This window comes from Alosa alosa, chromosome 4 (genome assembly GCF_017589495.1).
Source record: "Alosa alosa isolate M-15738 ecotype Scorff River chromosome 4, AALO_Geno_1.1, whole genome shotgun sequence".
Taxonomy (NCBI): domain Eukaryota; kingdom Metazoa; phylum Chordata; class Actinopteri; order Clupeiformes; family Clupeidae; genus Alosa; species Alosa alosa.
Window position 1 is genome coordinate 35,658,580 of NC_063192.1, and position 144,179 is coordinate 35,802,758.

Below are 144,179 nucleotides of genomic sequence, written 5' to 3' on the forward strand. Positions count from 1 at the left end.
TTTGCATATGTTGGGCAATTTGTGTAATTAAGCTAGTTGGAATATCAAAGATGCAAAGTGCAAAGGGGGCAGCCGTGGCCTACTGGTTAGCGCTTCAGACTTGTAACTGGAGGGTTGCCGGTTCGAATCCCGACAAGTGCCCTTGAGCAAGGCACCTAACCCCTCACTGCTCCCTGAGCGCCGCTGTTGTTGCAGGCAGCTCACTGCGCCGGGATTAGTGTGTGCTTCACCTCACTGTGTGTTCACTCTGTGCTGAGTGTGTGTGTTTCACTAATTCACGGATTGGGATAAATGCAGAGACCAAATTTCCCTCACGGGATCAAAAGAGTAGTTATACTTATATAGGGATCAAAAGAGTATACTTATACTTCTACTAAGTCACCATTTTCTGGCTCTTCTTCACTCTCATCAGGCTTTAGGCTACTGCTAGTCCTAATATCAAACAATGTCATTACAGTCAATATAATCACAAAGGCCAATGTCTACTGTGGATGTCGCAATATATCAATAAATATCACTGACCTGAGAGGGTTCAGCGCAACCGTTACAGCAAAGAAAATATCCACTGGTAGGCCTCTCGTCTCAGCTCTTGGTGTAAAGTTCAACTGTTACAATAAAGGGGCGTCCCCCCTTGACACGCCTGCCACACACCTGACCTTCCTCCTCCAGTGATGCTGACATTCATTTGCATCTGTACACAGCACACACACTTGCATCTACACACACACACACACACAAAAATCCAGACACAAGAAATCACATCGATCAAAGGTCAAACCGTTCAATGTCTTATAAATATCTGGGGACAATAATAGACTCAAAACTCACTTTTGAAACAAACTGTGAAGCTGTGTGTAAAAAAGGGCATCAGCGCCTGTTCTGTTTGAGGAAACTAAGTCGCTTCCACATTGAGAAATCCATGATGACCCTCTTTTACCACGCTTTTATTGAATCAGTTTTATCATTTGCTCTAGCAGCCTGGTTTGGGAACCTCTCATTGAAAAATAAAAACTCACTCAACCAAATAGTAAAGTGGTCTAGCAGACTGATTGGTGAGACGCAGCTCCACGTGGAGACCTTGTACACAACAAAGCATTACTGGTTCAATTTTAAACGACAGTTCCCATCCATTGCACACAGTTTCAGCTTCTCCCTTCTGGGCGTACGTTTACAATGCCTAGGTCTAGAACATACATAAAAACATTTTTGTCCCTGCAGTCATTACTTTGAGGAATAAGTCATAGCTATACTTTGCACAGGTGATTATTGGGGGCCAAGCAGCGAAGCTGCGAGGCACCCATAGTAATTATACTTTTTCCTATTATACAAAATGCTCATTTGCCATTGAACCATACAGCAAAAAGTTGTGAATTTTTTAGGTATGGTTACCACTACCCCCCTCTACCCATAACCCAAAATCTGGGGTACTGCACCCAAAGGTGGCGCTATTGCCAAAATAATTATTTTTCCTTACCTGATTGACCAAGACTCAACATTCTTTCATCATCTTAATCTCTCAACTCAAATGCATCTTCTTTATAGTGGTCTAAAAATGTGCAAAAATTTTACTTTTGCCATTTGGGGGTACTGCACCCAAAGATGGCGCTATTGTCAATTATGCTTATTTCTCCTTAACAGATTGACCTAGACTCAAAATTCTTTCATCATATTAATCTCTAAATTCAAATGTATATTTTAATATAAAAATGTTTACTTTTGCCACAATTTCATAGAAATCTTCACCAAAATTCTCACAGACAATGTTTAGACCAAGCCATACAAAAGTTATCAAAAGAATTTTGATATGTTGTTCCATTTCAGAGATATAGGCCAATAAAGATATAGGCCAATAAGGGGGGCGCTATAATCACAGGAAGTAGGCTCATATCTCAGCAACGCTTACACATATCAAAACCAAACTTGGTATATGAACTTGGGACCCCATCCTGAGGACACACAATCAATTTGGTGCCCTACGACCACTAAGGGGGTGCTAGAGTTAAAGGAAGTTAGCTCCTATCTCAGCAATGCTTTTAAATATCAAAACCAAACTTGGTACATGGACTTGGGACCCCATCCCAAGGACACACAATACATTTGGTGTACTTATAATTAGCAAGAATTTCTCGTATCAACCTCAATGGTACGTGGACTTGTGGCCACAACCTGAGTACGCTCAAAAAAATTGGTGATGTTTGACCACTAGGAGTGCTATAATTAGCAAGACTTTCTCGTATCAACACTAAACTTGGTACGTGGACTCATGAACACATCCTGAATAACTATAATACATTTGGTGTCTTTTGATCACTAGGGGAAACTATAATGACATGAATTAGGCTCATATCTTACTAACTCAACTCCTTGGTTTTGCTGACATTGAGCAGCAGGTTGTTATCTTGGAACCAGGATGTCAGGGTTGCCACCTCTGCTCTGTAACCAGACTCATGAACCAGACTCGTGATACAGCCTATTATGGCGGTGTCATTAGCAAACTTAATGATGGTGTTTGAGGTGTGAGTTGCCATACAGTCATGAGTATACAACGAGTACAGCAGGGGGCTTAACACACATCCCTGCGGTGCACCAGTGCTGAGTGTTAGAGTGGAGGAGATGATGTTACCCAGCCGTATACCGCCTGTGTCCTGTCAGTCAAGGAAGTCAAGGATCCAACTGCACAGAGAGGAGCTGATGTTCAGGTCTCTCAATTTCATGATCAGCTTGGATGGAACTATGGTGTTAAAAGCGGAGCTGTAGTCGATGAAGAGCATCCATACATAGGTGTTTTTCTTATCCAGGTGAGAAAGAGCAGTGTTCAAAGCAAATGCTATCGCATCGTCTGTGGACCTGTTTGGCCTATAGGCAAACTGGAGTGGATCTAATGTAGAAGACAGGGAGGATGTAATATGATCTTTAACTAACCGCTCAAAGCACTTCATAACAACAGAGGTGAGAGCAACAGGTCGGTAATCCTTAAGGCAGCTCACTGTTGATTTCTTAGGGACCGGATGATGGTGGACCTCTTGAAACATGCGGGGATAACAGACTGATGCAGGGAGAGATTCAGAGCCGGACAGTAACGGAGTACATTTACTTGAGTACAGTACTTGAGTACAATTTTGAGGGATCTGTAGCTCGAGTATCATTTTTGGGGAGTACTCATGACTTTACTCATGTACATTTGAGACATGACTTTACTCAAGTACATTTGAGAGGCAAATATTGTACTCTTTACTCCACTACATTTCTATCCATAACCGTGAGTACCCATTACTTCTTCTAAAAAAAAAAGGAAAAAAGAAAAATCTCGGAAACCCTCAATTTTTTGTGTCCCTCTCAAACGTGATTGGATTGTGCAGACACCACTGATTGGAACAGCCTATCAGCAATCATGTTCAGCTTTCCGCCAAAGTCGACTCGATGGTCAGATTTAGATAAGAGACGAAACCATGGATGAAACAATGGATGAAGAGCAAGCAGGTCCATCCCGGGAATGTGCCATCCTGTGGCCCCACCTCGCCAGACTATTTCAATTTTCTGAACAAGTTAATGATAGTTTTCGCTTCAAGTGTTTCAATTACAAAATAGTATTTTGTATTTGAAATACGTATTTTAAATACATGTATTAGAAATACTGCCCATCCCTGGCAACATGGTAAAAAGATGAAAATGACTTGATTTTACTTCCAATTCATTTTACTTTCTCCAAGGTATTAACATTAATATTTTTCATAACTCCATGTAAGACATGTCTGTACACAAATGTAAGCACTGTGGCAGTAGTAATGCAATATTTAGAAAATGTAGGCTACTCTTTTACCCTTGATACTCAAGTACTTTTAAAAAACAAGTACTTCAGTACTTTTACTTAAGTAGACATCTGACTGTTGTACTTTTACTTGTATTTGAGTAAAATTTAGCAAAGGGTATCTGTACTTTTACTCAAGTAATGAAGCTGTGTACTCTGTCCGCCTCTGGAGAGATTAAAGATGTCCATAAAGACCTCAGCCAGCCTTGAGAACACGACCTGGGATGTTGTCAGGTCCTGGAGCTTTATGTGTATTTACCCTTCTAAATGATTTACACACACAATGATTTACTTATGGAAACCAAATTTTGTACATGGACTGAAGACCCATTCCCAATCTAATCCAATCCAGTCCAGCCAGTCTAGTCAAGTCCGGTCCAGTCCAATCCAATACCAATCCCAACTCCTGTTCATCTGCTTGGCCCCCTCATTGCTGCTTGCAGCTATATTGTATTGTTGCTTTTGTGTATGTATCTATTCTTTTTATTTATTTTTTATTTATTTTTTATTTTATTTTTTAACCTTTATCTATGTTTTTACAACCTAAACAATTTTTACTTTTATTTTACTTTTTTTTTGGTTTTATATTCTTTTTACATATTTTAGTTCACATCAATATCAAAGAATAGTGTGGACCTGTAAGAGCTTTTTAATATGACTTTTTCTTTCTTTCTTAATTTCCACTGTCTTAAGTCGATGATGTGATATGTGCCTCTTATGTGTGTATGAGGACTCTACTGCAAACAAAATCTACCTCTGGGCACAAATAAAGTAACTTGAACACAAACACACACACACACACACACACACACACACACACACACACACACACACATACACACACAAAGCCACTTATGCCTCCCCCTCCCCCACACACATCAGCAAACATCTGACATGCAGAAGAACAAATCAATCAAGAGTAATGAGAAGTTGATGGTGTGTGTTGTGTCATTTTTCTTGTTTTTAATCTCCCATTCTCAGCGGAGATAATGATGAGCATGCTAACTCACTGGGCCTGAAAAGAGGCTCCTCGCGGCGCCAGCCCTGGGCTAGATAAACAAATGTTCTTCAGCTATCACTGGAGCCAGCCCTGGGCTAGATAAACAAATGTTCTTCAGCTATCACTGGAGCCAGCCCTGGGCTAGATAAACAAATGTTCTTCAGCTATCACTGGAGCCAGCCCTGGGGATAAACAAAGCCAGGCTGTTCTGTCCACTTTACTCTAGTAAAAAAAAAAAAAGCTAGTGCTCATCTCGATATGTCGCTCACACCTGAGTGATGTTTCCTGGACGTGTCGCTCACACCTGAGTGCTGTTTCCTCTCATGCCTTTTCCTCTGAGAGGGGATCCATTTCCTGCCACGCTGGAGACACCTTTTGTATTATTTGTTAACATCCTGTTTGTTACCTTCCCAGAGATGTGCACACACACACGCTAGAGACTCCTTTTGTATTATTTGTTAACATCCTGTTTGTTACCTTCCCAGAGATGTGCACACACACACACACACACACACACACACACACGCTAGAGACTCCTTTTGTATTATTTGTTAACAATCCTGTTTGTTACCTTCCCAGAGGTGTGCACACACACGCACGCACACACACACACACACACACACACACACACACACACACACACACACACGCTAGAGACTCCTTTTGTATTATTTGTTAACAATCCTGTTTGTTACCTTCCCAGAGGTGTGCAGTACCACTTTTAAAGGCAATCAGCCCGCATACGTCAGAGGGCTTTTTCAGCGTCCACTGCCCCATGGCGGCAGGCGGCTGGCTGGAGGGGACGATAATTGCTTCTCTTTGAACAATGAGCCCTGAGGAGTCATTTCCACAGAGGCCAAAGTGAATAAGAGGAGGAAGAGTTTAAAAAAGAAAAAGACAAAATGTCGGATTTGAGAGCTGATCAAATGGTAATGCTCTCAGGCCAGAGAGGAAGTCAAATAACTGAGAAAGAAAGAGAGAGAGAGACAGAGAGAGGGAGAGGAAGAGAGAAGAAAATGGAGATAAATGGAGACGGAGAGAGAGAGAAAGACCAAGATGAAATGACAGACTAAAAAAGTGATTGAGAAGGATACTCTGGGTCAAGTGCAAATTGTCTGCATTTTGAGATCTGACCAAAGAATGTTCATCAAACTGACGAACGGACTGAAGTGGCCTAAATGCAAATCTGTGTGGAAAACTGCTCATCCAACAACGAGAAAGCGCATAGCATTGTGATGAAATTATAATATAGATAAAATATGAGTTGCTCTAAATTTCCAGTCACGTAACACACTCACACACACACACACACTCTCTCTCACACACACACAACTCTGCTTCAAAATGCCACAATGGTAAATGTCAATTTGCCCTTTAAGGTCACTGGAGATGCAGATATGGGGCACATGTTGTAAATGAGGGAATGTAAGTGGGATCACCCCTCTGTGTGGTCAGTCCTTTAGATGGGACTGTGTGGTCAGTCCTTTAGATGGGCTGTCGATGTGATGGAGCAGCACGATGTGAAATTGAATTAAGCAGAAGGACGTCCATTAGCACATGACATGCTGTCAGTGGTGCACCCAGTTGCTTTCCCAGAATCCACCTCTAAATCCCTACCACTCTTTGCATGGGTGTCTGGATCAGCTCGGATCACAGATCAGGATGTCGTGAACGTGACAAAGCCTAACACACACACACACACACACACTCATGCAGGGAAAAGAGCACACATGGCGAGGAACAGTGAACGACAGACTGATTTGAGTGAGATGCCCTGGCCTCATGACCCCCCAGATGATCTGCACAAAGCACAAAGCTGCATTGATGAAGCTCCTTGGGGAGAATCAGACGGAGCCTCGTCTGAACAGCGGCACGCTTAGTGATTTATTATGCATCGAGCCCTGCAACACCATCACGCCGACCAATCACCTTAAGCATCGAGCCCCATAACACCATCACGCCGACCAATCACCTTAAGCATCGCGCCCTGTAACACCATCACGCCATCACCCGACTTCTGCACACATTCACATGGAACCAGCCGTGCTGTTCCCTGAATTAGCTCTTCATTTTCATCAGACGTGTAAGACTGTTTACAGGGTTTATATTATTATTGTTATATATTGTTATTCAGGTTCCACTGTAACTAGACTATGCAAAACTCTGGATAAAGCTATAGATGACTTTCTTGATAACATTCTGAATAATGCTATGGTCATCACACGTCCTCTACATCTAACTATGCATAGCACATTCCAGAACATTTGCCCATTCTTACATGCCTAGAACAGGAGGTTACACTAGCACATTCCAGAACATTTGTCCATTCTTACATGCCTAGAACAGGAGGTTACAATAGGCAATAGAAAAGCAGTATACAAAACGTAACCTGAGTTTCAATGTTTTCACTTTACTTCAATTAAAGTGTCATATAAATAAAGCAATGTCCATAAATAATTATCCGTCATGTAAAATTATAAAAATATGCTTTCTCATAATTCGGCTCTTTCAAATACCATATTTATATAAAACACCCAAAACCAAATGACTGATTTCCTGCAGGCAAACAGACTGATGGTCTGATGGACTGATGAAATGATGAGGTTTACCTCTGGGAGTTGAGGGTCAAGTCATGAAGGTCCTGACATACAGACATGAATAGAAGTTCCAATGACCACCACTTTAATGTACTAAACGAATCAGCATCACTGTCAGTGACTAGCTAATCAACTGAAGATGTGAATGTGTCTTTGGACATTTCCCAGATCATTTTAGATTGCTATCAGAATAGCACCATGTTACAAATGGGTATGGCATGGTAACAGAGGTCACATCATTTGACTTTTCACAAAGGTCACATCCTGTGACCTCTCACAAAGGTCACATCCTGTGACCCCTCACAAAAAGGTCACATCCTGTGACCCTTCACAAAAAGGTCACATCCTGTGACCCTTCATAAAGGTTCGTCCCTGCTCTAGTCCAGGGCCGCGGCCCCGGTCAGGCCTCAATCGTAGAAATATAAAAATCATCAATATAAAAAGTCTGAGGCTTTACCCCAGACACCGGGGTTTTAACCCATAGTGGAAAAGGGTCATTAGTCAGGTTCTATGGCATTCTACAGCATCACACATCTACATAGTTTGTGGCGTTCTACAGCATCACACATCTATAGAGTTATACACCATCACACATCTATCTACACCATCACACATCTGTAGAGTTCTACACCATCAGACATCTATCTACACCATCACACATCTATAGAGTTCTACACCATCACTCATCTATAGAATCCATCACACATCTATAGAGTTCTACACCATCAAACATCTATAGAGTTCTACACCATCACATCTATAGAGTTCTACATCTATAGAGTTCTACACCATCAGACATCTATCTACACCATCACACATCTATAGAGTTCTACACCATCAGACATCTATCTACACCATCACACATCTATAGAGTTCTACACCATCAGACATCTAATGCTATGGTCATCACACGTCCTCTACATCTAACTATGCATCTAACTATGCATCGCACACCATCACACATCTATAGAGTTCTACACCATCACATCTATAGAATCCATCACACATCTATAGAGTTCTACACCATCACACATCTATAGAGTTCTACACCATCACACATCTATAGAATCCATCACACATCTATAGAGTTCTACACCATCACATCTATAGAGTTTTACACCATCACACATCTATAGACCCTTTCAACAATAAAAACAAAAACAATGCTTGAACGTTCTATTTGGGCCCCAATAGAGTGGTGAAGTCCCGCCCCTTCCGTTTGCCTCCACAATTCAAACTGGACCAAAAAATAATTGTTATCTCTCCATTAACTCCCGTTCATAATTTTTTGAAAGATAGGTCCCATGGACCGGAAGTAGAAGGGGCGGGACTTCACCACTCTATAGAGTGTGACGTAGCGTTTCCATGACGGCAGAATCACTGGATCTAAACAAACTTTTGAAGTGGCTTAAATAGCATTGAATGTAGACATCATTTCTAGCTAATAAATTGTTTTAAATATAGGTGTACTGTCCTCGGTGAGGTGTGCTAACTCCAACTAGACAGTGAGCTAAACTCTCTTCTATTCATGAACATGAAGAATGCCTTAAATTCTTGTTTGCAGATTTATTTTTACTCTTCACATTGTACTGAATCCACATTGATAAGATCAAAAGATCAAATAACGAAAGAGAGTGAAACTAGAAAACAAACAGCAAAGTATTGCAATTAGTCAAGTCACCTAGTTTCCATGAACAATACCTTAAGTATAGAAATCACATGTAAAGTTAACTATTAACATTTCCTAGAGCTAACATTATCCTGAAGGCATCCACATGTTGAAACTAGCATCCATAGTTTTTAGCCTTATAACTCCGTTTTTTTTTTACCTCATGAAATTAACATACTAACGATCTAACTTAGCTACAACAAAGATGTGATACATACAAGCGATGCCTCTGCTGGGAAATCAACATGTAAGAAGCAGTTTCTCTGGGGTAATGACCGTCTGCACTTTTAATCAACCTGCCGTTTCTAGCGTTTTTCACACACAAATTCTAACGTGATTTAAACTATTTTCCTGCCTACTTCCTGTACAGCCCAAAAATACAAACATCAAAATAAAAGTCTGGATGAAACTGAATTTGTACAAAATTAAAAGCATTAACTTCAAATGAAATGCCTGAAGGGCAGAACAATAGGCTATAGCCATTTAAACGTGCTTTACCTGCTAGGCAGCAGCTTAGCCACATAACATGAATTCCCTGGCAGGTGTAATAGTAAAAAACAAAATTCCAGTGGATATTTCACGTCTTCTCAAAGACTGGCGGCTGTTAAGAGTGACGTTTTTTGCCAAAAAAATAAAGCCAAAACACGTCCGTGAATTTAAGGATTTTAACCGCATGCTGTGAAGTTACATGCTGGTCTCTTTTACGGAGGAAACCCATGCTAAAATAAAACTCTGTAGTCACGAATTTGATTGTGTTGGTATGAATATATGTTGTAATATGTGATTCCTACAGTGTAAAAAATATATACTAACGTCTTAGAAACGTTGTAAAATGATTGAAATATATTAAGAAAGGTTTATTATTATGGTGATTTCTAATGGTAGATTGATTTGTTTAGATCCAGTGAAATCGCTGCCTTGACAACGCTACGTCATGGCTTCGGTACTCTATCTACTTCCTCTGCATTAAGATAACATATGGAATGTTAAAAAGGAAGTCTTGTGGGGCCAACTATGATGCTGATAATGGAACTCTCTTGAAAGGGTCTATAGAGTTCTACACCATCACATCTATAGAGTTCTACACCATCACATCTATAGAATTCTACACCATCACACATCTATAGAGTTCTACACCATCACACATCTATAGAATCCATCACACATAGTTAGTGCAATTTGAGGTATTTCACCACAGGGCAAATAATTGGCTGTTTCTGTGCATGCCATCACCCTTTCAGACCCTGATTGACGGTGACATTTCCCATGTAATGGTCTGCCGCATCATGGTCTGCCACATCATCAAACACAACGCCGTTTGAATCCTGCTGCTGGTGCTTCTGGTGCCGTCTGTACAGTATGTTCAGGATCACACAGGGCTGTTGTTTAGTATGTTCAGGATCACAGAGCTGTTGTTTAGTATGTTCAGGATCACACAACAGGATCACACAGGGCTGTTGTTTAGTATGTTCAGGATCACACAGGGCTGTTGTGCAGTATGTTCAGGATCACACAGGGCTGTTCTGGGCGGTTGTGGACGGTTGTGGGCGGTTCTGGACGGTTGTGGACTGTGTGCGTTATCTGCTGCGGCGCCACAGAGGGGCTGAGATTACCGTACGCAGTGGCGAGTGGATCCGGGCTCTGGAGTCTCTGTGTCCAGCAGCTTCTCCTCACACACACACACACACACACTCGCACACACATGCACACGCACACGCCGCACACACACACACACACACACACACACACACACACACACACACAGACACACACATGCACACACACAGACACACACATGCACACACACAGACATACTGTACACTCACACCGACACACACACACACACACACACACACACACACACACACACATATATGGGCTAAGCTCCACTACAACACAGAGGACTGGTGCTTGAGGGAGAATTAAAGGATTAAACTATGTGAAATCATGTTGTGTTAAAGACTGAAGTTTGTTTCTTGAACTTGGGCAGAGATTGAGTGGAGAAGGTCTGATGGTTAGGAATACCAATGTGCTAATTCATTTAGTCCTGTCTTAGTCTGATTGTTCATTCATATTCAACTGGGTTATGTGAGTTGAATCATCTCCAATTCTACATCAAAATGGAGACCCACTCGGTTCTAAAGTCACAAAATGACATGCTGGCTAATAGAACTCAGAACACCAAGTCACAAAATGACATGCTGACGAATAGAACTCAGAACACCTCTATCCAGGAAGTGAAAGCACAGAGAAAAGCCCAGAGAGGAGGTGAGAGATGAAAGAGAAGCAAAAGTGGAGAAGAAGAATTCATCATCTTTGAGCTTTTTCTGCCAGTGCTGTTCCCATTACGTAAGACTTCACATCACAGAGTGGGACAAGAGACACGTGATTTTCTGTTGGACTCTGCAACTGGACTGAGACAAATACATTTCTCTTTAGTGACCCTGTGTACCCACAAGCAAATGCTCTTTGAGTGTTTTGTAGTCAGCCTGTTCGCGCTTCATGTGGTTAGGTCTGTCATGTCCTGTTCATGCTTCATGTGGTTAGGTCTGTCATGTCCTGTTCATGCTTCATGTGGTTAGGTCTGTCATGTCCTGTTCATGCTTCATGTGGTTAGGTCTGTCATGTCCTTACGTCTGCTTCATGTGGTTAGGTCTATCATGTCCTGTTGTAGTGAACACTTGTCATTCTTCATGTGGTTAGGGTCTGTCATGTCCTGTTCATGCTTCATGTGGTTAGGTCTGTCATGTCCTGTTCATGCTTCATGTGGTTAGGTCTGTCATGTCCTGTACGCTAGCGCTTCATGTGGTTAGGTCTATCATGTCCAGTTGTAGTGAACACTTGTTCGCGCTTCATGTGGTTAGGTCTATCATGTCCTGTTTGTGCTTCATGTGGTTAGGTCTGTCATGTCCTGTTTGCGCTTCATGTGGTTAGGTCTGTCATGTCCTGTACGCTAGCGCTTCATGTGGTTAGGTCTGTCATGTCCTGTACACTAGCGCTTCATGTGGTTAGGTCTATCATGTCCTGTTTGTGCTTCATGTGGTTAGGTCTATCATGTCCAGTTATTGTGAACACCACCGAGGAGAGAGAGTACTGTATAATGAATGTGTGAAAACTGGTGTCAGGTTCCTGTTCTGTTCGAGGGTGAAGAGTACACTTATATAAGCGTAACAAACAGGCACCTCCAAGTGAATGTTCAATTGTTTCTTCCCAGTAGAGTTTGGAGAGTCAGGAAGTCACGGAATGGTGAAATGAGATGTCCTGCTCACTCACACATCACTTTTTAAAGTGTAACCTTGAACCCAGGGTGCGGCGCATCACCTCTTAAGCTAGAATAGACACACAAATTGCAGTGAATATGAACTTCTCTCAACAATTCTAGGACAATTTAAAAAAGGTAGATTACAATAAGAATACAAGCATCAGTGAGTGCTGTTTTTTAAACAGTCAAAAGTCAGTTCTAGTCAGGTGGTATTGCTAGGATCAGCAAGACTCGTTGTGAGTGGTGCTACGAGAGGAGATGTTCTCTGAGGAGCTGGGTTTTCAGGAGAACTTATACCACCGCCTAAAAATATCACTCTTCAGGAGAACTTATACCACAGCCTAAAAATATCACTCTTTAGGACAACTTATACCACAGCCTAAAAATATCACTCTTCAGGAGAACTTATACCACAGCCTAAAAATATCACTCTTTAGGACAACTTATACCACAGCCTAAAAATGTCACTCTTCAGAACTTATACCACAGCCTAATAATGTCACTCTTCAGGAGAACTTATACCACAGGAGCTGGATCTTCAGCCTAAAAATATCCCATGAACATGCACTCTTCCCTTTTATCCACCCTGATAATGAGGCAATGTTTGACATTTCTCGAGACATGAATGAATACTTATTATAGAATAAAATTATACTTATTATAAAAGTGTGCATGGTAGCTCATGAGGATTGCAGCATATAAAGATCTTTTCTTGGACTATCTACTAATTTATTGTGGCTAATAAATCCCTGCAAACTTGTTGGAAACTGAAAGTTGATAGACGTGGGAGGAAACTTTTCACCATGGCAGCCTGGACCAATCACTGCACAACTTCGACTGAAAACACTTCAGCATACAGTAGGATGCTGTCATGTTTCCTTGCATATTGGCCCTTTTGCCTCTCTCCTCTCTCCTTGTTCTCTTCTCTCACCTCTCCTCTCTCCTCTCCTCTCTCCTTGTTCTCTCCTCTCACCTCTCCTCTCCTCTCCCTCTCCTTGTTCTCTCCTCTCTCCTTGTTCTCTCCTCTCACCTCTCCTCTCTCCTTGTTCTCCTCTCTCCCTCTCCTTGTTTCCTCTCTCCTCTCTCCTTGTTCTCTTCTCTCACCTCTCCTCTCTCCTCTCTCCTTGTTCTCTCCTCTCTCCTCTCCTTGTTCTCTCCCTCTCCTTGTTCTCTCCTCTCTCCTTGTTCTCTCCTCTCTCCTCTCCTCTCTCCTTGTTCTCTCCTCTCTCCTTGTTCTCTCCTCTCTCCTCTCTCCTCGTTCTCTCCTCTCTCCTTGTTCTCTCCTCTCTCCTCTCCTCCTTGTTCTCTCCTCTCTCCTTGTTCTCTCCTCTCCTCTCTCCTTGTTCTCTCCTTGTTCTCTCCTCTGGTTGCAATTAGATAAATGAGAAAACATTTTCTGGGGGACTGAGGAGAGTGGCCGTACGCAAATAGACCTTTGGGCTGCAGCCCATTAGTTTCCATGAGAGGAGAAGAGGGTAAGGGCATCAGCGCCATCTAGTGGAGAGACATACATGGAACACAAGGCCACAACATCAGCAGACCTGAGGGGACAGGGGCCTATTGCACAAAAGCAGAATTAAGACATCCGGGATAAGTTACTGAGCTGCGCTCAATGAATCCAAAACAAGAGCGTACAGGCTTAATTGGTTGCACAAAGACCAAGCCAGGATGAGCAGACACGGATTCATCAAGCCAGGTGAAACCTATCCTGGATAAGTGCGCGCTCATGGCTCCCTCAAATAGACCCCGTCACCGATCACAGATTCACTGATTCACTATGGCAACTAGCGGCTTCATTGCTTCTTCTACGGTGTGAAGTGGGTAGCCTTTTCACAACAGCAATAAACAGCAACACCTCTGTTTAGGAGAATATTGCAGCTAGTGCCGCGACCACCACGCGCAAAATGGTTAGGCACTCCCTGGACGCCATATTGTCGAATGACAGGTCAGGAATGGTGAGTATGTAAGAGTTAATTAATGATCACAAACGTTTAAATAATGACAGTGGGTCTAGGTATATGTGATAACAATGTAGTGGGCAGTGGAATAACTATTGGTTTCGTTTGTGGTGACTGCTGACTGAGATAAGGGATGAGATTAAATAGATCCTGGAATTTAGCCTGGTCTGGAGCAGGCTAGCTCCACAGAATAAATCGCCATTTATACCATAACATATCCTGCTGCCCCCTATCCCGCTTTTGTGCAACTGGATCACGGATAAATTGAGGATAACCAAGATATCCCAGCTTAATCCCTTATCCTAGTTTTGTGCAATAGGCATAGGCCCTTGGACAGGGTTTCACTGTCAACAGCTGAGTACAAAACAACTTTAAAAAATAAATAAAAAAAACTGTTCATCAAGGACAAAAAGAAGGACAAACCGTTTATGTTTGATGCTTAAAGCGTTAAACGTTATTCATTAAGGTCTCAGAAATACTTAGTAGTAGCTAAGGACCTGCAGACAAACAATCTATGACCATGACACCAATACCACTGAAAGCCATCTGTGATCTGGCTATTAGCTTCACTACGGGTGTAGACCCCAATACCACTGAAAGCCATCTGTGATCTGGCTATTAGCTTCACTACGGGTGTAGACACCATTCCCTCTGAGGTTCATTCACTGTAGACTTGCTGTTCGGATTAATGGGCCATTAAGAGAATGAATGATTCAGCCTATGAATGATGAGCGCAGCATCATGGTTGGATGTGGGTGGATGAGCTCACGTGCGTAGTGATGGTGCTGTGTGTGTGTCTCCATCTGCAGGCCGAGCACGTTGTCCAAGAAGAGGGCTCTTTGTGTGAGTGGGTGGAGGAGAGGGAGAGAGGGATCCTCTCCAGTGTGCTTGTTTACCTACAACTCTACATTGTCTCAGTGTTAGAGAGAGGGAGAGGGAGAGAGTGGGGGGCAGACCAATGACACCTTACGATGGCCAGCACACTGAGGGAGTTGTTCCTGAGCTGGTCTATGTGGATCTGAATCTGTTCCGACTTCACTACTGCGAGTACTAGACGTCTCTAAAAAGGGTTTCAGGTCATTTGATGGGAATTAGTGTTCGGGTGTCGTACTGTGTGTGCGCTGAATCCTGAGAAGCCTCCTGGGGACACATTGGTCCTCAAACCAAGTGCCTACTTTCCTTTACTCCTCAGAAGCAACGCGCCTGGCGCCACCTGCTGGTGGCTTCCACCTCACTGTGAAAACATTCCTGACCAACACAGGGAAGTGTTCATTTGCAAAGCGCATTGCAGACTAGTCGACTATTTATTTTCATAAATGGAACTTTTTCACACTGATTGAAAGTTGTAATTTCACCATCACAAAATTACACAGAAAATCAGCAAGACAAGCTTCTGGATTCCATTTTATTAGTTGATTTATCAATGTATAAATTTATATTCATTCATTGAAGTTTGCCCTTCAGTTGCTGGTGGTGGTCAGCCAGTGTTGTGCGGTAGACTCTCCACAGGGACAGACACAGCATGGGATCAGATGTCAGATACTCACATGACGGTGGTCCTTTGAATAATGCACAGTCTTTAGCAGCAGGGCCTGGTCTCCCTACTGGCAGGACGACACTAATCCTACAGGGCACTAGGACCTGCTCTCTCCACAGGCACTTAGCCTCCTCAGGGGGTCTACAGGTGCGCTCCAGGAACAACAGCTACAGGTCACACAGAATAACATACAGCCCATTTAGCACAACATCTGGTCAAGGATACCACACACAGACCCCAACCCTAGACACACACACTCTCACTCACACACACATAAACTCACATACTCACACACACACACTCACTATCACACACACATAAACTCACATACTCACTCACTCACATACACACTTACACACACACTCACTATCACCACACACTTGCACACACACTCACTATCACCACACACTTGCACACATACTCACTATCACACACACTCACTCTCACACACACTTGCACACCTCCTCCAGCAGCTAACTCATGTCACATTGCCATCTCTCCTATAAAGCAGTGAAGTGCATGAGCAGCTCTAGTCACACATCCACATCCAGTGGGAGCACTTTTGGGGGTGGTGTGTGTGTGTGTTTGGGGTCACTACAGGTCCCATGTCCATCAAGAGGCTGACCACTTCAGGTCCGACTGCGCGTTCCTGAGGCCTGGTCAGTGAGAGTGAGCAGCAGAGGGGTCAGGGCACTTCAGGTCAAGATGAACGAGAGGTCAGTGAGAGTGAACGAGAGGTCAGGGAGAGTGAGCAGCAGATGAACAAGAGGTCAGTGAGAGTGAGCAGCAGAAGAACGAGATGTCTGAAAGGTACAGACAGAATTTTAATTTGGTGAGACTTTGGATGAAATATCGGCCATAAAGAATTCAGGCCATTTTGAGGCCAACCATGCACTGTGTAATCAATGCTCAGGGGTGTGTGTGTGTGTGTGTGTGAGCATGTGTATTTGCGGTGGGTGAATGTGTGAGCGTGTCTATTTACTGGAGGTGAATGTGTGTTTGTGTGAGGGTGTGTATTTGCGGTGGGTGAATGTGTGTGTGTGTGTTAAGGTGTGAGCTGTATATTTAATGGGGTGAATGTGTTTGTGTGGAGGTGCATTTGGCGTGGGTGAATGTGTGTGTGTGTGCGGTGTACTCTTCTATGTGGGTGAATGTGTGTGTGTGGAGCTGTGAGCCGGTAGGTGAACGTCTGTGGGTGCATTTTGCAGTGGGTGAATGTGTGTGTGTGTATTTGCGGTGTGTGTGTGAGCGTGTGTATTTGCGGTGGGTGAATGTGTGTGTGTGTGAGCGTGTGTATTTGGTGTGTGTGTGTGGCGTATTACAGTGTGTGTGTGTGTGTGTGTGTGTGGCGTGTGTATTTACATTGTGTGTGTGTGTGTGTGAGCGTGTGTATTTGCGGTGTGTGTGTGTGTGTGTATTTGCGGTGTGTGGAGCGTGTGTATTTGCGGTGTGTGTGTGTGAGCGTGTGTATTTGCGGTGTGTGTGTGTGTGTGGAGCGTGTGTATTTGCGGTGTGTGTGTGTGGCGTGTGTATTTGCGGTGGGTGTGTGTGTGTGAGCGTGTGTATTGTGGTGTGTGTGTGTGTGTATTTGCAGTGTGTGGCGTGTATTTGCAGTGTGTGTGTGTGTGTGGCGTGTGTATTCAGTGTGTGTGTGTGTGTATTTCTGGTGTGTGTGTGTGTGTAAGCGTGTGTATTTCACGGTGTGTGTGTGTGGCGTGTGTATTCTGGTGTGTGTGTGTGTGTGTGGCGTGTGTATTTCACGGTGTGTGTGGCGTGTGTATTTACAGTGTGTGTGTGTGTGGCGTGTGTATTTACAGTGTGTGTGTGTGTAAGCGTATTGCAGTGTGTGTGTGTGTGTGTATTTGCGGTGTGTGTGTGTGTGAGCGTGTGTATTTACGGTGTGTGTGTGTGTGTGTGTGGCGTGTGTATTTGCGGTGTGTGTGTGAGCGTGTGTATTTACGGTGTGTGTGTGTGTGAGCGTGTGTATTTGTGGTGTGTGTGTGTGCGCGTGTATTTATGGTAGGTGTGTGTGTGTGTGGCGTGTGTACGGTGTGTGTGTGTGTAGCGTGTGTGACTACGTGTGTGTGGCGTGTATTTGCGGTGTGTGTGTGTGTGTGTGTGTGTGTGTATTTACGGTGTGTGTGTGTGTGTGTGTGTGAGCGTGTGTATTTGCGGTGTGTGTGTGTGTGTGTGTGGCGTGTGTATTTGCGGTGGGTGTGTGTGTGTGTGTGTGAGTGTGTGTATTTACGGTACGGTGTGTGTGGTCCCAGTGTCATTTGATGCCAGCCCCATCATCCTCGGGTCCAAATACCCTAGCGGCCCACAGTCCAACGCGCCTGCTCTGCGGTATCCATGGTAACTGCCACAACGGCCCACAGTCCAACGCGCCTGCTCTGCGGTATCCATGGTAACACGCTTTACCAACGCCCGCCAGTCCAACGCTTGCTCTTTGGCGGTATCCATGGTAACTGCCACAACGGCCCACAGTCCAACGCGCCTGCTCTGCGGTATCCATGGTAACTGCCCACATTCCAACGCGCCTGCTCTGCGGTATCCATGGTAACTGCCCACAGTCCAACGCGCCTGCTCTGCGGTATCCATGGTAACTGCCAACGGCCCACAGTCCAACAGCTGCCTGCTCATCCATGGTCTCCATCACATTCCAACCCACATTCCAGTCTGGCGCCTGCATTCAACGCTACTTATCCATGGTAACTGCTGCATCTAATCTTGTTCCACAAAGTTGGTCTTTTCATTTCTGTCTCTCTCTCTGCGCATCCCCCCCATGTGTTGCCCCTTTATACCCCCTCTACATACCCCTCTCTCTACATACCCCCTCTCTGCATCCCCCATGTGTTGCCTTTATACCCCCTCTGCATCCCCCCATGTATTTGCCCCTTTATACCCCCCTCTGCACATCCCCCCCATGTGTTGCCCCTTTATACCCCCCTCTGCACATCCCCCCCATGTGTTGCCCCTTTATACCCCCTCTCTACATACCCCTCTCTGCGCATCCCCCCCATGTGTTGCCCTTTATACCCCTCTCTCTCTACATACCCCTCTCTCTATACCTCCCTCTGCACATCCCCCCCATGTGTTGCCCCTTTATACCCCTCTCTCTATACCCCTCTCTGCGCATCCCCCCCATGTGTTGCCCCTTTATACCCCTCTCTCTACATACCCCTCTCTCTTTATACCCCTCTCTGCGCATCCCCCCCATGTGTTGCCCCTTTATACCCCTCTCTCTACATACCCCTCTCTCTCTTTATCCCTCTCTGCGCATCCCCCATGTGTTGCCCCTTTATACCCCCTCTACATACCCCTCTCTGTGCATCCCCCCCATGTGTTGCCCCTTTATACCCCCTCTACATACCCCTCTCTCTCTACATACCCCTCTCTGCGCATCCCCCCCATGTGTTGCCCCTCTACATACCCCTCTCTCTCTTATACCCCTCTCTTTATACCCCTCTCTGCGCATCCCCCCCATGTGTTGCCCCTTTATACCCCCTCTACATACCCCTCTCTCTCTCTACCCCTCTCTATACCCCTCTCTCTCACGCCATCCCCCATGTGTTGCCCCTTTATACCCCCCTCTCTACATACCCCTCTCTCTTTATACCCCTCTCTGCGCATCCCCCCCATGTGTTGCCCCTTTATACCCCTCTCTCTATACCCCTCTCTCTCTTTATACCCCTCTCTTTATACCCCCTCTCTACATACCCCTCTCTGCACATCCCCCCCATGTGTTGCCCCTTTATACCCCTCTCTATATACCCCTCTCTCTCTCTCTATCCCTCTCTCTCTACATACCCCTCTCTATACCTCCCTCTCTGCACATCCCCCCCATGTGTTGCCCCTTTATACCCCCCTCTCTCTCTACATACCCCTCTCTCTCTACATACCCCTCTCTCTCACTTACCCCTCTCTCTCTATACCTCTCTCTCTACATACCCCTCTCTCTCTCTACATACCCCTCTCTCTCTCTATACCTCCTCTCTCTACACCTCCCTCTCTCTACATACCCCTCTCTCTCTCTACCCCTCTCTCTCTACATACCCCTCTCTCTATACCTCCCTCTCTCTCTCTCTATCCCCTCTCTCTCTCTATCCCTCTCTCTCTACATACCCCTCTCTCTCTATACCTCCCTCTCTCTCTCTACATACCCCTCTCTCTCTCTCTATCCCCTCTCTCTCTACATACCCCTCTCTCTCTCTCTCTCTCTCTCTCTCTATACCCCTCTCTCTCTACACCTCCCTCTCTCTCTACATACCCCTCTCTCTCTACACCTCCCTCTCTCTCTACATACCCCTCTCTCTCTATACCTCCCCTCTCTGTGCATCCCCCCCATGTGTTGCCTCTCTCTTTATACCCCCTCTCTATACCCCTCTCTCTCTCTCTATCCCTCTCTCTCTACATCCCTCTCTCTCTATACCCCTCCTTCTCTACCTCTCTCTCTTTATACCCCTCCTTCTCTACCTCTCTCTCTTTATACCCCTCTCTTTCTCTACCTCTCTCTCTATACCCCTCCTTCTCTACCTCTCTTTATACCCCTCTCTTTCTCTACCTCTCTCTTTATACCCCTCCTTCTCTACCTCTCTCTCTCTATACCTCTCTCTCTACACCTCCCTCTCTCTCTACACCCCTCTCTCTCTCTACCCCTCTCTCTCTTTATACCCCTCTCTTTCTCTACCTCTCTCTTTATACCCCTCTCTCTCTCTACCCCTCTCTCTCTATACCCCTCCTTCTCTACCTCTCTCTCTTTATACCCCTCTCTCCCTCTTTGTGCTCCTCTCTACCCCTCTCCCTCCAAAGAACAGCTGCCTCCCTCTCTCTCTCTCCTCCCTCTCCTCCCTTCCTCTCTCCTCTCTCTCTCTCCTGAAGATGGAATGCTGGCTGCTGTGTCTGTGGCCGTGATAGTTTTAGTATTTCATCACGACCCTTATGTGGCCATACTGATGATGCAACACTATGTCTATTCTGCATCAAGACATGCAAGTTCTCACAAAGTGACATCACTGTAAAGGGCAGTGAGTGGGACCAGTATGAAATAGATTGTCCTGGATGTGCGAGTACCAGCATCTCTAAGTGTGTGTGTGTCATGTAGAGGTCATGCGCCACTTTATGCACACACACACACACACACACACACACACACACACACACAGCATGCGCCACTTTGTGGACACACACAAGTGACGGTGGCTGTGGGAGCTGAAACACTCAGTAGTGCAGAAGTGAAATAAACACACACACACACACACACACACAAATACATATGCCGCACACCATGTACACACACTGTGTACGCACGCCTGCACTCACACATACACACACACACACACGCACACACACACTGTGAGAAAGTCACATTCGTAAAAAAGCTGCATCAAATTCCAAATCAGGTTTACTTAAAAAAGTACCGAAACAAAACCCCCAAAAGACCCCAGTGAAATTGGTTGGAAATGCAGTTACGCAATAGTGCAACTCCAAAACAAATGACATGAAACACAAATCTCCACAACACTCACAACTCAGTCACACTAGCTGGACAGGGGGGACAGTAGGCGCTCAAATCAAATGGCTTCATTCATATGGGATGATTCAAAATAAACGAATCAGACAAACACAGTCTTCACAACAATTTGGACAGACATGTCTTCTCAGTTGAACACCGTCATTACTGTATGTCTTGTGCCAATTACATTGCATAAATTGATTGGGATGGAGAGTTTGTAGACATCTTTTAATCCTGTTTAAGGATCTTGACTCTCTAGAGGACAGACATAAATAATTTTTACAGAGATTGAACTGTTTTTAGTTCTCTTACAGAACTGTGAGAGAACTAAAAACAACCACTGATATTCATCAATAAATAAAGTAAAAATAAATAAATTATTATCTGGACAATGGCAGACATACATTTTTTGATTGTGGATTTAGTTACGTTCAATAGTTCAAGTAACACATGTTAAAACAGGAAATAATCTGATCCGGCATTAGCTTCAACTGTGTATTTCACTCTTTCAATGACTAGGGTTTAAAATAGGTACTGTACATCCACACACGGATGGGCGTTATTAATTAGGTAGCTCTGAAGGAGCTTCATCACAACATTAAGAACAACTTCCATTCGTGCCAGTTCATTACACACAGGGTGACAGGGTTGCATCACACTTCTACAAAACAGAAAACAAATCACACATACAAAACACAACTTTGTTTGACAAGAGGAAATACAACCCAATCCTCTTGTTAATGACTTACAGTGCTTTGGCACAATTGGTCCATAAAAAGTAAAAAAAAATAAGATAAAAAAAGGACACATAAAAACAGCTCCCTGGTGCTCTTGCGTGTTGTTGCACGTCCTGATAGCCATGATCTTGGTGATGTCTATGGCGATGTCAGGTCCAGTATGGGGGGCAGGCGTCCTTCTCATGGGCCCCTCTGGCCACAGCATTGCTGCTGAGGGATTGCAAGGTCCTTGGTGGCTGTTTTAAAGTGCACTGCTTCAATGGGCAGGGGCAGGGCAGGACAGTACGATGGGCACTGCTTTGTGGGCAGGGGGGAGGCAGGGGCAGGAGCAGGACAGTCAGATGGGCACTGCTTCAATGGGGCAGGGAGGGCAGGGAAGCAGGGGGCGATGCGATGGGCACTGCTTCAATGGGCAGGGGCAGGTGGGGCAGTACGATGGGCACTGCTTCAATGGGCAGGGGCAGGGCAGGACAGTACGATGGGCACTGCTTCAATGGGCAGGGGCAGGGCAGGACAGTACGATGGGCACTGCTTCAATGGGCAGGGGCAGGGCAGGACAGTCTGATGGGCACTGCTTCAATGGGCAGGGGCAGGGCAGGACAGTGCGATGGGCACTGCTTTAATGGGCAGGGGCAGGGCAGGACAGTCTGATGGGCACTGCTTCAATGGGCAGGGGCAGGGCAGGACAGTCTGATGGGCACTGCTTTAATGGGCAGGGGCAGGGCAGGACAGTGCGATGGGCACTGCTTTAATGGGCAGGGGCAGGGCAGGACAGTCTGATGGGCACTGCTTCAATGGGCAGGGGCAGGGCAGGACAGTCTGATGGGCACTGCTTCAATGGGCAGGGGCAGGGCAGGACAGTCTGATGGGCACTGCTTCAATGGGCAGGGGCAGGGCAGGACAGTCTGATGGGCACTGCTTTAATGGGCAGGGGCAGGGCAGGACAGTCTGATGGGCACTGCTTCAATGGGCAGGGGCAGGGCAGGACAGTCTGATGGGCACTGCTTTAATGGGCAGGGGCAGGGCAGGACAGTGCGATGGGCACTGCTTTAATGGGCAGGGGCAGGGCAGGACAGTGCGATGGGCACTGCTTCAATGGGCAGGGGCAGGGCAGGACAGTCTGATGGGCACTGCTTCAATGGGCAGGGGCAGGGCAGGACAGTCTGATGGGCGCTGCTTCAATGGGCAGGGGAGCAGGAGGGCAGGACAGTCTGATGGGCACTGCTTCAATGGAGCCAGGGAGCAGGGCAGGACAGTCCTGATGGGCACTGCTTCAATGGGCAGGGGCAGGGCAGGACAATCTGATAAGGCACTGCTTTAATGGGCAGGGGGCAGGGGGCAGAACAGGACAGTGCGATGGAGGCACTGCTTCCGTGGGCAGGGGCAGGGCGGGGGCAGTCTGATGGGCACTGCTTCAATGGGCAGGGGAGCAGGGCGGAGCCAGTGCAGTGGGCACTGCTTCAATGGGCAGGGGCAGTACGATGGGCAGGACGGACGTGGGCAGAAGCAGGAATGCGGAGCGCGTGGACAAGACACCTCCTCTCCTTCTGCCCTGCTGGAGGAGCCGCATCACCTGAGCGCAGGTCTCCATTTACTGCCTCTCTTTTTCTCTCTCTCTCCCTCTCTCTCTCCCTCTTGCTCCCTCTCTCACTCTCTTTCTCTCCCTCTCTCTCTCTCTCCCTCTCTGTCTCTCTCTCCCTCTCTCTCTCTCGGGACAACACTTCTCTCTGATATATAGTTATGTGCTTCAGATAAAATATACAAAACATTTTCTTGTAAATGCATTTAAGTGTTTCTCGAATATGGCAATAAATATGATCTCATGTCGTTATTATGGTGGTTCATATATGAAAGACTATACTGAGAGTAGATGATAAAGCAGTATGTTTAGTATCATAACTGATAAATAGACGTCTATGTTTGGGTTGGAATAGAATATGAAGTAAAATATGCAGTCTTTTGTTATAGAGCATCTGCTATATCTGATGTAGGCTAATCCCGTCTTAGGAAAGAGCTGAATAACTATGTGAACAGGGAAACTAATACACACTGCATCATGATGGATACTTCTGAAATCTTTTTCAGCAAACGATTCTGAATGGTATCATGTAGGCGGTGTCTGGGAATCCAAAACGATCTCAAATATGCAACAAGTGACCTTCACTTACCAGTCTTCCTTTCTCATCTTCAACATGTCTCTTGTCCTTGTGTGAACCTTACACACACACACACACACACACACACACACACACACACACACACACACACTTGATTGGGACGATACTGCAGGCTGGAGGAAAGTGTAGGGTTGATATTTAACAGCTAGCTTGGGTGGAGGACAGCAGCAGCGGAATGAGGGAGTGTGCGTACAGACGTGTCACAAGAGGACCTCATATGCAGTGGACTGGACTGACCACCCAATGTGTGCTTCACACGGAAAGGGTGCAGTGTTTTGGTTTGGTGAGGGCTGTTGACATAAAACACACACACACACACACACACACACACACACACAGTGAGGTCTCGGTTGTGAGTATGACATCATCATAGCCTGGCGTGGACGTTGGTGATGACCTCCTGCGGCAGGTCCTTAGTGGGCAGGTCCCCCAGGTCGTGGTCAGTGCTCTCACAGCTGCTCTGTGGAGACTCCGGCGGGGGCTGGTACAGGACGCTCGCCAGCAGGAAGAACAGCATCCCCAACACCTGGACACACACACACACACACACACACACACGCGGGCACCACACACACGCCACACGGAGCAGGTCAGAGCAGGTGGTAAGGGGTCAAGGGTCAGTTGCAATACTGTCTTGGAGTAGAAACAGGCAGGCTGCACTAGGCTCATCACTGCCCCCTACAGGCTGCACTAGGCTCATAACGCCCCCTACAGGCTGCCCAGGCTCATCACTGCAGCAGGCTGCACTAGGCTCATCACTGCCCCCTACAGGCTGCACTAGGCTCATAACGCCCCCTACAGGCTGCACTAGGCTCATCACTGCAGCGCTCCGTTCGTGGAGTGTCTGCTGCAGCTATTAACTTGCCCTGTAATCATGGACCTGAACACACCAAACGTAATGGCAGCATATACATTTGCCCTATAATCATGGACCTGAACACACCAAATGTGATGGCAGCATACATTTGAAAAATTAGACCAGTCTAATTTTACGCTCTGTGAAAGGAACACTTCAGTTACTGTAAGGAACAGAAATAATACACTGAACTAAAGAAGCCATTAGGACCCTGAAATAGATGCCATTATCTGGAAAGAGAATCTATCTTAAATAGATGCCAGTCTCTGGAAAGAGAATCTATCTTAAATAGATGCCATTATCTGAGACACACAGGAATGCTCCTGTCATGTTGATTATATGAAACCTTGTATTATGATCCAGCGATAGCCTGCTGGTTCTGACCTTGTGACCTTGGTTCTGACCTTGTATATGATCCCAGCGATGAGCGTGTAGCGGCTCATGGCCGAGTTCTGGTACAGGTAGCAGGAACCCTGTTCCCCGCACTGGTCCTGCCACAGCAGGCACGAGATGTCGATCACAGAGCCAAATGCAATCGGACCCGGGATGCCACCTGTGGACATGAGGATAAAGAACAACGTCATCATTCACCAGCCACTGGGATTCACTGGCGTAAGACCACCATAAGGTTGAATCTAGGGCTGGGCGATATGGCTGGAAACTGTATCACGATATCAGTATTATATCAGTCGATATCGATAACTATTGATTATTATAACTTTTTTTAAAAAACTTTTTTTTAATTATTATTAAAAAAAAAAAATTCAGATAAGGAAAACAGTTCAATTTAAACACTGTTATTAAAAAAAGAAATATCAACACAACCATGAAAAACACTCAAATAAATAAATGTGCACATTGTAAACAAGCTTAATTGGCTAGTTTATCATAGTTTAGGCCTACTGGTTGGACTGTTCAGTTCATGAATACTTTTTCTCCTTGGGACAGGCTTATTTGAGTCTTGGAAAATAGCCTACTTTTCCATTTACATCGGGATGGAGATGATAAGAAAGAACAGTCAACTTGAATGCAACAGTTTTAAACAAATTTGTGCAGCGTGCTCATTAGGGCTGGGCGATATGGCTGAAAAATGTATCACGATATCAGTCAGTCGATATCGATAATTATTGATTTTTTCGTTTTAAATATATTTCAGATAAGGACGAGAAGGGAAACACTTTTATTTTAAAGTTAACCTTCCTCTGATTTTAATCACCTCAGTTATCAATCAAAGCAAACAGGGAAAAGAAATAGCAACACAATCATGAAAAACACTCAAATAAATAAATGTGCACATAAGTCTGAATGAAAAGCAGCACTAGTTGAAGCCTGGAATTATTGTAAGAGTATCTTAATTTGCTAGTTTATCATAATCTACTGGTTAGACTGTTCAGTTTCCCCACATGTGTTTATGTTTCAAATGAATACTTTTTCTCCTTGGGACAGGTCCGTTTCAGTCTTGAAAATACTTTTCCATTTGCATCGGGATTGAGATGATTAGAACTTAGCAGTCAATTTGAATGCAACAGTTTTGAACAAATTTGTGCAGCGTGCTAATGATGCTAACGGATTTAATAGCAATTTGTAATCGTCTTGCCGCGATTGTGAATGTTTGGATTACATGAGGAGGGATGTGCCTGTTGAGAGGGAGAGAGAGAGAGAGCACGGGGCAAGGACTCATTGAGAGTCTGTGTTGAGGTAGGCCTACTTCTATGCCTACTCTGGTAGAGTTGCATATACTAGCTACAATGCAAGATATATTTAGCCTATTTATTTATGGACAACGTAAGGTGGGAGGTGTGTGTTGCTATTAAATATTGAATGTTCTATTTTATTGATGTCATTACATGTCTATTGCGATACATATCGCTATCGTTTTATCGCCCAGCCCTAGTGCTAATGATGCTAACAGGATTTAATAGCAATTTAGCCAGTCGTCTTGCACGATTGTGAATGTTTGGATTAAATGTGCATGCTGAGGAGGGTTGCGTCTGTTGAGAGGGAGAGAGAGTGCACGAGGCAAGGACAGAGTCTGTGTTAAGGTAGGACTACTTCTATAGCCTACTCTGGTAGAGTTGCATATACAATGCAAGAGATATTTAGCCTATTTATTTATGGACAACGTAACGTGTTGCTTTTAATTATCGAATATTCTATCGAACATATTTTTTATTGATATCAATTACATGTCTATTGCGATATATATCGCTATCGTTTTATCGCCCAGCCCTAGTTGAATCTCTTTGAGACATCTAAACACAACATATTAAACATGTTAATGGTGTAACAAGTCCAATCTCATGAGTAGGGATGCATCGATATATCAGCCCAACATCGGTATCGGCCGTTATCGGCTTTGTTGACTGATATCGGCCAGGAATTTCACAATCGATGCATCCCTTCTCAGAAATAGTCTATGCCTCGAAGAACACCTTCACCTTTGCAAGGTCCAAGTAGAGATAAGATACCACAGTAGCAGAAACTTGCTAACCTAGCATGAACAGCAACCTACCCAGAGTCCGTACCACGATCCACTGGATCCCGAGGCCAAACGACCGCTGGCTGTCTGGGACGCACCTAAAAGAGAGGACATTCGGTGCTTGTCAAATAGCTCCATTGGGACGCCTTGTTCAAAGTGATTCTTAGATGTTACTTTTACATTTTCACAATTTATTTTCTTTGCTCCTAAACCCTTCTGTGGCAAACAGTAAAACAATATTACTGAGAATCTAACAAGTGGTGCTATATAGCAGGGCAAATAACTATCAAACGCATCAAAATTGTTTTCAGTAAGTAAACTTCCAGTGAGGCTATTTGCATGAAATTTTCACCAGACATCCACCCATTTTAAAAAATCCAAACATTAAAGTCCATAAGTATAGTTATGTGTAATAATTACTTATTTCCCCCACAGTATATTGTACAAAGTCAACAAATGAGGTGTGAGCTAGTGCTCCGTAAATAAGTAATGAGTAGCAATAAAGTACACATGAGATGGGACTAATAAAGTACACATGAGATGTGACTAATAAAGTACATATGAGATGGGACTAATAAAGTACACATGAGATGTGACTAATAAAGTACATATGAGATGGGACTAATAAAGTACACATGAGATGTGACTAATAAAGTACATATGAGATGGGACTAATAAAGTACATGAGATGTGACTAATAAAGTACATATGAGATGGGACTAGTAAGTAGAGTAGCAATAAAGTACACATGAGATGTGATTACTATTTTATTGGAAATGGTGGCTACATTACGTGCCAGCCTGGACACACATGTCAGGTGAGCCTGAGCCTCCCTCAGCTGTGCTTAGCTGAAGTACTATGACCAGGAGAGTAGAAGGTATGATGATGGTGTTAAGTGACCAAAAGAAAAGCAGCAGGTATGATGATGGTGTTAAGTGACCAGGAGAGCAGCAAGTATGATGATGGTGTTAAGTGACCAGGAGAGCAGCAGGTATGATGATGGTGTTAAAGCTGCAGTTGGCAAGATTTTTTTGATCATATTCACTGAAACCGACACTATGCTCTGACAGTTTAAAAAAACCCTGCACTTCTACCTCCACCTAGAGCCTGTTATTTGTTTTGCAAAATTCCACAGCTCCCAGTTCTTCTGGTCCAGTCAGAGCAGGGCTGTGTGAGATCTGACTGTCAATCGCAGTCTGGTGCGCACTGACGAGCACAAACTCGGTGAGGGTGCTCGGTGGTAGTAGTGTTAATTTCGTCAGGCGAGACAAGAGGAAATATGTTAGGTCAGCGACCTTTTTTTCATGACTAAAGGCGAGGCGATGAGGCGGCAGTAATGTCCTGAAACACTGACTGAGACTATCTTAAGATGCATTATTGTTGACTGAAAAAAAGGCAGAGACTAAAATGTTTTGCATGAAATAAAAACTAAGATAAAATCTCCCTTCATGTTAGTCTACAAAATGAGAAGACAGAATATCTAGCTGTTATGTTTTCAAAATATTCGAATGAGTTCATGCTGCTAACAGCTTTCCTGTAGGCTTTCTTCTAGTCTACGTGCTGCTGCTGCAACCCTGTGGCTGCAACACGAAACTACATGGAACAAGAACACTGGAGATTTCTGCCAGAGTTAGCAAGCTAACTACCTAAGCTTTATGCCACAATGCTACATACCCAGAAGTTGAAGCTTCTCTCATACAAATTAACATCCCCAGAATGTCCATACGAAAATGTTCAGCATGTAATGTCAACTATTCATCTAGTTAGACTGATGATGCAAAGTTTGCTAGCAAGTAAGCTAATATGGAAAGTTAAGCTAGCAGGTTAGCTATGGCTAAGATGGAGAGTCTGTTTGGGGAATGTGTTGTGTTTGGGGCATATAGCCATCTAAGCGGCGGGAGTAAAACATTAATAGTTTGGCCTACAACAGTGTTTCTTAAACTTTTTCAGTTTCAGGACCACTTAACTAACCCTAGCTAAAAAAAAAAAAAAAAAAGATTAGACCTACTTCAACAGTAGTCTATAATTAGTCTACACAATAGGCATACTCACTGAACCACCTTGCTTATTGACTTTTGCACTTTGCTTATTGTGTCAGAGGATTCATACTGTATGATTTAAATTGGCATATCTTACATAGACAGTGTTGCAGAACTGTTTGGATTTACATACAAGTTATATTGCAAACAACTCATCTATATTATATTTTACCCACGTCTGCTCGCGGACCACTTGGGATAGCTTGCAGACCACCAGTGATCCCGGACCACACTTTGAGAAACACTGGTCTCTGAATATGACAGTGGTCCAGTCAAATCTTTACTGTCTATGGTCAAATCCCAGCGAGCTATAACTGTAGCTTGACTTACCTGTGCATGTAAACATACTGACTGACAAAAATCAGAATGAGTAATTATAACAGACGAGTAGCCCTGTGGACACACAATGTTGTTGGAAAATTGAGATGTGTGAAACACTATTTGACTCAAATGGTAGACTAAAAAAAAAGACTAAAATGTGTTGACTAAAACTGACTAAGACTAAGATACCTTTAGTTTTCTTTTGACTAAAAAACTAGACTAAAATGGCCGAGACTTTTAATTAGAGCTAAAACTTGACTAACAAAAATGATATTTGAATGACTAATGAATATGACAAAGACTAAAAAGGACATTTCGTCACAAGACTAAGACTAAGACTAAATTAAAAATAGGTGATAAAATTAACACTAGGTGGTAGTGGGGAAGGGGCATGAGAGTTGTAAACATTAAACATTAAACAAGTCCCCTCAATCTGTTCCAATCTGCACCAGATGTGGACATACCTGAGGGTGGTGTTAAGTGGGCAGGTGAGGACATACCTGAGGGTGGCGGTCAGGGCGGGGATGCTGCAGAGGAAGGTGAAGAGGATGACGATGAAGAGGAAGGTGAGGAAGGTTGGCATGTGGTGGCAGGAGGAGGAGCATTTCCCGGCTACCGCCAACCCCTCCTGACCCCACGTCACGTTCCCCACCACACAGCCACACCCCGAGAACACCTGCGCAGAGAGACAGAGACAGAACACTCTTAGAACACCTTAGAACACCTGCACAGAGAGACAGAGACAGAACACTCTTAGAACACCTGCACACACACACACAGAGACAGAACACTCTTAGAACACCTGCACACACACACAGAGACAGAACACTCTTAGAACACCTGCACACATACAGACACACAGAGACACTCTTAGGTCTTGCTTGCAATGCGCTCTTAGAACACCTTAGAACACCTGCACAGAGAGACAGAGACAGAACACTCTTAGAACACCTTAGAACACCTGCACAGAGAGACAGAGACAGAACACTCTTAGAACACCTGCACACACACACACAGAGACAGAACACTCTTAGAACACCTGCACACACACACAGAGACAGAACACTCTTAGAACACCTGCACACATACAGACACACAGAGACACTCTTAGGTCTTGCTTGCAATGCGCTCTTAGAACACCTTAGGAACACCTGCACAGAGGACAGAGACAGAACACTCTTAGAACACCTTAGAACACCTGCACAGAGAGACAGAGACAGAACACTCTTAGAACACCTGCACACACACACACAGAGACAGAACACTCTTAGAACACCTGCACACACACACAGAGACAGAACACTCTTAGAACACCTGCACACATACAGACACACAGAGACACTCTTAGGTCTTGCTTGCAATGCGCACAGTAGCACACAAATATTTGTATGCACCATGGCTGCAATGTGTATCCTGCATCCGTTAGATGCCCTCTAGTGGCATGAGTATGCAAGAGCAGCTTTAATTCCAACTCAGGGTCTGAATATTATGGTCTGCCCTTGTGGCATGCTCCAGTAACATGTGTACTGCCCATGTACTGTGTAATGTGTACATGTGTCCTTCACAACGCAGTCACTCGTGGACTCAAAGGTCAAAAAGCACTAAGTAAAAGACTTGAGAGATATTTACACCCTTAGTCATGACGTGAAGATCTACAATATCAGTGCTGGTGGCTGTCTAGCTCCACTGCAATAACCTACCTGTCTGCCGTTGTGTGTGTGTGTTTGTGTGTGTGTGTGTAGTAGCAGCCTACCTGACTGCCGTTGTGTGTGTGTGTGTGTGTGTGTGTGTGTGTGTGTGTGTGTGTGTAGTAGCCTACCTGTCTGCTGTTGTGTGTGTGTGTGTGTGTGTGTGTGTGTGTGAGTGTGTGTGAGTGCGTGTAGCAGCCTACCTGTCTGCTGTTGTGTGTGTGTGTGTATGTGTGTGTGAGTGCGTGTAGCAGCCTACCTGTCTGCCGTTGTGTGTGTGCGTGTGTGTGTGAGTGTGTGTAGCAGCCTACCTGTCTGCCGTTGTGTGTGTGTGTGTGTGTGTGTAGTAGCCTACCTGTCTGCTGTTGTATGTGTGTGTGTGTGTGTGCGTGTGTGTGTGAGTGTGTGTGAGTGCGTGTAGTAGCCTACCTGTCTGCCGTTGTGTGTGTGTGTGTGGTTGATGGAGTGGCAGCCGGCGTGGCAGGGAGAGTAATACATGACTCCGTCTGCTCCACACACAGGGTTGTAGAGCTCCGTCACACAGTGGCACCCGGCGTTACAGCTCACCGTCAGATTTCCCTCCAGAGTACTGTGACACAGAGGAGCAACGTTAGAGTATGTTAGAGTACACAAGGGGAGTATGTTAGAGTATGTTAGAGTGCACAAGGGGAGTATGTTAGAGTATGTTAGGGTATGTTAGAGTGCACAAGGGGAGTATGTTAGAGTATGTTAGAGTACACAAGGGGAGTATGTTAGAGTATGTTAGAGTGCACAAGGGGAGTATGTTAGAGTACGTTAGGGTATGTTAGAGTGCACAAGGGGAGTATGTTAGAGTATGTTAGAGTACACAAGGGGAGTATGTTAGAGTGCACAAGGGGAGTATGTTAGAGTACACAAGGGGAGTATGTTAGAGTACACAAGGGGAGTATGTTAGAGTATGTTAGAGTGCACAAGGGAAGTATGTTAGAGTACACGAGGGGAGTATGTCAGACTACACAAGGGGAGTATGTTAGAGTATGTTAGTGCACAAGGGGAGTATGTTAGAGTATGTTAGAGTGCACAAGGGGAGTATGTTAGAGTATGTTAGAGTGCACAAGGGAAGTATGTTAGAGTACACAAGGGGAGTATGTTAGAGTATGTTAGAGTGCACAAGGGGAGTATGTTAGAGTATGTTAGAGTGCACATGGGGAGTATGTTAGAGTACACAAGGGGAGTGTGTTAGAGTACACAAGGGGAGTATGTTAGAGTATGTTAGAGTGCACAAGGGGAGTATGTTAGAGTATGTTAGAGTGCACATGGGGAGTGTGTTAGAGTACACAAGGGGAGTATGTTAGAGTATGTTAGAGTGCACAAGGGAAGTATGTTAGAGTACACAAGGGGAGTATGTTAGAGTACACAAGGGAAGTATGTTAGAGTACACAAGGGGAGTGAGTATGTTAGAGTGCACAAGGGAAGTATGTTAGAGTACACAAGGGGAGTATGTTAGAGTGCACAAGAGAAGTATGTTAGAGTATGTTAGAGTACACCAGGGGAGTATGTTAGAGTGCACAAGGGAAGTATGTGTACACCAGGGGAGTATGTTACACCAAAGGGAAGTATGAGTACACAATGTATGTTAGAGTACACAAAGGGGTGTGTTAGAGGAAGTATGGTAGAGTACACAAGGGAAATATGGTAGAGTACACAAGGGAAGTATGTTAGAGTACACAAGGGGAGTGAGTATGTTAGAGTGCACAAGGGAAGTATGTTAGAGTACACAAGGGGAGTATGTTAGAGTACACAAGGGAAGTATGTTAGAGTACACAAGGGGAGTGAGTATATTGGAGTGCACAAGAGAAGTATGTTAGAGTATGTTAGAGTACACCAGGGGAGTATGTTAGAGTGCACAAGGGAAGTATGTTAGAGTACACAAGGGGAGTATGTTAGAGTGCACAAGGGAGTATGTTAGAGTACACAAGGGGAGTATGTTAGAGTGCACAAGGGCAATATGTTAGAGTACACAAGGGAAGTATGTTAGAGTACACAAGGGGAGTGAGTATGTTAGAGTGCACAAGGGAAGTATGTTAGAGTACACAAGGGAGTATGTTAGAGTGCACAAGGGGAGTATGTTAGAGTACACAAGGGGAGTATGTTAGAGTGCACAAGGGGAGTATGTTAGAGTACACAAGGGGAGTATGTTAAGAGTACACAAGGAGAGTAGAGGAGGCAGGATGGAGAGAAATGGACAGATGGAGAAAAGTAGTGACAGGGAGAATAGAAAAAAAGCCAAAAAAAGGAATAACCGTGATGAATCTGCACCAGGAATCACAAACAATCTTGCAATCATGGAATCATGCAATCTTGGAATCATGGAATCAATACTTCTGTTTCTGTGTTTCAAGCTGTCACTGCAACAGGTCTACTGCATCTGATCTACTCGTCACTTCCTGTGGGGCGGCAGTAGCCTCCTGGAGGGACGGCGGGCTGGACATTGATTGGACACAGGGCAGGGCCTAGCCAGCCCGTCTGAGCGTAATGGTGTGAGGGATTGTATCCTGCTGGGCACCTAAGGTGATCTAATTTGCACACACAACCTTGATTTTTTACTTTTAACTGAGACATGGTTAGATCAAGCAAACAGTGCTGCTACTCTCATCGAATCAGCTCCCCCAAACTTCAGTTTTTTGAGTGCTACCAGAGCAAATAAAAGAGGTGGGGGGATAGCCACAATTTTCAAGACGTCTTTTCAGTGCAATCAGTCGTCATTCGGTGACTTTACTTCATTTGAATATCTGTGTGCATGCATTAAGTCTTCTCCTCAGATTTTATTACTGACAATTTACAGGCCTCCAAAACATTCAGCTAAAGTTTTTCTTGAAGAGCTAGGTGAACTGCTATCAGTTGTTTGCATAGAGTATTACTGTCTTATTATATCAGGGGATCTAAACTTGCATGTGGATAATCCTGAAAACAATTATGCCAAGGAATTCATTGCACTAATCGATACTTTCTCCCCTAACACAGCATGTACAGGGGCCAACACACTCTCGGCCATACCCTCGACCTTGTTATCACAAAGGGTCTCGATGTCTCTACAGCTGTTAAAGACCTGGCCTTATCTGATCATTTTTGCGTGTTCTTTGATGTGTCTATGTCCCCACACACTCAAAACACAGCTATGATGGTAAAAAGGAGAATCATAAATGATCAGACAAGTGCTCTCTTTGAGCAAGCACTTTCACTAAAGTCAAGTCAACTGTCAGACTCTGAAGACTTATTTGATCACTTTAATGCAAAAATGGCAAACATTATGGATGACATTGCTCCATTACAATTCAAGAAAGTTAAGGACAAACAGAAAGCACCATGGAGGCAAAATCCAGCAGTTAAACTTCTAAAAAAAGAGAGTGTAGGAAGACTGAAAGAAAATGGCGTAAATACAAACTTCAGATCCACTATGAAATCCATAAAGAGATGCTCCGCACATATAACTCTGAAATATGCAAAAGCAAGACAGTCTTTCTTTTCTAACATTATCAATAGAAGTTCAAATAACACTCGTATTCTATTTTCAACTGTTGATAAGTTAACAAATCCCCCTCACAATTAGCGCCTGAACTTCTCTCAACTAATAAATGCAATGAGTTTTCATCTTTTTTAAAGGTAAAATTGACAAAATCAGACTCAACAAATCTGCTCAATTACAAATTCAACAACCTGAACTTCCAGCAACAAACAGAGGGAAACTAAACTTGATGTCAGAGTTCAGCTTGATAGACTACTGAAACACTTGAAAAACGGTACAGAATCTCAGCCCTTCCACATGTGTCTTAGACACTCTGCCTACCAATTTCTTCAAAACTGTTTTTCACCTCATAGCGGCGGATGTCCTTCAAATTGTAAATGTATCATTGCTGTCTGGCACTTTTCCTAAGTCACTGAAAACAGCTGTTGTAAAGCCACTTCTCAAGAAGAATAACCTGGATGCCTCCATGCTAAACAATTACAGGCCCATATCAATCTACCTTTTATTGGCAAAATTATTGAAAAAGTAGTCTTTAATCAATTAACCACCTTCCTAACATCAAATGGGTATTTTGATTACTTTCAGTCTGGTTTTCGGGCAAATCACAGCACTGAAACAGCTCTCATTAAAGTGTCCAATGACATACGCCTCAACACAGATTCAGGTAAAACATCAGTCCTAGTGCTACTGGACATTAGTGCAGCATTTGACACTGTTGATCACAATATTTTACTACACAGACTAGAACACTGGGTTGGATTTACAGGCATAGTTATCAGCTGGCTAAAATCATATCTACAAGAAAGGAGCTTCTTTGTTGCCATCGGAAACTGTACCTCAACACCAACGTCCTTGACCTGTGGTGTTCCCCAGGGGTCGATCTTGGGGCCACTATTATTCAACCTCTATATGCTCCCACTTGGACAAATCATTCAAAATAATTTGATTTCATATCATAGCTATGCAGATGACACACAAATTTACTTAGCTCTATCACCAAACAACTATGGTCCTCTTGAATCTATGTGTCAGTGTATAGAACAAATCAGCACCTGGATGTCTCAAAATTTTCTTCAGCTGAACAAAGAAAAACTGAAGTAATTATATTTGGTAAAATGAGGAAAGACTTAGGGTTGCCACTCTCCTTGACACAAAAGGGTTGAAGGCAAAAGATACTGTTAAAAACCTTGGTGTATTAATTGACAGTGATCTAAATTTCAACAGCCACATGAAAGCGATAACTAAATCAGCTTTTACCACCTCAAAAATATTGTCAAACTCAGAGGGCTGATGTCAAAACATGACTTAGAAAAACTCATTCATGCATTTATCTCCAGCAGGGTTGATTACTGCAATGGACTGTTCACAGGCCTTCCTAAAAGACTATTAAACAGCTTCAGGTGATACAAAATGCAGCAGCTAGGACTCTAACAAAAAAACTAAAAGAACTGACCACATTACTCCAATTCTTAAGTCCTTGCACTGGCTTCCAGTAAGTCACAGAATTGACTTTTAAAGCACTATTGCTTGTTTATAAATCAGTAAATGGAGCAGGACCTAAATACTTGTCAGACATGCTTCAGCAGTACACACCTTCTCGTCCTCTCAGGTCCCAGGTGAAAAACCTGCTAGTAAAACCTACAGTTAGAACTAAACATGGTGAAGCAGCTTTTTTAGCTGCTATGCTGCTCAGCTGTGGAACCAACTTTCGGATGACATTAAAAGGCCCCAACTGTAGCCAGTTTTAAATCTAGACTTAAGACCAAACTGTTCTCAGGCGCTTTCTGCTAACTGTGCGAAGTTACAAATTCTGAATCTGCCTCGATAATTATTCTACTTTGTATTACTTTTTTTTACTACTTTTGCCTTTGTTTTGCTTACTAATTATTCTTTATTTTTAAATGATTTTACCTTGTGTTTTATGTTTTCTTTTTATTATGATCTTTACCTTTTAACTATTCTTTGACTATATTGCCCTTCTATGCTTTTATTTGTTATTATCGTTTGGTTTTGTTTATGTAAAGTACATTGAATGACCTCTGTGTATGAAATGTGCTATATAAATAAACTTGACTTGACTTGACTTGACTTGACTCCTCTAACACGGCCTGGCCAGGCTGATGGCCTTCAGCTGGTGACACTAACACGGCCTGGCCAGGCTGATGGCCTTCCGCTCGTGATACTGTTGTGCAGCCAAACAGACAGGTGAGTCTGACAGCCAAACAGACAGGTGAGCCTGACAGCCAAACAGACAGGTGAGCCTGACAGCCACACTTGTCCTCTTGTCACACTTGACTGGACAGGTGCTGGAGGTGCACTAGCCCTCAGAGAAGCTGCCTGAAAACTGCTGCCCTGATTTAAAAAACAATGCAACTGATCTCAGCTGGTATTCTGTCTATACTGGAGTGGAATGGACATTTCTAAGTGACCCCAAACTTTTGAACAGCAGTGTATTTCTATGTAATCTATCTAGGTTTTCTGAGCATAGGATAGGCTGGGTGATTGAGCATTATCTCTTAATTGAGTTGGAAGTCACAGTGGTGCATGGCACACCTGTAGTTCATATTCTATAGTACAGTGGTGCATGGCATACCTGTAGTTCATATTCTATAGTACAGTGGTGCATGGCATACCTGTAGTTCATATTAGCACAGTGGTGCATGGCATACCTGTTGTAATTGCTCTCGCTCTCATACTGGTCCAGGTACACGTCCTGGTGTTGGTGTAGTAGCGGGCTGGGGCGGTAGGGGGCAGTCACGCCTGCCATGGGCATGTTGGGGCAGTGGACGAGGAAGATGAAGATGGCCATGAGGCTGATGACCGCACACAACATGCAGAAGCGCACAATGCCCCGGCAGCGCAGGTTCAGCTTCTTCACGATGTAGCCGCCCAGAAACGTGCCGCCGCCCCCTGCTGGTACCACCATGTACCCTGCAGGACAGGAAACACATGGGCCAGGCTTACAACAGGACAGGAAACGCATGGGTCAGTCTTACAACAGGACAGGAAACACATTGGCCAGTCTTACAACAGGACAGGAAACACACAGACCAGGACAGGAAACGCATGGGCCAGGACAGGAAACGCATGGGCCAGTCTTACAACAGGACAGGAAACACATGGGCCAGTCTTACAACAGGACAGGAAACACATTGGCCAGTCTTACAACAGGACAGGAAACACACAGACCAGGACAGGAAACGCATGGGCCAGGACAGGAAACGCATGGGCCAGTCTTACAACAGGACAGGAAACACATGGGCCAGTCTTACAACAGGACAGGAAATGCATGGGCCAGGACAGGAAACGCATGGGCCAGTCTTACAACAGGACAGGAAACGAATGGGCCAGGACAGGAAACGCATGGACCAGTCTTACAACAGGACAGGAAACACACAGACCAGTCTTACAACAGGACAGGAAACACATGGGCCAGGCTTACAACAGGACAGGAAATGCATGGACCAGGACAGGAAACGCATGGACCAGTCTTACAACAGGACAGGAAACACATGGGCCAGTCTTACAAAAGGACAGGAAACACACGGACTAGTCATACAACAGGACAAGAAACACATGGGCCAGGCTTACAACAGGACAGGAAACACATGGGCCAGTTACAAAAGGACAGGAAACACACAGACTAGTCATACAACAGGACAGGAAACACATGGGCCAGGACAGGAAATGCATGGGCCAGGCTTGCAACAGGACAGGAAATGCATGGGCCAGGACAGGGAACACATGGGCCAGTCTTACAACAGGACAGGAAACGCATGGGCCAGGCTTACAACAGGACAGGAAACACATGAACCAGTCTTACAACAGGACAGGAAATGCATGGGCCAGTCTTGCATGGGCCAGTCTTGCATGGGCCAGTTACAAAAGGACAGGAAACACACAGACTAGTCATACAACAGGACAGGAAACACATGGGCCAGGACAGGAAATGCATGGGCCAGTCTTACAACAGGACAGGAAATGCATGGTCCAGTCTTACAAAAGGACAGAAAATGCATGGGCCAGGCTTACAACAGGAGAGGAAATGCATGGACCAGGACAGGAAACGCATGGACCAGTCTTACAACAGCATAGCTTCACATTTGTATTGTAAATGTATTGCAAAACACATTTATGATCAGTGCTGTTGCTCCAAGTATGCGCACATGATGTACAATAAAAATCATTGGTGTCGTCATGTAAGGTTGTAAAAATCATTGGTGTCGTCATGTAAGGTTGTAAAAATGATTGGTGTCGTCATGCAAGGTTGTAAAACTGATTGGTATCGTCATGTAAGGTTGTAAAACTGGTTGGTGTCGTCATGTAAGGTTGTAAAACTTGTATTACCTGAACAGTCAGCGTCTGCATTGTCTGTCACAGTATGTTTGTAATTATGTGTAATGAGTACACATCAAGTCTTTTTTCTTCATTAATGTTTGTAAGTGTAACAAAAAAAACTAACAAAAATACACCTGAAGAATATTATTCTCACCTTCCTAAAATAATAGCATATGTCATGTTTTGCTAAAGAAAAACAATGTTGTTGCCTAAATCATCATCATTCAATTGTTGGTTACCTTTTTTGTGTTTCCCAAAAAACCTGAAAACAAATGACTTATGCGATTCTTTTAGAAAGGCGATGTTATGTGAACCTGAGTTCACCAGGCTGAGGGGTGTATTACAGTTCCTCTCACCAGGTGGCTGAGGGCTGTACTGTATTAGAGTTCCTCTCACTAAACCAGGTGGCTGAGGGCTGTACAGTATTAGAGGGCTGTACTGTATTAGAGTTTCTCTCACTAAACCAGGTGGCTGAGGGCTGTACAGTATTAGAGTTCCTCTCACTAAACCAGGTGGCTGAGGGCTGTACAGTATTAGAGTTCCTCTCACTAAACCAGGTGGCTGAGGGCTGTACAGTATTAGAGTTCCTCTCACCAAACCAGGTGGCTGAGGGCTGTACAGTATTAGAGGGCTGTACTGTATTAGAGTTCCTCTCACCAAACCAGGTGGCTGCCTCCGACGCACTCAAGTTGAACTGGGACTCCAGGAACTTGGGTCCAAAGGTGGACATGCCGGCTATGAGAGTGGCCTCGGTAGCCCCCGCTAGACACAAGAAAATGAAGGTGGAGTTCTTCAGAAGGAGAAGAACAGACCTGTGGGGAAAACAGAACCCAGCGAAGCTCAGTAATCAGAAGGAGAAGAACAGGCCTGTGGGGGAAAACGAGAATTAAGAGAATAGAAAGTGAATAGAAAAGTAACAGAACATATAAAAGGAGAAGAATAGAGGGTTTGGACATGCACTAATGGGTATGAACTGCTACAGACACACACACACACACACACACACACACACACACACACACACACACACACACACACACACACACATACTGTACACACACTCACACACACCACACACACACACACACACACACACACAAACATACACACACACACACACACACACACACACACACACACACACACACACCACACACACACACACTTTGCTACTATTTTCAGAACCTTGATGTCATTTTTCAAAACTCTAGACACAAAACTCAAAACGGTTATCACTTGTAACATAGGTTGTCTAATGTTCAAAACATTGCATTGTGCATTCACATCTTTAAAGAAATCTTGCACTTGCACAATCATTGGTTCAAAAAACAAATTTACTGAAATACCATTGAAACATAAGTATAGATCACCCTCATACAAGCAACTGATAGTTTCACTGTCATTGTTCGTACAATCATTAAATATTGTAGAACAAAATAGGTGATAAAGTTTTCATTATGATACTACATGTACAGTAAATACATCTCTGTAAAAGTACTGCAGTAGTAGAGAGAATACTGCAGACACAGTGGAATCAATGAACAAAGTTTGTAATATATTGATGCAAAACACTACAGTATAATCACAACATAGGTTTATTTGAATCAAAGCAAAAATAATTAGTTATGAAATAGAAAATAAAAGACAGTACTGTAAAACATCAAATGCAGTGTACAGTACAAGGGCCTGCGTCTGTACAGTGTGTACTGTCAATACTGTAAATAGTCTGAAAATGTGGTACAGTATTTGGGACCATAGACACAGTGTCTGACGAAGCATTGTAAAATATTAGGCTACATCCATGGATATTGTAGTCTAATTGGTTCATGCTCCACGCTAATTGGTGACAATGAATCTCGTTACAGTATCTTGAAACTTTCATGATTTGCAGTAAACATGGAAGATTGTTTGTCTGTTTCCATACAACTATGCATTAAGAGTAATGCAACAGTTACTTATCATTTTGAGCAGTTGTATCAATTGATAGTTAGATCATTGTAAGGAAATTAATAGACAATCATTTGAAATGTAATGTGTGAATTGCCTTTTGAAATAGTAGTACTTTGATGTTAAGTTGTGTCATATTGAACAGGTGATTTTAGTTGAATGAACAAATTATCTAAGTTTTATGTGTATTGTATCCAAGAAATTGAGAAAAGGGTTAGAGTTTTGAAAAATGTGCATTTTGATCATTGGTTGTGAGTTTTGTGTCTAGAGTTCTGAAAAATGACATCAAGGTTCTGTTAACAAAGTGATTGTAAAAAACTGTTGATGGGAATTACCTTTTCATTGGGGACAAAAACAGCATAAATATGTTAAGCATTACGTAAACTAGCTATTTGTCTGTTAATACTGCCAAGGCATTCATAAGGAAGCAGCTGGTTATCATCAAAGGGAACTGTTTTTCTAACCCCTTCAATCGGCAGCCTACTTACTGTACCTTTCAGGTCATGTTTACATTTGACATTATGGGTTGTCTTTCAGGTCATGTTTACATTTGACATTATGGGTTGTCTTTCAGGTCATGTTTACATTTGACTTTATGGGTCGTCTTTCAGGTCATGTTTACATTTGACATTATGGGTCGTCTTTCAGGTCATGTTTACATTTGACATTATGGGTCATCTTTCAGGTCATGTTTACATTTGACATTATGGGTCGTCTGAGCTATTGCCACTTGTTACTTTGTAACTATGTGTTGATTATTCATATTAGTTTATTTGCCCATCTAGAGGCCAAACCAAAGTCAACCTAAAAACTACTGTGATGGTTAAACTTGAGAAACTTGAGAATGGAAAACTATACAGTCACCATGTCTCTTTTCAACAACGGCTGAGAGTACAGACATACATACTGTACATTTACAGTTGAGGTTTTTATCCAAAGAAATAGATGCACTTATCAGTAGCCTGTGACTGCTTCCTAAGAGCTGACCACATGCCCGACCAGTGTCCACCAGATGAGCCAAAACAAGTGTGTGTGTGTGTGTGTGTGTGTGTGTGTGTGTGTGTGTCCACCAGACCAGATGAGCCAAAACAACAAGAGCCAGCACCTGAGGGCTACCTTTGAATTATTCCAACAGCCCATCAATGTCTACTCCTCTTAAACACGAAACACTTAAACTCCTCTTCAATGTCTACTACCTCTTAAACACGAATGCAGACAAATTTGCAAATGAACCACAGGCATCTGTTCATGTGTGTGTGTGTGTGTAAGTAAGAGGTGTGATGCTGGCAGAGGGCTGGGGTACCTGGGCATGTCCTTCACTGTCTTCCCAAACTGAGGGTCAGCAGCTCTGGCTTGGCTGCCATCTTTCAGCTGGTGTGCTTCGGACACACGCATGGCCACATAACGCTGGGAGCCTGCACGCGCACACACACACACACACACACACACACACACACACACACACACACACACACACACACACACACACACACACACACACACACACACAGGGGGTTTAGAAATCAAAACATCGCATGGCCACATAACGCTGGGAGCCTGCCCACGAGAGGGTTTAGAAATCAGAACATGCCAGGAGGGAGAAATGAGAATGAGAATGAGAGTGTGTATCCTGGGTCATGCACAGAGTGTGTATCCTGGGTCATGCACAGAGTGTGTATCCTGGGTCATGCACAGAGTGTGTATCCTGGGTTATTGTTGTATTCTTGGGAAATGCAACTCTAGGAATGAGAACATTGGGGCAGCTGTGGCCTACTGGTTAGCGCTTCGGACTTGGAACCGGAGGGTTGCCGGTTCAAACCCCGGCCAGTAGGCACGGCTGAAGTGCCCTTGAGCAAGGCACCTAACCCCTCACTGCTCCCCGAGCGCCGCTGTTGTTGCAGGGAGTTCACTGCGCCGGGATTAGTGTGTGCTTCACCTCACTGTGTGTTCACTGTGTGCTGTGTGTGTTTCACTAATTCACGGATTGGGATAAATGCAGAGACCGAATTTCCCTCACGGGATCAAAAGAGTTTATACACTTATACTTATACTTATACATGCCTGCACAGAGTGTGTTTATATTGGGTCATTGTCATTACAGAAATGCAACACTGAGCGCACAAATGGATTAGACAGAAATAGAATAGAATGCAAAAGAGGCACCTGGGAGTTGTCGAGGGTAGCCGAGGATCGGTAGGGCAATGACCAGTGCCGCTGCCCCCCCAGCCAGGAACCCGACCCACCACGCCCCCACCCACAGAGGGTTCTCAGGGGTCAGCTCGGTTCTAGGGACAGAGGAGAACGGGAGGATCAGATGAGGAGAGGAGGCATCCTGTGTGTGAAAGTGACATGATGGCCTGAACACCCCTTTAGCATCAGAGCAAAGACCTCTCATGGATGACCACTAGAGGGGGCTCCTTCCCTCCGTCCTCCCACTTACAGCACCACAGGAAGAAAGCTTCTTAAGTTCCTCAGTTCATCTACAGGTCATGACATACAAGACCAAGTCATGGTCACGCACACCACCCACAGTTTACAGACATGGTCACTCACAACACCCACAGTTTAGTCTAGTTTTGTTTGTCTTCTGTAGACGCTTTTGCCCAAAGCAAACAAATGTTTGTGAGGAGAAAAGCATATTAACAACAGTGAGAAACATTTCAACCATTAGTGACCACACTGTAAACACAACATCTGGCACGGACCCACAGTAAGCAGGAAGTGGACCCAGAGTGGGCAGGAAGTGGAGCCAACATCACTCACGTTTGATCCGTCTCTGTGTAGATGTTGAGGAAGAATCCTCCCAGCAGGTAACCAGCTGCCGGTCCAACAATGGCTGCCGTGTAAAAGATCCCTGGGAACCAGAGAGAGAGAGAAAGACAGAGAGAGAGAGGGAAAGAGAGAGAGAGAGAGATAGAGAGAGAGAGAGGAAGAGAGGGAAAGAGAGAGAGAAAGAGATGAAGAGAGGATGAGGAGTGGAGACAGTCCGCTAGTGTGCCACAAGGGGTATCTTTACTCCTGTCGCCAAAAACTGCACACGGGAGTAAATTAAGCCCCTTTGGGCTCTTATGCGTGGTGTTGTTGTTCCGATCATCCGATCAATAACACTCCAGCTCATTGGACAAGGTGTTGTTGTTCCGATCATCCGATCAATAACACTCCAGCTCATTGGACGAGGCCCACGCAACCCATGGGCTGACTGGCTTCTGATTGTCCCCGACTGCCTTTGATATGCAGGCCATGGAGGGCCACCATTCATGAGCCTCTATTGATGTGTAGGGTGGAGCCGGTGGGCCTCACTGATAAACACAAACACATGGAGGCGAAGGGATACGGAAGCCTGAGAGGGACAAAAATGAGCTCACAACTTCAGGAGAAATCAGGAGAAAATGTTCGAAAAAGACAAACAAGATCCAGGAGGGTGAGGAAGAACACTGGTCAAACTGTGGAGATGAAATGGTGGGAATAAATATACATAGAAAGGAAAAAAATGCTTTCATGAGACAAACAGGAGAGCGTTAAAGGAGGAACTTCCTGCTACTGAGCCAGGCTATGTACAGCGTTGAGACAAGACCAAGGGCCAGGTGCTCCTCATTAAGCGTGTCACATGCAGCGCACCTGAGCAGAGGTAGGGAGAACGGGAGAACACACACACACACACACACACACACACACACACACACACTCACACACACACACACACACACACTCACACACTCACACACCCAATGACTCCTCTCTGTCCCCTGTGTGCGTATGTGTGACCCTGGGAGCACACGCACACCACTCTGCAGCCACACAGGCCTGTTTAAGGCCCAAAGCAGCACACACACACACACACACACACACACACACACACACACACACACACACACACACACACACACACACACAGCACTGGGAACACATACAGCCACACACACACACACACACACACACACACACAGCACTGGGAACACATACAGCCGTAACAATACACACACAAACACACACACTCAAACACACACACAGACACACACACGAACACACACACACACACACACACAAACACACACACCGACACACACACACACACACACACACAGCACTGAGATCACATACAGCCGTAACAAAAGTATGTGTTCATTAATCATTCTTTCCACTACATCAGTTCTGTTTTAGGGTTGCTTGAGGGTCAGGCATGGGTGAACAGAGTTGACGAGAAGGCTCTTTCCTCTGTTTGCTTCTACAAGGCCTTTCATGATGTCACCTACATTCCATGTGAGGACTGTATACAAGTGTTTGACCTGATGAAAAGTTGGCTAAAAGCCCTTTGTTTGTGAGATGATATCTCAAAGGAGCCATCTCTAAGTGATGCTAGCAGGATATATCTAAGGAGCCATCAAGCCTTTCTCCACTAAGCAGTGTCAATATTAGGACTGATATCGGTGCTGTTTTTTTATCTCAGTGTAAGGGCTGTTTTTTATCTCAGCGTAAGGGCTGTTTTTTAACTCAGCGTAGGGTGGTTCATTCTAGGCATGCACATGCTGTTGTTAGGTTTCTTCTGTTGTGTATGGCCTTCGATGCAGGCCTGCTTCAGCTGATGGAGATGCTACATGCTACACATGGGGGGCTGAGCTGCAGGTGGTGTATGATGGAGATGCTACATGCTGCAGGTGATGTATGATGGAGATGCTACACACGGGGGGCTGAGCTGCAGGTGGTGTCTGCATGTGCATGTATCGATATGACTGTGCTCACCTATGTAGACTGGTGCGTAGCTGGACTTGACGTTCTCGTCCAGGTAGGTGACTCCCAGAGTGTAGAGCGGGGTGGCGCCCACGCCGTGCAGGAACTGGCCGAGCATGAAGACGTAGCGGTACGCCGAGAGGCCGCTGCCCGCGCTGTCTTGGCAAGTGTCCGTCACGTTGCTGGAGCAGAGGCCCGTCCGCTCGGGCACGCTGACCTGGTACGGCGGCGTGGTGAAGTGGGGCAGCGCGAACACCAGCGAGCCCAGCGCCATGACTAGCACGCCCCAACCCAGCCAGCGCGGCTTGTGCCCCGTGCCCCCAAAGTAGCTGACGAAGGCAAGGCACACGCAGGCAGCAATGTCATAGGAGCTGGCGATGAGACCCGCCTGAGGAGGGAGCAGGAGACACATTAGCATTATCACACAGACAAAGCTAGAGCTAGCATTACCACACAAACAAAGCTAGAGCTAGCATTACCACACAAACAAAGCTAGAGCTACCATTACCACACAGACAAAGCTAGAGCTAGCATTACCACACAGACGCTAGAGCTAGCATTACCACACAGACAAAGCTAGAGCTAGCATTACCACACAGAAGAAACTAGAGCTAGCATTACCACACAGATGACGCTAGAGTTAGCATTACCACACAGACAAAGCTAGAGTTAGCATTACCACACAGACAAAGCTACAAGGTTTACTGCAGCCTAAGAAGCTAGCTTAGAGGCACATAGACTGACTTCATCCAGGATACTGTAATAGACACATTTACTTCACACACATGTTGTGAGTATATGCAGTGTCATAGTGGCTGGCGATGAGACCAGCCTGAGAAGGGAGGAGACACATTTGCATTGGCAGCCTCATTTACGTCCACGTTTGCATTGTCATGAGGTACATAACGGCAATACAGTAGAGGGAGGAAACTGTGCATGCATACGTCTATATGACAGGAAACTGTGTCATGCATATGTCTACAACAGGAAAAGCAGTGCAGTCACCTATAACCTCTTTTAAAACCACTGTTGCGTGCAAGGCTCATACTCATTCTTATGTAGACTGTGAAGCCCCGCGTTCCATTACAGGAAGTCGATGCCTACTTCCCCTGTGGTTCAGTCAGACGCCTACTTCCCCTGTGGTTCAGTCAGACGCCTACTTCCCCTGTGGTTCAGTCAGACGCCTACTTCCCCTGTGGTTCAGTCAGACGCCTACTTCCCCTGTGGTTCAGTCAGATGCCTACTTCCCCTGTGGTTCAGTCAGACGCCTACTTCCCCTGTGTTTTAGTCAGACTCCTACTCCCCCTGTGTTTTAGTCAGACTCCTACCTGATAGCTGCGCAGGTCAAAGCGGCGCTCGATGGAGGTGATGACGGTGTTGATGAAGCCGTTGATGATCATGCCCTGCAGGAAGGAGGCCACGCACAGGAAGAAGAGCACCCAGCGTGGCGTGTTGAACGTCTGGATGGACCGCGGGGTCAGTCCTCCCCAGCCGCACAGGTTCTCTGCGTCCGAGGGGACGAACTTCAACCCCTGTGCCGCGTCCGCCAACCCGTCCCCGGCGCACATCTGGAGGTCGTCTCCCACCGGGCTGCCGAGGCTGGAGGCCGAGGGGCTGTCCGCCTGTGACTCCACCGGGCTCGGCGTGTCCAGCACCGGGCCAATGGGGCCATCGTGGAGGTCCAGAAGCTCCTGTTTGGAGCTGAAGGATGCATCAGCATTGAGCAGGTTGGGCATGGCCCTCTATAGGGCCGCGGAGTAGGGCTTGGTCTGGTGCCGCCTCTACAGGGGCTTGGTCTGCTCGCGTTGGTCTGGCGCGGTCTCTATGTTCCTCTGTGCCACCAGGGGAAACTTCCAAAGTCAGAGAGCACAAAACTGATGTCTACAAATCAATCACTATCGTTTACACCATGGGGTCCTTTTGTACTAGTTTGTCATCCGGTTTACATAATCCACTTTACACTGAGGCATTAAGAGGAAGGGGCTTTCTTAATGGGTGGGAAATCTTCATTCTGTACAGGAGGAGAGGAAAAAAGCAAAATCAGTTTCTGGTTAGATTGGACAGATGCACAAGTGTCCCTCAGAGCTCAATTAGTGTGAGCGCAAGCAAGGCCCTTAAGTCCAAACCGGCTCTACTGCTGAGCACCCACATCAGAATGCCACATCAGATAGATACAGATAGATAGATAGATAGATAGATAGATAGATAGATAGATAGATAGATAGACAGATACTTTATTGATCCCCAAGGGGAAATTCAAGGTCTCAGTAGCATACAGACATCACACACAACATTCACTAACAGCAGAAAAAGTAATTAAAAGTGTATAATATAAAAAAAGCACAAGTAAGCAATAAGGATAGTAGAAGATAAAGAATATACTAAAATACAATTATACTAAATAACACTAAATCTAAATCAAGTCTAAAACAGTAACCACATAGTGGGTGATTGAGACGCTTGCAATGAATGCCACATCAGAAGCCTCTAGTGACAGACCAACAGGGGGATTTCAAGATCGGGCTAGACAAAACACACTCTTGTCTTCGCACTTGGACTGAGAGTAGCACACCACACCAGTCTCTATCCAGATTGGTCAGGTGGTCTACCAGTCTCTATCCAGATTACTGGTCAGGTGGTGTACCAGTCTCTATCCAGATTGGTCAGGTGGTCTACCAGTCTCTATCCAGATTGGTCAGGTGGTGTACCAGTCTCAAACCTTATTGAATGTTGCATTATGGAATTGTATTTTTGCCCCTTAGTTCTGTCCAGGTGCTGGTACCTCTGTTCATTACACACACACTTATCCAACATCACATCACACACATGTTGAGGCACAGATATTGGTGTTGAATACATATGCTGAGGCACAGATATTGGTGTTGAATCTCTTGATCTTACACACACATGTTGAGGCACAGATATTGGTGTTGAATCTCTTGTGAAATGACCCAAATAAATGTGACATCCCAGTTTTCTGTGTGGAGCATCAACTATCAGTTCATTGTGTGTGTCTGCGTGTCTCTGTGAGTGTGTCTGTGTGTGTGTGTGTGTGTGTGCGTGCATGTCTGTGTGTGTGTGTGTCTGTGTGTGTGTGTGTGTGTGTGTGTGTGTGTGTGCATGTCTGTGTGTGTGTGTGTGTGTGTGTGCGTGCGTGCGTGCGTGTCTGTGTGTGTGTGTGTGTCTGTCTGTGTGTGTGTGTGTGTTAGTGTTTGTGTCTTTGTCCCTCTAACACACACACACACACACACTCTCGTCTCATCACACAGCAGTGGAGCGCTCAAAACCCTGCTAAGTACATGGTCTAATTTGGATTGGCGGAATTGCAGCCATTTACAGACAGAATGTTGCAGATCATTTGAAGGATCCAAGTCCTTGTATGGGCTCACACTAAAGCACTGTGTTTGTTTTTTCATCCTATGAACAAAATAGTTTAGACCACCATTATGACCGGCATTAATATACAGTAGCATAGGCCAATCCAACTGCGTAATTTACACAGAAGGCTATTACTATTCCTAATATGAATATTATTTATTATTGACTGTCAGCTACAACCACAAATGTTCAGTTTCTGCTTTGCTGCTAGACGTGCTCACCACACTTCTTTTTCTAACACTTCCTATTTGGACGTGTTAGAACAGTTAAACTAGCCTAGTGAGCCTATTGCCTCCTATTGGCTGAATATACATGTTTTCCCCTCAAGAAAGACGAAATCTAGTTTTAAAAAGTTTTTAACATTTAAAAATGATTATTTTGTCTTTATAATACTCTCATCTCAATCTCATACTCCTGGCATACCACCAGAGTGAGTTAATTGAAAACAGAGCTATTGGTTTAGAGTCTAAACTAGACTATAGACTAGATTCAAAAGAAAGTCTGGGGTAAACTGCGTCTTACTTCTGAATGTCTTATGTGGCATTCCATTTTACCTGTTTAATACATATAGTTCAGTCATGCGATTGAAACCCAAATAGTATTTGGATTTAAAGGCTGAATAAAAACATGACCACTGGGTCTAATTCCAAAGGTGTTCCCTCTGATTTCCCTGTACTGAGCTGATCACAAGCCACACCCCTCTTTAGCACCCAAGCAGTCCAGAGTTGATCAATATGGAGCCAGCAACAGCCACACTGCCCACCAGGCCTGCTTTTATTACGTAAAGGGCCCCTGTGGAACGTTTTCAGTTGTTTGTTAACAACATCAATATTTCCCATTCATAAATGTGGCCACATTCATATTTAATTACCACCACCACCAAATCGAAGCATACCTATTGGCTTAGAAATCCTCATTTACATTTACATAGTGCAGTGTCGACTTGCCGTGTACGTGTACCATTTTAAAATAACGGTGGCCAGCAAGGGACGTATGCGAAATACAGCTCAGTCTTTGGTGTCTGCATGCATAGAAAAAACATTAGCTTGGATTCATCTGCAGAATTTCCCTACATTCAGCAATGTAAGTTACGAGCCCATTTTCTACAAGTCATATGTCTTTCTAACAATCTGACATTGAAATCCAACGAAATAAATAAAGAGAAAAATAACTTTGTGATCTGTCACCGGCTCACTTGATCTCTAGTTTCTAGACCCAGAGACAATTGACAACCTAACCTAACATAGTTTTGCTAGGACTAGTAGACTACCACAAAGTTGCTGAACGTGTGTTATTTCAGGTTAGTTTGCAACAATATACAAATTTAACCAAAGTCCTTAGCTGCTACCTAGCTAGCGAACATAACTAGCCGTTCCCATTCACTTTCCATTTACTGTGCTAACGTTAGCTAGCTAGCTTCAGTAGCTCGGTTAACAGGCAAAATTAAACTATTTATTCCGTGGCCTAAAGAGTGTTTCATTGGCATCACACATAAGCAATGGCAATAAAATAGTACACAAAATTGTATTAATATGTTGTTATTGCTTATTCAGAGAGAGGTTTATGCTTCAACGTGCCTTGGAGTCCAGAACTAGTGCCAGTTTTGATGTGTGACGGCTCCCGTAGTTCTAAACGTGTATGTACTGCAACACATTTACATACAGAAACATGACAAAGCACATTTACATACAGAAACATGACAAAGCACATTTACAGAAACATGACAAAGCAGCCCCAGTCACACTCTCACTCCCTGATACAGCACCACATCCAATCCCGCCACCACACCTCTCTAATCCTGCTGACCAGCCACAGGCTAATCTATCTGGCTAACGCTAGCTGGAGTCCATCACACCTCTTTAATCATGCTGACCAGCCACAGGCTAATCTACCTGGCTAACGCTAGCTGGAGTCCCACCACACCTCTCTAATCCTGCTGACCAGCCACAGGCTAATCTACCTACTCCTGGGTTACACACTCACTCGGCCCACTGCTCACCAGACCAGCCATCATGCTCGAAGGCAAACTCAGCTGCCGCTGCAGTTGTCATGCTTAAAAGGAAAGTGCACTATGCAGACAGCATGGGTCGAGACATTAACAGAACACTTCCTTGTGAGTCAGTATGTGTGAGTGTATGTCTATGAACGTGCGTGTGACAGTATTTGAGTGTGTGTCTTTCATTTTCTCTCAAAGTAGCCGGGAGCGAGGGAAACAGTGCATCAGTGTCTCCAGATACCCCACAGAAAAAACCCTCAGAAAAAAAGCCTTTTGGCAAGAAACTTCCCGGCCACTTAAGCCAGCGTTACTACAAAGAGAACCCTCTGGATAGCAAGACACTGTTCTTAAAGAGAGAACACTCAGGATAACAAGACACTGTTCTGAAAAAAAGAACCCTCTGGATAGCAAGAGTCACTGTTCTAAAACAGAGAACCCTCTGGATAGCAAGACACTGTTCTAAAAGAGAGAACCCTCTGAAGAACCCTCTGGATAGCAAGCCAGCGTTATTACAGAGAGAACCCTCTGGATAGCAAGACATTTGTGAAATACTGCACTGTCTTTCTCAAACACTCTGTAGGTACTTGCCCAGTTACCCACAGTCCTTACCCTCCTTTCATACCAGTGCCACGTGTTGGCAGTTATGGAAAAGCACATCAACATTCCACTGCAAGAAAAATCCAATACATGGACTGTACTCGCAAATTTTTTAAAATTGCAACCATAGATAGAAGCATACATAGAAATCACATACACTAGAGCCTTGCACACAAAAACACACACACACTAGGGTCTTACACATACACACACACAAACTAGGGTCTTACACACAGACACACACACACACACACACTAGGGTCTCACACAGTATCAGGTCAGATTAGATTAGGAGTAAAAGATGTAAGTATATCAGGTCAGATTAGATTAGGAGCATAAATATCAATAAAATAACTTGTACATTAAGGTGGAGAGAGTCAGCTCATCAGCGAGCGTCCAAGTTGCAGTTGTTAAAAAGGCTTTGGCCAGTGGTCTCCAAGAGCAGTGACCATACTAAGTGAATTATAGTGACCATAGTGGATTATAGTGGCCATAGTGGATTATAGTGACCATAGTGGATTATAGTGGATTATAGTGACCATAGTGGATTATAGTGACCATAGTGGCCATAGTGGATTATAGTGGCCATAGTGGATTATAGTGGATTATAGTGGCCATAGTGGATTATAGTGACCATAGTGGATTATAGTGGCCATAGTGGATTATAGTGACCATAGTGGATTATAGTGGCCATAGTGGATTATAGTGACCATAGTGGATTATAGTGGATTATAGTGACCATAGTGGATTATAGTGGCCATAGTGGATTATAGTGACCATAGTGGATTATAGTGGATTATAGTGACCATAGTGGATTGTAGTGGATTATAGTGACCATAGTGGCCATAGTGGATTATAGTGACCATAGTTTATAGTGGATTATAGTGGATTATAGTGACCATAGTGGACTATAGTGGCCATAGTGGATTATAGTGACCATAGTGGATTATAGTGGATTATAGTGACCATAGTGGCCATAGTGGATTATAGTGACCATAGTGGATTATAGTGGCCATAGTGGATTATAGTGGATTATAGTGGCCATAGTGGATTATAGTGACCATAGTGGATTATAGTGACCATAGTGGATTATAGTGGATTATAGTGGCCATAGTGGATTATAGTGACCATAGTGGATTATAGTGACCATAGTGGCTATAGTGACCATAGTGGATTATAGTGGATTATAGTGGATTATAGTGACCATAGTGGATTATAGTGGCCATAGTGGATTATAGTGACCATAGTGGCCATAGTGGATTATAGTGGCCATAGTGGATTATAGTGACCATAATGGATTATAGTGGCCATAGTGACCATAGTGGATTATAGTGGATTATAGTGACAATAGTGAATTATAGTGGATTATAGTGACAATAGTGGATTATAGTGACCATAGTGGATTATAGTGGCCATAGTGAATTATAGTGACCATAGTGAATTATAGTGGATTATAGTGACCATAGTGAATTATAGTGGATTATAGTGACAATAGTGGATTATAGTGGATTATAGTGGATTATAGTGACCATAGTGGATTATAGTGGCCATAGTGGATTATAGTGACCATAGTGGATTATAGTGACCATAGTGGATTATAGTGGATTATAGTGGCCATAGTGAATTATAGTGAACATAGTGGATTATAGTATCTCAATCTATTTCCAGAATGTAGGCCTATTTCAGCTTTGCATAACTCCACCTGCCATTCCAAACTGGCGGAGCAGCACATGTTGGCCTGCGTGTGGCTGCATCCTGCCGTCTCTAGGAAACAATGGGAAATCCATGACTGCACCAGCAGCGACAGCACGGCCACATCGACCCCAGGCTACTGAGCATGCAAAACCAGCGTTTGCATAACACACATAACACGCTGACGTGCCGTAAGACCTCCCGTAGGTCATCTAGGAGAGGCTAACTGGAAGTGCCACGCGGGCCGGGGCCAGTGGAAGCACCCTCACAGCCGGTCAACTCACCCAGGCTGCTGATGGAGGGAAAATGGCAACTCACCCAGGCTAGGTTGCTGCTGATGGAGGGCAAATGGCAGCTCACCCAGGCTAGCTTGCTGCTGATGGAGGGCAAATGGCAGCTCACCCAGGCTGCTGATGGAGGGCAAATGGCAGCGTTCCCAGGCTGCTGATGGAGGGCAAATGGCAGCGTTCCCAGGCTGCTGATGGAGGGCAAATGGCAGCTCACCCAGGCTAGGTTGCTGCTGATGGAGGGCAAATGGCAGCGTTCCCACGGTCAGGGGCTGGTTTTAACGAAGACCAGAGTCTCAGCATTCAGAATGCCCGCCAGTTGGGAGTCCAACCAGATAATCCAATTAGAGCTAAATTAAGTCTCATTGAGCAGCTGATTGATTGTCAAGAGAGGATCTAACCTTGGAGCACGTGTTCCCTGGCCTGACAGAGGGAGTCAAATTCAAGACAAAAATACAGGATGTGGAATTTCTGTCTGTGTAAAGGTTGGAGTGAAATTAATAATACATTTACAATCGTGTTGCTATGTCATAAAGTAGTCTTGATCAAAACAGACAAAATACAAAAAGGTTGGCCTGCAGGTCCAGTGGGTTCAGGGTGAGCTGCTTCGCTCTGGAAATGAGACTTTCACGGTTGTTTGTTTGGACAGCCTCACATCAAGGGCTTGAATGAGTGTACAATCTGACATCTTATGTGGTGTTTGTGGAAACTTTATAGAGGTTTTAATTGTCCGATGTTTAATTGTTCTATTTGTTTCATTTCTAATTTTAAAAGGGCCATCAAAACACAGGAAGCTCAGATCAGTGTGTCTCTGTTTAGCTGTGTCTAAGAATGGCAGTGGTGTTTGCTTTGGATGCGCGAGGCTTCCTTCTGTAACGCCACAAAACAAGTCAAAGGAAAGCCATCTTTGATGTTTCATGTCCTCACACCCCACAGCTCACCGGGAGTCTGGCATGAACATGTTCACTGTGACGTGTGGGGAAGGACACTGATCAAAGCTGAACGCCTGGACGAGCTTTCTCACCAACTCTGAACCTTAACTCCAAAACAATATGTCAAACAATATTACACCATTTCTACATTACCACAGAAATGATTATGAAACTATAGGATTCTAGGCCTGAGTATTGGCTGGGTGGATGTTCCTCAGTTTCTCACATTCAAGGAGTAATCCCAAGCCTGGCAGCAGGTTGGATGCATTGCCTTTCTGCATTGTTAAAGGCATCCATTGCATGTTTTCAAGTCATTGCTAAACTAACGCGTAATAGGAAGAGCTGTGTGTGCTCCAGAGCTGCACATTTAAGGTGAGTCACTCAGGCAACCCGCCTCTATGAGCAATTGATTTTTGAAATATACATTTCAAACACTTCTCTTAACTCAACTTAAAAAAATGTGAAGGTCCAAACACTTTTAAGTTGACTATATATCTGCAAAAGCAGAGACTGTCTTCGCTACAAGTCTATTAATTAGTGTGCACGGTCATAGTTCATTTATTATTAGCGTCAAACAAGCAATGACTTTTGGCCGAAGAGGATTTTGTGTCAACGCAGAGGTAAGTCTTCCCATCCTGAATTAGTGACGTCAGGTTCAAAGTTTGAAATATCACAAGTCTACTTGTCTACCTGATAGAATCTTTACTTGTGATATTCTATCAGGTAGACACTTAACTTTCTATCATCTTTCTATAATCTATCATCAGCCTAACTTTTTAGCTTTCTGTCTTTCAAGAATAACTTTTTGTATCTGTTGCTACTGTGATAAAAAGATGAACAAAGATAGATGTCTAGTAAAGCAAATCATATCCATTCCTCTGTTACTATCACCAATGAAGAGCTTCCATAACATTTTGCTCCATCGTCTACTTTTTTCTGTTAATAGTGACACACCCACAACATAATGAATACAACAGACTAGAAGATTCTCCTTTTAGTTTCCAAAGGCCACTGCTTATGGGAAGTGTCTCCTGGTAAAAATCATCCAGTGACAGATGACTAAAAAGAGATCAAAAATGAAAGCATTTGTCAGCAATGACAGCAAGACAGTCAACTTAGAAATGGGTGCTATCCTTATTCCAAAGTCATCAATACAAATTATTAATTTGCTGTGCAGTGATAAGAACAAATATAACTGCATAACACACACACATCACATCTGCAGGTTTTAACACACACACACACACACACACACACATCGTGGCAGATTCACATCTACAGGTTTTAGAATACTTTGAATTGAAGCCTGTTGTGCTTCCTTCCTTTGTATAGGGCATGTGGAAAACACAACAAACACTGGGCTGCAGACCAAGACAGCCTGATCCAAATCACTCAGGGGTGCTTGAGGTCTCCCTTGTGACGCAGGGTGCAGCATGGTTTGCTCCAGGCTCAACCCAAATACGTTAAGTGAACCAAACTGACTTGATATTAATGGCTGCTGACATGAGCGCAGCAAGAGGAATGCCCTCTGGATATCTGGACTCATGTGTCAAATCATGTATTATACGAATATATACATACATTGTACTGCCGAAGCACATATTGAAAATGTACAGTATTTACATTGGGTCATGGAGTTAAAGTGAAACTCTGAAATTATGACGTTAAAGCATTTTACAGCAGAATTACTCATCTCACAACTGTTGAGTGAATGTTTGACTTAAACAATTTATCACAACATGTCTTCATATTCCATTTCACTCACCTGGAGGTAGACACACCAGAATTCATTGATTAACTGACAGCATTTAGGCTTGGCCCTGCTGGGAACTTTGTCTTAAGGGAATGTCATCAGCTATGATAAAACCCAACCATGGTGGTGGACTTTGCACGATTTTCAATTTTTACTTCCTCGACCCACCTTTGTATTACAGGTGAGTCATATACAATGGCCAGGTAAGAGGTTCCTTTGGATTACAGGTGAGTCATAGACAATGGCCAGGTAAGTGGTTCCTGTGTTGGTGTGACACCCTGCGAGTCACCGAGTTCAAGGCACTGCACACTGCACACCTCCTACCCACACACACAGTGAGATCAAGTATGTGTGTGTGTGTGTGTGTATGTGTGTGTATGTATAAGTATAAGTATAAATACTCTTTTGATCCCGTGAGGGAAATTTGATCTCTGCATTTATCCCAAATGAATTGAGCTGCCTGCATGAACACACAGTGAGGTGAAGCACACACTAACTGAGCTGCCAGCGTGGGTTCCTATACTGGGCAGCGTGGGTTCCTATGGGCAGCGTGGGTTCCTATACTGGGCAGCGTGGGTTCCTATACTGGGCAGCGTGGGTTCCTATACTGGGCAGCGTGGGTTCCTGTACTGGGCAGCGTGGGTTCCTGTACTGGGCAGCGTGGGTTCCTATACTGGACCTTACATTTCACCACACACAGCAAATACAGTGGGCAGTGCTTCGACTTGGCCAGCTTCCCTCACGGTCCGCACGCGGCATCACGCGACTTTAATTTGTATTTTTCCAGTGACGCTGCAACGACGCTGCAACAACCGGCAGAGGTCTCAAGTGAGCAGGGTGTCTCGTAAAAAGAAATGAGCTGGAAAACCCTACACAGACTTCACTACAGACTTTAGCAGACTGGTTTAGAAATAATTTAATAGCCAGATATATGCCTGCCCTGAAATATTTTGTTAACAGCGAGTGAATCCCGTTTGCAGCCGTAGAACAAACGCAGGACAAATTAAACATTCTGGTTTTCTCCGAGTGCAACGATGATAGACAGACATCATTTGGACAAAATATAGAGCATATTAACCTCCGTTGCTCAGCCAAATGCCTTCCTGTTACGTCCTGTTATCACAGAGTTACAGGCGATAAACTATTGTTGATGGTCACAAGTTTACTTCATTAGCGTTTATTTTTTTGATTATTAAAGAGTGTTTTTCATTTAAAGGCTTGACTTCGTGCTTATTCAGAAGAGCATTTAGTGCTCTCCCCAATCCCAGACGTTCACATTGCATGTTTGTTTGTAATGGATGCAACCGCGAGATACGCTTGTCATAGGCGCCGATACCATGGGTGCTCCGTCTCTCGGGCACCCACTGAAAACATCGAGCACCCACGTATGCCAGCTTACAGTCCCGGCTAAATTTACATTCATTTAAAATCAAACATCGCAGTTTATGTTAAATTCAGCATCTCATATAATGTGATTGGATATGTTGCTGTCAATTCCCTTCTTCATATACTAACCACCAATGAGAGCGTCTCTTGTATGAAAATTCCTGACACTTCCCACCTGAAGAATTAACGCAAGGCTTTGTCGGGTCTTCAGCCCCGAATGTTTAAAATGTATATAGCCCTAAATATCATTTTGTAATATCAAATAACATAAAAGTAGTCTGACAAAGCTTATTGTGTGTGACACAGCTAAACACTGGTCCCTCATAGAACGTCTATAACATAGCCTAGGTGGTCGCAACTCACAAAAGTAAAGCAGATAGAAAGAACTCACGCAAATCTAGCCTACAACACGCAGACAGCTTTATGTGCAGGGGTTAGCCTACAATAACGTCATCACCAAATACATCTTTTATTTTTAGTTGATCAACCACAAAGAGTAGCATAGGCCTACTGTGCACAGTGCTCTGACGACTGTAGCAGCCCAAGGTAACTAGTTGTTGTAGATGAGAGGCAACCCCTTGTTTCAGATAGCCTGGACAACATGTTACCTGGGTGTTGCCTACGTTATTAATTAATGGTAGCCTACAATAGTTAATTGATTCGCGTAACATATTAGTTGGCTCAAAGAGTAGGGAATCAGGATGGAGAGTCACGCATGTGTTGCTTTTGCGGGATCGAATCAGTTTAATGCTAGTTTTCAAAACATATATTTTTACATGTCTTTTGTCAGTGGCTGTAATATAATATAGCTCATCATGGCGTATGAAAAAGCGACTTCAAACCGCCTAAAACAACTTGTTTGTGAATGTCTGACAACTGCTGCAGCGCATGCAGCGCAAAGGAAACCAGTAGGTGGAGAAACCAGAAGGCACACAACACCGGAACGATTTTAAGGCTATTTCGCATAGGCTACTCAATGGTGCTATTTCACACGCATTATAGCGACCCCCACTCACCGGGGTTAGGTGGAAGGTGTTAATAGACAATTGGCGTAGCCTACAGTGGACTAGGGCTGTCAAAATTGCTAAAAAATTACGTTCGAATATCCCCTCTAAAATAAACACATGTATTCGAATATATTGGAATATCTAGGCTATATTATTAGTGCATTATGTCAGTGACGCGCATCATGTCATCTGTTTTTAACTTTTTGTATGGTTATTGCTTGACAGGGGGGATCCCAAGCAGCTTTCAGCCATAAGGCATTTCCTAATTCACCCGACACTGATATTCAAAATGTTGAAACTTTTTCGGCATAGCCTATAAGCAGTTTAATTAAATGTAATGTTAGTTGTAAACAAACGGGCTACTTGGTGAGGCTTGGCCTCACAGATGCGCTCGTGCCTTAAATGGCAATACAAATCTTCACGATAGGCCTATTAACTGACCGCCCGATTCACGTTGGCTGGGGGGCAGGGGGGGGCCATCAGACATTTGTTCCCAAGGGTCTATGAATTGTTAATCCGGCCCTGCCCCCAACGAACGCAACTTTCCACCTCTGAGACAGCTGAAAAGAAGTCTAGAGGACTCCTAACTCACTAAGACCTACTTACTGTAGGCTGCGCAAAGCAAAGGCCTTTTTTGGGCAAGCCTGCATTTAAGGCAGGCCTTCTGTTGAAGAATTTTATATAAATCCTGCGCTAATACTACTAACAGTAATCCTCCTACCCCCCGCTACCACAGCTGTGGATAGTGTGGCATGCTCACGCTTTATGTCTCCTTCTTGCAAACTAGGCCTATAGCCCAACCATTTACGTCTTCAAAAAATAACAACTTGCCAGATATGACTTCATATCTTTGGACTTCATTCAGCATTTTGTTCTTCCACTGGAAATGACTCTTCTACATTTGCTGCCTGCTGCATCCTTTCTGTTTGTATTGTTTAGAAAATGTTTGACGTCTTGAGTTAATGCATTAAACATTGTTTGCTGGTAACCAGCCACAAATAGCCTACAGATTCTTGCGTGCGTACATTCTCTATTCTCTCCAAAATGTGCCCGTTCTATAGGCTGGCCAAGTGCGTAATTCTGCGGCATAAAGCAGATGTATTTGTTTATTTTACAGAAAAATAAAAATAACCTGTCAAGCAGTCAATTGGCTACATTGCAGTCAATAAGTAGGGCAAATTACGAAACCAAAACGTGGGTCATAGTTGTCTAAGCCTCTGCTGTGAGGCCAAACCCATGAACAAAGACGCATTGATATCTGCAATACTTTTTTTTTTTGGCGAAACAAGCTCACAGCCAAACGAGTCATAGCACTGAAGGGAGAGGCAACTGGCATGTGATTTCCCCACGGGCCAATAGATGTACAAGTTTTCTCCTGTGCCTAACGATTAACGATATTTAATCCAGTGTTTTGTCAAATTGCAAAATGCTATTCGTTTTAACGAATTTTTATCTTAATTGCTTTATACTCAATACTTGACCAATGGCTATTGCATCTGTCTATTGAAAGTGAGAATGTGGCATGTGATCTACTGTGTAGGCTTCATAAAATAAAATAAACAGATTGCTAATGGCCTACAAGCTGATCTGGGGTGCGTTTCCTGTACAACTACGGAGGTTAGCTTTTTACTAACAGGATGCATCGTTCAACTAACCAACATGTAAGTTACGACTGTTTCCCAAAACTGTCGTACTTACATAGTACTGTAAGTTTGGACCATGATAGTCCAGAAACTAAGGTGGTTAATGACGTTTAGTAGCACGTGAACGGGCACCTGCACATACTTCTGTGGCGCATTGAGTTAAGGCCAGCAGATGACAGCCGCCGTTGCACAGCACTTACCAGTCCCCTGTCCAAGAGTTCGAATTTGGGTTAAGATTTTGACAACAACATTGACATTGTTGTTTACCTAAGTTTATCTTTTGTGCAGATCATATTATCAAAATCAGAATCAGTCTTCTTGGCTTGGTTTGCGTAAACTAACAAGGACCCCCCCCCCCTCCATGAAAATCAAAGTCTACATATTCTCAGCTGACTCGTCAAAAAGTGCGCACCACCTTATTATTATCTGCAGGTGTGTGACTTTTACTTACGTGCACATGGCTGCAAATTGACTTTTAATTTATGTTTTTTCTGGCTTGGGCATTTTAAAATGGATTAAAATGGATGTATGGTGGTTAGAAGTGTAAATATCAATTAGAAACCTAAATATATTTATAATTATTAATTTGCAAACAAATAACTGGCGTCAGTGACGTCTTTGACATGAAGATCCCTGGAACTATGCTTCTACTAGCATTCTACCACAGGTTGAGAGGTGTAGTTGTAACTACACAACTTTACGATAGTGGTTGCTACTATGGTTTTGGGAAACACTAACGTAGTGTAACGATGCATTGGACTATGTAAGTTCCAAATATGAATGTAATTCTGCGGCATAAAGCAGATGTATTTGTTTATTGTACAGAAAAATAAAAATGACATATCAAGCAGTCAATTGACTATATTGCAGTCAAGAAGTAGGGCAAATTAATTTACGAAACCAAAACGTGGGTCATAGTTGTCTGACTCTATAGCGTAGCCTGTTAAAAACGTTGCAGAAGCCTACCCAAGGCTACAGATTAATTCTGAACAGTTATTTCTCTACTGGCTCAATTATCACACCACTGTTTTGATTTGCGTAGTTGCGTTAACCCAACACTGACAATAATGTAGACAGCAAATTTCAATTTCCGTTACCACCGTGTAGTCAAGCCTTAAGCCATACCCAAGTAGCCTAAATCGAGGGAAATCGAGCTTTTTCAGAAGGGGCGGCAGGCCGAGCGATGTACAGTGGCAGAGCGACGCACAGTGGCTGAAAATGGTACTAAAGCTTCACGCAGCTTCACGCCTTGTAATGCGCGACTGAAGTGGCCATTTGAAAGCGATGCCCACTGTATATGAGTGTTAAAATGTTAGGGACAGTGTTGAATAAAGAGTGTTGGTGTTATTTTAACACCACACAGTTATAAACTAGCACTGCTAGTGTTGCCTGTAACTTATTTGCGTTGTCAAATCAGAGTGTTAAGCTCAACGGTGTTGATGCAGATCTAAGCCACGCCCTTACATAACGGTTGTCCAGGACGTGATCAAGAAGAAAAACTTTCTCCTGCACCATTTTCTTTCACATGGGAATACACAAAACGGTAGAAGGTAAGTGATTAATTTGACTGTGTGACTGGGTATTCAAGACTTAGTCATACACCTATTTTATCATAATTAATATTTGCTTCATTATTTGTACTTATTTAAGTTGTAACCGTCTGTTTTGTATTATAACATTAGGTAATAGCTAGGTTATAGCAAAGATTTTAGCATGATTCAACGTTACTCTCAGGTTATAACGTTAGTGAACAGTTTACTCCCTGATAATGAACCTAACTGTAAGCGGGAATATATCGTTGGACTTGTTAAAAAGTGAAGTTATTAGGCTGTATTGGTTATGTCAGAGTTGAAAATTGCAATGCGCAGTGTTTAGCGGGAGTAGCATGTTACATTATTGCTAACTAGCAAGCTGGCTAACGTTAAGTTAACGTTAACGTAGTCACATTTGGCTGCTGCAAGCTGAGATGGTGAAAACATGTATGCTAGCCATCATTGACAGGATTGGTGTGACTTATTACATGGACTTCTAACCATGTCCATATTGGTCTACAAAAATACATCGCAACATCGAAAAAGCATTACTGGTAGAAAGACGTTGCGAAAACTACACTTCCCATCAACATTAGCGGTTTCGCGGTATTTCGGAACGTACAAAGGGGCCGGAAGAAGCGGAATGTTCTTCCCAACCACCGACTTCATTCATCGAGTTGATCAAGTAATATACCAACCATGAAGAAAGATAAAGGAAGAGAACAGGGTGGCATTCTGAGATGGTAGTGAGAGAAGGAATGGTAATATTTACTTTAGCCCTGTTGATGAATTGGCTGAAATAGGCTATGCAAAATATAGATGTGGTGAACAGGGGGGGATGAATGTTAGCCTCCTGTAATACTCGTCTTCTCCAATACAAAGAGTTGCTACTGACAACTCAACTGGCATGCATGCTCATTTTCACCGAATATAATCTTCATAACGACAATTATGTCGATGTTGTACAATTATAAGAAGGCCTACAAAACGAAAAATTTGCCCACTGACTATAAGTCAGATATTTCAAATAAATATAAATATATTTGATTAGGCTATGCTGGGTTTCGTGGAAGTGAAGATGACTGTTTTAGTAGTAGTATTAGGCAGTATGGAGTCAGATAGGCTCAGGTCACCATGGACATATTTGGATTTGCCCAATTTTGCAGGAGACTTGATATACAGGCTAATTGCTATATGACCGTGTCAGGATCCTGCAGGGACTGATTGACTCATGTGACTGTCTCCACCCTTGTATGGTCTGCACTTCCTGTCTCATTAGTTTGGTCCAGTCCAGTCCTCTGTCTTTCTGTTAATTAGTCTGTGTATATTTACCTGTTCCTCTGTTCTTTGACGGTTTGTTTCTGTGTCGTGTTGGAAGTCTTGTAAGTATAGTTTGTATACTTAATAAAACGTGGTTGTTCATACTTTTGTTTGAAAGAGTCTTGCGCTTGGGTCCTATCCTGTCTACCCTGACAGATTAGATTAGACAGTGTATAATACTAATAAAACAAAATCTAGAAAAATGTCAGTCATTCTTAATCTTTGAAACTGGTGCATTGACATGTTTAACTGTTTGCCTGAGATTTGTGTTGTATCAATTTATTTTTTAGCAAAGAAATGCTGGTTCAAGTGGAGTGCAAGGGTGTCCTGAAATGGGTTCGAATACCAATGAAGGATGACCACTATGAACTATGAACTATGACTACTTTCAGTTCTTTCAAGAAGGTAAGTAAAAGGGTAACTCACCTATTATTGCCAAAATGGGTCAGTTCATTACACCTATTATTGCCAATATGGGTCAGTTCTTTACACCTATTATTGCCAATATGGGTCAGTTCTTGATTATTAACAGCCAAGTGAATAAACCTCATGAATGTTTTATTCTAAAACAGTTATTTCATCGTGTTATAGGTTAAAACGTAATGGCATCTTTTTTGTGATGCTGTTGCCAAACAGCTTTTAAGTACATTATCACCACCTTCTCACGGCAGTGCATTGGTAGTCCAATGACTACCATTTCTGTGTAGAGGCTGCACCCGAGTATTAGTTGCAGAGATGCAGGAATTTTACAAAATTACTGTATCAGCTGTGGTTAACAGTTCAGAAATTACAGTAATTGTTTTGGATCTCAGTTTCAGCTAAATTCAACCTGCCAAACGAATCTGATGTGGACCTGAAGGACTCATCAGGAGTTGATGTAGATGCTGACATTTTTGATGAGTTAGTGAGATCTGCTGCAGTGTCTTTCAAGGTGTTCACTGAGGACTCTGGTAAGACACAGAAATGCCCCTCCCATTGCATTTACATTTAGGTCATTTAGCAGACTCTTTTGTCTAGAGTGACTTAAAATGAGTACATCTGTCAATAGGAACAGAAACAACAATATTGCTATTGGTAAAATTGGGTGATGTTGCTTTATGTAAAATATATTTTCCAATTAAACTTAAATATTATTAAACTGTGCCCCCTTCCCTTAGCTGAGTCTCTGAGGCCTCCTTCTGCAGTTGAGTCTGCGAGTTCAGGCTCCACTGTTATTACAGAATGCACCAAAGCACGGAGAAGGCAACTGGTAGAAGGACCACCTGACCGTAAGGCAGCAAAAGATGTAAGTAGTTCTTAGGTTGTTGGTAGGATGTGAAACCATTTTCAAAATGCATAGCAAGTTTACATGCAACCTCTATATTACAGATAGTCTATGTAGCTCTACATCAAAAAACCGGGGGTGAAGACATTCAAAGAGTACAACGCGACCAAAAGCCTTTCTGATCAAACAAGAAGAAAACTTGTCAACATCCTAGTGGCAGATATGATCGAGAGTCATGGGTAAGTGACCAATAAAATACAACCCCAATTCCAGAAAAATTAAGACGTTGTGTAAAATGTTAATGAAAACAGAATGCTATGATTTACAAATTATGTTATCCCTTTATCTAATTGTGAATAGTGCAAAGACCAACATAACAACTGTTGGCACAGAAAAAGTTATTGTTTTTTGGAAAATATTTCATTTTGAATATGATGCCAACAGCATGTCTCAAATGTTGGGACAGGGGCATTTCTTTTTTTTTTCTGGATTCTTTGAATATTTTCATGCTGTTATCTACTGTAGATGAAATCCCCAAATGATTTGTAATTTCATGAAAACATTATTTTTATTTCATTATTTGGCCACCCAAAATGTTAACCTTTACCTTCACTTCTGAGAGGCTCGAATGCTTTTTTTAAAAAATGTTTATACCCAATCATGGTGCCAGTTAACCTAATTAGTTGTGAAATGTTTCTCCTTTTGTCGTTTATTACACAACTTTTCTAGCCTTTTGTTGCCCCCGTCTCAACTTTTTGAGATGTGTTGCTGGCATAAAATTCAAAATGTGCTTATTTTCCATGAAAGTTGAAAGACATTTATGTTTATGTCCATTTATGTCCTTTTTGCAGCAACCTTTTAGGAATTGGGGTTGTAGTCTACTTCATAACTGAAATACTTGTTAAAATATCTGTTATATACTCTGTTCTCAAGCTTTTACACCAGCCATGTTAAACTTATTTGAACTACTTTTCAAACTGACCCTGTCCTGCTATGGTGTAGGAGGGTCCCACCAATCAATGTCTGTGTGTCCTATGCCTATGGAATAGTCACCCTTTTCCCCAATTTGAAGGATAAGGCTTCACCAACTGGTTATGTGAGTATTTCCTAATTTAGTCTAATTTGGTCATGTATAGAGAAGCCTTGTTTTGAGGTCCTGATACAGACATCAGCTTCGATGGATTTTAATATTGACCGTGCCTCTTGCTGTGTTCTTGTCTGACAGGAACATTACTACGATCCTCACAGTGGCCAAGGTTACCTGGTCTACAGATTGAAAACGGTTCAGCGCAATACTACAAGTGACTTTAAGAGGAGCTCCAAGTCTGCTGATCAACATGGCCCTAAGACCCTGCGTGAGACATCAACATCTGAGCAGCTGTCAGGTGATGAATGCAGAGAAGCAATGTCCGTGATGAAGCATTCAGCAGACCAAACAGTTGTTAAAGAGAAAATGAAGCCAACCTTCAAACACCGTCAGAGTATGCTACACGATCCAGACCAGTCTTCAGTCATCCTAGATCACTTTCCCCGATTCCTGGATACACCAGGCTTGGTAAGAATAGAGACTAGCTTGATGTACCAATTATTAAATGTGTTGTGTACCATGTTTTGACATGGTTTCTGTTTGTGTTAGATTAACCAAGACTTCACAATGCTATTTGGAGAAGACATCTCAGGCAAGTTTATTGCAAAATGGCCAATGTTCTACAAACCTAGGATTATCACTGTCAGCGAAGGCCTTCGCCCTGGTACTCATGTGGATGACCTTCTGTCTGCTCAAGAGGAAAAAAGGGACACACCACAGATGCATATCCCTCTTTGCGTGCAGTAACTCAGTCTGACACGCCTAGTTTAGCACAACTCATTGAGGTGGGCAGATGCAACAAGCCTACAGTATAACTCAAAAGTGACAAAAGAACTCCAACATTTTCCCATTTGTATGTAAACATCAATGTAAAATGAGATGCAGTGTTTTCTAAGCATACATCCTCGGAACTATGTTCTAATTCAGGCGAAGCACTACTAGTTGGGCAGAGTGATTTGCATGCAGCACCTAAAAAGCACAGTGTTCCTTCTGAAAATCCCAAGTAGCAGTGCTTTGCCTGAATGAGAATGTAGTTCCAAGCATGCACATGCTTAGAATATAGCTGTCATTTCACATTTAAATTTCTACACATTGTGATTATTGGTCACATTATTCAAATAGGACGATGTTGGCGTTGGCAATGAATTATGCTAATCTAGGCTAACCGCATCAGACTGAGTTACTGCACGCACAGTGACGAGAAGGGTATGCATCATCATATCTAACTTTGGGGGATAACATTTAAAATATTGGCATGTTTATTGGCAAAAAAAAATGCGTCTTAGCAAAGGATGGGTGAACATGGGATATTTCATCTTGTTTAATCAATCATTGAATATATTTTATGGTTGTAGTCTGGTGACCAAATGGTTGAAGTATATTGTTTACATAAAATAATGCTCTTAAAATGATTTGGTGATATTTTATTCACTGCTGTGGTGACACTGTAATCAAGGAGGCCAAGATAATGAGGGAATTAATTATTTATATTATTATGTATGCACATTGCTCTTGGTTGAATAGATATTCAGTAGATCCCAAAAAAGCTCTGCCTTTAATGTGCCATGTCATCGAGGTGTTTACAAGGGCGTAGGTTTGGTCTCAGCTTTGGTGGGGACACATCCCCAACTCCTGTTGTCACAATACCAACATTAGTGTTTCAATACCAATACTAAGTGAAGAATCTCAATTTCGATACTTTTGCGATTTTTTTAAAACTTGATTTGGTTTGTGTGATATGTGAGATCATTCACATCAGTGGCAATCATAGAATTTGATTGTTCTGTTGTTGTGGTATAACATAATGACTGAGCTAGGCTTAAGGCTAACAACAGTAGAATGCAATAGGCACAGTGATGGCTCATGATGCAATACAAGGAACAATCATAGCCAGAATTTTGTTAAAAGCAGACCAAAGGTCAAAGTCTGGTCAATTGTGATAGAAATGCTGTAACTTTAGGCTTAGGCCTACTCATTAAAATTAACAGAGAGCCCACTACCTGTATATTGCAACCCAAAACTTAGACATGTCAAGATTTCTGAAACATGTAATATGTATTTCAAATACAAAATAGTATTTTGTAATTTTTATTTTATTGGGTTGAAGGAAATGGCTCTGTATTTTGTATCAAAATACTTTATTGGTGTGTATTTTTGTATTTTAAAAATACTGCAAAATACTATCTGAAAAACACTAAAAAAAGTAGATACTACTTGATGAATAATTGGTAATTAGGCAACAATGGTTAATGTGAGATGGCTAATGTGAGAACAGCTGTGTTCAACGACATTCACAGCTTTTCAGTGACGGCCTTTGCTGAAGCATCAGCTCTGGTCTGAAGTATAAGTATAAATACTCTTTTGATCCCGTGAGGGAAATTTGGTCTCTGCATTTATCCCAATCTGTGAATTAGTGAAACACACTCAGTGAACACACAGTGAGGTACCCACTAATCACGGTGCAGTGAGCTGCCTGCAACAACAGCGGCGCTCAGGGAGCAGTGAGGGGTTAGGTGCCTTGCTCAAGGGCACTTTAGCCGTGCCTACTGGTCAGGGAGCAGTGAGGGGTGCCTTGCTCAAGGGCACTTTAGCCGTGCCTACTGGTCAGGGAGCAGTGAGGGGTGCCTTGCTCAAGGGCACTTTAGCCGTGCCTACTGGTCAGGGAGCAGTGAGGGGTTAGGTGCCTTGCTCAAGGGAACTTTAGCCGTGCCTACTGGTCAGGGAGCAGTGAGGGGTTAGGTGCCTACTGGTCCAAAGGGGAGCGTGCCTTGCTCAAAGGGGAGCAGTGAGGGGTGAGGTGCCTTGCTCAGGGGCTGCAGTGAGGGGGTTAGGTGCCTACTGCAGTGAGGGGTTAGGTGCCAAGGGGGCAACAAGGGGGAGCAGTGAGGGGTGAGGTGCCTTGCTCAAGGGGAGCAGTGAGGGGTGGGGTGCCTTGGCTACTGGTCAGGAGCAGTGAGGGGTTAGGTGCCTCAAGAGCAGTGAGGGGTGAGGTGCCTACTGGTCAGGGAGCAGTGAGGGGTGAGGTGCCTTGCTCAAGGGGAGCAGTGAGGGGTGAGGTGCCTTGCTCAAGGGGAGCAGTGAGGGGTGAGGTGCCTTGCTCAAGGGGAGCAGTGAGGGGTGAGGTGCCTTGCTCAAGGGGAGCAGTGAGGGGTTAGGTGCCTTGCTCAAGGGGAGCAGTGAGGGGTTAGGTGCCTTGCTCAAGGGGAGCAGTGAGGGGTTAGGAGCTCAAGGACACTTCACTTCACTGCACTTCAGCCGTGCCTACTGATCGGGGTTTGAACCGGCAACCCTCCAGTCACAAGTCCGAAGCGCTAACCAGTAGGCCACGGCTGCCCTGAAGCACTGAAGTGAATGCATGAAAGTAAAGATGAGCAAGGTTACCTGTGCAAGTTCACATAAGGACACCGACAAAGGCGACAATGTCCTTTTGTATCCAAGCCAATTAACAGAAAAAATGTCAGATATCTCAATGAACTACAATGACATCAATAGATGGTAATGTGTTGAGTGTGTTTGAATTCCCTTCCTTGTAGCATCCTTTTATGCATTGCACAGTGGGGAGAAGTTCACCTTGTTTAATTAAATAACAATTATTCCTTATTAGCTGCATACTTGAGGTTGGAGATATTAGATAATTTTGATTAGGACTAGTCCTTAGCGTCCCACCCTAAATCTACGCCCATGGGTGTTTAGATGCCTATCCAGCTAAAGGAAGGTAGAGAATTGTTTTTTTCTGCCTCTTTGGTGCAAACAAACACAAATTACTGTTCCTAATTTCCCCTCCAACACTCTTAGGTGGGGACGAGCATGGTGACATTCCTGGACAGAGTTGGATCAGCACAGCCCTTCCTCCTCTGTGTTGGAGAAAAGAAGAGTAGTATCCAGAAGTGTTACGTCATCCTCGATCAGAAGGCCATTCCCTGCGTGGCGCAGACAGCTGTGGCTGCCTTCGACGAACTGTTTAAGGCCCACTTCGTCTTTGCTGTATCCTACGATGAGGCCTTGTGCAACTTCTACACCTTCATTCAGACTACTGTATATGGGATTGACGTCGGCACTACAAAAGATAGTCCACGGGTCAAGGAAATCCGGGCAAAAGTTGCTCATATTGAGGTTTGCAAATGTTCACCTGTTACATTTGCAAGGTAACAGCACAAAAGTTGCTCATATTGAGGTTTGCAAATGTTCACCTGTTGCATTTGCAAGGTAACAGCACAAAAGTTGCTTTTTTTTTGCCCCCAACATTTGAAGTCTGGTCTGCTTTGTATCCAGGACGTACATTGCGTTTGAAATGTGCCGAGACTGGGTGTTTTTCTGTTTTTTACACGTATTGTGGATTGAAGAAACATTTATTGAGAGTACATGGAGACTGTAGCTTCAAGTTCTGTTGACCCTCCTATGTTTATTAAGATTATAAATATCATTATCAAAGATTTTCACTTGAAAATGACAAAAGAATGTATATTGTGCCCTACTGCAGTTTTGTCTGATGTGCCTTGAATTGTAAAATGATTTAATACAAAGGTCATTTTTTCAAAAATTTCTGCCATTTGTCTTTTATTTCAGTTAGTGGGGTATTGGGGAATTTGACACCAGATAGATAGATAGATAGATAGATAGATAGATAGATAGATAGATACAGTAGATAGATAGATAGATAGATAGATACAGTAGATATATAGATAGATAGATAGATAGATAGATACTTTATTGATCCCCAGGGGAAATTCAAGAAATACCAATAACACCAGCTAGTGTTATTGGTATTTACACCTAGTAGTGTTAACTATTAGTAATTTTTAACACTTGAGTTTTGTTGTATTCACACTACACTGGTGTTGGTGTTGAAGAAAGCAGTGTTCTTTTTAAACATTTTATCTTAACACTAACACCAGTGTAGTGTGAATTCAACACCATAGTATAGTATTGAGTTTTAACAATATACAGTGTTGATTCAACAAAAAATGGGTGTTGACATTCTAACACTTTCAAAAATGTTAATTTAACACTAGAGAGAGTGGATGCATATAGACACTTTGCTGGTGTTAAAATTAACACTGTGGGTTTTAATTTTAAACTTTAAACTTGCTATGCACCTGCCACGACGTGCCACCAATCACTGATCAAGATAAATGAACTAGATTAGAGAGTGCAGACTGATTACAGTAAACAGGCAAGGCTCACACCCTGTTGTGTAAACTCATTAGCCTGTCCTGTCCTGCACATACTGTCAAAGTGCGTCTGGGCTTATTGTCAGCCCACTCCCACACATGAGTAGCCTACATATGTGCATACTGTATACCAAATCCAAAGCTGTAATGTTGTTCTTTTTTAAATCACACTTTTGGTGATATTTGCTGTTCATTTCTGTACAGTGAGATTTGATGCCCAGTCAGTTGTTCCAGTCTGATCTAGGAACAGCAGACTGCCGCTCTGACCTAATAACCACTTTCCACTCGACTGGCTCTTAAGGGGACAAACATTACCCCTGGGGAACAGTGGGGAGGGGCAGGGAAGGCTGCTCATTTCATGCATCGACCACACACACACACACACACACACATGCATTACACATGGAAATATGACAGTGTCCTCTGAAAATCTATACCGCAATTTAGTGTACTATATAGGCTTTAGTGTGTTATACCCAAGGCTTTGAACTGGTTCACGGAACAAAAACGGAAACCATAAACTTTTGATGTTTTGCTAGGAACAGAAACAAAACCAGAAACTTTAATATTTTTCATGTTCCAGAACATAACTGTTTATCTAAAATAATGGTAACCGGTTAATAGCATTATTTTTTTCGTTCTTTGACAACATTTCTGTGCAATATGACTTGGTGAGGTTCACTTCCGATCGGGAGAAAAGTAATAGAGAAGCTTGCCGCCAGCTGTACAGGCAGAATCTTTTTTCATTTCCCTCTGGGCCCTGACAAGGTTTTGGGCATACAGTAATGCTTCTGTATTGCTGTGTGGTTTTGTATTGTTTGATGACATAAGAGAAACAAATGCACTGATTGGGCCCTGACTAGGTTTGGTCAATTGAAGATCTCAATGACAGCTATGCAGCCTGCCTATTTGTCATTTGCACATTAAGCTATGCAAGAAGTATAACGGATGTGTCCAGTTGTTTCCCAATAAACAACATGGCAAAAATGTTCCTTGTCTTAATTCACGTATAATATTGAAAAAAAAAATGTAGGCATGTCAGAATTTCTGTTATGCTGCTTACATAATGTAGCCTATATGCTTTTTTAATGTTTGATGACAGAATAGAGACTTTATGTGACTAACAACACAGTTTTAAAGTCCTAATGATCAGCCTACTTATTTGTATGTCCCGCAGCTGACATGGAACGTTATTAACGGGTTCAGGAACTTTATTTTTTTTGTTCTAACTGGTTCAGGAATGTCAATTTTAGGGTTGAAAAAACGTAAACGTTAAAATACCGTTTCTGTTCGGAATGAGCCAATTGGGGAAACATGCTGGTTCAAAGCCCTGGTTATACCACACAGTTTAGTGTACTAGGCCTTAGTTTGTTATACCACACAGTTTAGTGTACTATATAGGCTTTAGTGTGTTATACTGTACAGTTTAGTGTACTAGGCGTTAGTGTGTTATACTGCAGTTTAGCGTACTAGGCTTTAGTGTGTTATACCACAGAGTTTAGTATACTATATAGGCTTTAGTGTGTTATACTGCACAGCTTAGTGTATTTAGGCTTTAGTGTGTTACACTGCACAGCTTAGTGTACTATAGGCTTTAGTGTGTTATACTGCACAGCTTAGTGTACTATAGGCTTTAGTGTGTTATACTGCACAGCTTAGTGTACTATAGGCTTTAGTGTGTTATACTGCACAGCTTAGTGTACTATAGGCTTTAGTGTGTTATACCACAGAGTTTAGTGTACTTAGGCTTTAGTGTGTTATACTGCACAGTTTAGTGTACTTAGGCTTTAGTGTGTTATACTGCACAGTTATCCTGACTCAGACGTCTTTGATCATCAGGTCACTGAACAAGTCTGAGCTTCTGTTCAGCATTCACACACTCAAGAAACCTGAAGACTGCCAGTGACCATGGACACATACTCACTCACACACGCACGCACGCACGCACGCACTTATGGGCAATATCCTCTCCAACCACTCCTTTGGTGAGTAGATAGGGTCAGGGTCGTACGTATAATAGGAAGCACAATAAAAGGTCAGCTCATTTAGTATAAGAGGTATTCTAAATACTTAATAAAGCCTCCAGGTAGGAATCCAGTAAACGCCCAAGTCCAACAAAGGCAGTTCAGTCGGAATGAGAAATCGTGTCAGATAGAGAAACAAAATGGTCAGGCCAAACCAAATAAAACCAAAGCTCTCCAACGAGAGTGTAACAGGTTACCAAATACACTAAAATAGCATCAGTCAAAAGGCTGATAGTCCTGCAATTTCGGACACATGCACACACACACACACACACACACACACACACAACCACGCACACACACACACACACAGACACACACAAGCTCAGTGCCCTAGTTCTTCCGTCTTGCCTTCTCTGACGAGGTCCTGTTGGACGGCACGTGAAACCAAACGGAAGAGATGACCCAGTGAAAGAGACAATCATCTGTAAGGATGCCAGGTCTGCCTCCCTCAAGAGCCAATCATCTGTAAGGATGCCAGGTCTGCCTGCCTCAAGAGCCAATCATCTGTGAGGATGCCAGGACTGCCTGCCTCAGGGGTGTGTGTTGGGGGTCGCAAAAGGTCACCGAGGCGTCACCGAGGCGGGAGCGCAATTAAAAGTGCGCGTCTCATGACCTCAATATTCAGGCCGTTCCATCACTGACCCACCCCCATCGCTCCACACTACATATCTGCAACAATGCACATGCATGCAAAGTGATATGTCTGCACACGACTGACATGTCTGCCCCTGAGATCGGCTTATACTTAACCCTATTACATACAGTATGTGTTGATTAAACACTTATACTTAACCCTATTACATACAGTATGTGTTGATTAAACACTTATACTTAACCCAATTACATACAGTATGTGTTGATTAAACACTTGATCCACAAGTTTGTCATATGCAGGTGGACATTTACAAAACACACATTTAATCATCAATAACATGATTATCATCAGCGTACATCTGATCATGATGAAATCTGCTTATGAAAAATAGGAACTTCTCTCAGTTGCATAGTTGCTCAGTAGCCCCTCATCTCCTTAACACAGTTGCTCAGTTCATCTCCTTAACACAGTTGCTCAGTAGCCCCTCAGCTCCTTAACACAGTTGCTCAGTAGCCCCTCATGTCCTTATCAGTGTACAAGGGTGAGAGAGGCCTCACTGCTGAGGAAGTTTGTACACTAAGAGCAAGTGGACAGTCATAGCTGACATATGATGTACACACGCACACACACACACACACACACAGACATGCACACGCACACAAACACACACATGCAAACACCACATCTGCAGTGCATGGGTGTCCCAGGATTATCCCATGATCAGGTGGTTCACATAAGAAAAACTACTGCAGTTGATCATTAGGCTTATGGAGCACACTTTGACCCTGTTTACATTTGTTTTTTAAATGTGTTTTGGGTGATCCAAAGTGGTCAGTTCTAAACACAAGTGCAAACAATCACCAAGATGCACTGTGATCCGATCCATAGTGTTTCCACTTGGCGAGGTGATCTGAGACACATTTGACCACATATCTTCTGTAGTGTAAACACTATGTGTGCATTTGTGTATGTGTTGTATATGTACATATCTTCTGTAGTGTAAACACTATGTGTTCATATGTGTATGTGTTGTATACGTACATATCTGTTGTAGTGTAAACACTATGTGTTAATATATTTATTTGTGTATGTGTTGTACGTACATACAGTATCTTTTGAAGTGTAAACACTGTGTTCATATGTATATGTGTTGTATACGTACATTTCTTCTGTAGTGTAAACACTATGTGTTCATATGTATATGTGTTGTATGTGTTGTATACGTACATATCTGTTGTAGTGTAAACACTATGTGTTCATATGTATATGTGTTGTATACGTACATATCTTTTGTAGTGTAAACACTATGTGTTCATATATTTATATGTGTATGTGTTGTATGTGTTGTATACGTACATATCTTCTGTAGTGTAAACACTATGTGTTCATATGTGTATGTGTTGTATACGTACATATCTGTTGTAGTGTAAACACTATGTGTTCATATGTGTATGTGTTGTATACGTACATATCTGTTGTAGTGTAAACACTATGTGTTCATATGTGTATGTGTTGTATGTGTTGTATACGTACATATCTTTTGTAGTGTAAACACTATGTGTTCATATGTATATGTGTTGTATACGTACATATCTTCTGTAGTGTAAACACTATGTGTTCATATGTGTATGTGTTGTATGTGTTGTATACGTACATATCTGTTGTAGTGTAAACACTATGTGTTCATATGTGTATGTGTTGTATGTGTTGTATACGTACATATCTTTTGTAGTGTAAACACTATGTGTTCATATATTTATATGTGTATGTGTTGTATGTGTTGTATACGTACATATCTTTTGTAGTGTTAACACTATGTGTTCATATGTGTATGTGTTGTATGTGTTGTATACGTACATATCTTTTGTAGTGTTAACACTAATTTGTTCTGATGCCTCCGTGACAATGGGAGTTGATGAATGTAATGATGGCAATAGCAGATTCTAAACACAGGTACACAGGTAACACCGTGATGAGTCTCAGCAGATCACCCAAGAGACATTCTAAAAACAAATGTAAACAGGGCCTTTGTTTTCATTGACAACAGCTGTAAATTAAACAAACATTTTGTTGGTACGCCCTACAAGCTGCAGTTCTTCAAGTGTTCATCTTCCATTAGGTCATGATTTCTAGCCCTAGCAAACTCTAGCCTATTTCCCCACTATAACCCTTACTAGTCCAAAGTGCATTTTGCAATGTAGTTCCTTCTCTGAAATGCTGTATCTGAAATGCACCACTCCTCAGGCCCACTGTGAGCATGCTCAGACCCACTCACACATGTACAGACTCCAATATGAAAAGAAAGAGTGCAAGCACCATCCATTCAGAGGAAGGATAGACCTATGTTAAACTGGTCAGCTGCAGCTCCATTCACAGGAAGGATAGACCTACAGTATGTTAGACTGCTCAGCTCCATTCAGAAGAAGGATATGTTCAGCTGGGCAGCTCCAGTTTAAGGGTGTGGATGTTATAGATGTGGATGTTATAGATGTGGATGTGGATGTTAAAGATGTGGATGTTATGGATGTGGATGTGATGGATGTGGATGTTAAGGATGTGATGGATGTTACACTGGGCTTCCACAGACATGTGAGAGTGACACAGCAGCAGCAGCAGCAGTCTTGGGTCCACCAGCTGCAGAGAGGACTGAGGCCTGATGCACACTCTCCTCCACCCATACAGCAGAGAGGCCTGATGCACACTCTCCTCCACCCAGACAGCAGAGAGGCCTGAGGCACACTCTCCTCCACCCAGACAGCAGAAATGGCTGTCACTTAATGTCACAAGCCCACACCATAACCCTCCTACCTAACCACTATTAGCAGCAACCTCCCAGCTATACTGAATATAACCAAAGCGAGAATTATGGAAAATCAGAAAAAAAAAGAAAAAAAAACTAGAAACCATGACCTCTGAACTATCTATGAACACGTTGGCATTTGGGCATTATGTTGTGTGGCATCTGAGAGGGATCAGGGAGTGAAGCCTCCATCTGAACCAGCTGTAGGACGGCTGATAATATCCGGCTCTCCACTGTCCGCGCACAGAGGGCTTTTCTCTAAGCAGAAACAGAAGCTGATTCAGGGACAAGGGATCTACTTAAAGGATGGCCACAACCGGCCGCCAGGGACAGCCCAGAGACTTCACAACAGCCCTGTGAAAACAGGGTTAGCACAGAATGAAAAGTGATTTGCTGATTTCACTCTACTTTGACCAACTGGCACAGTCCATATATTGCTGTTAATTTGTATGGGATATGGCAGCGTGCGTCCTCCACTCACAACATCAAAGCCTGCCCTGACCTCAAATGTGCCTATAGGATAACCTTATGTCCCAACCAGATGGAACACACCACTAAGGGGTGTGTGTGTGTGTGGGGGGGGGTGCTCATGAGGGAAAGTGATCTCACCAGGAGAACACCAACGATGCCTCATAGTCTGGGGGATTAGGGGTCATTGCAGCTTTTAGTGTCGATCTTTGCGTTAGTGTTGATCTTTGTGTTAGTGTTCATATGGGAGGTTAAGGGCAGGGTAAGAGATGCTTTACTCAGAACAAGCACAACAAGAGATTACTGTGCATCATACATGAATGAGTCACATGCTCCTCACTCAACACATCACTCAGCTGCTCTGGGAGGAAGTGAGCCAATAGCCTTGCTGCCCGCATCTTGCACACAGCTTGCCTGCTTGTGCCATCACTGGGCTACTTGTCATAGCAACAGTTTGCTTGTCTGGAAATTCATCCTAAAAGGTTGTTCTCTGTCTCCGTCTGACTCTGTCATCCTCATGCAAAACATTCAGATTGTAAAACTCAGAATATAGCCTCTCACGTTGAATAACCTATTCCTATCGTTAATCAAGAGTGAAAGTTACTCCAGATGTTAATATGAGGTTTTTTAGGATTCTTGGAATTTGTTACCTGAAATGAAAACCTCTTGGAGGTCGACTGAATCCACATGAGCTCCAGTTAGCATGAGAATCAACACCTTACACTAAAATGTTCAGTAGGCTTAGAATGCAGCATCAATGTAGCACCATGCGAGCCACTCCTAGACCTCCTAGGCTACTGATGTGGGCTACGTAAGGCTTAGTCCTCCTATTTTATAAAACCACATCAACATCAAATCACCGATTTCAGAGGAAACTGCCACTGTCCTTCAGATGAATAGTTGTCCACCTCCACATAAAACTGCCATTGGAATCTCGTGTCAGGTATCCCCCTACCCCAAACAGTCATGAATTGACACACCCTGATGCTAGCTATTTTCATTAAGTGCGCAAGGCATTTTTTCCCAAACATTTTACAATAACAAATGATGCATCTATAATAACATAAGGCATCTAAACGACACTAAACTGACGGACATTTAACACGATAATATCAATATGTAGTGCTATATGTCGGTTTTTTCTTAACATGCTAATACCATTAGTGTGCTTAATGCGGAATAGCTTTATTTGACTGATAATAGCGACCCACGTGCCTACTCGTCGCGGATTAGGCTACGATAGAGACAATGCGAGCGTGCATGATGTGGGTAGTCTAGCCTACTGAGTATCCTGTTGAAACCGACGGAAATCAGCATGGTGACGACTGAAGGCAAGAAAACACACCGGCATTACTTACCCAAACGAGGACGGAATAAACGGAAATGTAACGTTACGACAGGTGTTATTGCCTAGGTAACGTTAGGACTAGGCAATACATCCTAGCCTACATCAGCTTATCAGGACCGCCTCGTCGCTACACTTGACAGCAATGATGATCCGGATGCTGGTCGGCGCATCGCGCTGGTGGATCTCACAGGCATGTGCATGACAATAGCCTCATATAGACTTACAGCAAATAGTCTACCCCATAAATAAGAAACAACAGTTGAGGCAGAAATACTCACTTGTCTATGTCCTTTCTTCTAAATGTGCCTGAGGAGTACGAAAGCGGAGACAACAATACAATGGTCTGTAATCTTCTGCCTTGTTAGCTGTTTATCCCATCACCGCCAAAAGCTTAGACTATTTCATACTGTCTACGCTGGGGGTGGTAATAGCCCGCTCATATTGGTGGTGATGCGAGGGACTAAGCGCTGCTCAACATAGAACCGCCCTCCCATGGCGCTATGGTCTTTAGCCAATTGAGTGTCATCCTGTCATTGCACAAGGTTTCGTGCGGTAGCCCTTACTAAAAAACCGCCTTTGAACTGTTGCTCAGAGACTTTACAGGGGCTTCCCTGAAGAAAGAATACATTGGATGTGTGGTAGCCTACAGTAGCCTATAGCTTTTAGCATACTTACTGGCGAAATCTGGAAGAGCAAACAGCTTTATTGTCTCCATACAGCCTGCATAGTAGGCTGTGTTAAGTCTACGTATTCTTCACTTGATTCCCCTCATGTCCTCCCAGAGCTGAACATACATTTCTCCATATCCTGTTTGCACGAACAGGTGTTTGAGTTTGAGACTGTTCCCATGAGCACTAAGAGGCTGTTCCCATGAGCATATGTCTAGTAGGCGTATGACCTTCTTCACCTCAGCACACTCATCCAAAAACCAAGCAGCTCCCACATTGTATTGAATTGGTTTCAATCTTTGGACGCCTTGACTCCACATTATTTCCCAGAATTCGGGTCTGTCCACAGGGTGTAATTCTATTAAAAACGCATTCAATCTGATGTTTAGCACCACTAATTAGTAAACAAAAACAAGCCAAGACTTTTTAATGGTTGCTTACTCATGATTTTCACATACTTAATTGGTGTTTTCTGGTAGGCTACAATAATTGTATGTACTTTATTTCGCTTAATTTAATACCTGTCCCATGGTGTAGCCGTTACCAACACATTCATCATAAAAGCACTTTTTTTAATCAAAATTTTTTAGCTATGGTAACCTAATATCACAGAATACATGGGTGTCAAGCAGAAAGATTGATGCCTTCATGTCCAAAAAAAAAGAAATTCTACTCTATCCATCGTTTTCGGCATACACTTATTATCAGAGATGGGAAGTAACAAAGTACAAATTAATTTTTCAGATATTTTTACTTTACTTAGGGTAGAGTGGGGGAAAACGCCCCTATGGGGTAAAACGCCCCCCATCTGTTTTTCCCAAATTAACCACTAGTGGGAGTCAAAATACATTTCTACTGTTGCTATGCACTACGTTGACAACGGGGATATACACATTTCCACGGAGAAGCTGACACCAGCGACATATTTAACGAGAAGAGGATTACATGGTAAGTGCTATAATTTTCAGATATTAGTAAATAAGTGTTTAAGAGAATAATGTTATGCAGGATATCACACTGATGTATGATAGATGAATAGTGAAGTCTGTAGTTTGACAGCATATGTTATTTATAAGGAATATAATTATATTTTAAAAATTAAACAATTTTTTAAAAAGTCATAGCTTGTGGGGTAAAACGCCCCCCAGGGGGCATAGTTTCTCTCTATCATACACTCTTAAAACAAAAGGTTCTAAATGGAACCTTTAAGGGTTCTATAACTTGGTACATATATGGCACCCTCAAAAGGTTCCATATAGAACCATTTCAGAGGGTTCAATATAAAGAACCCTTAGGGGTTCTTTCATTTTTTATAAAAGGGTTCTAAATAGTAACTTTTAAGAGGTTCATTCATTCCCCCAAAACCTTTTATTACTTGTTGATCATATTTGAATGTTTAATCATAAATAATGATAATGGTTACTAGTGATCACTGATGAATATATTGTATAGTGATTATCAATAATATTTGTAAAATTGTTTAGGAAAGAGGGAGGCTTTTACTTTAAATGAAAATATACCCATTAACTTGTTACACAAACCTTTGTTTACATGCTGTAAGCCCTGTAATACTATGAAAGAGTTGTGCCTGGCTCTACACATAAAAACATGAACAGGAAGGCCACACACAGATTTAGAAATAATCAAGCAAATGTATTAAGTATATCATCAAATAAAAGGTAATATTAACGAAGACTAGCCAATTTCATTGTAAAGTCTCAAAACAGGAGTCGACACTCTTTTTTGACTTGGTATCTTGAACAAATAATGCTCTGTAAAAGCCAGTGTGTCCTTAATCTGCATGTGGTACTCCACACCAAAGATGTAATACACCTCCAGCAGGCATTGGAGGGCATCCATCTCTCCACTTGCTATTGTGATGCCATCCATCTTTATGGATGCTCTCCTGGCAACCCTGGAAGATGATGGTTGGAAACACAGTGGTTCCTAATGCAAATGAGAAATGTACAAGGGATCTCCTGTAAGAGTCTATGATGTGAATTGACAACATAAAGCAATGTTAATTGTAATGTTAAAAATATCAAATACCTCGTCTAAACAATACAGAAACTTGGCATCCTCCTTGAAAAGGGCAGGCAAAATTAGGACAGCAGCACTTTTTTGAAGGTCTGAAATTTCAAAAGAAACAAATAATGATTTCATTAAAACATAGTTTAATGATCTTATTATGACCGCCGCTAGCGAAGCGGTCATATAGGGATTGTCAAAGTTTTTTTTTTTTTTTTTTCCCGTCATCTACTTCCTGAATTTTTGGTCAACGATACCCAGGACACCGAACCACCGGGGCACATGAAATTTGGTGGGTATGTAGCCCCACTAGACTTTTACGGAAAAAATTCATTTCGTCACCGGGGGCCACCCGAACCGCAAAAAAAGCAGTTTTTCCTAAATAACTACCTGAACCGTGGCACTGAGGATGAAGAATCTTGTATGGTTATGTTGGTCTCAAGGGCCCACATCAACCTGGCCCATAATCACTCATTTGTGATTTGCACCCCCCCGGTAAAAATGAAAATGCAATATTATTCTGCTTTAATCGCCCCTATCTTCAGTTAAGATGTTCAGAACTGCACCAAATTTTTTATGTGTATGATTGACCTGGCATTCTCTGGGGGTATGCCAAGTTTCGTAGAATTTCATCCATGGGGGGTCTAAAAAAAATTAGATTATATATTAGATAATTATGTGTACATTTAGTGACTGTACACTCATTGGCCTGTAGATGGTGGTGCACACATATACACATGCACACACACACACAGGCACCCACATACTATCGGTATTAGAACGGCCGATACATAATTACAAATTCAGTAGGATTAAAAGAAAGCCAAAATAAATATTCATCATCATCATCATGGCTGCATTTCCAGTATTGGCGATAAGTAGTCGTTTGTCCACTAGATGGCGCATCGTTGCAGTGAGACGTCATTTTGTTGGAAGTTAAAAGTAGGTTGGAAAAACAATGGACGCTTCCTACAAGGACTGTAGTTTACCGCAAAGAACGTCTAATAAGGATAGGAGGATGTTAACATGAAATGTAATTCTTGAATTTCCCCCTGAGGATCAATAAAGTATCTATCTATCTATCTTTCTATCTATCTATCTATCTATCTAATTCCCATTTCTTCTTGAAGCCGAAATAAATCTGAGGATGTTTATCGGACATGCTTGGTTTTTACTGCAGGTACGTTAATCTTATAATATCAATAAGGACCTAGGTAATGTTACCGTTAGCGTTGGTTGAGTGATGGAGGCCAATTTGATTGATTGCATTTGTAGAAAACTATAAATGCGGTTATACCAAGCAAATTGATAGCAGCACTGTAATTGTATCTTTCGACTGTCATTTGTTGCACGTGCTACAAAAATCATTCTGTGCAATGGAAGATTTACCAACAATACACCGGTCTGATACAGTTTTGCCTATACATGCGTAAGACTGAGACGCCTGTTTATTTTGTTTTAAGTGCGTGCAGGGTGTCAGAGGGGAATCGATGTGCTTTGATTCCAGCTTGGTAGTTGTAGTCTGTGAAATTAAAAAGCATGTGTGTGTGAAGTATCCAAATAATGACACCTTCATTTCATTATGGCTGCTTTAGCAACACACCTTAAACTACTGTGTAGTGGGTCCCATTTAGAAGTGGCTACTTCATTCGCTTTCCTTGACTAATGGAGCTGCGTGAATTTTTTACAACTTTTTCGCCACAATATGGCAGTTTAAGTCCGCTTGATACTGTAAAGGCGTGAGCCATTGGTTTCAAAGGAGATTTTATTTGTGTAAGCCAGCATAGCCTATTGACAATTTATGTTGTAAATAGGCCTACCTTATAAGCCTACCTGTAGCTTAGGGAAGCTAACAGCTTTCTATTAGGATCTAGTTTGTTAGTTACAGTTTTGTCATAACTCCCTGATGCATTTTGCATTTAGAATAGCCAGAGCGTGGATATCTCAATCGGAAAATTAAACAATATCGGTGCCTATGGACTAGGCTGGGTGAACCCAGCCTGATCTGCCCAGCTATTTATTTTTTGATTTCTTAAAAGATTGAGCTTGGTCTGGTGAAAGTCAGACTAGCCATGGACCTCAGTTACACAATGCAAGGGAACATGAATCAGCCTATATTTGCACAAACAATAACGGACAACAGCTCTTCAACTTTGGCCCGTTAAAATGTGTATGAACAGTCTAGCGGCGCATTTCATCAAGGCCCATTTGGACATGTCAGTTATTTGCACCACTGGTTAGATGTAAAACAGCATTTCGTTTCAGACTACTGTTACTTAATTTGTGCATTAACAATAACGTTTCAGACTACTGTTACTTAATTTGTGCATTGACAATAAAAGTATCACATGAACTAAAGATGACTAAAATCTTATGTAGAAGAAGAAACATTCACAAAAAAATCCATCCATCCAAAATGACCTTTGTTTTTGATAGCTGTTGAAACGGCATGGAACTGACAGAGATGTTTTTGTTTATAAATAAATAAATAAATAAATAAATACCATTATGCTGATACCTTTTGCTTTTCCCAAATACAATGTAGCCTACAGGTAGGTGTAAGTGACCTTTCATCAATCCAGTTGCAATGGATGAACTGTGATGAACTGCCCTACTTGTGATTGTTTAGAGATTTTAAAGGTTTTATAACAATGCTACATCTTCTTTGGCTATTCTACAATCTATTCACCTTTTCAGCACCAGTAGGCTACTTTCTGTGCAGCCGCACACACACACTCAGGCATGCCAAACAAGCATACACAAAAGTTTCAAGAGTGGCGGATGGAGTAAAAGATGGAGACAAAGTGTGATTTCTTTTCGCGGAACGGATGTACAGGACTGAGCGGCGGTCATATTTTGTACCGCTATGCGGTACATCTAGTTATTATTAAATAATTGAAGGGTGCAAGGGAAAAGAAGAAGCTGGTGACTTACCATCTGTGTTAGTATCTCGTAGGCTTGACAGCCTCTCCCTCTGACTCCCACTGTCAGCCACTCTGATGACGTCAGGGGTCAATATACTGAGGGTGTTATGCAGGCTTAGCTCTAAGTCCAGTCCAAACCGCAACTTCATTTCATGATGCATCTACAAATGAACAAACAGAACAAAACAGAGAAAATTGTAGTTACCAATAAATGGTTATAGAACTTACTCCTGAACAGCACTGAACTCACATTATAGTAATACTACTATAAGACTGTGCTACTCACCAGCTCTGACACCCAAAGAAATGGGAACATATCATCACCTCCTCAGTTGGCTTTCCCATTTGCTCTACCCTCTTATAGACAGTTTGCCTCATCCTGTCCATTATATGACTAATATCTGGCTGACGACGGCACAACTAATTGTTTATGGCGTTTATATGCTCTTAAAAGCTGTGGTAGTCCTCCCCAACTGCTTCAAGGTCCAACATAATCTGAAAAAAAAAGACATGCAGAGAATGCAAAACTGAATTTACGTATGTGAGTGTGGGCAAAGTTTGCACAAATGTACGTATGTTCTCAAGCCAGATAGTCTTTCATTCAATCAGATATAAATAAATAATGTAGCCGGACCCAACTGCTGTATGATTCAACATTTCATTTACAAACATATTACAAACCTCTTGTGTTGGCTCATAATCAGAAGACATCTGGACCCCCACTCTGCACTTTTTTTCTCTCTGAAATTAGCAAAGCGAAATGTGTAATATTAAGATATCTGTACTGACAAACAGTGGCTACTGTGACTAGCTAGTATATAGATATACAGACAAGCAAACAAACGGACTAAAGACAAGCAAGAATGTAAAAATGGCACCTGATGTCCAGGTGGGTCCTCCAGAGGCACATGGTCCACAACTCTTTGTCTTTTGACACCAAACTTTCTCTTCATCTCCTGCACCGTCATCAAGTTTATCAAAGGAGACCTTTCCTTTTTAAAATTATTCCTAAGACACTCCAGCAGGGTCTCCTTTGAGTAAAGACATGAATTATGAGGCTCAGACAGAGTAGGCTAGTATAGGAATTCAATTTAGGAATAATGTTTTCCATAACAAAACGTTAAAAAATAAAATACATATCCAGATGAGCTGTGGTCGTTAAGAAATGGATATCTAGTGATCAGACACCACAGGACATCAGTGTATTTTTATGGTGTGGGTACCTGAAAGAACAATCATTGGAATTAGAATTTTCCTACTCATGGTTTTAGTAGCAAAAGAGATGCTGAGCGTTATTAAACAATAGGCAGAAAAAAATAACATGTGGTCCTAAAACACCTTCATGAAAAAAATCTCTTTACCAGGAGAAATTAATGAAGTATACTCACTGAACCAATGATGATTTGCATAACTTTCCCCCCTTAAAAAACAAGACTGTGTTTCATCAGAGGAAACAGTTGTTCAACCATCCCCTCTGTCAACCCCAGCAGTCTCCCCATTAATTAATGCTGTTCTGTTAATGCAAGTATGACAATAGACTTTCATTACATTAAATATAATGCAAACAATGCAGAAATCAGGAAGATGCTGATGAAGTAACTGTAGATGTTGCAAATATTTGGGAAGATAAAACTTTACATCACAAATTGGACACTTAAAGATAGTCAAAGGTAATGGATACTATCTTGCCGTCAATTAAATTGATGGACAGACATCTTCCACAGTCCAGGGCCCAGTTCCCCGAAAGCATCTTAAGCCTAAGAGCGTCGTAAAGTCCCTCTTACGAACATCTTAAGATTTGCCGACTGTTTCCCGAAACCATAAGTAGCTTAAAGGCGTCATTGAAAACACTAAATGAGATAACGAAAGTGCTCCAGAGTACTCGTTACGGCTAAGAGGCGTCTTAACAGTACTTCTCACTGAGGTCACCAACAGGACATACAGAGGAATTACAACTTAGAATACATAATCCAATTTACGTTCCCATTCTTTATTGTGTTTACCTGATGAATCAGATTTTAGCGTGCAAAACAGCCTACATTTAATGGTCATAATAATGTGATGAAAGCGGACAAAAATGCAATCAAGTTATGAAGCGAGGCGTTGCCAGAATAGTTTGACATTATCTTTACTAAGTGAATATTTTTATTAGGCCTATGAGGTAAAAAGCAGAGAAAGCAACATGTGGTGTAGTCTGTAGCCTACTGCATCAAAATCTAAGCATACACATTTCCTCTCTTTCTTCTTTTCGACTTCTTTCTTATCTTCAAGCGTGTTCTTAAGTGACACCTTGAAAAATATTGCATGGTGCAACAATCTAATCTTAAAATAATTACAATTATTTATGTCTCTGTGTGGTATATAACCTACTTGGAATGCTTACATGCAGATGTCACAGTGTTTTCTATTTTTCGTATTGATGTGAATTAATGTGTAGATCCGAAGTTTAAATGGTAGACCTATAGCTGTGGCGTGCAGTCACCTGACATCACCGTCAAATCAGAGGATATTTCAGAACTATTAGCGTGGACAGCTCCCCTTAAGAGCATCTTAAGAGCAGTGCGCATACGTTCACGTTCTTCTGAGAGCATGTTCGGGAAACAGTCGGAAAAACCAAGCGAGCGATCATTAAGATGAATCGTAGAAAACCCTAAATAGGCGTGTCTCCGTCGTTATCGGGGAAACTGGGCCCTGTGCTCTGTCATCTAAAATGAAAAATAAGACATAGAGACATTAAGTACATATTGTAGTGAGTTAGTGAGTTCCATCCTCTTTTAGATTCCTGTATTGTCTTACAGACACCAGAGCCGTAGCGTTAGCTATACAGATGTATAAATACATTGTAATTTTCAATGAGCCTAACTGTACAGCATGATAGAACTAGGTTCAACTGGTAGCTATCTCATGTGTTTCAAAAGTTTGTTATGCCACTATTGGCTACTGTTAGCTATCCTAACTTGTTGGCTGGTTTCCCTGTAATTTAACTAAACAGTCTGCTAATGAAGTATAGTTATTGTCAAATCATTTGCATCGTATGTTAGGCAACCATTGACTTCTATCAGAGAATGTCCGGGCTCTGCTTTGCTTCTTTGTCCACTAGCTAGCGACCGCTAGCGCTAGCAGGCTAGCTGTAGATAGCTTTAACTCAATCGGGGAGAGGGAGGATATTAAACAGTAGTGTAGTTCTACACAAGCTCGAAATCATATAATCCAGAGATGTCAAAGTCAAATACATTAGAGGGCCAAAAAAACAAATTTGCTACAAGCCGAGGGCCGGACTGGTTCAATGTTTATTAAAACATATTAAAATGACTGCACGTAACCTATTGAACCAAGACGTGTACTGTATTTTATTTAATGATTAAATGAATAATGACTGTGACTGAAGTGCGGGCAAAGTTTGCACAAATGTACGATTTTTCCCATCCTCACTGACCTTGGCCCAGTTTCCCGATAACGACGGAGACACGCTCTTAAGAGGGTTTTCTACGATTCATCTTACGATCGTTCGTTTGGTTTTTCCGACTGTTTGCCGAACATGCTCGTAGCGTGAACGTGCGTGCACTGCTCTTAAGATGCTCTTAAGGGGAGCTGTCCACGTTAATAGTTCTGAGTAGAGCTATAGGCCTACCGTTTAAACTTCGGATTTAGAGGATCAATACGAAAATAGAAACACTTTGACATCTGCATGTAAGCATCCCAAGTAGGTTATATACCATACACAGACATAAAATAATTGTAATTATTTAAGATTAGATTGTTGCACCTATAAAGTTCTAGAATTAAACTCAGACGCAGCAGGGTAATATTTTCGGCTCTTTACTGAACTTCAATCTCACACTTCAGTTCGTACATCCATGTTAGTGAATAATGCCCGACTTCCTACTCCCGCAGTTTTACTTAAACAGTAAAGCCAGAGCGCCCCCTTGTGGCTGGAAAGGGGTCAGGGGCTAGGGGACCTGGAGTTTGTTCGGGAAGAGTTTCAGTCCAGTCCACATCACGACCACCACTTGTGACTTTCACACCATATGACTGAGAGGATCTTCCTGTGTTGGTAGACTTTTGAAGTGGGATGAGTTTCTGGTAATAACATGGTTATTGTATTTGGCTGTCACCATGGAACCTTTGATAGCAATGACTTTGTATGGGTGAGGGTTGTAAGCAGGGCATAACTTCCCTTCCTTCTTTTGACGACACAGGACCATGTCGCCCACTCTCAGAGCCAAAGAGGCAACACGGCGCCTCCGATCAGCATGTTGTTTCATTCTGTTCTTTGCCAGGGCATCTGCCTGTCGTAGTGGTGCATCAGTCAGAGACTGAAAGGGAAGAGGAGGCTCCTGCTGATGTGCTTTTCGGGAGGCCCCTTCGAATCAAGTACCCTCATGTCCACACAAATACGCACTGCTTCTGGGTCTTTTGGCTTCGGAACAGGAACAATTGGAGAACCCCACGGGGTAGGCCCATCCACCTTCTCAATGATGTCAAGTTTCTCTAAACGTTGTAGTTCAGCTTCAATTCGTTTCCTAACATGAAATGGAACTCTTCTGTGGGGTTGCGTGACTGGAGGAACATTTTCCTTAATGTGTAGCTTGACCTGGAAACCCTTTAATTTTCCTGTCCCATGAAAGAGGTCAGCATACTCGGTGAGAAGATCATCTACTGCCTTCATCTCTGTCTGGTTTGAGGTTGGAGTAGACTGCACTGGCCGCTCCGGAGTTGTGTGGAGTGTATTGGCAACTTTGATAAGTCCCAATTGACTGGCAGTGTTATATCCAAGTAAACTGCCATTGCTGCCTTTAAGTACTTGGAAAGTCGCATTTGTGAATCGTGATTTGGACTCCACTAGTGAGGTGAATTTTCCCAGGGTAGGCAGTGGGGTGTTTGAACCATAAGGGAAGATGGGAACCGTGGATTTGGTGAGTAAGGGTTTGTGTCTCAGTCTCTGATAAGTTGATTCATCAATGATGTTAACAGTAGCTCCAGAATCAAGCATCACATGTATGTTGCAGTCACCAACCTTTATCTTTGCATGTGGGAGGTTCACTTTTGATTGGGTAACTGTGTACACATATTCCTCAGAAGAATCTGTGTACACAGTCTGCAGTACCTGCTTCTTGAGGTGTAGTGTTGCAGCTTCCACCCGTATGTACATAATCCACTTCGTGTCTGCCTCTGATGTTGTTTCGAGGCTGCTTGGACCGACAACACTTGGAAAAATGTCCTTGCTTTCCACAGGCATTACATGTTTTTCCCCTCGCCGGGCACACCATCCCCTCGCGGTGGGGGAAAGTACCTGAGCAGTTGTAGCATCTTTTCTTGCCCGCTCCACTGTCTCAAAGTCAAAGTCAAAGTCAAAGTCAGCTTTATTGTCAATTTCTTCACATGTTCCAGACATACAAAGAGATCGAAATTACATTTCTCACTATCCCACGGTGAAGACAAGACATATTTTACCAATTTAAGTCCACAGACAAACATAACATTCAAGTAAACAAAAAAGTAAGTAAATAAGTAAATAAGAGGGCACATATAATAATGAAAAAAATAAGAGCAGCAAAAGTTGGTTGAAATTGTGCATAGACAGTCAATAAAATACTAGTGCAAAGTCAGGCCAATAAAAGGCTTGGGTAGTTCTGTTTGACCTAAGTAAGAAAGAAAGTGGCATAGTGGTGCAAGTTATGTAAGAGCAGCAGAAGTGTTGTGTTTTCAGGACAACAACAACAAGTTGTAAAACAAGTGTACAAGTGGAGTAGTGCAGGCTGACCATTGTGGGTCCAATGTCCAGGATGTTATGTAGCTGAGGGTGGAGGGGGAGAGGGGGAGAGAGTTCAGCATCCTTACAGCTTGGTGTATGAAGCTGTTGGTGAGTCTGGTAGTCGGGGGGCTGGGCTTCTGTACCTCTTCCCAGAGGGCAGTAGATCAAACAGATTGTGGAGGGGTGACTTGCATCACTCACAATTTTGGTCGCCTTTGCGGGTGAGGTGGGTGGTGTAAATGTCCTTCAGGGAGGGGAGTGAAGCACCAATAATCCTGCCAGCTGTGTTCACTATGCGCTGCAGGGCTTTCCTGTTGTATTCAGTGCAGCTTCCGCCCCACACAGCGATACAGCTGGAGAGGATGCTCTCAATGGTGCCTCGGTAGAATGTGGTCATGATGGCTGGTGGAGCACTTGCTGCGCCTGAGTTTCACGAGGAAGTACAGGCGGGCTGAGCTCTCTTAGCCAGTGATGCAGTGTTGGTGGTCCAGGAGAGGTCTTCACTGTGCACCCCCAGGAATTTGGTGCTGCTCGCTCTCTCCACCACAGCACCGTCGATGGTCAGTGGCAGGTGTTGGGTGTGACCTCTCCGAGGAAGTCAACAACAATCTCTTTGGTCTTGCTGGCGTTCAGCAGGAGGTTGTTGTCCCTGCACCCGCGTGGTCAGATGGTCGACCTCCAACCTGTATTGAGTCTAAATTAAGCCCTTGGTGATGAGACCCACCAGAGTTGTGTCGTCAGCAAATTTCACTATGTGATTGTTGCTGTAGGTTGCAGTGCAGTCATCGTCAGCAGGGTGAAGAGCAGCGGACTGAGCACGCGGCCTTGGGGGGCCCCTGTGCTCAGTGTGATGCTGCTTGAGGTATTGTTGCCAACATCGCGTGCTACTTGGGGCCTCTGACAGAGGAAGTCCAGTAGCCAGTTGCAGAGGTAGGTACTGAGTCCCAGTTTGTCAAGTTTGCAGATGAGTTGTTGTGGTATTATGGTGTTGAATGCAGAACTGAAGTCTATAAACAGCAATCTCACATATGAGTCTCTTTTTTCCAGGTGGGTGAGGGCTGGGTGGAGGGCAGAGCAGATTGCATCCTCTGTAGACTGCTTGGCTCGGTATGCAAACTGGAAGGGGTCCAGGGTGGGGGGGAGAATGGATTTGATATGTGACATGACAAGCCGCTCAAAGCACTTCATGATGATGGATGTCAGTGCCACAGGGCGGTAGTCATTGAAGCAGGATGGAGCAGTTTTCTTCGGCACAGGTATGATGGTGGCAGCTTTGAAACATGATGGCTTGCTTCAGGGAAGTGTTAAAGATGTCTGTGAAGACATCCTTAAGCTCCCCTGCGCAGTCCTTCAGTTTCACTTTTACCTGCTTACGAACTGGTTTGTTCGCTTTTACCCTTTGTCTGTATGCGGGCATTAGCATAACAGTGATATGGTCTGAAAGTCCAATGTGGGGGAGGGGGGTGGCTTTGTATGCTCCTTTGTGTGTAGTGTAGACCATAGACATAATATACATAGACGCCGCATTGGCTGCTGGAAACAAGAAATGCGGCCGCCATCTTGGACCGGTCATACTCCTCGTTGCGTTGCAGCAGAAGACACAAGATGACAGCACTGTGCAGCATGTTCCTTCTCAAATCGGCGGACCATACTCGGGGGATTTACTTTTCACAAGTAAGATTTAACATAACCGTACTATTGGTTGTATTTTGTGAATAGAATATTACCAGAGAGCTGAGAAGGAGCAATCTGTGATATTACTGTATGAAAATCGTAGCCATCTAGCTAGGCTATGTTTACTCGGTGTTCACCCGGCTATGAACTGAGACTTGATAAGTCATATTCCATAACACTGACTTAGATTACAACTGACACAAGAAGGCTATTGTAGAAATAAATCATACTAGATTTGGCCGGCGAATTTTACACAAGTGGCACAGACTAGCCTATTGGGCAATCGCTAGCTGCTACTTGTAGCGTAAGTGTGTTGGTGGTAGCCTCACTATTTCCTGAATAAAGTAACTTTTCAATAGCTCAACTTCTTTATTTATCAAGTAGCTTAGCCAGACAAGCTACACTTTTCTTGTCATGTGAAATTAGCACATTTTAAAGTAGCTTCCTATGTAGTGAACTAGCCTACTGCTGTGTTTGTGTTAGGCTACTAATACATTTGACTGGGTGGTAGTTTTGTGTAGTGTTTTATTCACGGCAGAGTAACTGATAGTTTAGCTCACTAAAATTTCGAAGTAGCTTGCCCAACACTGTATTATTCACATGTCATTTACCCTAACAAGAATAAGATGCCTCTCAAATTCCTTTTCATTCATTTATTTATTATTTTGTATCTCTCCAGAACAACTGCCTTGTTCAAGAAGACTGTGAATGAACTGAACGGTCTCCTCACACCCCTGGAACTGAGGAAGGTGCTCTTCATAGCAGTACTGCAGGGCATCTGCTACACTGTGACTGAATGTTTGATTTATGAGCTCCACCTTCATCACCTGCATTCGCCACTCTGTGTCCCATTTTCCCATCGTCTGGTTGACTCAGTCCTCTTTTATGGAGTTTACCCAGTTTACTATGCCATCTTATTTGCCCACCTGCTGTCTGAAGCACTTTTGTTCTCAGCCAAAGTGTACCCAAGCAATTTTAGCAAGGTGGGAACATACAAAATGACATGCACCAGTTGTCGAAATCATAGAACCAACTGCATGACGGTAACTCTGTCTTACTGAGCCTGTGAAGACACTCCCTGATTCTTTACTGATTGCAATGAACGGGTTGATCTTAGCAGTTTCTAAAATGTTTCTTGATTCCTTTTTATTTAATCTCTTCATTGGGGCTGGAACCTTTCTGTGAACTGTAAATAACAGATGCTGTTGATGAACCCATTGACACTGTACAAGTGACAAGTCACCTTTTTGTCTTGAATTGATGAACTGTTACACTTACTATGCCAAGCCAATGTCTGTTTTTTAAGGATCAGAAACAAACCTACAAACTTCCACTTTACAATATTTATGGAACTTGTCTAACAAATGCTGTTGATATTGAACCCAGTTACTCCATTTCCTTTATGCCACACCAATGTCTGTTCATCACTTTATTTTTGATGGCACTGAACTGAAAATGTTAATGGATTTTTTCTGTAAATTTAACTCATTAAAACTTGTATCAAACCAGTTTTTTGTCTATGCTGTCAAACGTGGATTAGTTATGTTCCCAGTTTTTATATTGGATGTCATCACTTTATAATATATCATATATCAGAATATTCTATTACTGTTAAGCCCACTATGAATATTAAAATACACACAACCATGTATCATACAGCTTTTCTACTGGGAGGTTTACAACTTATTCTGAGTCAATTTACCCAAGTTTGTCACTAAACCACATAGGCCTACTTGGAATACCCCTCAGATGTCTGAATGGCACTGATCTCACTTAAATGTTTATGGAACCTTTCTGTGGACTGTGAATAATGCTGTTGATGGAACTTTTCTGTCAACTGTGAACTATATTTAACTCATTAAACTTGTATCAAACTAGTTTTGTCTATGCTGTCAAACATGGATTATGTTCCCAGTTTTGATATCGGACGTCAGGTCACTTTATATCATATATCAGAATATTCTATTACTGTTAAACCCACTATGAATATTAAAATCACGGCTAAATCATGTGTCCTGTATCATAGCTACATGTATGACCTTTGCAGCAAAAAAGCGTGAGAATCTGTTCGGTATTCAGTGAGATATGATTAATTAAGTGCGCTGACAGCTCATCTCACCGGCCAAACAGATTACACTGAGTGGAGTGGATGACCGGTCCAAGATGGCGGCTCCAAATCTCGTCAGCACTAGTAAGGAGTAGCGGTCGATGCGGCGTCTATGTATATTATGTCTATGGTGTAGACCAGGTCCAGGATGTTATCTCCTCTTGTTGGAAAATCAACATGCTGATGTAGCTTTGGAAGTACAGTTTTAAGATCAGCATGGTTAAAATCTCCAGTGAAGATGGTGAAACCGTCTGGGTGTGCCGTCTGTTGTTCACTGACAGCCTGGTACAGTTCACTAAGAGCCGCGTTCTTATCGCTGTTGTTGTTGGTAGGCGGGATGTATACTGCGACTAGCAGAATCGCAGTAATTTCCCTTGGCAGGTAAAAAGGACAACACTTTATGATCATAAACTCTGCCAGTGGTGAGCAGTGTTTGCATACTACTACAGTGTCCCGGCACCATTCGTCACGGATGTAAACACAGATTCCTCCTCGTGATTTACCTCCCTTTACAATGGTCCTGTCTGCTCGATAGCATGCTAGCTGCTCCAGTTGTACAGCAGAGTCCGGAATGTTGTCATTTAACCAAGTCTCAGTGAAGACGAGCACACAGCAGTTACTTACTGTCCGGTTCGTTGATCTCAGCAGTCGTATGTGATCCATTTTGTTGTCCAGTGATCGTACATTTGCCAGGAGAATGGATGGTATGGCTGGGCGAAGTTGGGCTGGCAGCTAGCCTGGCCGGACGCCTCGCTTGCCCCTCTTCTGCTTCCTCGCGACACCGCTTCCGGCGCTTTCTTTCGGGGAGGAGTAGCAGGCAGTCGGTGTTGTTGCAGGCGGAGTAGTCCGAGTTCCTTTAAGCGTCTCTGTTGCAAAGTTCAGAGCGGCTGCAAAACTTGCTTTTGCAGATGTCAATTAAAAACTGCCTGCTGTACTTCTGTACTTCTGTACTACTACTGTACCATCTTGGATTCCACATCTGTCTCTGTCAATAGCCATGACGTCTTCCCGTGGATTTTCTCGCACAGCACCTTGTTGTGTTCGTTCCATTCCCGATGCTTGAAACTCAGCAAGTGCTATAGCTCTGCCGAGTGATAGGAGTTTCTCCAACGTCATGTCTGGTTTCTGTAGTGCTTGACGCCGCAATTTATTGCACGTGCATGTTTGGATAATCATGGTTTTGATCTCTCTTTCGACATCTTGAAAGTCACAAATTGCTGCTAAGTGCCGTAGTCGTACGTGATAGGAGTCAAGCGTTTCCCCTGCTAGTTGTGTAGCTTGTCTGAATTTGTAAGTCTCATAGGCTATGTTGATTTTTGGGGAAAAATAGACACTCAGTTTCTCTTTTGCGGTTTTGTAGTCTTCTCCTGTGCCAGTAAGTGTATCAAAAATGTCCTGTACCCCGTCCCCAGCATAATGCAAAAGCATTGCACGTTTCCTTTTATCATCTTTTATATCCAGAGCAACTACGAAGTTTTCAAACCGCTGTAGCCACTTCTTCCAGCGGATGGATGCGTTGTGATCCTCGTTAATATCAAAAGCAGGGAAGGACGGCAGTATGGCAGCCATTTTCAGAAGAAAAGATAAAAGTTTAAATCCTCGTCGCCAGTATAAAGTTCTAGAATAAAACTCAGACGCAGCAGGGTAATATTTTCGGCTCTTTACTGAACTTCAATCTCACACTTCATTTCGTACATCCATGTTAGTGAATAATGCCCGACTTCCTACTCCCGCAGTTTTACTTAAACAATAAAGCCAGAGCGCCCCTTGTGGCTTGAATGGAACAATGTTAAGACACAACACATGTGAACATGAAACACTACAACATAACATCACATGTTATAAATCATAAACATTACAGCACCATGCAATAATTTTTCGCTGTGTCACTTAAGAACATGTTTGAAGATAAGAAAGAAGTCGAGTGAGAAAGTGAGGAAATGTGTAGGCTTAGATTTTGATGCAGTACTAGGCCTACAGACTAAACCACATGTTCCTTTCTCTGCTTTTACCTCATAGGTCTATTAAAATATATCCCTCATGGCAAACTATTCTGGCAACGTCTCGTTTCATAACTGGATTGCATTTTTGTCCGCTTTTCATCACATTATTATGACCATTAAATGTAGGCTATACTATTTTGCACACTAAAATCTGATTCATCAGGTAAACACAATAAAGAATAGGAACATTGGATTATGTATTCTAAGTTGTAATTCCTCTGTATGTCCTGTTGGTGACCTCAGTGAGAAGTACTGTTAAGACGCTCTTAGCCGGTAACGAGAACTCTGGAGCACTCGTAGATCTCACGAAAGTGTTTTCAATGACGCTTAGCTTAAGCTACGATGGTTTGGGAAACAGTCAGCAAATCTTAAGATGTTCGTAAGAGGGACTTTACGACGCTCTTAGGCTTAAGATGCTTTCGGGAAACTGGGCCCTGGCTCGTTAATTTAGTTTTAAAATAATTTCAGTGGAGTTACCGCCATCTCTGCTTATTATGCCATAACCTCTGTATTTCTGTTTATATTCTTTGTTTTTTAAAATCACTTCAATAGTTAAAATGGTGTACATTTCATGAAGAAAGCTAGCTAGAATTGCTTGGGCATCATCTTTGCTTGTCAGGGTAGTTTTTCAGCAAATGTCATCCTTAACACATTGCCACATTATAGTCATTACCAGCACAGTCATTACCAGCACATCAGGGCCGTAGTCACCATAGACATTGAGGGGGACGTGTATTTCACTTGTCTCATTGGAGTGAACACAGAACATAGGCTGTGGCGCAAATATGAATTAGTGATCTGCATCTCCGTTCACCAACATCTAAGTTTGTGCTAACCCATTCGCACATATAATAGTCTATATTATGTTTTCTCCATTGTTAACGTGAGATATGTCTCCATGTAGTGTAGTGATAATGCATAAGGTAGCCATGTTCACGTCACATGAGCCAGCTTGTTCTGTAGACTAAAATTATTTCTGTCCCTCCCAAACTGCGTTAAACTGGTGTTTAAGTAGACAGAATTTCAAAAAAACTCCTGGGGAACCCCCCGACACGACAAACACATGCACTTTTGAAAAGCTTTTAAACGTCCATATGTGTAGCCTACCCATCTTTTAACTTAGCCTACAGCCAGTGTTGTAAAAGTTCAACGCTTGTTTTCGTGCAGTAGGCTTGCCTTTTTGATAAGCGAGGTCATGGGTAGGCGGACGTGATTCGAGGGCTTTCTGTTCCTTATTATGTAAAGGTTTTACATAGGCTGAATAATGATAGGCTACACTGCATGTTATTAACCAAAAGCGCACTCAGTTTCACTCTTAGTCTCTGACCGCTCAGTCTCATGACTTCCAGTAAATGTTGCATAACAGTTGCATAAACAATATCCTTATATAAGATGGAATGTTTTCTAATAAACCAGCATGCTTCTAATAAACCAGTATGCACACACACAAGTTATTATGTCTAGATAAAATCACCACAGGGGCTTAAAAAACATATAGCCCAGGGGCCTCGGGTGGTATTAAGGCGCCCCTGGGCCTACAAGAAACCAACACGCATCTGAAATGTAATCAAACATAACTAACACACAAATTAGTGACCTATGGTTCCAGATTAGCCTACACCCCTGAGTGGTTTGTCCTGGTGATTTTCCGTTTTTCGTTAGTGGCGTGCGCTATCAAAAGCATATTGTAGCCTATTCTCGTAATGATAGCGAAGGTGAAACGTTTAATTTTAAATGATGAATTTGTGCAAGCCTGTATCATTTCTTTCATGTCTTTCAACATAAATAATGCATGCATTCATGTGCTAGTAGTAATGCCAGAAATTACCGTTTATAGGCCTCTTAGAAATGATTGTTGCATCTTGCATATTATTTAGACGCGCACTCAATCGCGCATCCATGCAGGCAAAACGTGATCAAATGTGACGACGGCACACAAGTTGGAAAAAACGTTTACAATGTGATGATAGCCTACAGTTAATGTGAATCGCGGACAATAACCAAAGAAAGGAATTTGCACCTCCATTCACCAATTAAAGGCTGTAGTAGGCCTAGTGTTTCTACATGTTGGCACAAAACGTCATTTCTGTCAGAAGCCAGTCTATAATGCATACAGGTGTAACATGAAGTGAGTCAGACAGAAAAGGGGCCTGTCTTAGTAGCCTCTTAAGAAGTCATCTGGTGGGTCATTTTTTTTTAAATAAAAAAATCTTCCGTGGGAGAATGCCTCAGGACCCCTCTATCTGAAGGGGGGGGGGGGTACCTGTGCCCAGGGGTTCATAATCCATCCATGCCATGCCTATGTCCGTCAAAAGTTTGGAATACTGACCTATCTAACGACTTGTTTGTGATTTTTAATAATATTTTTGCATGGTAGGAAATGTATTGAAATTCTGTTTGGGGGTCCCTCAGATCCCACCACAGATTTGGTCCCCCCAAATGTTGACATCATGACTACGGCCTTGCAGCACATTATAGCTTGAAATGTATTGGTAGTGACGACTGAGTTGGTGATGCCATTTGTGCAGATAGGCCTACATTAACATCTTTTTTAAGTTTTTTTTTTTTTTTGCTCAAAATCACTTAAAACTTAAAAACTAAATTATAAACATTGCAATAGGTTGATCGGTGATTTGTCATCACCGCAACAAATGTTATTACCAGGTGATTTGTCATCACCGCAACAAATGTTATTACCAGAACCTTCAATGCCATCACCGCAACAAATGTTATTACCAGGTGATTTGTCATCACCGCAACAAATGTTATTACCAGAACCTCAATGCCATCACCATGCATTATTTTTACCAAAATATTATGTATAAATTAGGCTACAATAAATGACAACAATTAGATATTTTCGACAATGTTGGACAGTCCAAATTGCCACTGGATTAAAACAGATTTGTTATGGTATTTATTTCAAATAAATGTATATTCCAAGCCAGAGGGTCGAATGATGAATCAAAAAATAAGATACTTAAACGACTTTACCTCATGTGGCAAGTAAAATTCAACAATTCTAATAAGTTCCAGATAAAATAGACTTCATGTGAAACTATAAAAGGTTGTAAAAGCACTGATTTATCATTTCATCTTTAAAATGTACATATATTATAAGTGTATAGGCGCTGTGGTGGTTATTACACATTTACCTGACCAGGAAAATGGCAAAAATACATAAATTCTCCTGTTATTGTCTCAACCAAGCTCGAGGTTACTCCTATCAAATGGACTGATAATTTGATGTACACCAATTAGTCCAATTTTTAATTTTTAAAAATTTCAGTAACCCAATTTTACCTGAAATCTGAGAAATACCACGGGAGATGCAGTCAAATAATTTATCCATTTACAGTAATAGCGATTGCATTGTGTAAATGGCTAATATTGGCTGATGATTATCATTAATATATTAGTGCCAGACCAGAACCAGGAAGATCATAAAGCACCCCAGTCAACCAAACAATGGACTGGTCACTGCTAAGGTCTGGACTGGTCACTGCTAAGGTCTGGACTGGTCAATGCTAAGGTTCCTGAAGGCCAACAGTCCATCCATATACCCCCCACACACACACACACACACATACACACACACACTTGTGTTCTTGTATACCTTTGTGTACACTGAAACCTTTGTGTACACTCCATCTTGAAAAGATAAGACTTACAAAAAAGTAAAGTGCAATTTGCTGAGATGGACATACTCCAGTAGCCTATAGAAAAAAATGCAAAATAAGTATAGTAAACCTTTGTGTACACTGGACCTTTGCATTTATTTCTATAGTGGTGTATGTCTATCTCAGGAAATTGCACTTTACTTTTTGGTAAGTCTTATCTTTTCAAGATGGAGCATTGCACTAAGCATGTTGTACTAGATATCGAATTAGCTGTAGTTGTGTAAATGGCTAATATATTAGCTGTAGTTGTTAATATATTAGCTGTAGTTGTGTAAATTGTTAATATATTAGCTGTAGTTGTGTAAATAGCTAATTTGGCTGGTGATTTTGTGGACAGTACAAGCTTTATTACTTTATGTAATGTTTATGCAGTTCAGTGGTTAAATCAAAGTGCTACTTTAGCAGATAGATCATAGGCTACTGGTTGTCTGAAGTTGTTTCATATTTAAGTTATTTCATTGTTTCGTTAACCTGTTGTTGGTATCTTCATACAGTTTGTGCCTACTTGTTGTATTTCTGGCAGACTAAATGTCAGGAACATTTCACCAAATGCTACAAAAGGACTGTGCATTTGCCAACTTGCACAACTGGATTAGCCTACATTGACTAAAGAAATGTTAACTGTCATATCAGGCTGTCATATTCAGGCTGTCATATCAGGCTGTCATATTCAGGCTCATATTCACATTTTGATGGTTATTAACACGGTATTGCATTGTATGGTAACAATATCATCTTGAATATTGAAGAGAAGCCAACAGTTCAATGGAAGTTTTATCTGGGAGTCAAACTACAACCACTTACTGTAATATACTTTTGATTGTGATGGTTTGGTCAGCCACTAGGGGGCAGCACTGTACTGTGTTGTATTGTAATGTTGCACAGTTAATGCTCTCATGATGGATTGGATACTGGTCTAAACTAGCAAATGATGACAAATGGACAATAAGGCTATAAAAGAGTGATCATGTGTATTCATGATCATGTGTATTCCCATATACTATTATCTTTAATCATAACATCTTATCATAGCATACTATTATCATTTCATGCAATAACAAAAGCCAGACGAATCAGACAGACACACTCTATAATGGTGGATGGATTACATCAGAAATATGCAGAAAAGTGCTGTATTGCATCCAGATTTTGGTTATGAAAGGTGTTGGGAAAGTATGAAATGAGTGTCTGATGGAGTTCCTAGTACTATATATAAAAGAGTTGATGCAAAAATATATACTTATCTGACAAAGCTACAACAGGTGGAGGTCTTGACTCTAATCCGTAACTAGAAAGGGTCTCTAATTTTTGTATGGGAAAAGAGCAAGCACCCGGGCCAGGCTTTAACAAGGTAGCTTCAATCAGCTGGCCCCCTGCTGGTGAAATGCCAGAACTAATTATGCTGTCAAAGCTAGACCCCAATTAAACATTTCCAGATGGAACTTGGTTGATTTCCATTGTACTTAAAAAAAATCTTAATTTTTTTATTGGGTATTTTGTTTTCTCTGTTTAAACAGCTTCCTGGTTGGATGTTGTCTGTGCTCAACTCTACTGTGGGGGGCGCTGTACGTGGCTGTAGCAACTCCGCCAAGCAGGAAATAGGAAACACATACCCTGGAAACAAGAAATACTCTTTTGCTGATTGGCTGGTATAGGGTGATATTAATTCTGTATATCAGGACACCTACAAAGTTACTTTTCTGTTTTACAGTAATATGGAACTTGCATGGCTGGCATTATACTGTACAATAACTGGATTTATCAGAAGATATTTACAGAATACGTATTTTAAGTTATACATACTGTATGGTTGCACAGCCTGGGTAACATATTGTTGCTTAAGAGTGTGTCCATGAGAGGACCAGGCGGGGGTGACACATGCTACGTCACCGATTTTGATGAAACTTGGACAGTTTGAAGGGTCCACCTTTGAGTTTTTAACTCAAAAAGCCAAAATAGTACAAAATTTGAAACAACCCAGCGGGAGTTAGGACCGCCTCCTTGTTTTAGGGCAAAAAAACTCAAAAAAAGGCCCAAAATTGCATAAAATGTTGACATGCCTCCTGCCGTCGGATTTAAACACAGCAAAGTAACAATCCATGCCATCAAAGGTCCATCCAAGGTTAGTTTAAACTGGAGTTACAAGGCATAAGGTGTGACGGGTGTCAGTCCAGGACTGCACATGTCCACTGTCACATGCTTTTTGGCGAATACCCCAAAAAATAGCAATATTCAGACCTGAATATCTCAGATGAGCAACCTCCTTTTTTCAAAATTCTTTCTGCACATGAAAGGGCCATCTGTGGACTTCATAAATTAAAAGAAAAATGCTCTGCCTTTTTATTATTTTTTTCGTGGCAACCGCCTAAATAGTGTGATCCAGCCAGTGATTTCAAATACATATCTACTTCAATGATTGGTTGAAAATAATGCTTAGGTCATTTATGGTGGACAAATGGAGATATATTATCACCAATCATGTCTGCTGATCAAATCCAAGCTACATTTAATGTCCTGAGTGAAATATATTACTTAAGGTAGCTCAAAATGACATCATCGGGTGACATACACCAGTATACACCGTAGGTCTAATTTTTGCAAATGTGATATCTCCAACATATCTCAGGGCTAGAAACAGTCACTTGGACTCAAATAATAACTTGTAAGATTTTGATAGTCAAAGGTTAAAGGTCAAGGTCACTGTGACCTTATGTACATCCCATTGTGGTGAATAAACCTCTAAAAATCCCTGACTTAATTGCAAATGTGATACAAACATTCACACTGGCCCTTTCTGAAACCAATCCCTACCCACTCCCCTCAGTTACGATGTGCACTCAGGTGGGAATCACCCTTACAGATAAATCGAGTTCTCCATGTAAATGGGAAAATGTTGGAGTTCTTTTATCACTTTTGGGTGCTATAGGCTAGTTGGAACTGCTCACCTCAATGAACTATGCTAAGCTATGCTAACAGTGGGTGCTTCAGACTGAGGTACTGCACACACACAGATGAGAAGGGTATGTATCATCTTATCTAACTCTGGCAGAGACAATAAGATAATTTTCCAAAATGTTCCTTTAACACTTGGTTAGGAGTGCAAGTGGCTACGGAGAGAGTGTAGCTAGTTTCGGAAAGGGCCTTTCACTCACAGATAACAAATTAATTTGAATTTGATGGTCAAAGGTCATAGGTCAGGGTCATTGTGACCTCACATTCTTGTGAGGAATGCCTATAGGAAGTTTTTTTTTCTGTCAAATTCGGCACACACAGTCACTTACACTCAAAGATGAACTGATTAGATGTGAGTGGTCAATGTTACTGTGACCTCAAAAAAACAACATGGGCCTACTGTATTTTTACACCTTGAACACAATATCCTGGAAACACCTTGAGGGAGTTATTTCAAATTTAGCACAACTTAGGCCCTGTACACACATAACCAGATATTTTATGTTTGGGTCTTTCGTCCACACATAAACAGTGTTTTAGCCCACACAGATATTTTTTTAAAACCTTCTAAAGAGAATGCTGGTTTGCTTGGATCTGTGGACATCCAAAATGGAGATTTTTACGAACAAGTATATACGTATATATACTCTTTTGATCCCGTGAGGGAAATTTGGTCTCTGCATTTATCCCAATCCGTGAATTAGTGAAACACACACACAGCACACAGTGAACACACATAACAGTGAGGTGAAGCACACACTAATCCCGACGCAGTGAGCTGCCTGCTACAGCGGCGCTCGGGGAGCAGTGAGGGGTTAGGTGTCTTGCTCAAGGGCACTTCAGCCATTCCTACTGGTCGGGGTTCGAACCGGCAACCCTTCGGTTACAAGGCCGAAGCACTAACCAGTAGGCCACGGCTGCCCCCGTGGACAAGGATGTGATGGTTACTTTGGGTATTGGGTGGGCTTGGGTAGGCTACGAAACAAGTAAAGCCCACCCAATACCCAAAGTAACCATCACGTCCTTGTCCACGGGGGCAGCCATGGCCTACTGGTTCACTGATTGGATCAGAAAATGTGGGAGCAAAGAAGAGGAATGACCAAAGACTTTGGTGGTACTTCTTGGTGCCCTCATTAAGGGTTGGTGTTTTGTTTGTTGTATAGTTGCTGATGGGATCATAAATGGCCACAGCAAAAAAGATGATTAACTAAAGAATTTGTTGGTATTTGTGGGTGCCCACATCAAGGGACTGCAGTTTGCTTGGCTGTGTTGTTGATCAGATCATAAATGGCCACAGCAAAGAAGACAAATTACCAAAAAATGTGTCGGTATTGGTTGGTAGACAACCTATCATGAGCTGGGACTGAGATGCCAGATACCACTGCTGAGCCTTCTGGAGGTCACCGATGAATGATGAAGACAAAAGTGCAAGTGAATATTTGTACCAAATTTGAAAAAACATCCCTACAGGCATTTATGATATATCATTTTTTCAAGAATGCAAGGTCCTTGACCTCGACCTTTGACCACCAGATTCAAATATTTGTTATCTTTGAGTCAAAGTGAATATTTGTATCACATATGAAATTATGTCAGGGACTTTTTGAGATTTATCCACCACAAAGGGATATACATAAGGTCAGAGTGACCTTGACCTTTGACCTTTGGCTACCAAAATGTTACAAGTTATTATTTGAATCCAAGTGACTGTTTCTAGCCCTGAGATATGTTGGAGATATCACATATTGGACCTACGGGTATACTGGTGTATGTCACCCAATGATGTCATTTTGAGCTACCTTAAGGAATATATTGCACTTAAATCTAGCTTGGATTTGATCAGTAGACATGATTGATGATAATATATCTCCATTTGTCCACCATAAATGACCTAAACATTATGTTTCAACCAATCATTGAAATAGATATGTATTTGAAATCACTGGCTGGATCACACTATTTAGGCGGTTACAGCGACAAACATAATAAAAAGGCCAAGCATTTTTCTTTTGATTTATGAAGTCCACAGATGGCCCTTTCATGTGCAGAAAGAATTTTGAAAAAAGGAGGTTTGCTCATCGGAGATATTCAGGTCTGAATATTGCTATTTTTTGGGTATTCGCCAAAAGGCATGTGACATAGTGGATACGTGCAGTCCTGGACTGACACCAGTCACACTGCCACGCCTTTGTAACTCCAGTTTTAAACTAACCTTGGATGGACCTTTGATGGCATGGATTGTTACTTTGCTGTGTTTAAATTTGACAGCAGGAGGGATGTCAACATTTTATGCAATTTTGGGCCTTTTTTTGAGGTTTTTTGGCCTAAAACAAGGACGGGGGCCTAACTCCCCCTGGGTTGTTTCAAATTTTGTACTATTGTGGCTTTTTGATTTTTTAGGTGGACCCTTCAAACTGTCCAAGTTTCATCAAAATCAGTGACGTAGCATGTATCACCCCCTGCCTGGTCCTCTCATGGACACACTCTTAAATCTCAATTGATATTGAGAAAGGGGCTAGGGACCCTTCAAATTCAAATGTGCTAACAGGTTTGTCTAGGTCCACCCACACCCAGGCTATGGTCTCACAACAGTCATGGAGAGAGTCAGTCATGGTCATGAGGAGAATGTGATGGGAAGTGGAATGCATACTATCAGGAAAGGTTGACACCCACACACATTTCTACCTGTGGCCTCCAAATGCCTCCTTATACCGTACAAATATTCCACTTATAAACATTTAGTGTATCCTTTAAAGTGTTCATTTGCTGTGCTTTGGCTCATTCCATAATTGCTTTTAAAGGTGTGATCAGCGATTGTGCAAGATATCACATTTGTTTATTTTTATGTTTATTTAAATTTCTTGGCAAACACTTTTGTCCAAAACAATGTACATTATATTTTAACCAAGGACCAAACAAAACCCACCAGAGGTTGCTCACCCCTCTCTTCAGCCTTCCCAGAGAAACTGTTTGCTGAATGTGACTCTACCAGTATACTACTATATACTCTACCAGTATACTACTATATACACTACGAACGTTTTGGGGTCACTTAGAAATTTCCATTCCACTCCATTATAGACAGAATACCAGCTGAGATCAGTTGCATTGTTTTTTTAATCAAGGCAACAGTTTTCAGATTACATTATGTGCTTACATAATTGCAAAAGGGTTCTTGACTGTTGTAAAAAGAAATGGCTGATCTTAAATGCAATATTTACATTGTCCATTATCAGCAACCATTCATCCAATGTTCCTGATATCATTTTAAATGGCTAACTGAGAAAACATTGGAGAACTCTTTTGCATTTACTGTATGTAAGCACACCCTTGACCAGTAGAGTATATAAAGAGTTTGGTTCCAAAACGCTATATCTCCATTTTTAAAAACACTCATACTGTAAGTCATGATTTAATTGTACATATTAAAACATGAATAAGTCATGATATTTAATTGTATATATTAAAACATTAATAAGTCATGATATTTCATTGTATATTTCAGGTAACATTAATACAGTTGTGTTGTTTTGATTGTGTAAAGATAAATCAAATAACAATAACCCAGTTAAAGTTCCAATTAAATTACCTGGAAAACAAAAAAAAGTGAAAAAAAAAAAAAAAATCAAAGTCAAAGTCTGCTTTATTGTCAATTTCTTCACATGTCAAGACATACAAAGAGATCGAAATTACGTTTCCCACTTTCCCACGGTGGAGACAAGACATATTTTACCAATTAGGTCCACAGACAAACATAACATTCAAGTAAACAATATAAAAAGTAAAAATAAGAAGGCACATACAATGAAGAAAATAAGAGCAGCAAAATTTGAGTTGAAAATGTGCAATTGTGCATACAGTAGACAGTCAATATAATAGTGCAAAAGTCAGGCCAATAAATGGCTGAGGTAGTTCTGTTTGACCTAAGTATGCAAGTGGCATAGTGGTGCAAGTTATGTAAGAGCAGCAGAAGTGTGTTCAGAAGTGTTTTCAGGACAACAGGACAACAACAACAAGTTGCAAAGTGTGCAAGTGTACAAGTGGAGTAGTGCAAGTGGAGTAGTGCAAGGCAGCCATTGTGGGTCTAAAGTCCAGGATGTTATGTAGCTGAGGGTGGAGGGGGGAGAGGGGGGGGAGAGTTCAGGATCCTAACAGTCTGGTGTATGAAGCTGTTGGTGAGTCTGGTGGTGCGGGAGCGCAGGCTTCTGTACCTCTTCCCAGAGGGCAGTAGATCAAACAAATTGTGAGCGGGTGACTTGCATCACTCACAATTGTGGTAATTTGGCGGGTGAGGTGGGAGGTGTAAATGTCCTTCAGGGAGGGGAGTGAAGCACCAATAATCCTTCCAGCTGTGTTCACTATGCGCTGCAGGGCTTTCCTGTTGTATTCAGTGCAGCTTCCGCCCCACACAGCGATACAGCTGGAGAGGATGCTCTCAATGGTGCCTCGGTAGAATGTGATCATGATGGCTGGTGGAGCACTTGCTCGCCTGAGTTTCGCGAGGAAGTACAGGCGGGGCTGAGCTTCGCCAGTGATGCAGTGTTGGTGGTCCAGGAGAGGTCTTCACTGATGTGCACCCCCAGGAATTTGGTGCTGCTCACTCTCTCTACCACAGCACCGTCGAAGAGCAGCGGACTGAGCACGCAGCCTTGAGGGGCCCCCGTGCTCAGTGTGATGCTGCTTGAGATATTGTTGCCAACACGTACTACTTGAGGCCTCTGACAGAGTCCAGTAGTAGTTACAATTTTAGAGGCTTATAAGTACATATTTTTTTTTCGGTCACAATTGTGACCGATGGAGTGAAATGGGTTAATCAGGTGCTTGTGGATTGCAGTTTCTATCAACTGCCTTTTTGACAACAGTAAATGTTAATGAACTCAAACATGAACAGTCAAACATTATTTGCAAAATTCCTGTGAATTAATCTGACAATCAGTGTTAAACACTAATACACAACAATAGGTGTAAAAATGAGCTGAATCAACTCAAACATCGCCACCTGCCTCACAGCTCAGGCAGCATCAACAGCCCCTGCGTCCGTTGGGCTTACTGTATCAGTGAGCGTTGAGGCCGGGCTTTGGGGAACACGTGGTCCTGGTGGCCTCATTACAGTGACTATGCACCCAGTGACCTAGGACACGCACAACAGATAAATACTCAAACCATATGGCAACCTCTATATCAGTGCAGTGTCTACGCACCCGGTGGCCTAGGACAGTGGTTCTCAAATGGGGAATGCTGCGCCCCTGGGGTAATGCGGAAGGCACTCCAGGGGGTAGTGCGAGATTTTAACCCTTAGAACCTGATTGGCAAAAAGTCGCGTCAAAAACACACCCTTTCTTCTCTGTTACATTGCTCCGCAACTGTTCATCGCAGCGAGATGAAACCTTTATTGCGTGACAGAGCAGAAGTGGGACTTTCAAACGAGGCCACGCACTTCAGTACGTTAAAGTATGAAAATAAAAAACATGAAATTTAATCAAATTGCACCATATTTACAGTCTATACTTCTCTGCGTTCACCTGCGCACCCATTACTCTCGTTTGAATTACTCGCAAACCCGTGAACACATAGATATGGCAAGCATATCAGATGAAAGAGGAGACACAGGGCTATCCATTGATAGCAAGTATGTTGATCCTTCTGGCTTATGAAAACAGACGAAGTGACTGCAAAATAATAACGTCATGTACAAAAACCAATGCTGCACACCCATTACTCTCGTTTGAATTACTCGCGGACCTGAGAAGTTTATGGATGGAGTCGTGGTTCCAAAGTTTAATAAAATAGACACTGATTTCTCAACTTTTTTTTTTCTGACACTTTTTTTCTCAACTAAAAATGCTTTGCGCTGGTTAGGGGGTACTTGGCTGAAAAAATATTTCACAGGGGGTACATCACTGAAAAAAGGTTGAGAACCACTGGCCTAGGACACGCACAACATATACATACTCAAACCATACGGCAACCTCCATATCAGTGCAGTGTTTATGCACCCAGTGGCCTAGGACACTTAGTTACCAGAATTGTGGTCAACTTTCCAACTGAGAATGATCATAACTTAGTTACCTGGGGAACACATACAGTAGGGCACCATTCAGCTCCTGTGTCCTACTCAGCACGACCGCATGCTTCACAGACTCCCAAACAACAAAGAATCAGAAAGCACTGGTGCAGCTTTGGTAGACCGCCACCTAGTGGTGAAATGGCTCCATCTCCTGCAAGAAACTGTTGATTTTTGTTTTGTTTGTGACTATGGCCAATCTTAGAGGTAAAAAACTGAGACAAAAGTTGGGCACAACTGGCTGGGGCACCTGCACCGTACGCCGGCGACCCGGGTTTGATTCCTTTCCAGATCCCACCCCGACTCTCTCTCCCACTCACTTCCTGTCACTCTCCACTATTCTGTCGCATTAAAGGCATAAAAGCCCCCCCCAAAAAAAAAAGTTGTGCACGTGAAATTAAATAATATTGTTGCTGTATTTCTGTAAAACATATATGCAACACATGACAAGATAAAAACATTAAAGTATTTAACCTATCTTGATTTAACAAAGACAAACATATTTTGGGACACCACAAACACAGCCATTACAATCATCAGACACACAAATCTAATACCAGGATCCCACCTGTGTGAAATTCATCTTGATCCTGCAGGTTCTGGGTGCGTTCCTCTTCCTCACTGAACCCATCTCAGTCGACCTACAACAGATTGTACAGTGAAGAGGAGCAAATAGGCTGCCCCATGTATCCAAGGAGATATGAACTCGGTTGCTTGGAGACATCTACGTAAGTGATTCCGGTTTGAGATAGCATACCACAAACATTTAGGTGGACAAATTTGAAAAATAACAAGAAGGAAAACTTTTACATACAAACATGCAGCTTAAAGGTGATTATCTGTTAAATGGTTGTTGGGTTGGTAAATAATTGTAGGACTGTATGAGGAATTATGTATTTAAGATGGGTGTCTCACTGGGGTGTCGATCAGAACACAAAAGAGTCGATGCAATTCAATCCAGCACTTTACTTGAGGTGTTGAATGATTTACACAGCACAGCAAGCACAATAAGGTACACTGGTTGTTATGTTTCAATGGCTATATGTATGTATATGTCTGTTTCCGTGTATCTGTGTATGTATGTGTGTATCTGTGTATGTATGTGTGGTCTGGAATAAACAAGAAAAAACAAGAAATAATGTGTCTGTTAATTTCCCATTATAAAGTTACATAATCATTGCCATCAATGCACTATACTTGCATTAATACACTATAAACTGACATTTCTCTATTATAATGACTAATTCTAATGTAAAACAGTAATTACCATTGAAATGCCATACAATAGTGCCACCTTGTGGCCAGCTGAATTACCATTAGACTGTACGCTAGGGCTCTGGAATTTTCCACGAACGTGGCCACTAATCTAATTACAAACACGTCACATCTTACACATGGCATACATCGTCAGAAACGGGTCTAATAAGGCAAAATAATGTCACATATAAGTGCTAACATAGTGTAGATATGAAACAGGTTACAGTTTAAGGAGATAGCAACATTATTCACGAACTACAAGAAATTACAAAGTGCATGTAATCTCCGTAAATGCTAGGTTCTATTGACGAGCTATAAACATGTATCTAAGCAAACTACGTGACAACACTCAAACATATATCACATACAATGCTCAAACGAATCTAAACATACAGGAATTATACAGAACAACTCACTTTTTCAGCATTGACGCACACATCACACACAAACGTTTTTTCCCTCTCACTCTGCTGCTGCATCTAACTTGAAGTGACGGCGGGAAATGTTCATACTGGCACATGCGCACAGACACGGCCTTTCCAACATTATCACTTAAAATAAAAATATAATTAATCAGTTGTCTTACAGTTTAAGGTCATTAATAGACTGTACTTTTCTAAAGTTTTCCAGCACAAATATTTCCAACGAGAAACCCTATTTTGTGACAGGTACAAACAGGCCCCGGCTACCATTTACCATATTCTACGGTCTTGTCCTAAACTGGCCCCTTCCTGGGATTCCTTTTCTGACACAATTTCCAAGTCATATTGTAATATTCAGCCTCTCCTACAGTTGGTGTCTTTGGTATTGCGTCATGTTCAGATGGGTCCAAATTCAAATCCTCAAATTCAAAGCCTCCAACAAATAATCAATGGATTAGAGACATTTGACAGTTTGTCGAGTCATTACAACATTTTTAAAACCTTTATTTGTATCTCCCATCATGTAACATTATACAAACATATGCAAAGTTTCCCAAAGTTTAAAAAAGAGATCAGTAAAAAAACAAGGATGAATAAAGAAGAAACTATCTAATGTAAAGTAAAATACAAAACAGTAGTCCTAGACTTTCATTAAACTTCTCTAGGCTCTAGACTAGGCTTAAAGGAGAATTCCGGTGTGATATTGACCTGAAGTGTGTTGAAACATGATACCGAGTGTGAACGTATGTCTCATAGCCCATCTCGGCTTGTCCCCTGCACTCCAAAATCTGGCGCTAGTTAGCCCGATGCTACCAACAGCTTTTTCAATAGTGGTGCTTCGGCATCGGGCTAACCATGCAAATAAATCACTGTTTTACACCATTTACAAGGCTCAATGCATCTTCACACTTCATTGGTAGACTTCCGAGGGCCCTGACATTTAAAACGAGACATTGAGAACTTTAAAAAAGCACTGGTAGTTTACTTACAAGGCGATTTATACAGACAGTATCTTCCACGAAGTTTAGCGTTTGCAGCCATCTTGAATTTAGTCCGCGATAAATTCGGCGGTAAGAATGAACAGGTATGATAAGGGATCAGATTCCAAAAATAATTCAGTGGAAATGCATGGATTCCAGTTTCTTCCAGTAGCAGCAACTGGAATCCATGCATTTCCACTGAATTAATTTCTCTGTCTACTCCGCCGCCGTCCATCCTGTTACACAGACCATCAGTGTGTAGTTGGCACATTGTGTGCCTTTTTATTGTGATGGCTTGTGTTTACTGTTCAATCCGAAAACATCCTTTTTACAACATGAAAGTGAAGGATCACCGCACACTGGTGGGATTTCTTTGCTGATTTAATTTTCCTGTTAATCTATTGACGACTGCACCTCACCAGCACCTGGAAGGCTGTGCACAGGAATTTTATCCTTTACCGTTTAGAGGTCATAACAATGCTGGCACCTAAAAGCAGAAGAACAAGTACTTGGCACCAAGCCGCAGACTGTGTAGAGCTGTGATTGGTTGGATCATGAATGAATGAATAACGTGGCATAATCTAACGAGCTACCTTATTGTCCATTCTTTAATAGTCATGTTGGAGTTGGGTTTCAATTCAAGCCACTCTTGAGATGAACCTGTATTTTACAACTGAAACACAATAAAGTCACACGTATAAGATTAGTTAAAAGTGTTAAATTCCAAAGGCTCATTTAAGAGTTAATGTGAATAATACATTTCCCCTATACTGATCTGAAGAGAGTAACACTCTCATACAGTATACAACTATTGCAGAACAGATTTTAACACATTGAGTGGGTTGATATCAACTTATAGTAGTGTTAAAACTAGCTCTTAAAGAGTTAACTGAAAGCTTGTTGATTTGCCTGTGTACACTGTAGAGTTAGCAGGATTTACTGATTCAGTTCTTTATATTTAATTCCATTTCAGCATCCACAAGATATACTCACCAGATATGATTTCTCGAGTCCAAATATGGTGACCAATGTGAAAACTCCATAAACAGGGCAAGGGGGAAACTACACAAATATGGTGACCAATGTGAAAACTCCATAAACAGGGCAAGGGGGAAACTACACAAATATGGTGACCAATGTGAAAACTCCATAAACAGGGCAAGGGGAAACTCCATAAACAGGGCAAGGGGGAAACTCCATAAACAGGGCAAGGGGGAAACTACACAAAAGCACAAAGAAAAGAAAGTCATCTTTAGTCACTTTAAATCTTTCACACAGTCAGGGTCCAAAACATGTGACTGTTTAAACACAGTCAGGGTCCAAAACATGTGACTGTGACTACAGCAAAGCTCCAAAACATGCAATCAATCCTAGAAACTCTCAAGAAGGTTATGGCTTGGGGCTGGCAAGGCCAAGAGAAATATTCCACAAAGGAAATACTGTAAACCCTACCCTGTACAGGCTCACACGTGAAATACTGTAAACCCTGTACAGGCTCACACGTGAAATACTGTAAACCCTACCCTGTACAGGCTCACACGTGAAATACTGTAAACCCTGTACAGGCTCACACGTGAAATACTGTAAACCCTGTACAGGCTCACACGTGAAATACTGTAAACCCTGTACAGGCTCACACGTGAAATACTGTAAACCCTGTATAGGCTCACACGTGAGCATATGGAGACAATGGATTCCTGACAGCACATGGCATGGCGGAGTAAAAGGGGCGGGGCCAAATGAAATAAAAGGGGGTAGTGTTTCTGGGTACTTCATGGTGTAACTCTGCAGGCATGATCATAAAACACACATTGTGGCCCTGTAAACAAATTATTAAAAAGGACATCAATGAAAAAGGATCAGGATAAACTGCAACTGTCTGATTCAGAAGCAATGAGTCCAAATGCAAACTGATCTGCAATCTGATCTGATGGCAAGAAGCTGTGGGTGAGAAGATTCCTAGGGTGTGGAGATGAAATCATGCAGAGAGGACAGAAGTTCACACGCTGCTCCAGTTCCTCCATCTTTAATGACACAAGCAAGCGTACTACTGTTCCACAGCAACATGTAAGTAAAACCAAACTGCAACCCAGACTCTAACATCGACCTGTTGAATTTGCAGATGACACAACAATTGTTTTCATAAAAGCTGGGAGGAGTGAGAGAAAAAAACTTGATTCATCTCACAGAGTTCCTCCAGAGACTGCTCCCAGCCAGACTCATTCTGCTGCATAAAGAGACTGCTCCCAGCTACAGTGGAAGGTGTCATGTCCGCCAGACTCATTCTGCTGCATAAAGAGACTGCTCCCAGCTACAGCTTCCCTGGTCCGTGCTTAGCTGGAGCACCAAACCTGCCGCTTAAGATAAGTAGCCATTTGCAGTATCACTAGCATACTTGGCTCTTGTGATCAATCACTCTGTTATTCAGTGCCTGTGTCTCCTCCTCCCCTCTGTCAGACAGGAGCAGTGTGGCCCACGTGAGTGGAGGACTGAGTTTGTGGTGGAGGCCTCACTTTCCCTTGCTGTGTGCACATTGAGGTGTCTTTTGCCTGGATTGCAGTGTTTCTCTCACGCATGGTGTGTTTCTCTCATGCATGGTGTGTTTCTCTCATGCATGGTGTGTATTTCTGGACCCCCTCCCCTCTGTCCTGCAGTAGTCCGGCTCGCTGTGGTCTCTGCATCTGCCCCGCTCTAGTTACCCCTCCCCCTGAGACCAGGTCACTTGCCCAATAGCAAGGTGCTAATTAACTACCGTAGCTACAGTGCTCATATACTAGCCCCCTGGTCACTGTGTGCCTGTGGGGAATTCAAATCGGATTGTCAACTGTGTGTGTTTTATTGTGCGACTAACTCAATTGATGTGTCCTGTTTGAATAAAGATGATTGCTGAAACGCATGTCTCTGGCTCCTTGGGTGTGACGAACCTGTGTGCTCCAATTACCCTCAGGGGTTAGCTTAGTTTAACTCCTTGTCCTAGGGGTAGGCCTCCCGTTCCCTAGGTGGCGTAGTCGATACAACAAAGTCTCAAAATGACCTCGCCCCTGCAACATGTTGCTCCAGTGTGTGTGAAGTGTGTGTGTGTGTAGCCCACACCTGTAATGACACACCCAAGTATTACTGTAACATTTTGTCCAAAACTGTTGACTCAGTGGGAATAAATCAGGGGCCTCATTTATAAAGCGTTCTTACGCACAGATTTGATCTTAGACCGTGCGTACGCTCAAATCCATTTATAAAAACAATCTTTGACGTGGAAAAGTGCTTATCTCCACATCAGGTTCAAACTTGACGTACGGCCATTTCCTTGTGGTAATGCCGGGGTACTGCAAGTAATCTGAGGTCTAAGTGCGATGCATTTTCAAAATTCCAAGACCAACGATCTCATGTCTTTCTTTGCCCTATGCATGATCAATATAAGATAAGATAAGATAAAATAACACTTTATTGATCCCACAGCTGGGAAATTTACTTGTCACAACAGCCCAGTAGTATTTAGAGTAAGAAAGTTGTATACAGTATGCCCAGCATACAAGCACACCTAAAAAACAAAAAATCACACAGTGATTGCAACACGCCTTAGGGTTTCACCAATACTTTGAGGCAAAGTGAACCAATATATATGGTGAATAAAAAAAAGCTTCACATCACATGTACAGTGGAAAATGCACATATTAATAATGAAGTTCAGACACTACATTAACATTACACATTTTCATAACAGTGGTGTTATACATTCTGATGGCAGATGGAATAAAAGACCTTCTTACATGATGGGTGAAGTAGTCTGTTACTAAAAGAACTGCTTTGCGCAGCCACTGTCCCATGGAGCGGATGAGAGGAATTGGCCATGATGGATGCCAATTCGTCCATCATCCTCGTCTCCCCAACCACCTCAACAGGCTCTAGTTGGCAGCCCAGGACAGAGCCGGCCCTTTTCACCAGCTTATTTATTCTCTTCCTGTCCCTCTCAGAAAACCCACTACCCCAACAGACTACAGCATAAAAAATAGCTGACTCCACAACTGTGTCATAAAAAGTGCTTAATAATGACCTGCACACACCAAAAGACCTCAGTCTTCTCAGCAAGTGGAGACGACTTTGGCCCTTCTTGTACAGGGCATCTGTGTTTTGGGACCAGTCTAGTTTATAAGGTGCACACCCAGGTATTTGTAGACTGATACCACCTCAATGTCTATTCCCTGGATGTTCACTGGTGCAACTGATAATGCCTTACGGCTGAAGTCAATCACCATCTCCTTTGTCCTACTGGTGTTTATCTGCAGATGGTTCTTTCCACACCATTCAACAAAACTGGTGATGACCCCCTTTACTCCAGATCATTCCCCTTCTTAACACAGCCAACAATAGCTGTGTCATCAGAAAATGTCTGGAGATGGCAGCTATCTGTGTCGTATTGGAAGTCTGAGGTATACAGGGAAAAGAGAAAGGGGGAGAGCACTGTGCCTTGTGGGGCCCCCATGCTACAGACCACCACATCTGACTCACAGTCACGTAGCCTCACATACTCTGGTCTGTTGGTGAGGTAGTTGATGATCCAAGCAGCAAGATGACAGTCGACTCCAGCTCCTTCTAGTCTCCCCCTCAGCAGTGCAGGTTGTATTGTGTTGAATGCACTGGAAGAGTCAAAGCACACGACTCTAACAGAGCCCCCAGCACCCTCCAGGTGAGAGAGAGAACGGTGGAGGAGGAAGACTATTGCATCCTCCACACCGACCCCTGGAGGGGGTCCAGCTTACTGCCCACCAGGCAACGGAGGTAGTTCAGGACAATCCTCTCCATGCTCTTCATAAAGTGTGATGTCAGAGCCACTGGCCTGAAGATTTTTAGAGACGTTTTTGGACACATCTTAATGTTTCATGGTTTGGCATAAAACTGCTAATGAGAACTATAGCCCACTTAAGAAAGTGACAAAAAACATATAGCTTACTTATTTCATAATATCTAAAAAAAAAAAAAAAACACCAAGACCTACGATAGAATGATTCTTACAGGTGATCTAGTATATTTGGTGTTCTCACCAATCTAATATTGACCATAAAATGTCCAATTGCCCTCGTCTAGGAAAGGAAAAGTACATTTGTGGGATGTAGTATTGGATAATACAGTTTTGAATGTTAAAAGTGAATAAACTCTTTTGAGAGGTGGATAAACTAAGAGGTGGGTAGGCCTAAACTCTATTTCTGAAATTTCAGAGGTGGATAAACTCGCGTTTAGCCTCCACTACTTCCTAATTTGCGCTCATAGGCCTATTCCCAGCTTCGTAACAGAAAGGTAATATTTGAATGTAAGCTATACAATGTAGGCTATAGATATGTTATAGCCTATACACAACCAAGGGACGGACGTTATCCTCTGAAAGCAGGGCATCTTCATATTTAGTGTTGCGTCCGAGTTGCGTAAAGAGGTGCAGAGCGTGCACCTGTTTGCTTTTTTTGACTGGCAGTGCCCAAGATCAGATGACAATACGTGAGTTGAATAATGTAGGCTAAAATATAAAAGTAGGCTTAAAGCAAACAATAAAGGACAATGTTTAAGCCATTGGACATTATTGAAAGAAAACGATGGCAAAGCTATGCAGAATGAATGACCGGCGAACTAGGCTAATTTTTCAGAAAAACATAGTCTATCCTAAAAGAAACGTTAAGCCTACATGACATATCACGCTTATAATTTAGTACTCTGTTTTGTAGGCTAAATCAGCACATTACCCTGGGTCATATTGGAAACGTACCGTAGCCTACTGTACCATAATATATAGGATTATGCTGTAGGCCTAGAGGTCTTTTCTTCATAAGGTAGGCCTACCCGATATTTTTTTTCTGCAAAGTAGGCCTAAACATACTAAATGTTGCTTATTCACATTACTGCAAGCAAAAGGAATGAAAGCGAGCAGAGGACAATGGACATGGATGCATACGATCTCTTTCCAGAAAGCTTTGCTGGAAAAAACATAATTAGTTAAGCTATTTATTGAACTGACGATATAGGCTAGTTAACATCAGATGGCATAGGCTAGGCCTATACAATGTTTTCAATATATAATTTTACATAGGCTACAGCTTTTAGGCCATTGATTTCATTAAAACATATGCTAATGATATTGATGAGGGGGTGTTTACAAGGCGGAGACCTAAAACCATCTGACTCTTGCGCAAAGTTGACGTTCATTTGTGATTTATAATGGGCACATCTGGAAGGGTGGCGTACGACGCGGTTTTTTGTCGTGTCGTTCGTTTCTCTCTGAATCACGCGTCACGCGATCATTTCAGAAATGATCTAAGATGAAATGAAGGATTGTTTCTACGCAACACTTTTATAAATGAGGCCCCAGGGCACATGTCACCGCACAGCATAAAGACACAACCCGTTTGGCATCTATTCATATTTTAGTGTAGTATGACAACAGAGTACGAGGCCCAACATCAGGGCCGTATTGGCTAGTTGCACAAAAGGCTCTCGGTGAGCTCGTTTGTTTCCTGTGGAGCCAGGTGTGTTTGAACCTGCCGCTATTCTGATGTACAGTAATTAGGGTCTACTAATGCACATTCATGTGTTAAAATATAAATGAATAAATATACATTTTACATACAACTTATAATTTCAAATCATATATTCAACGTAGCCTATGTATATTCAAGGTAGCTATGGATAGATAGGTAGATACTTTATTGATCCCCAAAGGGAAATTCAAGGTTCATATTCAAGGTAGCCTACATGTGTACTTGCAACAATGTGTTTTTGTTTGTTTGTTTTTTGTTTGGTTGTTTTGTTGTTGTTAGATATAGCTGAAATCTGTCTTTCACCCAGTCAGCCAAAATTTGCTGTGTTGAAATTGACACAAAATGTGTTGTCCCTGAGCACACTCAGCAGATGTGTTGAAATTCTATACAATTTGTCTTATTTTCAACACATCACTTTTTAGAGTGAATTAATGGTAATGAAAAATTATTTCCCTGTTCTCAACAGAACACACGAGGTCAGGAAGATAGTGGTCATGCATGATATTGATCACGATTCATAGGTCATCTGTTTTTGGTGAAAGTGATGCCGTTACAACCATCCCTAGTTGGAGCCATCTGCGGTCTGCTGTCTGCCGTGACACACAGGCATGTGGACACAACAGGATGTGGTGCCAAGACCAATGAGGTGGCAGCATGGGCATATAACACTTTGGGCAGCATGGGCATATCACACTTTGGGCCAGCAGGTGGCAGCATGGGCATATGACACTTTGGGCAGCATGGGTAAATAACACTTTGGGCAGCAGGGGGCAGCATGGGCATACAACACTTTGGGCCAGCAGGTGGCAGCATGGGCATATGACACGTGACGTCAGGGCATCAGGAAGAGGAGGGGGCACTAGGACGAGGATAAGAAGACAGAGAGGCTGAAAGGTGCAGTGCAGCTTTTCTTTGATGATAATAAAAGTGTTGAATTGTCAACAAATCCCTAAAGAAAGGCATAACAGTCGTGATAGAGAGCAACAACTGTCCTTCAGCAGTGCATTATTGTTGAGAACCATTCAGATTGAAAAGGTTCTCATGCGTATAGCAAATGCCCAGATACCCATCATGCTATGAACTACTCATTGGGCAAAACACTGTGTGTTTATTCAGCCTCTGTAGATGGAAATGAACAGTGAATACACATGAAACAAGAACCCACTTATAGACAGGTGATATTTTTGAGATTTGTGCTTCCTAGAGGCATTTTTTAGTAAAAGTTGGGAACAGGACTTTTTAACATAATTAAGGTGTGCTGAATCCAACTAGCCCTGTTCCCAAGCTGAAATTTGAGTTTATGACCATCTAATTAGCATAAACAAAATGGTTGCCAAAATGGCGATTTTGGGCACTTTCATTGGGCGGATGTCATTATACCATGTAAATTAATTCATATTGTTTACAGAAATCTCCCTTGGCCAATAGATCAAGGATACAGGCTGTGAATTTTTTTTTTTTAAATCTAGTATTATGCCTATGTTAATTACCTGAAAAAACCTTTGAGAAATGTAATTGTTAAAATGTTATAACTGAGCAGGCACACGGTATTTGACGAATGAGACTTATGTTTTTTGAGGGTCAAGAAAGATGTGTAGTGATGAAATGTAAAGTTTAAAATTGTGGCCTACTGGTTAGGTCTTCGGGCTTGAAACCAAAGGGTTGCCGGTTCGATCCCCGACCAGTAGGACATATGTGGGTGGTGGAAAGGTTGAGCACTAGTCTCCCATGCCCACATCCACGGCTGAAGTGCCCTTGAGCAAGGCACCTAACCCCTCACTGCTCCCCGGGCATCACTGTAGCAAGGCAGCTCACTGCTCCAGGTTAATGTGTGCTTCAATGTGTGACCTGTGTGTTCACTAATTCACGGATGGGATACATGCAGAGACAAATTCCTTGTATACCCAAGTATACTTGGCCATAAAACCTGATTCACATTACATTTTACATAATTGAAGTGAATTAGGTTGGTAATGTATGTAGTCTCGGATTAAGTTACACAGGCCTTTACCCATTTCGGTAACACTTTACGGTAAGAGTACATTTGTGGGCAGCCGTGGCCCACAGGTTAGCACTCTGGACTTGTAACCGGTTCGAGCCCCGACCAGTGGGCCGCGGCTGAAGTGCCCTTGAGCAAGGCACCTAACCCCTCAGGCCATTGTAGGCAGCTGGATTAGTGTGTGCTTCACCTCACTGTGTGTTCACTGTGTGCTGTTTGTGTTTCACTAATTTCCCTCACGGGATCAAAAAAGTATATATACTTACTTATACATATACATGAAGTAATTCATGATTTATGTATTACTTCATTCAGTAATATCTAATTAATCATCAGGAAATTACTGAGTCCATAGTTTGTCATTTGAGACCTCATACATGAACACATTACTAAAGTATTAGGTACGATGGGCACATCATTATGAATTATGATGTATTAACCATGATCATGACTTTATTTTTCTGCCAAAAATGTGGTCATCACTGCTCAAATTCTCATAACTTTGGAGTTCTCTAAACACATGTCATTATTCACTACTTTAGTTGAGGGGCCACAGACATGATGAATGCATGAGCAATTATTCTAAAATTCATGTAATCATGATGATCATGCTTAAGAAATCATAAATCACAATGATATACCTATCACACCTAATGCTTTAGTTGATGTGTTGTTCATACGTGAGGTCATCATGAATGAGAGTATATGAATTCATGTCAATTCCTGATGATTAATAGGATATAAAGGATAAAGGAAGTAATGCATAAATCATGAATTAATTCATGCATGAATTCATGATAATTCATGTACCAGTGTTACCCATATTTCTTCATAACCTTTGTGTTAGTAAAATGATTGAATGTCCTGTGAATTAATAGCTAGATTAATAACTTCATAACTAGTGCAAGTTCAAGTTCAAGTTACTTTATTTGTACCCAGAGGTAGATTTTGTTTGCAGTATAGAGTGCTTCAAGAGAATTTGCCAGAACAGGAGCACAGAGGATGCCATCTTTAAGGCAATTCACTCTGCCCTGTCCCTCCTTGACAATAGCAACACCTATGTGAGAATGCTGTTCATTGACTTCAGTTCAGCATTCAACACCATTATCCCCTCCAAACTGATCACCAAACTCAGTGAACTGGACATCAATACCTCCCTCTGAAACTAGATTCTGGACTTCCTAACCAACAGACCGCAGTCTGTTAGATTAGATAACCTCACCCACTCAACCCTCACCCTGAACACCGGCGTGTGCTGAGCCCTCCTTTACTCCCTTTTCACCTACAACTGCATATCTGTACATGGCTCTAACACCATTGTCAAGTTTGCAGACAACACTACGGTGATTGCTCTCATCAGCAATAATAATGAGACAGCCTGCAGGGAGGAGGTCCAGCACCTCACATCGCGGAGCACCGACAACAACCTGGCTCTCAACACCAAGAGGACCAAAGACCTCATTGTGGACTTCAGGAAGTCAAAAGCTAGCACACAAAGCCCCATCCTCATCAACAGGACTGAGGTGGAGCATGTCACCAGTTCATGTTTCTGGGTGTCCACATCTCTGTGGACCTCTCTTAGACCCTCAACACCTCTACCTTGATCAAGGCTCACCAGCATCTCTTCTTCCTGAAGAGACTAAAGAACACAACCTCTCTCCTCAGATCCTGGTGAACTTCTAAACCTGTACCGGTGCACTATTGAGAGCATCCTCACCAACTGTGTCACAGTATGGTGGCAACTGCTCTGCCTCCAACTGGAAAGCACGGCTGAGGATGGTGAAAACTGCTCAACGCATCACTGGTTCCTCACACCCCTCCATCAAGGATATGATGCTAGCTTGTTAGTTAACGGTTGTTTGTGATTAGTTCAAAGGAACTCCAATGATTTTAAACTCCAAACATGTGTCTCCCCACAACGAAGAAGATGTTTACCAATGAAGTCAGGCCACACTCTTTGCCAAAGAGGACCGTAAACATAGTCAAGAGTATAACAAGGTGATAATAAGGATTAGCATAATAATAGTTTTTTTTTTTGCATTTTTATATTTTTCATAGCCTTTACTTTTTATTTATTGCCCACGGGAGATTTCTGAGATGCACAGATGTGAACAATATTAATTTATTTACATGGTATAATGATGCCCGTCCGAAGAAAGTGCCCAAAATCGCCATTTTGTTTATGCTAATTAGATGGTCAAAAACTCAAAATTCTGCTTGGGAACAGGGCTAGTTGCACATGTTAATTATGATAAAAAGTCCTGTTCCCAACTTTTACTAAGAAATGCCTCTAGACCCATATGCAAGACTTTTTCTTGAAATAGCACTTGTCTATTAGTGACCAAGCTGGATTCATCACACAGAGTGATGTGATACGATACAGGTGTCTAGCTAAAGAGGATTTGAGATACTCAAGCTGCAACGGAAAGTAAAAGGATGCTTTTAGCATCAACAAGAGGCAAGAAGTGTGTGCCAAATCACTGTGTGTGTGTGTGTGTGTGTGTATATGTGCGAGAGAGAGAGAGAGAGAGAGAGAGAGAGAGAGACGATGAGACAAACATGCTTGTCAGATTGCCTGCAGAAGCTTGTTTAAATCATAAGTTTAAATTTGAGTAGATTCAGATTATTTCAATTTCATTTTGATTTCAACCGGAAGTTGGAATTGAAATGTTCTGGAGCAATACAAATAAACCTGCATCATACAATAATATTTATCAGTGGATCTGCTACAATAGTATTTATCACCGGATCTGTTACAATAATATTTATCAGTGGATCTGTTACAATAGTATTTATCAGTGGATCTGTTACTTTTCTTAACTACATTTAAAGGTGCAGTCTGCGATTTTATCCCAGTTTTGTGAAATTCATTCACTCTTATCTTTTAACAGAGTTCAGATACTTGGAAGCTGTGAACTTGGTTTGGGGAAAATGTCTGTGACCTCTCAAAGTAGAAATAAAAATAAATGTCTGTGACCTGTGTATCTAAAAGTAGAAATAAAACAACTTGAAGTAAAATAAGCATGCAGCTTTAAAGTGATCCTCCCCAACATACCGTCTCAAAGAGGAAGATAATATTTCTCAATCGCACACTGTATTACTTTTGAAACATTAAATAATTTTACAAGTTCACGTTCCAAATTGGGAAAAAAGAGAAGCAAGCAAAAGCATATTTAGGAGCTTTGTTTGGATCGTGCAGGAGTCTACTGCATGCAGGACTCAAGCAGGGTCCATGTGTAGACCCCTATGTTGTTCCTAACCAATCAGGGTTCATGTGTAGATCCCTGCTGTTCCTAACCAATCAGGGTCCATGTGTAGACCTCTATGCTGTTCCTAAACAACCAGAGTCCATGTGTAGACCCCTATGCTGTTCCTAACCAACCAGAGTCCATGTGTAGACCCCTATGCTGTTCCTAACCAACCAGAGTCCATGTGTAGACCCCTACGCAGTTTCTAAGGAGGGTGGGAGGTGGTGGGTTGAAAGTGATCAAACCAAATGCTGCAGCTTGAACAGGTAGACTGGAAATAAATGACCTGATAAGAATGTGACAATGTAGACATGGCAACTTCCATCATGTTCCTCCGGAACTTTCATTTAGAACGCCTTTTCATACATGTGCTTTAAACGTGGCTACAGTAGGACATTTATTCGTTTATCAGACAATCAGGGTTCATGTGTGATCCCTATTTTGTTCCAAACAATCAGGGTCCATGTGTAGACCTCTATGCTGTTCCTAAACAACCAGAGTCCATGTGTAGACCCCTATGCTGTTTCCTACAGCAACCAGAGTCCATGTGTAAAAGCTATGCTGTTCCTAAACCAAGCAGAGTCCATGTGTAGACCCCTGGCTGTTGGAGAAGGAGGGTGGGAGGGTCCATGTAGAAAGTTTTTCAAACCAAATGCTGTAGCTGCTGTTCCTAACCAAACTGGTAACAATATACAGAACTAAAGCATTATGACTGTGGATAAAAGCATCCCCTAAATGTGACAAACCAGAGTAATGGTAGAGATGGTTCCTAACCAACCAGAGTCCATGTTCGAGTTTCTAAGGAGGGTGGGAGGTGGTGGTTGAAAGTTCAGGTGGATGGAAATAAATCTGCTAAATCAAACAGAACGCCTTTCATACATGTGCTTTAAACGTGGCTACAGTAGGACATTTATTCGTTATCAGACTATTTTATCCAAAGCAACTTGTGGATTACAGATGGTGGTAAAGGTGCCTGCTAAATGAAGGAAACTGTAATGGGAGGAGAGTGGACAATATAAAAAGCATCTGCTAAATGAAGCAAAGCAAATGTAATGGGAGGAGATGGTGGTAGAGGTGCCTGTTACGTGTCAGGTGGATAAAAGCATCTGCTAAATGAAGCAAAGCAAATGTAATGGGAGGAGATGGTGGTAGAGGTGCCTGTTACGTGTCAGGTGAATAAAAGCATCTGCTAAATGAAGCAAAGCAAATGTAATGGGAGGAGATGGTGGTAGAGGTGCCTGTTACGTGTCAGGCAGAAGTGTTCCAGTAGGAGAGGAGTTAAAGAGATAAAGATATCTATTCAATTCCATGCATTCCTCAGAGCCCTAAACATTTAACACCGTTGAGGTTCCTTATAGCTTTATGCCCACATGAGCAACAGTAGCAAGAGAACAAATCCCTTATCAAAACAAGAAGGATGGGTGGAGAGATGGAAAGAGGGAGGACAGGAGGGCACACTCCTGTCAGTACTGCACACTATTTCCACACAGTCCTGTAGAGTTCTTCAGTACTGCACACTATTTCCACACAGTCCTGTAGAGTTCTTCAGTACTGCACACTATTTACACACAGTCCTGTAGAGTTCTTCAGTACTGCACACTATTTACACACAGTCCTGTAGAGTTCTTCAGTACTGTACACTATTTACACACAGTTCTGTATAGTGTTCAGTACTGCACACTATTTACACACAGTCCTGTAGAGTTCTTCAGTACTGCACACTATTTACACACATTCCTGTAGAGTTTGTTTTATTTTCCCAAAATTCTGGAGCAATAGAATGTGAGGATCAAAGGATGGAGGAGGATCAAAATAGGATGTGAGGATTTTATTTGTATTCTTCATGGATCCGTAGAGTGCCCATGCACAGCTCCGTAGAGTGACTGACATGGTGTCCCATGCACAGCTCTGTAGAGTGACTGACATGTGTCCCATGCACAGCTCTGTAGAGTGACTGACATGGTGTCCCATGCACAGCTCTGTAGAGTGACTGACATGGTGTCCCATGCACTGCACAGTTGTCTGCAGCGTCCAGCAGTGAGAGTGTGAAACATGTCACGTCCCACTGTCTAGGGGTGTTGTGGGACATAGACAAATGATAGGAGACGGCCAAAAGTGGAAGTATAATTCAAAAATATTTCTGTACAAAAATTATAAGACTAAGAAAAATATGGACGAACGAAAAATAAGGCTGCCCAAACGAAAGGCCTCCAAAAGTAGGCCCAGGTAATCCCCAGCCTTCTCCTCGACTCTCACTCGGGGACCAGGCAGGAGCGACAGCGACGGCCAAAACCAGAGCGCGTGGCTTGCGTAGCGGAGCAGAGCGGTGTAGCGTGGCGTAGTAGCGGACAACCCAACATCCAAGAACGCCCCCAAAACCAAGAGACCTCCCGATTAACGTCCTTAATAGTGCCGGCCCAGCAATTAAGCCCCCTGCTGGACAGTCTGAAATTAACAAAACACAAGACACAGAGAGAAACAAGCAGACACAAAAAATAAACACACACAGGGACGTAACAAACAGCACGGGGCTTTGATGGGGCTCATCCTCAACAGACGATGTCAGAAGTCGTCATCTCTCCGTCATCACGTAGCGTAGCAGGGCTCTCAGGCGTCCAGCCCAAAAGATGGTGAAGCAGAGGGCAGCCTGAGGTCCACAATGGTGCAGCAGCGTAGTCCTAAATATTGGTCCAATCGGGCACTTTGTGATAAAAGCATGAAACTTAGTACACATTATAAAATAAACATTTTCATGTTTAGGAGCCTTTGCCATCATATACATGTGCCCTGTAATTGTGGTGTAAGGTTTTAAGCCATGTTTCATACTGTAATTGCGGTGTGAGGTTTCAAGTCATGTTTCACACTGCAAATGGCTCAGTGCCAGTGGTCACAAATTGCACGATTATAAATGCAGATGCATTAACATGACTGTGTATCTGGAACCTAAACCGAGTGTCTATTTGCACCCCTGGTACGAATAGCCTTGGCCACACAGCTGAGCTATTCACACTCTGTGATGTAACAACAAAAATACTTTGCTCGCGTGCACAAAAAACATGCCGGACATTCGTTTTTTCGTCAGCAGAAAGGGAAGCATTTTGAAAGGTTTCGGTACTAATATCTGTTCAAATTAAGTTTTGGGTGGAAAAAATGTTTTTTATTTTCATAATCTTTGTTCAGTGAATACATACAACTGTCAGTTTGTTAGTTAACAGAAATTTTGTGATTATGACGCTCAGGCCTATTAACTACAAATTTGCCTGCAAACTCTCATCTGGGTGTGGAAGGGGATAGCTCAGTGGTATAGCGTTTTTAATATAAAAATATGTGAGAGACTGAGGTTCGATTCCTGTGTGAAGTGTTTTGGTAAAGACAAGTGGAAGTGGAAGTGTGCATGTGTACCAACATCTCTGCTGAGAAAGCACACAATTTGAAGAAGAAATCAGTTCTCAAATGGAAGTTTTGATTGTAACAATTAGCTAGTTCACGGACCAGGGTGTAAATAGCACACATTACTATATACACCAGGGTACCAATAGCACTTCTAATTATACAGTGATGCAAACAGCATACCTTATTCAGAGTGTCTATTTGCACAAATGTAGGTATGCTGGTATGATAGCATAGGCCACACAGTTGAGCTATTCACACCCTGTGACGTAACAACAAAAACACACTGTGTGATCAATATGCCAGGGTAAATGCACAGGGGTGCAAATAGCATACACTGATATTTGTACCAGACAGGGTATTAATATAACACATTGTGCACCAGGTTACAAATAGCATTTGCTTCTAATTGCACCAGGGTACGAATAGCATACACCCCCCCACCCGAAAAACAACAATGGAGACACATCAGATACGTTATTGTCTGTGAAGATTTATCTCTTTTTGATTTCTGTAGTTGTGCAGGTCCAGCTCTCATCCTCTTACCCTGTTAGATGGCCGTAGCAGTGACACTGCCAGTCATTCATCACATCTTCTTAGTTTCATCATCTGATTTCTGATGCAACAGCACATTTGTGGAACTTCTGTCATTTCTTAAACAGCACAAATCATGGGAAAATAAACAAAGACAGTTGTTTATAAGTATAGTTAAATCTAGTTATAATGAGTAATTATATCTTGTTTTGGTAGTGTGTACCATTCACTGTTAAGTGAAGGAATAATGCCTACTGTGTGACAGATCAGAGACTATTACCAAAACCTGTTTGTGACTAGCAGAGTATTGCCTAGGGTTAGCATGCTGTCATAAGGCTTGCTGACCAGCACATGGCTACTGAAAGCACTTCCGGGGGACCAAGAGGAAGTAACCTGGAAATGCCCATATTTGGTCCTTCCTGCCCGAGAGAATCACCTTCTTGTGCTAGCTGCTCTATAAAGGCCTATTCACACCAAGAACGATAATGATAACTATAACCATAACGATAAAAGCGTTCACACTGAACAACGATAAACAAAGTCTCTCCTTGTGTTAATGAATGTGACGGTTAAAATTCAATGGGTTCTGATTGGCTATTAGCTTTTTATCGTTCTGAAAATCGCTCTGAAAGTGATCCCCAACGATATCGTTATTCATGTCGGTATCGTTATAGTTTATGTGTGAACGTCGTCATTCATATTAACGAGAACGATATTTATTTATAGCTATCATTATCGTTCTTGGTGTGAATGGGCCTTTAGTGTCGTGTGGGATAAATTTTATATGTCTCTCATTGAATGTTTAGTATACCTTACATACATGTAGTGAAATCTAATTGCCATCACCCTACTCTGACCCTTGTGTCTTTTGCAACTCCTAGGTTAGAATGTTTAGTTAACTTAACCCTTGTAACCCCAGGATAGGGTCATGAAAGTTATCTTTTCAAAACACCAGATGGGAAGTGGGGTTGTAAACATTTCGTACTCTGTTAAAATACTAGAAGGTTAAGTGATTGCGACAATTGTGATTTTCCATGGGTGTGGGGTAAGGTATAAGAGTTGGCTTCACCCACAGATGTGTGGGCTTGTTACTTTGACATTTCATGTGGGTAACATTCTCCCGGCGTCGTGAATAAAGCTGCAGTCTCACACCAGTTGTCTTGGATTAATTTTGACCACAGTCGTTCCTGTTGGAATTTGGGACACTGTACTATGACATGTTCTACGGTTTCTTGATTGCCACACTCACAGTAACCATCAACATGCTTTCTCATTCAAACTAGTGTGCTGTTCAACTCTGTATGCCCATACTGTACCTCATTCTTGACACAATATCCTCCTCCTGTTTGCTTTTGCTGGTACTCCTTCTCCATCCTACATTCTTTTGAATTGAATACAGATGCCTGCCTGTAACTTCATTATCCCATAAATCTTGCCAAATTTCCTTATTCTTAGCTTTAATCATGTTTTTAATTTCAGCTTTGCTATATTGTACCTGAATACCTACTGTATGCTGTCTTGTTGTGTTGCCTGTTTAGCATACTTGTCTGCCACTTCATTCCCCACTACTCCTACAGTACATGGGCTGGAACCCACCCCAGAAGGACGCTGACTCCTGAATTGGTTAACCTATTTACTAAATGCACTATATATAATATAATAACGCCAGCCATATTGCAATTAATTCAGCTGTATATACAGCAAGATCATTACTAACTCTCTTGGCCTTTACCAACTGTAATTCAGGAATTGCATATGCAACTCCTACTCTCTTGTTTATTTTTGATGCATCTGTGTACACATGAATATTATTTCCATACTTTTCTCTGACATATATTTCAAATGTACAAATGGCCCTTTTCATTCCAATAATGCTAAATCTATTGCTACTTCTTCAAACATCCATGGAGGAGCACTTGAGGATGCTGCTGTTGGACTTACACTTAGTGCAGTCATTTCCATTTCTCTTGCAACATTTCCTATTGTCCAACCAAAACATGAGCATTTTTCCTTCTCTTGGTAGGGCATTAGAACCCTCTGACAAGGATGGTCATCTTTGTGGCCCTTTAGGTTTGCCCAGTAAACAAGGGCCAACTGCTCTCTTCTTAGCTACCTGGATTGCAGCCACAGGAGTAGTCTTATATGCCCCACTACATAATCTCAAAGCCTGACATTGTATTACATCCAGTTTACTTAACTGAGTTGCAGAAGCAGACCCATATATAAAACATCCATAATCCAACCCTGACCTCATTAATTCCCATTAGTTTTAACTTGATAAGCAGCCCCTTCTTCCACAGCATATCATAAGCCTTTTCAATATCAAAGAACACCACTAATACTGTCTCTTTATTTGTCTGAGCTCTCCTTACGTCATACTCCAAACACACCATAGGATCCATTGTTCCTCTTCGTCTTCTAAACCCACTCTGATCATTCTTGATCAGACCTCTAGTCTCCAGGTAGTATACCATTCTATCATTGACCATCCTTTCCATAGGTTTCCCCATCTGAGAGGTCAAAGCAATCGGTCTATAGCTTTCTGGAGCTGTTGGGTCTTTCCCTGGCTTCCTTATAGGTATAATTATAGACACTTTTCAGCTTCTTGGAATAGTGCCTTCTTTCCATACCTTATTGTACAAATTTAGCAACATCTCTTTCCCTTTATCACTTAACTGTTCTAGCATGACATAGCAGATACTATCCCTTCCTGGAGTTGATTTACCCAGCTTCCTTGAGGCATTATTAAGTTCAGCTATTGTAAATAATCTATTTAATGCACTACCATCTTCACCTTCCTGACTGATACTCCCATATCTTGCAATAGTATCCTCCCTTCCTCTTCTTTCCTCTTGACTTACATTTTCAGAACTATGTACTTTTACTAGTGTCTTAGCTATTAGCTCCGCTTTAGCTTCACTACTAGTCACACTATGCTGGCCATCCTTCATTGCTGGGTACCCAAACCAAACACAGCCTCTCATTCTCTTTATAGTTCCCCATACTTTCTCCACTGGTGTTGACCTTCCAATTGAGTCACAAAACCTTTTCCAATACTCTTTTTTATATCTCCTAATTGTTTGCCTCACTATTGCCTGTAGTCTCTTATATTCAACTAGATTTTGAAAATGATGTGTCTTCTTCAACTCTTTAAAAGCTCTATTTACCTCACCACATTCTTTTGACCACCATGGCACAATTTTACATAACTTTGTGGGTTTAGACTTTGGAATAGCCTCTATTGCTACCTGAATTATAGTGCTACTTATCTCTGTATTTAACTCCTCAACTTCTTGATCATCTCTGACCGACATCAAAGAACACTCACTGATTTCTCTAAACTTCTCCCAGTCAGCCTCTTCCAACCTCCATCTCCCCTCCCTCACTACCTTTCCCACAGTCAATTCCATTTCTGTCTGGATTAGTAGCCTATAGGAGAATGATCACTTCCCACTGCACTTTCTCTCCTTACCTCCCACCTACACTTCCTAGCTATTGCTACTGTAGCTAGTGTAATGTCTACTGTAGACTCTGTCCTTCTTGCTACATCTATCCTTGCACCAGTTCCATCATTTAAACACACTAGCTCTTTCTCTTCCATAAATTCCTCAACAATGCTCCCATTACTGTCATCCTTTACTCCCCATAATATGCTACAGTATGTGCATTAAAATCTCCACACCAAATAACTTTCCCATTCAACTCACCCCAAATGTCTTCCAACTGTCCAATTTCCAGTTGCTTACATGGATTATAAAAGTTAATTATTTTAACACTTCCCTCACTTGTACATACCTCCACTGCAATAAACTCACACTCATTTCCCTTCCTTAACTCTTTATATTGTAAACCTTGTCTTAGAAAAATAGCAGACCCTCCACCATTTCCCTCTAATCTATCCCTTCTTAAACTACCCCTTTATCACAAAGTCTAAAACAGACTTAAGTCTCCTGGATGCATACAATATCTGGCTTATCATTTAAGTCTTCAATAAAACCTTTAAGTTATTGGCCATTTGCAATAAGACTCCTAGCATTCCATTGCAAAATTAACATGGTGGATCTAGAGCTGCATTCAATGTTCCCTCACTTACCTCACTTTGAACAAGACCTGCCTGAATTTTTTTAAAAGACAAATCTTTCACATTCAAAAACTTACATGCTGCTTTCATTATTATCTTTATTTTTTCAGTTTTTGTTTTTGCTTGTTCAGAACAATTGATCACATATGCTACAAACAGAACCAATTTTTCTGTATTGAGTTCTACCACGTCCTTCCTTCTCCCTTTCCTGCATGTAACTCACTACAGGGCTTTCTGTCTTCTGCTCGTTGACCACTTTGGTTGCTTCTGCTTACATAAGATTTCGATCTGCACGTATCTGTTGCACTTCTACTGCCTTTTTCCTTACTGGGCCCCATACCACAATTACAACACTTCCTCTCAGCACTATCTCCACACTTTCCATACTCATGATCTCCACCACACTTTCCACATCTTTGCTTTCCTTTACACACTCTTGCAATATGTCCATATCTCTGACACTTAGCATCTTACGGGTGGAGGAATATACTCCCTCACACTAAAACTCATAAACCCGATCATCACTTTAGATCAGCGGTCCCCAACCACCGGGCCGCAGGACATTCCTAACCGGGCCGTAGCCTACGACATGAGTTTAAAAAAAAAATGCATGCAAACTAAACTAAATTTAATTCGCAATAATGTCACGTTTTTACATGGCATAGGCCTATATGCAGTTGTTTGATTGCACGCATGTTTGCATTTTACAAGGTCTATTTTCTTACGTCTGTCTGTCCCGCCTTCAACACTTTTACATATTGCCTTCAGCGCTGCGCAGCCTCAGGTCAGCTCACTTCACTTGATCAGTTCTTGGCGAACGGTAGTGTCACACGAAGTTAGCTAAACTGCTAGAATGAGCAACAAAAAACAAGCATCTTTAGCAGGTCACTGGCCAGAGTGTTTGAGTTGCGAGAGCCGCTGCAGAGATTTCTTACAGAAAAAAAAGTCACCGTTAGCTGCACATTTTAGTGATGAGGACTGGGTGTCAAAACTCGCTTACCTGTGTGACATATTCGGGTTGCTTAATGACCTCAACCGGTCACTCCAGGGGAGAATGACGACTGTCTTTAAACTGCCAGATAAAGTCGCTGCATTTAAAGCCAAGCTTGATTTGTGGGGACGACGAGTGGACCGGGGTGTATTTGATATGTTCCAAACAGTAGTGGGGGTTTTGGGAGAGACTGAGGCAGGGCCCTTTCTCTCGCAGCTGGTGCGTGATCACATTGTTGCGCTCTCAAATGAGTTTGAGCGTTACTTCCCATCCTTCAAAGATCCACGGCAAACCAATGAGTGGGTCCGCAACCCATTTGTCAATATCCCGAATAGTCCTAACTTGTCAGCGCAGGAGGAAGAGCAGTTGATCGAAATTGCAAATGTCGGTGGTCTTAAGAGTGTGTATAAGGAAACCTCTCTGGCAGGTTTTTGGATCAAAACCAAAGCAGAATATCCCGAGATAGCCGTAAAAGCCCTGAAAACGTTTCCCACCACGTATCTATGCGAGACGGGGTTTTCGGCAATGACTGCAACTAGACAAATTGCGCAATCGACTGGACATTTCAAACACACTGAGGGTGTCACTGTCTTCCATCACCCCCAAATGGAAGCTTCTTGTTGCAGGGAAACAAGCAGGGCTCCCACTGATTATATTCGTAATGCACGTTTAGTTCCCATGTTTTGTTCCCATATTTTGTTAAGCATGTTCACACTTATAGATGTAGCTTCAAGTTGTTCAATATTCATAGTTCATATTGTTCAATTTTCACTTCTTCAAGTTCACGTTTTTCACAAGAGATCGTTACCTTCACTGTTCATACATAACTGGAGCTAGTTCTTTTCAAGTAATGCATGCACAACACATATGGAACATGGAACCCCCAAACCCCCGCCGGTCCGTGAAAAAAAAATAGGAATCAAACCGGTCCATGGTACATAAAAGGTTGGGGACCCCTGCTTTAGATGGCAGCACCCCATCCTGAAATTCCAGGAGTACTGAGGTACTGTCAACTTTCTCACCATTTTTCGTCATCTTAAAACGATTAATCTCTACAGTTCCTCCTTTAATAATCTTAAAATTCCTCTAACTTCTCACCTAAAGGGATTCCTGATATTACACTCCTCGCTCTCTGGTGTTCGCCAAACATTCTCACTTCACACACTTTCTTTTTACAGATTGTTTGTACTCGCATAGCCTTATCTCGTTGTCCTATGTCCTTACACTTATAGCGGCCTTACTATGGCCGCCAAATGTAACATGCCTTATTTCGTGGACAGAATCACTTTCGTGTGACAAAATACATATATTCATTACGAAACCATGTTACATCGTAACGCCTTTTGTCCACGGAATGCACAAATTGGTTTGCATTGTGTCCACGAAACACATCATTCAGAGAGAGCACATCATTTCGTGGACGAAATTGACTGGTGGCCTTTTCCTTTCGTGGACATAATGCTGAATGCTGTATTCACTGTCGTAGACGAAATGTTTGGTCAAAAGTAATTTTGTCTACGTAAATACGGAATGCACCTACACGCACCATTCTGTGCATCCTATTTCAATTTCGTCCACAGAATTATTGTGTTGTGTTACAGAAGGCATTCCGTCCACGCAATAGTAACTTAACAACTTACGAAATGCATTCAGTGACATATGCTTCCATTCTGTGGACGAAATGCATAAAAGAATCACGAAATCAGTTTTGTGACCTGCTACAATACATTTCGTGAGTCAGCAGTTTACGAAATGAATTATGTGTCAGGATAATTTCATTACGTGGACAAAATGCATAAAAGAATCACGAAATCAGTTTTGTGACCTGCTACAATACATTTCGTGAGTCAGCAGTTTACGAAATGAATTATGTGTCAGGATAATTTCAGGATAATTTCATTACGTGGACGAAATGCATAACAGAATCACAAAATCAGCTTTGTGACCTGCTACAATTCATTTCGTGAGTCAGGAAATGTATTGTAGCAGGTCACAAAACTGATTTTGTGATTCTTTTATGCATTTCGTCCACAGAATGAAAGCATAGACTATATGAATGCATTTCGTAAGTTGTTAAGTTACTATTGCGTGGACGGAATGCCTTCTGTAACACAACACAATACTTCTGTGGACGAAATTGAAAAAGGATGCACAGAATGGTGCGTGTAGGTGCATTCCGTATTTACGTAGACAGAATTACTTTTGACCAAACAATTCGTCTACGACAGTGAATACTGCATTCAGCATTATGTCCATGAAAGAAAAAGGCCACCAGTCAATTTCGTCCACGAAATGATGTACTCTTCAGTGTTTCGTGGACACAATGCAAAACAATTTGTGCATTCCGTGGACAAAAGGCGTTACGATGTAACATGGTTTCGTAATAAATATATGTATTTCGTCACACGAAAGTCATTCTGTCCACGAAATAAGGCATGTTACATTTGGCTTGTCTTTTTCTAGTTTTGCCGTTACAACAATATCAAACATGTTTGATATTATCGCAAGTCTTTTGAGTCGTGGCTCATGCAAATAGTGACGTGAACAATATGAAAACCAATAGTGACCTCTCTCCAACACCAAACAGGAAGGGGCAAAGTAGGCGACAGCTGTAGCCTATATGATTATTTGTTATTCTTATAATATTTGTCATTTCTTATACATATTTATTCGGCTCTTCCACGTGACAGAACAACTCTATATCGGTTAGGGATGTCACGCATTAAACAATGCTGCAGAAACACGTAAATATACGACTTTGAGCTTAGTAGGCTATCGTTTCAGTTCCTGTTTATCTATGCGCGATGGGTAATAATTTAAAGGAATCTCGTTGCAGTCTTGTAAATAGTGACCCTGCAAGATCCCTAGTCATTGCAAAATCATAGTCTGTGACTTAAAACTCTACTACTTGTCTTTAGATGTGAGACTGTAGTCTTTCAAAAATCTTTTCCAGATCTTTGCAAATCTTTCTAAAGTCTGTCAGTGTAAGGAGGGCTTTAATCAACAACCTGCCATCGCGTAACACTTTTGCCATTTCTACTTCACCCACTGATTGTTTTACTCCACTCGTTAAGGCAGAGAGACTTAGGCTACGTCCTGTATATCTCTCCCCTTTTTAAATTTAATCACAGCCTTATACCCGTCCTCTTCTGTCACTTTCCTTCTTACAACTCTTGTATGGTTTCCCTCCACTTCAAGCTCTCCCCACTTCAAGTGCCCTCTTAGCTGTTCTCCCTTTGCCTCCTCCACCATGTCCCTGACTGAGTATATACACTCCATGACTCGCCCCCACCCTCCTCCATCCTATCAATCTAAATTCAGACCCAGTCACAACTCAATTGATGCACTCGACTATTATTGGAACTTAGCTTATAGGCTAACTAACTTTACTGTGGTCTCAAAGTCAACGACAAACAGTTCTACACAGATATTTACTTTCACTATTGACTGTCAAGGGGTTACAATTGAAGACATACCTGAAAAAAAGCTTTTTATCCTGCAGAGGAGTTGTTTGGGACTGGTTGCTAGGGGCTGCTTACATCTCGTGACAGCGCGTCTTCAGCAGTGATTTATATGCCTTTTGCTATAGACCAGGTTTTAGGTTTTAGTTTTTAGATCAGGTCAGTGGCGTAATGGTTTTTAGCGGGTGTAAAATTTTTGGATCATGCACCAGACCACACCTTTTGTCGTTAGTTGCCACACCCCTGGGTGCAAGGTTTAATAAAAGTGGAGCGCACTTTGAATTCATCACTGACTGGGTGTAGGATAAGGACAAGCCCTGTGTCAAAGTCAAAGTCAAAGTCAGCTTTATTGTCAATTTCTTCACATGTTCCAGACATACAAAGAGATCGAAATTACGTTTCTCACTATCCCACGGTGAAGACTAGACATATTTTACCAATTTAGGTCCACAGACAAACATAACATTCAAGTAAACAAAAAAGTAAGTAAATAAGTAAATAAGAGGGCACATATAATAATGAAAAAATAAGAGCAGCAAAATTTGGTTGAAATTGTGCATAGACAGTCAATAAAATACTAGTGCAAAGTCAGGCCAATAAAAGGCTTGGGTAGTTCTGTTTGACCTAAGTAAGAAAGAAAGTGGCATAGTGGTGCAAGTTATGTAAGAGCAGCAGAAGTGTTGTGTTTTCAGGACAACAACACCAAGTTGTAAAGTGTACAAGTGTGCAAGTGGAGTAGTGCAGGCGGCCATTTTGGGTCCAATGTCCAGGATGTTATGTAGCTGAGGGTGGAGGGGGAGAGGGGGAGAGAGTTCAGCATCCTTACAGCTTGGTGTATGAAGCTGTTGGTGAGTCTGGTAGGGAGCGCGAGAGGCTTCTGTACCTCTTCCCAGAGGGCAGTAGATCAAACAGATTGTGAGCGGGTGACTTGCATCACTCACAATTTTGGTCGCCTTGCGGGTGAGGTGGGTGGTGTAAATGTCCTTCAGGGAGGGGAGTGAAGCACCAATAATCCTTCCAGCTGTGTTCACTATGCGCTGCAGGGCTTTCCTGTTGTATTCAGTGCAGCTTCCGCCCCACACAGCGATACAGCTGGAGAGGATGCTCTCAATGGTGCCTTGGTAGAATGTGGTCATGATGGCTGGTGGAGCACTTGCTTCGCCTGAGTTTCCAGAGGAAGTACAGGCGGCGCTGAGCTATCTTCGCCATTGATGCAGTGTTGGTGGTCCAGGAGAGGTCTTCACTGATGTGCACCCCCAGGAATTTGGTGCTGTTTCGCCTCTCCACCACAGCACCGTCGATGGTCAGTGGCAGGTGTTGGGTGTGACCTCTCCGAAGTCAACAACAATCTCTTTGGTCTTGCTGACGCTCAGCAGGAGGTTGTTGTCCCTGCACCACGTGGTCAGATGGTCGACCTCCAACCTGTATTGAGTCTCGCCGCCCTTAGTGATGAGACCCACCAGAGTTGTGTCGTCAGCAAATTTCACTATGTGATTGTTGCTGTAGGTTGCAGTGCAGTCATCGTCAGCAGGGTGAAGAGCAGCGGACTGAGCACGAAGCCTGGGGGGGGCCCCTGTGCTCAGTGTGATGCTGCTTGAGGTATTGTTGCCAACACGCATACTACTTGGGGCCTCTGACAGAGGAAGTCCAGTAGCCAGTTGCAGAGGTAGGTACTGAGTCCCAGTTTGTCAAGTTTGCAGATGAGTTGTTGTGGTATTATGGTGTTGAATGCAGAACTGAAGTCTATAAACAGCAATCTCACATATGAGTCTCTTTTTCCAGGTGGGTGAGGGCTGGGTGGAGGGCAGAGCAGATTGCATCCTCTGTAGACCGCTTGGCTCGGTATGCAAACTGGAAGGGGTCCAGGGTGGGGGGAGAATGGCTTTGATATGTGACATGACAAGCCGCTCAAAGCACTTCATGATGATGGGTGTCAGTGCCACAGGGCGGTAGTCATTGAAGCAGGATGGAGCAGTTTTCTTTCGCACAGGTATGATGGTGGCAGCTTTGAAACATGATGGGGACGATGGCTTGCTTCAGGGAAGTGTTAAAGATGTCTGTGAAGACATCCTTAAGCTCCCCGCGCAGTCCTTCAGCATCTAACCTGGGATGTTGTCTGGACCTGTTGCCTTACGGGTGTTGATAGCAGCAAGTGTCCTCTTCACGCTGTCGGCAGAGAGGCACAGGGGCTGCTCATGTAGAGGGGATGGGTCTTCTGTGGGCAGGTGCTGTTTTGTGCTTCAAAGCCGAGCAAAGAAGCGGTTCAGGTTGTTGAGCAGAGGGATGTTGCTCTCACAGCTCTGTGGCCGGGCTTGTAGTCCGTGAGGGCCTGAATGCCCTGCCATAGGCTTTGTACGCGTTCCTGCTGTCTTTGAAGTGGGTGGTTATCTTGTGAGTGTATTCCTTTTTGCTTCCCTTGATGCCACGGGACAGGTTGGCTCTCGCTGTTTTCATGCCAGCTTCATCCCCAGCTCTGTAGGCTTTTGTCTCTGGCCCTCAGCAGCCTGAGGACATCCCCTGTCAGCCATGGCTTCCAGTTAGCCCGAAAGTGATGATGTCTTTTTGTGTGGGTCACATCATCGATGCACTTGGTGATGTAAGAGGTTACAGTGTCTGTATACTCCTCTATGTCTGTCCGGTTGTTGTAAGTGGCTGCCTGCTTAAACATTTCCCAGTCTGTTGTGTCAAAGCAGTCTTGAAGAGCATCGGAGGCTCCCTCAGGCCACACTTTTACCTGCTTACGAACCGGTTTGTTCGCTTTTACTCTTTGTCTGTATGCGAGCATTAGCATAACAGTGATATGGTCTGAAAGTCCAATGTGGGGGAGGGGGGTGTCTTTGTATGCTCCTTTGTGTGTAGTGTAGACCAGGTCCAGGATGTTATCTCCTCTTGTTGGAAAATCAACATGCTGGTGTAGCTTTGGAAGTACAGTTTTGAGATCAGCATGGTTAAAATCTCCAGTGAAGATGGTGAAACCGTCTGGGTGTGCCGTCTGTTGTTCACTGACAGCCTGCATCAAGTTATTATTATTTTTATTACGATAGGGCCCATTGAGTTTCTACTAATGGCATGTGGTCAATCTTACTCCAAGACAATTGGTGAGACTGCAGCTTTATTCTCGATATACCGGATAATGTTACCCACAGTAAATATCAAGTAACAATCCTATATATCAGTGGGTGAAGCCAGTTCTTATACCCTTAACACACACACACATGGAAAATCACAAGACACTCCCCCCTCAACATTGATCCATCAAACCAGTTAGTATTAAAGGGGTGGTTCAGGATTTTGGACATAAGACCTTATTTCCAAGTAAGCAAGTGTGATATTTATCAGTGGAGACCGTTTTCAGCACGTTTCATCCAGTCCTTCTAATTGCAGAGTTCGAGAGGTGCTAGGCTAGCATAAGTCAACGGTATGTGCTAGCCTGCCACTAAAGACAGTCTTACCCACTCCAAAGTACACCTGAGGCAAATTCCAGACAATCGATGTAAATGTCTGTGTTGATAGAATAGTGTAAGAAATACAACTACCCCCTTGCATCGGCGTTGCAATAGTTATACTTTGGTCCCTAAAGTTGTTAGTAGTCATTTTGCAACTCAGCGGCGGACTGATATTACCAAGGCTACTACTAGGTATCCCCATTGGAGGCGCTTTTACTGTTTACTTTTTCGGCGCAGTACTACTAACCGAGCAAGTATAATTCGCTGCTAAGAAACTAGTCCCTCAAAATGTAATGCGATCGTTGAAATGCAAGGATAGAATAACGTTAGAAATAACACTGTCAATACAGACATTTACATCGATAGTCTGGCGTTATAATTTATTTGCCTCGGGTGTACTTTGGAGTGAGTAAGACTGTCTTTAGTGGCAGGCTAGCACATACCGTTGACTTGCGCTAGCCTATCACCTGCGAACTCTGCAATTAGAAGGACTGGATGAAACGTGTTGAAAACGGTCTCCACTGATAAATATCACACTTGCTTACTTGGAAATGAGGTCCTATGTCCAAAATCCTGAACCACCCCTTTGACAGAGATACAAAACCCCTTATCTTCTAATGGTATGATTGTGTCCTTGGGGTGGGGACAATCAGACACCCTGAACAAACAGTCTCACTCTCTGCAAATGTCTACAGAAGGAGGCTTCAGGGACACGGAAGAATGAAGGAAGCCATTTTCTCATAGTACATATGTATAATGGTTAAACTAAACATTTCAGTAAATGAGAAGCCTATATAAATTATACCACAGGTACATTCACACACTTTGGGGTTGTATGAGTTGTGGTGGTGAGATTGACTGGTCAATAACCAGTCACCGCTGTTAGCTGGCAGTGGAGCATAGTTAGCTTGCTAACGTAAGTATAAATATATATACACTTTTGATCCTGTGAGGGAAATTTGGTCTCTGCATTTATCCCAATGAATTAGTGAAACACACACAGCACACAGTGAGGTGAAGTACACACTAATCCTGGCGCAGTGAGCTGCCTACAACAACAGCGGCGCTCGGGGAGCAGTGAAGGGGCGAGGTGCCTTGCTCAAGGGCACTTCAGCCATGCCTATGATCGGGGTTCGAACCGGCAACCCTCCGGTTACAGTAGTATATATACTATACGTTACGTTAGATATTTGGCTCACAATTAATTTCAGACATGTTTTTTCAGTTACAATAAGGACCTTTTAAAAGTGTACAAAGTCTATTTGTTGCTAACTGTTTAAAAAATAGAAATTTAATTTCTACTTCTCACCTATATTGTGCTGTATGATTATCAACTCCTTGCCTCTTCTTGGAATCTGGAAAAAAAACATTATTTTCATTTTAGAGGACTGTATGGACAACTACACCTATAACATCATAAAAAGTGTTTCAATAAGGTCTTACCCTGATTTCTTTTAAAAATCAATACTACTGCTACTGCAATAAGGGTCAGGAGGCCCACTGTGGCTAGTACTGAAGTTATGACTTCAATCAAATAGTTTTTACATTCAGCATCAGATGATGATGTGCCTTCCTTTATCAGCTGATATCCTGATCCACACCTACAAGAGAGGAAATGTTCACTTAATACACAGAATGCAGCATTTCCCCAGAGAAATCAATCATAGTAACTCACTGTGTGTGTGGTCTGCAGGATGTGAATGTTCCATCTGAGTATGTGTCACCTACACAGTCACCACACACAATATCTGAGGAAGCTGAACCTGCAGGAAGGCATGACACTAATATCAGCATTAAAGACTATCTGAAATGATTAAAATGGCCGTGCTGAAAACTGACCATTGTGTTTGATGTACTGCCCTGGTGAGCACTTTGTGTGTTCCACAGCTCCTCTGCAGCCATCTTTGATTGGGTCAGTGCAGTAGTGACCTTCCAGAGGCTCACAGAGTGTGTCTGAGGTGGAGCTGCACGCCCTCTTCACTCTTAGACCTGCAGCTGGGGACGGTAGGTTAGAGTTAGTGCGTGCAGTGAAGGGAACAACTACCGTCAGCTAAAGGTGGTTTGCTGGTTAACCAGCTTGTTGACCAGCTTGTTTGACCACCCTATGATGGTTGACCAGCTAGACCAGCAAATCTCTTGCGAAAACATACCTTCAGCTGGTTTACCCACCTAACAATGGTAATTCAGCTGGTTTTGCTTGTCGTACCGCCTCAAGCTGGTCATTTTAGCTGGTGTTGCTGGTCTACACTGCTGGTTTAACTGGCCGTGCCAGCTTATGTCGGTCAAACCAGCATGACCATCTTACACCAACAATGTCAAGCTTGGCAGGCTGGTCACCAGCATGACCATCTTGCCCCAGCTGTATCCCACACGACAGGCTGGTCAAACCAGATGGTCACGCCAGCATATCCAGCTGGTGGCCCAACCAGCTACACCAGCAAAGACCAGCAAGAGCTGGAAGAAAACCAGCAAAACCATAACTGGTTTCTAGCTGTTTTTTTCAGCAGGGATTTATTACAATGATTCAGTGACACATGGTTTAAATAAATTAAATATAGTTGGTAATGTATCTTTCCTGTGAATTAAGTGGTACAAATGTTGGTAAACATATTTAAGTGGTACAAATGTTGGTAAACATATCTAAATATAGTGTTATGATTATGAACTATCCTTATTTAAGATGGAGGGGAACTATGCAGTTTGTTTAGCTTAATTTACATAAACTTCACAGCTGCGGAGTCATTGGAATGGTTATATGAGTTTATCTGGGGCGAATGGTGGCCGTATCAGGGGAACCTAGCGCCTGTGAGCGGAAGAACCAGCCTAGCAACTTTGGGCCGGCGGGCTGCTGGACTCAGAGACCGAAAGTCTCACAGCCTCACAATGTAACGTTTAAGCAATAAGCCCTGAGAGGCCGTAGGTTACACTGATTCTACAATCAGTCTTGTGGGATACAGCTGATGCAAGATGGTCATGCTGGTGACCAGCCTGTCAAGCTGGTCATGCTGGTTTGCTAGAATGACCAACATAAGCTGGCATGGCCAGTTAAACCAGCACTATAGACCAGCAACACCAGCTAAAATGACCAGCTTGAGGTGGTACGACAAGCAAAACCAGCTGAATTACCATTATAAGCTGGGAAAAACAGCTGAAGCTATGGATGCGTTTTGCTGGTCTAGCAGGTCAACCATCATAGGGTGGTCAAACAAGCTGGTTAACAAGCTGGTCAACCAGCAAACCACCTTTAGGATTTTACAACGGTATCAAACGTGATTCAGTCAATCACAATCAAGGACCGGAACTAGTTTTAGAAATTGCTTTAAAGATGCTGAGAGTCGTTCTGATGGTTCTACAACACTTTTTGCGTGGTTTGGTGGGTGCTTCGTCTCCCCCTAGTGCTTCTCCGCGGAAAAAACGAATATGCAACTTTCTGGTCGCGGTCCGAACAAATCCGGATGTGACTCAGCGGAAGTATCCAATCGCGCCTCGAAAATGTAATCAGATTGTAGTTTCTAAGAAGACTGCAAAACAGCTATACAGGGCTGCTAACTTTTCAAAAAACCTTGGAGTGAGATTTGGTGGGGCCAACCCAAATTTTGCTGCGGAAATGTTTGTTTGGCTCATTCAGCAGTATACCATACAGTAAAAAAAAAACATACATCAGTGGTTCTCAGGTGTAGGGACCAGGCATGGACAGATTATGAACTTTCAGGCCCCTGGGCCCACATGTATTAAGGGCTCCCCACTAATTGTTGCATATGTGGAAGGGGGGGTTATGGGTCCTCCCCAGAGATTTTTTAATTTGTTTGATGTGATTTCCTGTATTCTGGTGCATTTTGGGGATGGCCAATACTAAATTCAATCAGATTTATAGCCTACATCCTGATTTGTTGATATTGAGGCAATGATTCCATGCAAAGGCTTCAGGGCCCCCTGACACCTTGGGCCCCTGGGTTGCTATCTAAGGGATCTAGCCTACTACTAGGACCATGGGCGTCGGCGGCATTGTGAAAGTGGGTGGGACATTTTAGCAGGGGGTATGGGGGTCCTCCCCCAGAAAAAAAAAATTTGGACTAGATGCAATTTCCTGAATTCTGGTACATTTTAACAGGTTATTTAGATACTTCTATATAACAAAATAAAGCCAGCCTACGAAATTAATAAAAAGTAAATCATGCATAATTTAAAAATAACTCAATATATAGGCTACTTGGCTACGCAATAAGGTTTCCATTATAGCACCGCGGACCTTCAATGAACGCATGAAAGGTTTGTTTGAAATCCCAACACTCTTTCAACTACATACGTAATAGTGATCATCAAATACCTCTCCAGATTTCAGTGCCCATCAGTCCCAACATTTAACAATATAATCAAACAGTCCAAAGTAAATTAAATATCAAACTAAACCGAAAATGTCATGCTTTTGAAGGCCTACCAGTATGCCGCTCCAAGAAACGCATGTCTCAAAATAAAACTTGATAAGAAAAATAAAGGGCTGTCTCGAATACAATCCTGCCCCTAAAGGCCTGTACTTTGTCTTAAGACCCTGGCCATAATTTGAGGATTTACAGTATCTAAGTAGACAAACTGGCTTCAGATATCCAACAGAGTGAATACTAGATTGTGCAGTCGCTATGGTTAGTGACGTGATGCTGTTAATGGGGAGTTTTACATAGCCTAGCGTAAACCTATAGGTTATTATTTACTTGGCGTACCTATAAGGCTTTTTACCTTATCAAAAGTGAGGGGATGACTGATCTCTTCAACACCGCGGGGATTTGGCTTTGTCACTGTGTGTGTGACAGAAGAGGAATGGGAGAATGTGTGGAACAAAAAAAAAAAAGTTTATGAGCCGATTTACGCCAAGAAATGGGAGAATCCAATGAAAATGACAATGAAGCACTAAACAGATGCTGAAAACAGCACTGGTATTTCGCACGGCAAAAGTGTGTGTGGGGGGTCCAAACTAACCATTTTAAAAAGTGGGTGGGTGTTTTGTAAGAATTTAAGAAATGTTTGTATATTTTAACTTTTAAATGCATCAATCAGGTGCACTTTCAAAATAAATTCAGAGGTCAGACTTGCTTAGTTCACAACCACAAAAACATATGCTACATTTCACAGTTCAGAAATGTTAAAAAATGTGTGTACATTTCAGCACTCCATGAAATTATGCAGAAGTGGTCACCTGTGTTATTCAGCTAGTTTATTTAAGATAATATATTGGTCATTGTAATGGCCATAGCCTATAGCCTCCATGCTATTCATTTTTCAGGATGTACCCATATCTGCATGATGTGAATGTTTGCATATGGCTTATGTCAGGCTTTATATGAATATTTGTGTCTCGTTATTTGATTTTCTTCATATTTTTGCATTAATGTCACTAGGAAGCATGCCAATATAAATATATTCATTTACCTGTAATGGGATTGGCTGGAACCTGACAATATAAGAACCATGATAGTGGGATAATCTATGGCTGAGCAATTTACAAAAATGTATGTAGGCCTACTGACAAATAGTTTACATTAGAATACATTATAA

General features: G+C 42.5%; 2 protein-coding genes and 2 long non-coding RNA genes across 8 annotated transcripts in view; all 4 read right to left on the bottom strand.

Moving 5' to 3' along the window:
- Positions 1–23,501: 23,501 nt before the first annotated feature.
- On the bottom strand, positions 23,502–78,886 carry slco4a1 (solute carrier organic anion transporter family, member 4A1). Of its 4 annotated transcripts, none has more exons than XM_048241754.1 (13): positions 78,723–78,886; positions 47,490–48,172; positions 46,174–46,549; positions 44,197–44,287; positions 43,597–43,718; positions 42,737–42,848; positions 40,144–40,298; positions 37,818–38,079; positions 32,073–32,232; positions 30,456–30,631; positions 27,629–27,693; positions 25,521–25,669; positions 23,502–24,786 (listed from the first exon to the last, which is right to left on the bottom strand). In XM_048241754.1, exons 2-13 carry the CDS (start codon positions 47,895–47,897, stop codon positions 24,628–24,630), a joined length of 2,235 nt encoding a protein of 744 aa, XP_048097711.1. In that variant the 5' UTR covers positions 47,898–48,172; positions 78,723–78,886; the 3' UTR covers positions 23,502–24,627. The 4 variants fall into 4 exon arrangements, with proteins under 4 accessions (XP_048097711.1, XP_048097712.1, XP_048097713.1 ...); XM_048241755.1 differs by lacking the exon at positions 78,723–78,886 and adding an exon at positions 78,455–78,575; XM_048241756.1 differs by lacking the exon at positions 78,723–78,886 and adding an exon at positions 56,809–56,956.
- Positions 78,887–80,604: 1,718 nt separating this feature from the next.
- On the bottom strand, positions 80,605–85,822 carry LOC125293697. The gene is made up of 6 exons (XR_007193398.1): positions 84,943–85,822; positions 84,746–84,805; positions 84,351–84,559; positions 84,075–84,225; positions 81,162–81,241; positions 80,605–81,059 (listed from the first exon to the last, which is right to left on the bottom strand). It is a non-coding gene; the product is annotated as an uncharacterized LOC125293697 (long non-coding RNA).
- A 21,080-nt stretch (positions 85,823–106,902) lies between these two features.
- Positions 106,903–110,059, bottom strand: LOC125293700. Its single transcript, XR_007193402.1, has 4 exons — positions 109,973–110,059; positions 108,868–108,940; positions 108,305–108,463; positions 106,903–107,366 (listed from the first exon to the last, which is right to left on the bottom strand). It is a non-coding gene; the product is annotated as an uncharacterized LOC125293700 (long non-coding RNA).
- A 15,378-nt stretch (positions 110,060–125,437) lies between these two features.
- The window catches only part of LOC125293690 (tumor necrosis factor receptor superfamily member 14-like), a 28,106-nt gene continuing 9,364 nt past the window's right edge, over positions 125,438–144,179 (bottom strand). Inside the window, exons 4-9 of one of the 2 annotated variants that reach the window (XM_048241770.1) lie at positions 140,469–140,624; positions 140,305–140,392; positions 140,073–140,230; positions 139,939–139,984; positions 126,663–126,769; positions 125,438–126,378 (exon numbers count right to left, since the gene is read on the bottom strand). In XM_048241770.1, coding sequence (XP_048097727.1) covers positions 126,703–126,769; positions 139,939–139,984; positions 140,073–140,230; positions 140,305–140,392; positions 140,469–140,624 — 515 coding nt within the window. In that variant the 3' untranslated portion in view covers positions 125,438–126,378; positions 126,663–126,702. Of the gene's footprint in view, positions 126,379–126,662; positions 126,770–135,426; positions 135,501–139,938; positions 139,985–140,072; positions 140,231–140,304; positions 140,393–140,468; positions 140,625–144,179 lie in introns of those variants that run through there. The other variant, XM_048241771.1, reaches the window with a different exon arrangement.

Bases quoted from the DNA above. Each gene is read 5' to 3' on its own strand.
- slco4a1 (XM_048241754.1), bottom strand. From the start codon at position 47,897: ATGCCCAACCTGCTCAATGCTGATGCATCCTTCAGCTCCAAACAGGAG. The intron at 46,550-47,489 runs GTAGGAGTCTGA...CTCCCTCCTCAG, and splicing joins TTGACCTGCGCAGCTATCAG to GCGGGTCTCATCGCCAGCTC. The intron at 30,632-32,072 runs GTAGGCTACTAC...CTCTCTGCGCAG, and splicing joins ACACACACAACGGCAGACAG to GTGTTCTCGGGGTGTGGCTG.